Source organism: Mustela nigripes, chromosome 18 (assembly GCF_022355385.1).
Source record: "Mustela nigripes isolate SB6536 chromosome 18, MUSNIG.SB6536, whole genome shotgun sequence".
Classification (NCBI taxonomy): Eukaryota; Metazoa; Chordata; class Mammalia; order Carnivora; family Mustelidae; genus Mustela; species Mustela nigripes.
The window spans coordinates 13,732,268-13,876,446 of record NC_081574.1 but is presented as its reverse complement, the minus strand read 5'-3'; the positions used below and the strand labels follow the sequence as shown (position 1 = coordinate 13,876,446).

The window sequence follows — 144,179 nt, the reverse complement described above, 5'->3', positions numbered from 1 at the left end:
GATTTCATGGTTATTTTCCAAGGAAGGGTGTTCAACATTTATCAAATGCCTCATTCTTACAAAATTCAATGTGGAGGGGTGCCTGGGTGGCTCAGTGGGTTAAGCCGCTGCCTTCGGCTCAGGTCATGATCTCAGGGTCGTGGGATCAAGCCCCACATTGGGCTCTCTGCTCAGCGGGGAGCCTGCTTCTCCCTCTCTCTCTCTGCCTGCCTCTCTGCCTACTTGTGATCTCTGTCAAATGAATAAAATCTTTTTAAAAAAAAATTCAATGTGGAGAAACAATTATTATTTCAATTTTCCCATTGAGAAAACTGCAGTTCACAGACGTTAAATAATTTGCCTAAGGTGAAACTAATAGTTGATCAATCCAAAATTTCAACCAGACCTATGACTCCAAAATCCATGCTTGTTCAGCGTTCACTGCAGCCTCCAAGGGAACTAAGAATCCACCAGACAGACCTGATGTTACATCATTCAGAAGAAAGGCTTGCACCAATTTCCTTGAAAACACTCAGGAAAAACAGTGAAAAACTCTTTGAGTACTAATCAAATAAGAAACCCCCAAACCCAACTCCAACACTGGGGAGAACACTTGCCTCGGCTGTCTCAATCCTGAGGTTCAAGATTGAGTGGGACTTGTGCAGGAGGAGAGAGCACTGTGAATGAACTTCTCTGTCAGCATTTCTCCCCACTGCCTGCAGTCAACCGCCTGCCATTCTGGTGGGGAGAGAGGGTGTTGCTGAACTTTCTCTTGTCTGGGCTTATCAATTGCTGATTGTCCGCTGGGGTATAACAGAAGTTCAGACAATCATCACTCAGGGAGGTACATTCCAGCCTAAGGGCCTTCCCTTTGGAATTTCTGCTGGTGGCCGGCAGTGTTTTCTAAAGACGGCTGCCATGATATTGCCCAGGTACGTGCATTTCTGTAATACAACTTTGCCACTCCCTCAGCAAGAGGTAGTGTCTGTCTCTCTCTCTCTCTCTCTCTCTCTCTACCTCCTTGACTCTGGCCAGGCCCTGTGATTGCTTTGCCCAACAGAATAGAGCTGAATTGATACTGTGCCAGCTCTGGGCATGGACCTTATTGGATTCATCGTTCTCACTCCCGCTCTTGGAAGCCAGCCACCATGTAACAAGTGCAACTCTGCTGAGATCATCATGTTGTGAGGACGCCTGAGCTAGCCACATGAAGAGGGTATGGAGAGAGAAAGGACTGTGCCTGCCAACTCCCAGCCATGCTTGCCATCCCAGCCCCAGCAACCAGAAACTTTATTCGTGGGAGTAAAGGAGACATTCTAGTCCCAGCTGACACCAAGTGGAGAAGAACCGGGACCCCAGACTGAACTCCAGTCTAGACATGTCCGGGTCTTTAAGTCACTCCAGCTGAAGCTTCCAACTTAGTGTAGCACAGGTGAGCCCTACCTGAATGTCTACCCCACAGAATGGTGAGCACAATAAAGTGCAGCCGTTTTTCATCATAGTTTTGAGGTGATTGGTTATAAAGTCATAGATAAGGGGACCACTATTGGCTGTGGCAGTATTTGCATGCTTCTTATGGAACTCAAATGTGTAAAGAATCCAGGCAGGAAACCATATTTCAATAACATCCTGAGTGTGGTACCTATGGAAAGTCAACTCGTAGAAAGAAAAAGGAAGTGCTGCCATGTTATTTTTATATCACCAGGGTTGTAGTGGGATTTAGACTAATACATTGAAGGCATCAATTAATGTGTCAGGAACAATGGCGTCTGCACAAACCACTTAATAAAATCTTGCTGCAACAGGAGTCTAGAATTTCCACAAACTTCCATAAGCATGGGGTCACCACGCTATCTAATTAAAAGCCTCATAATACAAAAGTAAATAAGTAAATAAATAACTTTAAAGGCACCAGGTTGGCTCAGTTGGTAGAGCATGTGACTTGATCTTGGGGTCACAAGTCCAAGCTCCACATTGCATGTAGAGATTACTAAAAAAAAAATAAATAAATAAAATTAAAGGGAAAAAAGCTTCTTAAATAGTTATTTCAAGGGTAATTCACTTATACCCTTCACAGTGTCACACCACTCATGCAGTAGTAATGATTTTATTTGACCCTTATGAGTACATGCTTACCTACTATCTGGAATGAATTGATTATTGATGACCTGAATTATGTGTCTGTAACATCCTTTCCTAGATTAATAATAAAAATAACTAACATTTATATTGTGCTTCCTACGGAATGCATCCCACACTAAGTACGTTACATATATTATTCATTCATTTCCTCCACATGACAACCCTATGCTGTAGATACTGTTGTCATTCTATATTTACAGATGGGAAACTGATCCACAGAGATGTTAAGCATAACATGCTCAGGGACTCAGATGTTAGGTCACCAAGTAAGGATTCAAATCCACACACAGCCTGTGCTCTTGACAACTCTACTATAAGGCCTTTTCACTCTTCTTCAAAGAGTTAATGATCATCTTATTATCATAGCAGACATGTGTGAATCACTTGCTTGACGATATTGACTATATTTTGTGGTTTAGAATTAATTTGATATTGAAAAGACTGCAAAAGTATATCACATGCTTCACTTCTTCCAACAACCTACCACACATTCTTACCGCAGTCAAGACCAAATTGATCTTCCTTACATGGAAGTCGTTTTCATTGCCCGAGACACTTTTCAAAATGGCTCAAAGTGCTCCCAGCTGCTACTCTGATTCCTCACTCAGTTTTCCCCCAAATGGTTCATCTTTTCCAGGGCAAAATTCAAGACTGCCACCGTAACTGAGAGACTCACAGAGCCTAAAAACTAAGATGGTTCATCTAGATGTTTCTTGAGATGTTTTTGAATAATGCCTTCATTGACAATGACAAGGCCATGACCACCCCCCCACCCCACGTACTCTGGCTGTCATATGGCACTGGCCTTGGCATCTCATTGGCAGTGGCAGAAGCCCATCCCAGTCAAAACCAATTTTCAAAGACCAGTGTACAAAATCTATTTTTCTTCGTCTTGTGTTTCTGTTAGTGGTTCGTGTGTGCTCAGTTCCTAGAGGTATGCACAGCAGCAATTAAGGGGAGAAACCAGTCTAGAATAATACTTTATCCCCCATGAAAATATTTTACAATTTTTCTGCCTGTTATTGTAAACCCAATTCAATAACCCTAAATTTCATGCAAAAATCATTTTTATTTGAACAAAACTTCCATCAACTACAGCAAATTCATGGGTTTTTTTCATGTAATGTTTTGTAATGCTGGTTGTCCATACCATTAGCATGCATGCCTTGGGCTTCAACTCTGAGCGACTGAGAATCACTAAATCTTGTTCCCATTCATTAACAATCATATGACAGATAGTCACTGTATTCCAGGTGCTGTGCTGAGTCCGAGACACAGAAAAATATGACCTAGTCTTTATTTGGGGGGAGCTCACATTTTATAAGAGACAAAAGACTAATAATCTCCCTGAAATGAAATTTTGTCTTTTGGTGCAATGGTAGAAGCATGTACTTCTGGGTATCCCACAGGAGCAGAAAAGTGGGAGGGATAAAACGAAGCAGTAGTTCACTAAATGGGTGACATTGAGAACAAGCTAAGAGTTTATACAGTAGGATATTGAGCGAATGCTTGAAAGGTAGGTATTTATTGTATGATATTCATGAATTCCATACAGCTCTTTCCAAACTAAAGCATATGTTCCAGGAACGAGTATCTATCACTGAGAAGTGTGTCACAGAAACTGGTTATTAACAATAGAGTGTCTGTTCAGGATTGATTCCTTTCTATTTATTTTTAAATTAGGCTAGATTCAAAGTTCCTCCAATAAGTTTACTCTCATTCCTCTGCAAACTACAAGGCTTTTTAGATCAGGAAAGGAAGGGGTGGAGGGAGTCATGCATTTCACTAACATTCCCAAGGGGTTGTATCCCTCATGTAAAAGGTATTCCTCATTAAAGTTCTGGTGTTGGAGGAAAAAAAAATGGCAAAGTGCTGCTCTAATACATACTATATCATCATTAATTTTATAAGTGCATAGAAGAACATATATAACACCTCATTGCTATTCCACTGAAATAAAAATGGCTGACATTAATAACAAAGCAACAAGATAAAGCAAACACAATGTTTGTATATTTTCTCCTACTCACTGTAATGGACTCAGTTCCTTATCTGTTGGGTTTTTTAAAATATAATTGCCAAGTTCTACCCTTGATTATGTGTCCTCCAGATAGGGAAGTGAATGCTCAGTGTCAGAGATCTCCAACCGTGGAAATTACAACCTGTCAGGACCCTGCCATCTTGCCCAAAGTACACATTCTCCAGTAAACAGGCCCTCCCCCTCTGAGATCACTGCACATGGCAGATCTCCAAAGGCAAAAGAAGGGGAAGCTAAAAATAGACAGTTTTAGGAAAATGCTATGATTAATCAGATAACTGCTATCTGAAACATGCAGATATCAAAACATTTTAAAAGGCAGAAACACAGTCATTCACGAGAGGAAGCTAAATGATCTAATTCATGTTGTATTTGTCCAAAAGTGGAATTCCAAAACCATCTATCTTGGGCATTCGATTATAAGCAGAATTAGATTCTTTTGCTGTTTTACACTTAATTACATTAGAAATGTGACTAAATAAAGCATTTAGAAAAATATTAAATGTAGCTGGCTACTCTTAATGATTCAAGATAAAGTTATTAACTTCAAAACATTTATTCCACTTATTGCCGATGAAAAATATAGATAACTCCTCTCACAAAAAAAAAAATGTGGTTTTGTTGGCAGTTTGTTCACATTTCCTTTATACTCTTAATGGGGATTGTTTTGATAATTTAGAAGTACAAAATAAGTGGCACATTGACAAGAATTTTTTACCATCTGTGGCAGTTATTACAAATCCTGGTGTCTTTCCAGCTCATCACTTTCAATTTATTCTATTTATTGTACTTAAATATTTTTAAATGCCTAAATGTAATTTGGAAAACTAATTAGATAAGTGCTCCACGTCTAAATATTGTATTTCATATGAGAATTAAATATATACATACAACAAAGACAACATGTTTTCTTTGAAAACATGTTGATTATCAAGAAAAAAGTGCATGTAGGTTTCCCATTTCTGGCAACAGAGCACACTACATAGTCTAAAAATTTCTCTGTGCCAGCATTTAAAATTATGTATATCAAAAGTACCACCTCCAGCACTGACATTATGCTTCTAAGTGGGATGGAGTTGTTAATGTCAGACCAGTGATTTTGCCAGGAACCTAGAAAAGCTATATAAAATATAAACATTGTCTGCTTAAAGGCATCACATAGTTGCTGAAGGACGAAGGAAAGAAAGAAATAAAATTTCAGAGGGAAGACCCATGAAGAAGTAAGCTGACCTTCTGTAGCCACTTTCCCCAGAGGAAATGCTCTGTCCAATTCCTGGATATGAACAGAAGCTGAAAATCCAGTCTTTGCCTGATGAGGGAACTGCTCCTGGTTGATGCAGAAACCCACAGAGTTTTGGCAGTTTTATGCAGCTGAAATGACATAACTGGAAGGTCTCAAATGAGGAAAGTTTCTCTTTAAGAGAGCTGCAAAGGATGAGAGGAAGAAAAGCTGGGCTGAACCCCTCAGAAAAGGAAAGCCTTTGGCAATCTCAGTATAACAATGAGACAAAGATTGGAGTTCATGATATGTCCAGGGGGCAGAGCCCCAGCACACACATCAAGCTCTCAGCTGAAAGTTTCAGAGGACATCAGCATGTGAGGGGGGTGAACCAACTGTAAACTGAGCTTTGCCAAAACTTCAATCCAGACCATAATCTGCTTCAGCCCCTTAGCGAACTGACGTGACCTGACCCCACTCTATCTCCTTAGCAAGGAAAAGGGTAAACTCTCCCTGGGAAAAGAAAATATTTTAAACACACACACGCTTCATTCATTTAAAAATTACAATGCCAAGGAAAAGAACTCTATTGAGTCCTTAAGGAAGAAATATATGTACTAGAAACAGACCCATACGAGAAAAGAATTTTAAAATAACTATAATACGTTTGAGAAAATGGAAGACAAGATGGAGAAAAAGAAACCAATAGAGGATTTTACCACAGAACAGAAATCCTTAAACACACACACACACACATCAAATGAAACCCTAAAATGTGAAGTACAATTTCCAAAATTAAAACTCAAAATATGGGTTTATGAATAACATATACAATATATACATGTATATGTATATATACACAAAATACAATACAATACAATACAAGAAAGAATTGGTGAACTAAAAAATAGGTCAACAGGAAATATGCAGATTTGAAAGTACAAAGGAAAACAAGAATGGGGAGGGGCACAGAAATATGTATGATATATGGGAAATTTTTAATATGTGTGTAATTCAAATCCCATAAGAGGAAAGTGAGAATGGGAAGGAAGAAATATTTGAAGAGATGACAAAAGAGAATTTTCCAGAATTCATATGTACCATCATCTCACAGATTTCAGAAGCCAAAGCAGAGTAAACACAAAGAAAACCACCCACAGGCATATCAAAATAAAACTGCTGGAAACCAAAGACAAAAAGATTACTGGAAAAGAAGCCAATGGAAAAGAAAGCACATGGTCTTCAAAGGTGTAATAATGAGATTAACAGCTGACTTCTCAGTAGAAGTGATGGAAGCTAGAAGACAATGGAATGATACCTCGTTAAATACAGAACGAAAATAACTGCTAACTTAGAGTTCTACAGCCAATAACAATGCTCTTCCAAAGTGAAGGTGACCTAAAAATATTTTCAGACAATCAAAAACCACAGCACTAACTTAACTAACCCTCATGTGGTAGACTGAATAATGGCCTTCCAACAATGTCCAGGTCCTAATCACCAGAAGCTAGGAATATGTTACATTACACAGAAAAAGGGGCTTTGAGGATGTAATTAAGGTACTAGTCAGTTGACCTCAAAATAGGAGGATTATCCTAGATTATCTGGGTGAACCATGTGTGATTGCATGAACCCTTCCAAGCAGAGCTTTCTGAAGGCAAAGAGAAAGGCAGAAGGAAAATACGGCAGAAAGAAAGGTCAGAGAGATTTCAGTGCATCATGGCGAGCTCTAAGATGTGCAAGCCCACCCATGTGGGAGAACAAGAGAGAGCCTGCTAGGAGCTCAGGGTGTTTTCCCCTGCTTATAGACAGCATAGAAACTGAACCTCAGTACTACATCTGAAGTTCGGGGCATCTGAACATGTGTACGAGAGACTGAGACAGAGCTGGGAGTGAGAAGAGAAGGGGGAAGGAACAGACTGAGAGCAAGGACCTGCCTCTGAATGTCCTCAGGTAGAATGCCCTGGAATCAAGAAGTTCTAAATTAGAACCTGAATTTATAGGAGATTGTAACTGTGTAGTCATTAAAATAAAAAATATATACTATAGTCATCAAGATGGTACAGTACTAGCATATGGACAGACATGTGAATCAATGAAAAAGGATTGAGAGCCCAGAAATAAATGCTTACATTTCTGGTTTTCAATAAGTGTGCCAACCAAATGCAATAAGAAAGAAATACCCTTTCCAACCAGAAACAACTGGATACTCACAAATAAAAAATACCTCACACTATACAAAAAACGTTTACTTAAAATTATCATAGACCAATATGTAAGAGTTAACACTATAAAAATCCTAGAAGAAATGAGAATAAATCTTCCTGACCTTGTGTTAAGCAATGATTTCTTACATACGACACTAGAAGTACCTCCAATTTAAAAAACTGATAAATTGGATTTAATCAAAATTAAAACCTTTTGTACATCAAAAGATACTATTGAGAAACTGAAAAGATAACCTATATGCTGGAAGAAAATATTTGCAAATCATGTAAGGAACTTGTATCCAGAGTATATAGATAACCTTCAAAACTTAATGGCAAAAAGATAAGTAGCCCAATTAGAAAATCAGCAAAAGACATGAAGTGATATTTCACCGATGAGGATATACAGGTATCAGGAAAGCACATGAAAAGAGGTTCAACATCATTAAATATCAGGAAAATGCAAATTAAAACCACAATGCACTATCGTTATAAAACTCTCAGAATGGCTAAAATTAAAAATAGTGGCAACACCAAATGCTGGTGAAGATGCAGAGAAATCGTATCACTCATACACTGCTGGTGGAAATGTAAAATGGTACAGTCACCCTGGGAAAGGGTTTGGCAGTTTCTTATAGAAGTAAATATGTGGTTACCATATGGCCCAGCAAACTGCACTCTTTATGTCGGAGCGATGAAAACTCAAGTCACATAAAAATCTGTACATAAATGTTCATAGAGGCTTTCTTCACAATAGTCAAAGACAAAGCAGCTTACTCAGTGCCCTTCACCAGGGGAATGACTGAACAAACTGTACGACATCTGTACCATGGACTACTGCTCAGGGATTAAAAACACATGAACCACTGATCCATGCGGCAGCTTGGATGATTTTCTAGAGAATTATGCGAAGTGAAAAAAAGGCCAATCTCCAAAGGTCACATACTCTGTGATTCCATTATGTGACATTCTTGAAATAACAAAATTATGGGAATGGAGCTCAGATTAGTGGTTGGCAGAGGTTAGGAACGGTGGCGAGAGGTAGCTGGATTTGGTTATAAAGAACCACACTAGACATCCTTGCAGGAACGAAAACTGTTCAGATTTTGATTGTGGTCTTTGGTCCCCAAACCTGCACAGGTGATAAAAATGCATAGAACTAAGTACACACACACACACACATACACACACACACAAATAAAATAAGAAATCTGAGTAAGATTGATAGATTGTATCAATGTCCACAACCTGGTTGTGATATGCTAAGATAGGTTCCCATTGGGAGAAACTGGGCAAGTGTACAGGTCTTTTCTTACACAAACCTGTGAATCTACAATCATCTCAATAAAAATTTCAGCTAAAAAAAGACAAAGGCATATAGTACACCTGAAACTAATATATTGTTATACCTCAATTCTTTAAAAAGGCAAATGATTTTATTTTTTTAAATATTTTATGTATTTATTTGAGAAGGGGAGAGCAAGAGAGCATGCACAAGCTGGGGGAGGGGCAGAGGGAGAAGGTGGCTCCCCACTGTGCAGACAGCCTGATATGGGATTTGATCCCAGGACCCTGGGATCATGGCCTGAGCCAAAGGCCGATGCTTAACCAACTGAGCCACCCAGATGCCCCAAGGCAAGTGATTTTAGTAGATACTTTTGCCAAGAAGATGTACAAATGGCCAATAGGCACATGAGAAGATGTTTAACACCATTAGTCATTAGGGAAAAACACACTGTCAAAAGGACAAAACCACAGTGAGATACCATTTCTTACCTTCTCAGTGGTTCTGGTGGGAAAGGCAGATAGCAGGACGTGATGTTGTGGGTGAGGACAAATCCGAGCCATGGGGTTGCCACTTCAGGAAACAGCCTAGAGGTATTTCAAAAAATGAAATAAAGACTTACATGAGATGAGCAAGTCCACGTCTAGCTCTCTACCCCAAAGAAAGGAAAACATACACCCACACAAAGACTTGTACACAGTGGTCGTAGCAGCATGATTCTTAACAGCCAGAATGACAACAGTGCAAGTGTCCAAGAACGGAGAAATGGAGAGAAACTGTTGTGTATCCATGCAATGGAATACTACTTAACAATAAAAAGGAATGATGTATTAAGTCATGCGAAAAAGTGGGAGAACCTCAAAGCCATGGTGAAGCAAGCTAGACACAAAATACCACTAACTGCATGTTCTTATTTGCATGAAATGTCCAAAAAACAGAACATTATGGAGGCAAAAAAGTAGAAAAATAGTTCCCTAGGGCTGGAACAGATGTGGGGAATGACTGGTAATGGGCAGGAAGTTTCTTTTTGAGGGTGATGGAAATGTTCTAAAATCAGATTGTGTAGGGGCACCTGGGTGGTTCAGTGGGCTAAGCCTCTGCCTTTGGCTCAGGTCATGATCTCAGGGTCCTGGGATCAAGCCCCTCATTGAGCTCTCTGCTCAGCAGGGAGCCTGCCTCCACCTCCTCCCACCCCCACCTGCCTCTCTGCCTACTTGTGATCTCTCTCTCTGTCAAATAAATAAATAAAATCTTTTTAAAAAATAAAATAAGGGGCACCTGGGTGGCTCAGTGGGTTGAAGCCTCTGCCTTCGGCTCAGGTCATGATCCAAGGGTCCTGGGTTCAAGCCCCGAATCGGGCTCTCTGCTCAGCAGGGAGCCTGCTTCCTCCTCTCTCTCTGCCTGCCTCTCTGCCTACGTGTGATCTCCATCTGTCAAATAAATAAATAAAATCTTTAAAAAATTAAAAAATAGAAAATAAGATAAAATAAAATCAGATTGTGGTAGTAAGGGTACATCTCTTTAAATATACTGAAATTCTTTGAACTGCATACCTAACACAAGTGAATGTTATGCTATGTAAACTGTATCTTAATAAAGCAATTAAAATGAAAAAAAAAACAAACCAAAAATAATCAACTAAACAAATACAGTGAGCTCTCAGAACATATTTTAATAGTCTATAAGTTTGACTTGAAACTGTGGAATATTTAAACCTGTGGGAAGTGGGTCTCAGTTTGTGTTAGGGACAGCCTGTCATTGTCACTAGTGAGACGAGGCACTCAGTGTTGCGTTCATACTAGGAACCAAGCCCTGAGACCTGGGTGACTAGCTTGAGGAACACGCCGAAGATGGGGGGGATTTAGAAAGTTCTCGTCGTGCTGACGGAAGCTGCTTTAAGCCTTACCCCTTTCAAAGTGCTTTTGGTTCTCTTCACTCTGCGCTTCTGCTAGTCGCTGAAAACAAATTTCAGTTTATTTCCGTGTTTCCACCAGAAGGCTCCCCTCGCTGATCCTCTCCTAGCCCCGACTTCAATGCATTTTATTTAGTGAAGTTCATGGATGAAGGTTCTCTAGCCACAGCTCCTAACTCCTACAATTCAATTTATGGTCCCTTTTACTTATCCTTGTCCCCTTTAAGCCTCCCCTGATAGATTCCACGGATAAATTAAAGAACGATATACTGAAAATAAAAATAAACTTACAGAGTCATAATTTCGATATAATTCAGCATCTATGCAGAATCGCCTACCACCTAATATCACCCCAGAGTACAAGCCAGGGAACGTATTGCCGCTGAAAAAAAGCAATGATGCTGTGATCAGACCAGCCCAAGCACTGCATTCCCAGAAAGGGAAAATGCTTCTACACTTTGTCATGCATTAATTAAGAGCTCAGTGCTCTTGCGTATATCTTTGCTCTATCTTTGCTCCGTGGCCCAAGGATCTGAGTGATTACCACCTGGATTTGATGAGTCAGATTCTAAATATTAAAACATCCCCCCAGGCAATGTCTGTTGCTCAGATCTGCCCTTTTGTGGCTAGAGACGCTAACCGTTTGGGAGGCTCAGGTCCCCAGGCTCTTACCCAGCCCAGCAGCCCTCCTCTGCAGAGATCGGCCTCCACAGAGGTTGGTTCAGCTCCAAGCAGAAACCCACAGAAATCTGCAGGCACGGTGTATGGAGAGACTTTTGGGGACTGGGTTGTGGGCAAGCTACCTGCTGGATTGTCTCCATTTCCCCTTCAGACTCCGTTTCCCCTTCTCCATCTTCCTCTCTCCTGCTCTCCCCCAGGAGACGTGGGCTGGACGGACTGCACCAATGGGACTCCCTTGCCCTCTTACTTCCAGGTAGATCTGGCTGATGAGCAGAAATTGACAAGGCATGGGAGACCAGGTGGAGAGAGACAATGGGGTATTTATTTCCCAGCTGTCCCTGATCAGACACCTGGGTTGTCCACAGATGGTCCCTTACCCAAGATTAACCGTTCCTCTCCAGGGCCCTGTTCTATAATGGTGGGTCTTACTGGACTAGCAACCACTTCCTTAGCGTGTTGCTCAGGCCTAGGGGAGTGGCAGAGTCCCTGCTGCGGCTAGCCCCTGGGTGTGTCCCTACCGCTTGTTAGATTCCCATAACCCTACCCACTCCTTCGTTGACATTCCCTACGTAAAACTTTATTCAGTCACTGCTTTTGAGAGTGCTGTCTATTTCCCGCCATTATCCAAGCCGCTGATAGGAGTTACCATTGGGGAGGAGAATTAGGAGGAATTGATAAACAGTTTAACATTTTATTTTATCCTGCTCTGTAGTTTTTTAATATATTTAAAAGTGAGTAGGTGTTTCTTTGATAGTGTAAATACACACGTGTGCAGGCGTGCGCAGAAGGGTACCTCATTTTTGTAACATGCCTCCCATTCAAACATTTGCAGAGCTTTTCAGTACTTCACCAGCCGTGATGAAGGAAGCGCGAGCCCGCATCTCTGCCCGTGACATGTTAGCATCCAGCCCGCGATGTGTGCTCCCAAGGTGCTTAGAAGGCCCACGCACCTTTCCAACACCAGGCACCTTATGAATCTGAGACCTTATTTCAAGTCTGGGACGTGGGCAATTTTACACTGAATCATTTCAAAACTCCTAGCCGGAGAGAACAAAAGGTACAGGTTGGTGTGTGGTAGACAGCGAGCTCAACTGCTCACTGATCCTAAAGACATAAAACTGTTTTATTTTTGCTTTTGCTTTGTCTAACCAACTATTTGTGCTTTGATCAAAAGTGCAGGGATAAGTCAACTTCCCAGCCTCAGATTTTAGCTAACAGCTTAACCTGAAGCTATTATAACTCCAGCCCCATTTAACTGGATTTGAAGGCCCATCGATGAAATGGATTTAAATCCGAGAACCTCAGACTGCTAGCCTGTGCTTAGATGGAGGCCCCTCTGGGTTGCTATCTCATGGCCAATGAACTTGAGCTGACCCGTGGCTTCCTTCTGGTTCCCCAACAAGGGGAAATTCTTCTCACGATTTCCTTCATTCTCGTTAGGACTTTTCTACCTATACCTTCTCTGATTTCCATTTTTAATTTGCTTTTGCTTCCTAAGTTCACTTTTTTCCTCGGTGAAGAAGCGTAGTTCCCAGAGGTCATGAGAAACTTTGTAGTTCCAAAACGAGACCCAAAAAGAGGGCATCAATCAATCAAATCAAATGGTAGAAATATTGATTGAGTTGTTTGGAATCAAGATGGTTCCTTCTCACAGACCACAGTCGCCATAACCACACACACACACACACACACACACACACACACACGTTCCAGAAACACCAGTACACAAACACTAAATGTAAAGGAGATATAATCCCCATTCACAGATCGTATGTCCAATTAGATGCCCAGGAATAACATGTTCTATACATGTGTGGCTCGTCTGTCTCAGTACATTTTTTTCTTGCACCTCCAGATGTGTAAGAAATGTAGCTCTACTCTTCAACTCACACCATTCTATCTTTCAAGCCATCTCTACACCATTACCATTTCATCAGAGTCAACCCTTTACCTGAGGTTGTATCTCGGCTTTGGGTGGTGGTAGCAGGGGTCTCACGTCAGGCCAACGTGTCCAGAGGGGGAGAAGAGTCAGTCGGGCCCTCGCTGTCCTCAGTCCACACTGCATTAGACATGCATTGCCTGCCTGGTCCTTGGTATTTGGTCTACACACGTGCTCACGGAGATAGTTGCCTTCCATTCTGCTCACTCCTTCAAGTTTTAGGGTCCTCTCCCTGAATCCTGGGGTCCTTGCCGATACCGAAGAATCATCCTGCTACCATCCCATAGCTACCTCTTCTCCAGAATCCGGTGGCCTCCTGGGACCCAAGGAGGGCAGGGAACATGTACTCTCTCCACCCTCAGACACTCAAGCCTGTCTGCAGTTTTGTGGCTGCCCCAAACCATGATCAGAGAAACAGATGCTGGGCTCGTCCTCCTGGAACCCACCAATATCTTCACAGTTACTGCCTTCTATCACTTTCATTCTGCTCTTACTAAGCAAAACTTGTTCTTTTAATTTTTTTTAAGATTTTATTTATTCATTTGAGAGCACAAGCAGGGAGAGAGGCAAAGGGAGAAGCAGGATCCAGGGAGCCCAACCTGGAGCCTGATCCCAAGACCTGGAGATCATGACCTGAGCTGAAGGCAGCCACCCAAATGACTGAGCCACCCAGGTACCCCTCTTGCATTTTTTTTTCCTGGAAAAAGTAAAAAAAAGTTTGTTTGTTTGTTTTTACTAGAGGTCAAATTGAATGCTGAGAGGAGCAGGAGATTTGCACAGACAAGATGTGCCAGGACCTACTCAGCACAGCAAGACCTTCTGCAGGATATACTGTGCCACCACTGGATCCATTTAAAAGAGAAATGTATTAAAAGAGAGAGAGAGAGAAATATACTAATTGTACTTTAAATTATCACTTTTATAAGACTTTGGAAATTAAATCTCATTTAAATCTATTTCAACTTATGGTTTAAAAAATTGGGAGTATCATCAACCTGATCATTTACAAGGGTTCCCTGGTCTTCCAAAATCTCTCAGGGAGAGGGGGTGTTTGACCAAAGTTTGAAGGCCAGCTACTCCAGAAACTAAAAGAAGACTTGCATTTGAAATGGATCTTGAAAAGTGAGTTGGACATTGCAGGGGAGATGTGTTGGGGAAGGGCGGTCCGGGTAGAGAACTGCCCTCCAGAGTCAGAGAAATGAAAATCCATATTTGGGAAGCTGTGGGGAGCTGGTGGAGCTGGAGTGCACAGGGAGGGCCTGATCTCTTCCTCATTGATGAGCCTAGACTTATTTTTAGGTAAAAAGGAGAAATGAGTAAGTCTGATGAAGATCAACCCTTGGCCAATACTAAGAGGACACTGGTTGAAACTTCTGGAAACTTAACGTCCAGAATATAAAGAACTTCTACAATTAAACAATAACAACAAAACCCAACTTAAAAATGAGTAGATTTAGGGGCACCTGGGTGGCTCAGCCAGGACCTATGATCAGTGTAGGTCGTGATCCCAGGGTCCTGGGATCAAGCCCTGTGTCAGGTTCCTTGCTCATTGGGGAGTCTGCTTCCCCTTCTCCCTCTGTCCCCTGCACCCCGCTCACGTGCTCTCTCACTTTCAAATAAATAAATGAAATCATATACATGTACATATACATGCTGAATTGATCGCCTTTGCCCTTTGTTAAAACCAGCCACACTGTGGCTGCTCCTGGGGCCTGGGCTGCCCACCACACCCAGGGGCCTCTCGGTCCCTGTGTTTCCCTCCACCTGGCGTCTTACACCCTCCATCCCTCTGACTCCAGCACAGGGCTCAATATATGCTGTCTGGAAAAAATCCATATTTTCTGTCCCCAAGAATGGGTCATTGGGTCCTCAAATATCCCCTTGGCCTACGTTCCAGGCTGCTTAAGCCTCTATCCTAACTGCATTGAAGTCTGTTTCCTCTCTTCCTCTGGTGCTTGCCAAACGCTCTCACTCTTGAAAAACAAATCATAAAATGAAGTAAAAACAAACCCAACTCCGCCTTATCCCATGTGCAGTTAAACCTCACTCCACCGAGTTCAAGTTCAGATCCTTGTAAGCTGATGGCCTCTGGTCCTCTGTTCCACAAATGCTACCGTGTGTCCGCATGTCCGCTGAGGGGCAGGGATGGAGTCTGACGAAGGCAAAGAAGACCCGAGTCCAGCCATTGTGACATCTGTGGCTCAGCGCGGGGAACAAATAAATAAACAGGAAGCGACAGCCCAGACAGAGAATGCAACTGTGGGAGAAAGCAGGGCATAGGAGGGCAGCTGGGGCTGGGGGTGGGGGGCGCCCGGCCCAGTTGAAGAGATGGGAAGAAGGGCACCCCAGAAGGAGGAGCCCTCAGGGGAGAAGCTTACAGCAGAGACAGGGGCCGACCCCCCCGGGGTAAGCAGGTGTGTGTCCCCAAGATCCCATAGTCGCCCCCTCATCTGTTTCCTACAAAATGCTCTGGCTCTTTCTTACGGGTTGACAGCCCCCAGCTAGGTTTTTCAACTTTTTGTGTTCAAAACTTCAAATGAATCAATGCAAGAAGAGCAGCGCCCCATCTTTTGAGCTGTAACTCCTTGGAGAGACCTAGCTTTCAGGACCTCCCACGGCCTGTGTCACCCCCTTCCCCTGCCATTTTCCTTTCCTTAGCACTAGGCACAGCGGCCCTGAGCAGAATATGTGTTATGGGAAAGCAACTTGAAGGTTCTAAAATCCGATCCATGAATCATCATGATTCATAATCGGATGTTTGGTGCAGAGGAAAGAGCAGAGGCTGAGATCCCAGCAACTCTGGGTCTAGTTCCTTCCTCTAACTCCGTGCCCCGGAGTAAATTCTGAAGGTCTCTGCAGTGTATGTAGGCATTTTCCTGCAGCTTACATTCCATATTCTTAGACACGTGCTCACCCCCAAGCACACGAGCGTGCGCGCACGCGCGCACACACACGTATATGCGTGGACAGGTGATACAGATGTGGGAATATGTTTACATTTTTTAATCCAAATTGTAGGTTTCTGGATGACCACTATACTATTCCTTAAATTTTTCTGAAGGTTTGAAACTTTCATAACAAAAATTTAGGAAACAAAATTCCTACCCTCCAGCCATGTTCTGTGACCTGTGACTTTCCCTCAGTTCTGGGCACCCTTCCTGGTCCCAGGCAATTTCTCTGGCAATTTGCCACCCTTTCTTCCGATATCAAAATCTGCTCAAAAATGGATAGTTACCTGTTATCACCTCTTCTTCATTTCGGGCATATTTATGCTAAGATCTTACTTTTTAAAAAGAGCATTCACATGTTATCTCTAACTGTGACATAAAGGTTTTGTGTCTTCTTTAAAGGAGTTCAGGATGAGCGAGTGTGAGGAAGGGAGGGCCGGGGAGGCTGTCTTCCCCGACCCCCATAAAGCACACTGTCAGGGCTATGTCTGCCTGTCTACACCCACACCTGCACAGCACGGTATCCCCCTTGAAGCCACATGTCTCCAGTGGGCCCTGCTGTCCCCTTAGCCCTCGAGACCACCGACGGCTCATTTGGAAAATAAGATGATTACACCAGCTGGGGATGGAACTAGCTCCCTGCGCTGCTCCTTAAGCATGTGGATGCTGTGGCCCCGCTATGGGGTCAACAACATGCGAAGCACTGTTGTGTTCCCTGCACAACTCTCTTGAGCTACGGTGCACACAGGGTGGGCTGCGTCCTCACAATGGAGCGTCTCTCTCATGCCTCTTTTCCTCCCCTTCCCACACCCCCTCCTCTCCCTCCATGATTCACAACGTGAGCCGGACCTTATCAGCCCAAAGGGAATGGCTCTCCTGACTCTGGTGACCTGTGAGCCTCAGGCAAGAGAACTCAGAAGAAGGCGGAGTGGAGGCAGATATTCAAAAATCCAGAAGTATTTTCTTTTTGGTCATCCTTTAAAATGAAACAAAGCGGCTCATCTCTTTCTCATTACATTCGACTGTATTTTATAATCCACAGCGCCCTGGCTGCAGTTGAGGCATTTTGTTGTTGCTCAGAGCTCTCTTTCTTGACTTTTTGGGGGGGAAAAGCTTCGTAAAAGCATGTTTCAGGCTAAAAATATAAATACTTTCCTTTAGGAAGTCACCGCTCCCTTCCCCTCACATATTTGAGGAAATACTGCAGATATAACTGTGATGATGTTAAAAAGGAAACCGAACCACAAAGCAAATTCCCTTCCAATGTTTCCACGGGAGCCAATGAGAGCCCATGGTCCAAATGATGGGAGGTGGGTGGGCCCTCTTTCCCCTCCATGTCACGGGCGGCCTTCCGTTCTCTGTGGGCCGAATGTTAAATAAATCTAAACGAGAGTCAACAAAGGTCCTTTTCATTCTGGGACATACAAAAATGCAGGGCCTAGTCCTGAAGTTTCAAGTCTCGGAGACCTACTGTCGGCTGAGTGAGCTACAGGAATTTAATAATTCTGGGGAATGATCCTTGTGCAGAGATGATGGAAGCCCAGAGCTGCCCCTGACCAGCTTCAGCAGTGACCCCCCACTTTCTTCCCCGACTGCTGTCCTGCCCCAACTTGTCCGGATTATGGGATTATCAGAAAACGCTCGGGGTGGGGTGGGGCAGGGAGTCCTTGAAGGAGCCTCAACCGTTTTCTCTTTTCTTCCGCACCTTTCAAAGACTTGACAAAAGCCAATTGAGAAAAGCTTTCTTTCCAAATTGGTGTGGCTCAGGCCACAGGTACACAAACCTTGCTCTCACCATCAAAGGCATTACATCCACGCAACAAGAAGTTACAGGTGCCGGCTGAATGCACGCTATGGGCAGCTGAGGCAGCATGCAAAAATAAGATTCAGGCTATCTAGCAGTGTGATGTCCACATAGAAATCATCATCAATGAGTCACAGAACAGTCCAGATGCAATAAACTGCTAAAATCTGTGATATGACCCAAAAGACGTGTGCAGTCTGAGTTGAGTGTTGGGGGTAATGCTTTACACGGAACAAACAAAAGAGAGTAGCAGTTATCGCCATGGGCTTTGATGGCCAACTGTCCTGGTCCAGAACTTGGATCTGGTGCTTATTAGCTGTGGGGCCTAGGGCAAAATACCTAACCCATTTCTGCCTTAGTGTCTTCATCTGTAAAATGGACGTAATATAAGCACTGACCTCAGAAGGCTGTAATAAGGAATACACACACACCAACACACCCATGTGCGTATATGCACATATATATGTATATATATGTATATATATATATATATACACATATATATATACACACACACAGGTATTTATTTTTTAATCCATTTTCACATCAGAGTGCACTCTGCATGACAACAGGAAATACTGATTCTTTGCTGCTAGGGAGACTCTCTTGTGTCGACTTAGCTAAATTGCACCTGAGTTTCCAGCATTCTCTTCCCTGCATCTTCCTGGGTCACGGATCTGCAGCCACACCCCGCCGCATGCCTGCCGCTTCTCCACTTCCCACCAGATCTCTTCCTTTGGTTTCTCTGAGTCCTGTGCCAGGCATGTGCGCAGCTCCATGGTGCAGACCACCAGCCTCTCCCTCAGGGTCCCTGTGCCATCAGGGTTAGAGGCAGTGACAGACAGAGGCTCTGGTTTCTTCTCGTGAGTCACAGTCTGCCTTGGGGATCCCATTTCTAGTCTTCCTTCCTCACTAGTTGGTCTTAAACGATAAAGACTGGAGGATCATCAGCCGATGGGGAGGCAACAGCCTTGCACAGAGGCCCCCGGCAGCTTCTACAATAGTGCAAGGTCTAGTTCCTAAAATAAATCCATTATTCTGCATCACTGAGAGTGACTTGGCTTCTCTGGCCCCAGACTTACAGGGAAATGCTGTCAGACATGGTTCCAAAAGATGTGTTCTCTGACCCAGTTCTAGGCTCTCTGAAATTGGTTCTCTGATCTGAGTCAATGTAAAGGCATTAATAATTCAGAATCATTAATAATAACTGATAATGGGGTCTGTGAGAGGCACAGCAGAAATTACTTTAATGATTACCTGCCATCAAATGTCTATAGCAAATAAAACTTTGGGTGACAAAGTTGCTTCTTCCACAAAAAACTTCATATATAATAGAGTTGTTTGGTTGCATTCTGGAGAACTTGGGGGAGAAAATGATGCACTTAGGGTTTTAAATTCCCAACTCTGACGAAAGGATGAGAAATTTGTGCTTGCTCTAAAACTGAACATTTTCCCAGCAGCCACAGGGCCAAGATTTCTGAAAACCAGGCCCAAAGTCCAATCCAGTTGAATGGCCAACCTTACAGGATCTTTTTTTACTAAAATTAAGGAAATGATCAGAAAGGAGTGGGACCCTAAAAATTGGGAAGGGGACATATAGGCAGAGTCAACACCTGGGAACCTTGAGTCCCCAAATTCTGCCAAGTCTTCTTTGCCAGTAGAAGAAATTCTTTCTCCCATGTCTGCGGAAGTTTTTATCCTTGTGCCTGAAGATCCTGAAATGGGTCTCTTCCAAGGCTTTACACGAGAGACTGGTGACCTTCCTCGGGGTGAACCTATTGATTCTAGACCAGATTCAAATTCCAGCAGGTACAACATATGACCTATGAGGTTGCCATACATACCAGAACTACAAGATTTTACCAATTTACAGCAACAGAAACTTGGGGAGCATGCTTGGGAATCCAACAAACATGTTGGGTCATAGTGGAAGGAATATGATGCTGAATTGGGCTGGATTGCTTATATAAACATATAATAATGTGTTACACTACATGTAACATGTAATAAAAACATGTAATAAATGTAAACATGTAATAAAAACATGTAAACATGTAATCATATAATAATGTGTGTTACATCCTGATCCAATGTGTTAGTTCAATGGTGGGGCTCTAACAGTCTCCTTATTTGCTTGGCTAAAACCTAATAACTTGGTTATCTGGACCCAAAGATAGTGACACTGAAACGTTAAGGAACTAGCAAAGAGAAAGGTTCTGGTACAGAATGAATGGAAAATGGGAAATGGTAGGACCTATTTCAAATCTATTCGGTCTTTAGGAATGAAGGAAAGGAGTGGATTATCTTCTTACTCATGTCTAAGAGATCCAGCCCCTGTGAAGTTCATCTCTGCTTTTTACACTAATTCCAAATGAGAATATCATGGATCATTTTCTCCCAGCCTTGGGTACCATTACGACAGGCAAATATTGTTGCCCACAAAGTCTGGGAGGGATGGTTACTTTCAAGGAGAGATTCCAATTAAGTCATTCAGCCATGCAAGCACAGAAGCTTTCTTCTTTCTCTAATTGTTCCCTCCCCATGGTAGTAGTCCCTTTGGTTGGGTCTACTGAACCTTCTCTCCAGTTCCAAGGACTACAGATACATCAATTCTGTGACCACAGTCAGGAATCCAATGTCCTATCTTTGTGCGTGAAGGAAGTTTAAACCCTTTCATTTCTATTGTGGCTTGAATTAACACGGCCGGGGCCAGAGTCCAACAGACACCACGAGCCAACACTAAACAGGGAGGGAAAGAGGAGGTGCCAGCATTCCATGCCAGCCCTGGGGGGCTCAGCACGCACCCTGATCCTGTCCCCAGAAACCCTCCAGTGCTGGAGAATTTCGGCAGAAAGAACCCTCACGAATCTCAGCATAAAGTTAGCTGCCTGCATTTTTCTTCTTTTAAGCAGATCCAATCCCCAAATACTCTTTGTGCTCTTAAATTCTGCTTCTTATTTGGGAAAAAAAAATACACACTCATTTTCTTTTCTTTTGAAAATTCTTTCTTATATAAAGACCTTAGCCCTTAAAAGGAAATTTTTAAAAAGAAAACAATTGTGCAATGGCCTCTCAGCAATCTAGATCCCAATACGTGACCTAAATGAATGATTTCTTAAAACTCTGGGTGTAAGTAGGAAGAGGAAGTGTTCTGAAAATCATTGCCCACCGCTGAGATCACGTGTAACATCCACGGATGCTGATATCACTTATGCTTCCAGGAAATCATTCAAGGGGCAAGACTCGTCTCCTTCTCTGAACTGACGTGGAACTTGTCAATTTGATTGAATTTTAATATCTTTTAATCTATAATTTAAATTTTTGCTTAGAAAATTTTGTCCTTTATCTCACCAATACCAGCAGGAAAGTTGAGCTATCGCAGTGTAAGGGGTTAACTCAACACCAATTACTTATTTAAAACATGTAACAAAAAATCTAAGGTTTGGGGGCACCTGAGAGGCTCAGTTGTTAGGCATCTGCCTTCGGCTCAGGTCATGATCTCAGGGTCCTGGGATGAAGCCCCGTATTGGGCTCCCTGCTCAGTGGGAAGCCTGCTTCTCCTTCTCCCACTCTCCCGGCTTGTGTTCCCTCTTTCACTGTCTCTCTCTCTGTGTCAAATAAATAAATAAAATACTAAAAAAAAAAAAAAAATCGAAGGTTTGGTTAAATGCTGCACCATGTAAACCAACATATTTGAATTTTGATTTATAAAATTATTAAATTCAGAGAAACATATTGCAATTTTATGTTTTCTCAATTGTAAGATAAGAAATATAATATTGTCTGCTGTTACCACTGCCTAAGAACCTAAACAGAGTTTTGCAGGCACAATTAGCTAATAATTGCTATTTTGATTTATACCACTGTAGTAATTTTATGCTAGATTTTCCAGTATCAAAGCAGGCATAGAGACATTTTTTAAAGATGACCATTATGCAAGTGCAAACTTAAACAATTCTGCTTACGAGGATTTGCAACCTGAGACATCCCCTTAAAACAAATCCAAAACATCCAAAGAACGTATATATGTGAGCAAGGGTGAGTGTGTGTGTGTGTGTTTGATATATACACACGTATCACCTTTTCTCACAGGTACTGCCTTCATGTCCTCCATAAGCATGACAATATTTATAGCAAATCCCACTATATATAGTAAATATGGTAAAATAATTTTTCATCTAAATGAACAAGTCAAAATTTTTAGATCCACACTCCTGAAGTTCCCCTAAAGTGTGTCTAATTCAATGGTAAGATTCATGAAATGTAAATATTAGTACGTTCTTTTCTTTTTTAATGATTTTATTTATTTATTTGACAGACAGATCACAAGTAGGCAGAAAGGCAGGCAGAGAGTGAGAGGAGGAAGCAGGCTTCCGGCTAAGCAGAGAGCCTGATGCGGGACTCGATCCCAGAACCCTGGAATCATGACCTGAGCCGAAGGCAGAGGCTTTAACCCACTGAACCACCCAGGCACCCTAGTACATTCTTCTTTTTTAAGATTTTATTTATTTATTTGAGAGAGAGAGCAAACAAGACAGCTACAATTCTATTTTTTAAAAATAATTATCATTAAATTAAGAAGTTATTTGTCTTGGTTTATTGTTGAGAACTGTGGTGCCCAAAAGATGTAGGGGTCCCCATAAATCTCATTTAAATGACATCTCATGAACTATTTCTTCTTACTCTTGCTGGTAAGTGGTGCTTTCTGAGACATTTAATCGAATCCCAAGTAGGGTTGCCAAATAAGATACAGGACATCCAGTTAAATGTGAATTTCAAATAAATAATGAAAATGTTTTCAGTAGAAATATGTCCCAAATGCTGCAGAGCATATACTTACCCTAAATTTATTTTCATAGTTTATCTGCAATTCAAATTTAACTTGCTGTCCTATATTACGAAGAACTTTATTAAGCTTTATTAAGATACTTGTGTATCATAAAATTCCACCACTTTAAGTATATAAGGCAATGGGTTTTACTATATTCACAGGGTTGTGCAGCCATTATCACAATCTGATTTTAAAACATGGTATCACCCTAAAAAGAAACCCTGTAACCATTATCAGTCCCTCCCCAACCCCAGGGCCCCCTTATTCTGCAGCCCTGGGCAACCATGGATTTACTTTCTGTCTTTATAGATTTGCCCATTCTGGACATCTGACCTACATGGGCTCACCCAACATGTGGTCTTCTGTGACTAGCTTCTTTCCCTTAGCCTGATTTCAACGTCCATCCATGTTGGAGCAGATCACCAATGCACCTGTATTTTTATTGCTTAGTCTGGCAACGTTAATCATAAGGCAATATGGACTAGAACCATTTTGCCCAGGATAAGGTGAAAAGCTGTTCTTTACTACCAGACTCTGATCCACACTGATCCTGGAGCCACTCTGTCAATTCTCCCATCTCCTTTGGACTCGCGGGATTTACCATTCTGGATTTGGAGACCTGGGGTCAGAAAGAACTAGGCTCAAGGTAACAGGATTGGGGCAGTTACTGAAGAAGTTGCCAGGGATCCGGAGTACAGCAGGATGGAGAAGATTCTGGTGCTCTAGCTGGTGGTCAAAAGGGCCTGAGCTGGTCATCACACAAATACAAGGGGAGCGAGGCGGGGGGGGTGTCAGAGCTGGGTGTCTGCTTTCCACACCTCTGGGCCTTTGAAGACGTCTTCTGTCCTTTCTTTTTAGCTCTCGCCTGGAGATGCAGATTGTCCCTCTGTGAGACTTGAGAGGAAGGATAAATAACACAAGAGGGTTAACCCCCAAGTTGAAGGGCGGGCTAGCCCTGCCAAGGATAGCGAGCGGGCTTGGGACAGGCGGAGGAACAGGATTTGAAAACAGTCCTCCCGTGCAAGTCTGAAGGACCCGACTTCACAGCTGCCCACGCTGCACCCCTCGCACGTCCCAGACCCCGCTCCCAACCCGCCCCAGCCCCGATTCCTACCGCCGCCTACGATAGCCACCTGCAAGGAGGTAGTGACTGGAGACTCCCGGCCCTGCCTTTGACCCTGAGAGTCCCTTGCGTTCATGGCCTCGAGAACTCCGGGCTGTGCGTGGTAAACCACTGCTCCAAGATTTTCCTATTAGGACTGCGGAGGAGGAAGCATTAAAACTTCACCAAACAACTTAGCCAGATGATTACTTTATTCTGCTCCTTCCTTGGGCAACGTTACTCTGTCTTCCTCAGAATTAGAGAACTGTATTTGCTTCGTTTGGACAGGTGTCTGGAGAAGTGACATGACTGCTCCTGAGGGTGAGTGAGAGGACCTCGTCTCCTCAGGGATCGAGCAGCAAGCTCAATGCCCCCCTCTGCCTTGCGTGACAGGATGCTCTGTGCACGCCTGATGGAATCCAGGACACCGTCCCACGCCCTCCCCTTGTAAAATATGTATTTCCAACTTGATGTATCTTTCAGCTTAAGCCTTCATCAAAGCTGTAGCCAGCATCCAGAACTCCCCCAGAGGGCTTCACTCAAACACTTCTCTCTCCCACAGAGAAAGGAACCCGCTCTCACCCCACAGCACATGCTCAGCTGGCGGAGTGAATTTTTATCACATTAAAATTAGAAAAAAAAAAGCCACCCACTAACCCTCGTTCTCTAGAAACTCTTGCAGAAAGGTCAGCTTTAATGCAAGGCTTATCAAAAGCATATCAAGGAATCCAGGGTTTGGTTAACTTGTTCCAAAACTTTCGTTTCTTTAGATTTTTTTTTTTTTGAAGTTCCCAATCCCCTTCAAATCCCAAATATTTACAGTTCCCCCAAGAGCAGGCTGTCACCCTTTGCGGCGCAGCGGCCCTGAGGCGTCATTCTTGCCTGTCAGGATTCTAGAAGGAGATGAAAGAATGATAATAGAAGCCACGGTGGGTGAGTTCGTCTAAAGGACGGGAGGTGCCTTTGGGGCTGAGCGAGAGTGATCTGTGGACCGAGGGGCCCAAAGTCTCAAGAAAGGCAGGCTCTCCCGCTCCCGGCTCCCCGCCGCCGCCGCCGCCGCCGCCGGGCCCTCGGCCTGCACCACCCCCAATACCCCCAGACCAGCTCAGTGGAGAGAAGACTTGCATTTCCCAGTTAGACCTCATCGTGCTCGCGAATTAACAGCAGCGAAACATGACAAGACGACGTGCACACAGCATGTGTAAAAATGACATAAAACTACCCGACAAATGAGAAACGTGTGAGAAACAAAAGCCAGAGCCACCAGATGAGCCACGGGCTTCACTGGCTCGTCCCCAGGCCCAGCAACTTCTGAACAGATCTCCCTCGAGGGACCTCTCGGGGGGCGTCCGTCCGTGTCACCTCATCCAGCTGTGCATCGGGCACCGCGCACTGGACAGGCCTCCGGCGTGAGCGAGGGAGCACAGCACGATGACATCGCGCCCTCGGCTGAGAATACCCAACGCATTTCCTGCGGCGGCCCGTATGTGGGCTGTTCTCTCAAAATAAAAATTGCAATTTAAAAACAAATTACTGAACTCCAAGATTTTAAAGAGCCGTGTGTCCTCGCAAATAGAGTGAACGCTCAGAGCAGATATTCCCCAGGAAGATAAGGGCTCACCAGGGTCTCCCATCGGCCATAAGTCTTCTGGGGCTCAATGACCCAAATCAAGAAGAGCATTTTAGCTGTAGCTCCTTTACTGGGCAGGTCTTTTGATGTGGGTTAACTGGGAAGACTCCCCCTCAGCACCCCAGTACAACACTACACTTCCTCTGTATCTCTATGTGTACCCATGAACACACGTGTCCACATATACCTTACATACATACACACACACACATGTATCCTCTGTCTAGCTCTTTACTAAAGTTAATCCATCTAATTCACCCCTGGATTTCTTTTAGCTTGAAATTCCAGGATCCTGTGTTGCGTTCGTCAGTATCTGGTGAACCTGGAGGAGACAAACCCCAGGACAGGACTATACTTTTAGAAATGGAATGTTCTGGAGCATAGGGTGCTGCTAAGGGAGGGAGCTCCAGTGGGGGACCTGTAGCAGCGATGGGACTATCAGACAGGTGGAGGACTCGGACGGGAGCTGCAGAGGAAGCAAAGTCAAAGTTGGCCATGGTTTATGCAGAGCCAGCCCTATACTTGCAAAACCGGATTTAATGGCAAACCATCTAAAAATATGCTCATTGAAGAGTCCACAGACCCTCGCCTCTGAAGAAATGACTGCAGGACACCACGGGGTCAGTATTTGAGCTTTCACTGTAAAGCCTAGAAAAATCTCCATTTACACAGTTTTCTCCTACCCTGGAGTTAAGCTTTTGACTTCTTTGTTAAATCCCGGCAGAAAAGGGGCCGGAGGTTAATGGACTGGGGAATCCAGGGCTCCGTGATACAGGAACCGCACATTCCTTTATCACTTGAGCTTCTACGCAGTATCAGACTGAGTAAATACAGTCACACCCCACTCGTGGGCAATCCTAGTACATAGCAAATGCCTCAGTGGGAGCCAGGAAAGCAGAAGAGGACCTCATGATGGTGTGGAAATTACAGGCATCAGAAAACAATGTCTGGGGTTGACAGAAAGGGACAAATGGACGGACAGACAGACAGAGCACTGTGCAACCGTTTTTATTAACCTGCAAAGCAGGCAGCCCACATTTTGTACCGTATATTGGAGGGAACCAAGGTCTTCTAAAGAAATCAATTAATAAAACTTGCATGTTTCAAGACTTTGCTTTGAACAAGTACATTGAGCCATGATGAGTGATGCAAGCCTGGTTTGGGGGGAAGGTAGGAAGGAGAGACTCAACACAGAAAAGAAGAGCCAGACACAGGGACATTGCAAAGAGGAGGTGTGCCCTGGAGGGCTGGGACAGGGTCTCAGCCCTTGGCTGTGAGGCCAAAATGTTATCAGCTGACCTCTAATTACAAGGAAGAGGAAATCAATGTCAACACCCAGAACTGTTTATATTCCTGTCTGAATGAGCTATCATCTTGTCTCACTGAGGCCAAGCTTTCTCCACCATCTCTGAGTGAGGAAACCTCTAGCTTTCTGGTTTACCTCTGTGTGTGCTGTATGTGACATCTGCATGTAATACACTTTATTCAAGGGAACGTCCTTGGCCTGTTATAAAGACTATTTAAGGCTAAACTGGGCAGTTACAGCAAACTTGGAGTTGGGGCTTTCTAACTCACAGAAATTAGAAATGACAGAGAATTCATTTACCCAAACACAAATGCTAACATCGGCAAGAAGTGGCAGGTAATAACTATAGAAGGAAAGAAAAAAAGATAAACTCTCCAAGGCCAACCCAAGTGCCACAGAGCACAACAGACTTCAACCTCATCACAGAGCTGTCGCGACACACATTTGATGGCTGAAGTCAGCCCAAAGAAAGCACAGTTGGAATCTGTACATTTGATTTAAAATGTTGAAAATTAAGCAAAGGGAGTTTTAAAATATTTTGTCCAAAGGGATTATAGAAAAACAGGAATTTTATTCTCTCCAGCAAGTTGTCAAGGGATGTGGATGGTTGAGGTCTCTACTGGGTTGAATAGATAAATTCTTGTCCACCCAGAATCAGGAAATACGACCTTATTTTAATATAGTGTATTTGGTATTTGGTGAGTGGTAAATGAAATATACTTGGCTTTGAACTAGTCACTGAAGTTGGATGATGGGTACAGAGGCAGTGCCATATTATTCTGATTTTTTGGTAAAGTATTTTTAGTGTGAAAAGGGCAGCTAAACTCTTAGTGACTTCTATAAACAGTAAAATAATCACAATTAATTTCTCTTCTATTTTTGCATTTTGCTGCCTGTTTTCCCTGGGGGGAAAAGTGCCTCCTTGGAAGAAATTATTTTATTATCTTGCATTCTACTCTGCCCGGAATGAATATTCTGGGGTAACACTGGTCACAGCTCTGTAGAGTGTACTACCTAGGAGGAATTTAACCTAAGTTAGGAAATGGTCAGGATTTGACTTGCCTTTTTCTATTTGTAACACGATTTGGCAGAGGTCCTGGACCTTAACACAGTTTAATGTTTAAGGGCACTCGATTTAGCCAATGCTAAGAAAACCATTCCACCAATTAGTAGGTGAGCCTGTCTTCTGCACAACCCTGCAGTGCATTCCATTCCATCCAAGGGGCAGAGCAGAAATGAATGGGAACTGTGTGTAAGAGGGAGGGGCTCCCTTCCTGTGTAGATGCTCTGTGATTGACAGCGGTCTGGTCATTCATCTCTGGGTCAAGCACAAATCCCACGGGGACAGGGAGAAATAGGGTGGGGAGGTCCAAGAAACAGCCGCTCTTTACTTCCCTGGATAGGGCAATGGATCTACTCAGGTTTCCCATCCCTCCCCTGGGGAAGACAAGAAAGTAAGAAACCTGTTGGATGTTTCCGGCCATCTCAGCCGCGAGTCCTACCTACCTGTGAACGGAGACTGTCATGAGTTGTTCATGAGCTCATTTAACAGGTATTTATTGAACACATCTATGTGTCAGGGGCTCTTTCGGGCCAGTTCAGGTACGTGGGCGAAAAAATATACCAAGACGCCTGCCCTCATGGGTCTTACAGGAATACAGACAATGCAGATAATCAACTATAAACATAATCAAGAAGTAAATGCTCTAGAAAAAGAAATAGAGCAGGTTGTGATTGAGGGTCTGGGGACATTACAGTTTTGCTTTTTTAAATTAATTTTTTTTTCAGAGTTCCTGCCGTTTTAAATAGGAGGTCAGATGGGGACTCCCTGAGAAAGCAACATTTAAGCAGAGTTGAGGTAGAAGAGGAGGTTGGATTGAGGCTAGTTGGAGAGACAGTGTTTCAGACACAAAGAAGAGAAGGGAAGGGGAGGGGAGGGGAGGAGAGGGGAGAGGAAGGGGGGAAAGAAGAGCTAATTCCAATATTCCGCGGCAGGAGCACACTACAGTTCAAGGAATGTCAAGATAGCATGGGAGCATGGGGACAGGGGCTCGAGTAGCAGCAGAGGAGATCAACAGGAGGTGATGTCTGGCCTTGTAGAGACTTCCAGGTCACTGCATGCACTTGGCCTTTCCTCTGAATGAAAGAGGAACCACTGGGGAGATCGGGCAGAAGAGTGTCAAGGTCTGAGAGCTTTTCCGGGCTTGTTCTGGCTGCCGTGTCAATTCTAGACCATTGAGGTGCGAAGATAAGCGGCGGATATTGTGATGATCCCAGTGGCTGGAGAGACCCACAGCAGTGGGGTGTTAAGAAGGGATCATATTCGGGGCAGAACTGAAGTGACCTGTCTGAGATCACACAATGACTTGGCGGCAGAGCCAGGTGAGAACCCGTCTTTCACCCATCATGACTGAGCTCCTGCTTACTGCACGACCCCTCCCCTCGATTCTCCCCGAGTCCTACCATACTCTACAAATGCAGGTTTTTGCTCGGGGTTGTTGATTGTCTTGGAACTATCAGTGCATTTTAGCATACATCTTGCTGTCTCCTGGGAAATGGTTTGGGACAAGAAGGCAGTAGGTCAGCTCTCTGCTCTCTGCTAGCTACTCATCTGGTGATTTCTAGACGACTGTTACAAAACTTCTGGGGCATTCTCTGCTTTGCAAAGGAATGCCTAGTAGCAGGATACCAGTACACCAACTGGAAGCACCCCATGGGGATTCCGTATGGAGACATTCTGCCATGCGGAAGATAAACATCTGCTCCTGCCCCACGGCTGCCCAAGGAAGAGGCAGAGGATCCACCACTGTAATTACAACCGTGATGCTTCCCTCATACCCATAAGGTTTCCGAGGACTTGGTGACTCTGATCTACTGCTTGGCAACATCTGCACTGAGTCGGTTCTCTTCCAATTTCCAATCCTGTCTATCTGGCCAGAGAGAATTCTTAAAGCAGATACTCTGTTTCGTCTTGGGTTTTAGACTCTAAAAGACAGACCTCAATTTAGATCTCTGACCTAAGGAATGACACCAAGGGACCCAAAGAGTTACAAAGTCTGAACTAAACCAGACTTCAGTCTTGCCACAACTTCCTAAATGGGGCCTCCAGCAGGACCAGAGAATGTTAGCGCCAGAAAGGGATGTTTGATTCACTGATGTGTCTCCAGCTCCTAGGACCATCCTTGACATGCTGGGACTGGCAAATACTTATTGCATATAGATGGGTAAACGTCAGATTTACTCTTTGGAAATGTTTATCTCCCAGTCCTTCAGATTTCTTTTTCTTGTCCGTTCTTATTTCTTGTCCTTTCTCCTTCCCCACCTCCTACTCCCCCTCCGTCTCCTGTCTCATTCTTATTTGTATACTTGAGAACTCCTCCCTCACCCCACCCCTGCCCATTTCTCATTTTCCTCTACCATTCTAGTCATTCATTAAAAAATTGGCCCATCTGAAAGACAACTTAAACCACAAGCCACAATCAGGTATGACCCCTGGAAGCTTCCCAACAAAGTCTTGAAGCATTTAGGAGGAGACACCAGAACCCAAACGATTCCAAATGTGCCTTTTTCATTTCCAGCTCCATATAAATTTGAGATTGACTGGAACATATGGTCACGTGCATTTGTGATACCAGTGGTTTTTGTCAACACATGACAATGAAACGTCTTCTCAGACAGTGCAAAGGTCTTTGCCTGCGCAGCAATCCTTCTCTTCACCAAGTTGTGCTTCTAATGGCCCAAACCCCATTGAAAACTCTAGATGGTGTCTTCTCACTCAAGTCAAGTGATCTATATTGACGTGATACACATTTGCCAAGATATGCTTAAGTTGACAACCTAGTAGGTTGTCAAAGTCTAGGATAGCATGCAGATCTCCGACCTCTCAGGGATGAAGGGTCCAAATATTTGACTGAATGGCTTCACGCGTCATCCTCACACTGAAACAATGTCTCTCTCCAGCTTCTCCAGTTCTGTCAGTGGTACTGCACTCTTGTGGACACAAGCTCCAAACCAGGAAGCAGGGCGGCGGGGGTTCCTCCACATTGTAACTCAGGAATACCAGAAAGGTGTCTTCCCTTTTCCTCGACCTCTCCAAGCAGATTCCTCCTCGTTCGCTGACAACTGAAAGTTCATAATTCATTGTCTTGGCTTAAATCCAGGAGAAGGGAAAAGATGTGAATTTCTTTTCGAGCACTGTGTGTCAGGTACGATCTTACTCATTCTCTAAATCAATCTTGTGCCTCAGACCCTTTTACATATGAGGGAACTGTAGCACAGAGACGCTGAGTGATTTTTTTTCAGGGTCACAAAGCAGGTAAATGTTAGAGATTATTGCTGAACCCAAGCTGGGCTGACACCAGAATCTGATCTACCTAGTACCCTAGGCTAATATCTAAGTGAGCCTAGCACTGTATTAAATATTTGTCTTATTAGATATATATTATCAGAGTCAGTAAGATTATCAGGGTACTACCTGATGAAGGTCCCCCCCACCCCATGCCTCCGTACCAAATAAACTCCTCACCCCAGCGCCAGTGGTCCTCAATCAGTGACTGATGGAGGTGATGTACAAAGACCAAAGCTCCCTTGCCCCTAGGGTGGGATAACCCTACACTGACTCCCAGAACTCCCCACTGGCATTAAGCTCCAGGTGTCCACAAAGAGATGTGCTCTATAATACACCTTGTATTGGCTGCCATTCTGTTCTTTTCACAGTTCCCAACCTACCCATAGATGTTTCTTGGTATCCTTTCCAAAATAAACTCCTTGCACTTGAATACTTTTCTCAGGGTTCTAAGGGTCTGCATCTTTGGAACCCAAACTAAGGCAACTGGTACCTGTCCTAAATAGAGATTTTTCAGGGGAAGAATTAGCAGACTTTGAGATCATCAAACATTGTCAGGAACATAAGAACCTGTTAGCTCTCATTTGCCCCCAAATAGTCTTAATTAAATCAGCCATTTATTCCTTATCTCATGAGCTACAGCGAGAGAGATAAAGTCATGGATGTGTCCATGAACATGTATCATTCCAGTTCTAGCGAAGAGGGATCAAGCAGGGACAAAACGCCCTGTCCTTATGGAGGTTAGAGTCTAGTGGTTGCAAGGAGATTTTAAAAAAGAACCAACTAGATCCCCTGGAATTAAATAATACATATCTCAAGTATTTTTCAATGTATAGGCTCCCTCTCCTCCTAACACTTGCTTTGTTGTTTAAAATTTTTCTGCTGGAGGAGTTTTGTCCCCCCAAATTACCTATAGCCTGGATTTTGCTGCTTAGGTCCTTGTAGTGGCACTTAATACTTCACTGTATTTTTTGAAAATTGGTGGTTCCATCTAGAAGCACGATCAGAATCAGGTTCACGTTTGGGGCAACCTGATTTCATAGAATTGTTATTTCCATCAGGAGGCATACAGTATCAGCTTGAGTCTCTCTGTGTGATATCGGAAGCTATTGATAATCATTACCAACAGTCATTATTAGCTGGGATACTTCTACAAAGGAAAATTATTTCATCAGCTATGTGGTTCCTCTTAAGTAACCATGTTCATTTAAGGACAGCAAAATACACAATTTTTTTTTTCTTTGTCAGTTCTCAAAATAAGACAGTTCTTTAACATCTTCCAACATGGCTCACGAAGTTTGTTTCTTTTAAGTGTCACTGTGAATTTATGGATCCATTGGGAGCCTCTTCGGATTGGCTCCAAGGTCATTCTGGCATGATGCTAGCAGTATTTGGTTATTCCCTGGTTTCTGGTACAAAAATGTTCTGAACTCATCTTTGCATTTCTTGTCTTCAGACATGGAATCAGCAATTTCTGCCAGCATCGGCTGCCTTTTAATTCCATTCTTAGCAGGAAATATATATTTAAAAAATTCTGTCTGAAAAGTAAATAAACCCTAGTTCAATTCCAATACTAGGTGTTGACCCATCACTTCCCAGGATGTAAGTTTCTGAACGCAGCCAGGTGGACTTCCTGGGTGCTCCGGTTAGGAGAGCTTTCTCCCTCCTGACTAAATGAACAAGGCAGCTGACCTCAGTTTTGGATTCTCTCTCCCCTCTGCCCAGTTCAGTAACTGAGTAACGAACAACCGGTTTTTAATTTTGATATTCCATCCATATAACTTTTCTTAGTCATGTGCTAGGACAGCACAGGTGACATACCTCTGAGCATCTCGGTCACCTCCGGGCCATTTATGGCAGTGTCCAACTCCCTCCTAGAGCCCTGCACCAGGCACTAGAGAGCAAAGAGGTGAACAGTAAAGAGCTCCCATCTAGTCAGGGGACAGAATGCATCCTCTAAAGAGTCACAAGATGGACAGTATGTACAGGAAATGCTAAAGGATTCTGGAGGGCTATGGGAGGACCCTGATGGCTATGGAGGATGTAGAAAGGCAGCTGAAGGGTTTCTGTGGTAGAGATGATGCTGTGTCTACTGTGTGCATTTCCTGGGCACCCAGGAAGGCACCCATTTCCTTACTTCCTCTGGCCACTAGAACGTGTGTGTGCATGTTCCAGGTCTGGCTTTCGAGAGGAAAAATAATGACCCCCTCAAAAACGTATCTTTGTGTCCTTATCTTGTTGGTTTCCCTCCCTTCATGTTCTGCCGCCTCAGAGCCCCTCCAGCCAGGCCTGTGCCTCTGGGTAGTACGCATCTGAAGTGGGTGTCTGCAGTCACGGTCCACAAGCAGACAGACATACCCGTGACTTAGAGTTGAGTAGAATGTTCCTTGTCTCGGACACCTGACAATTCTTTCAGCCATAGGGAATTTCAGGGTTACACTGAGACACGTAGAACATTTTATCTTCTCCCAAATCATCTTACCAAAGATGCACCTACTAATCCTGTGAGTGTAACTTATCAGAGAGAAAGTGAGATTTCTGGGTGGGGATATAAACCGCTTAACCATATCCTCATCCTAGAACATGACGCAGCCTTCACAAACCTTACCTCTAGGGTGACTGTCATGGGTCACTAAGGAGCAAGGTCATGTCCAGGATCCATCCACTGACTGTCTTCCCACTGGTGGCTGTGATAATTTCCTTTGAAAAATAACATTTATCATTTACTCTCGTTAGGGGGAAAAATGTTACTGTTGAAAACACTTAAAATAGATGAACAAAATATAGAAAATTAAAGTCACCTATAATGCAGTAATCCGAAAATACAGTCTGGGTGTATACTTCTGTCATTGTGACACCTCAAGGGATGTGTACGTAGTGTTTGCTTTGTCCTCTCCAACGAGATCCTATCACACGTGCTGCTTCGTAACTTGCTTTCTTCCCCAACGATATCGAGTGACCATCTGCGGACGCTGTTAACTATTTCCTTAGGGCCGGACCTCTGTATCCCGGGTACAGGTGGTTTCACCAGGGAGGACGGCCGCCCCGGGGTGGGCGCCCAGGGTCACAGGGAGATCTGCAGATCTGCGAAACCCAACGCACAGGAAGGATGCAGGAGGCCTGGGGGCAGCGCTTGGCACGGGCCTCGCAGACGCTCCCCCTGCTGGGAGCGGGGACCCCAGAAGCACCACCGGGGTCGGCCAGGAGGCCCCGCAACCCGCTCGCCGTGCTCAGCCCCCGGCCTCCTCGGCAGGTACTCGTCACTGGGCTCTGGAAAGCGGAGTTTCTCCACTTTTCTTCCATGGGGCTTCTGAGGCCGGTGGGTGGGGAGGGGGTGCGTGAGGGGTGGGCGAGCCGGTGGGGGCGGGGGGAGCAGCCTAAGCCAGGGGGCTCCTTTCTCTTTGCGGACCGTGTCGCCTCCTGAAAAGAAAAGGTCGACTCAATACCGCTTCACCTCCTAGGTGGGCTTTGCACAGTCCTTCGAAGACATTTTGCGTTGTGCTCGGGAGCGCAGCGGCGCGGGGAGCTTGCTGCCGCCGGCGGCGGGTTGAGGCACCGTCTTTCGGATGAAGGCGGGCGCGGACGGCGGGAAGGCGCGCCTCGCGGCCGCGGAGGCCCCTGACGGCCACACCTGGGCCGTGGGCGCGTGCGCGTGCGCGGCGGGGGCGCGTGCGGGGGGGGGGGCGGGCGGGGGGCGGGGGGCGGCGGGGGGGGGCGACTGCACCCGCGGCCCCGGGCTGCCCCCCACCTGCAGCGCGCGGAAACCTGCCTTGGTCGCAGCTGGGTTCCGATTTTCGAGCAGAAAGGCTCATTGTCCCGAAGTCACCCAGCCTGTCTGACCACTTTGGAAGTTTCTTTCTGCTCGGCGGAACTCGGAGTCGGTCGTCCCACGGGTCACGGGATTATTCATGCATGAGCTTTACCCGGCAAAACCCCTCTGGGAAGGGGCAACCCTGGTTTAATGTTCTATGCGGCGGGGGAGGCAACGCTTGAGAAGAAGGGCTCTGCTCAGCCGGCGCGCTCCAGCTGTAACAGTCAGCACTTGACTGTTTGAGAGAGGAGGAGGGATTATTAACCTGAAATTACAATTTTGTAGTAAGAAGTTGTAAGCAAATGTGCATCGACCAAGACTGCCCTTGGACCAAACTTTCTTCTGAGCCTTCTGAGCGCTCTAGTCCGCTAGGCCTGCCCTTGGGCTTCTCAATGACCTTGGAGAATCCTGTTTAAGCAAGAACACTACTGGGGCGCCTGGGTGACTCAGTGGGTTGAAGCCTCTGCCTTCGGCTCCGGTCATGATCCCAGGGTTCTGGGATCGAGCCCCTCATCAGGCTCTCTGCTCAGCGGGGAGCCTGCTTCCTCCTCCTCTCTCTCTGCCTGCCTCTCCGCCTACTTGTGATTTCTGTCTGTCAAATAAATGAATAAAATCTTAAAAAAAAAAAAAAAAAAAGCAAGAACGCTACTAAATTAGCTTAGGGGCGCCCTCGGCCCTGGTATCTGATCCCCCAAGAATTCTGTGGAGTTGGTCTAGCTAGAATCCCCCTCACCCTTACTTCTTGGCGATTTTCCCTCTATGTCCCCGTTTGTCCTTGTTACAGCCTCCTGGGGTCCAACGGCTCTCCCCTACAAAACCCGCCGCAGGAGCCCCTCTTGAATAAGGGCTGCCTTACTGTCTTTATTTAACAAGTGTTCTCAATAACTTTTCCGCAGTTTCTGTTCGTGTGTGTGTGCGCGCGCATGTGTGGGTGTGTGTGGTGAGAGATCCCTCATGTAATGATTACCTGTTTTTAAACAATTAATATAAAATGCATTCCTTAAACAACTTCATCTTCCGCTTCAGGCTCATGTGCTAATTTCCCAAGGTGAAATCATTTAGAACATCTATAGCGCTGATTGTAGGTGCTCCCAGGAGGGTATGTCCCGTATCAGCATCAGTTTGAAGTTATCTCATTGATTTCATCCGTGCTGCTGAACATTCCTTGTAAAACTGTATTCTTCAAAGCAGAAGCTTCAAACAGGTGAACACAGGCACCAATGTCCCTCTGTTCAGAGGAAGGCAGATTGGAGGGTGCTGGGTCTCCTTTAGAGAAGATGGAATCTGCTACCAGAAAGCTGAAAAGCTGTCACAGCGACCTGACATTCCTGTCGTCCAGCGGCTCGGGGGAACGGAGAGGACAAACCACAACAAAACCAAAGCTCTTGAAAAACATTAGAGATTAGTGAAGAGATGTGATATAATGGAGGGCCTCCTTAGGATGCTGATTAAACTATTAAAAAAAACTTCTTATCAGGGGAAATTGTATACGTATTGTGTATTAGACAATCATAGGGAATTTTTGGTAATTTTTTAGCTGTCATAAGGCACTGCAGGTTTGTGTTTTTTTAAGTCCTTTTATTTCTGGGTGAAATTATCAGAGAAAATTGAATATACATAGCCAAGTACTGATAGGGACTAAAGCTCAGTACAAACATGGAAGTGTGTTATAATCTGTTTTCTGTATCTCTATTTTCATGGGTGTTTGGAAATTTTCATGATAAAAAAGATGAAATAAAGGGATGGCAATCAGGAGTGAAGAAAATATTGTAAATGTGCTCCGAGCCCCTGGGGGTCAGGATCTCCTCCCATGGACCTGAGCGGTCACAGAGCCCCTCCCACCTTGTACTTAAATAATTCCATAGTTCATCTTGAAGACAGAGCCGCTTCTTTCTTCCCGTTAAATTTGGCATTGGAGATTCAGTCCTTTGCTGAGATGGTGGTTGTTGGCGATCACCCACGATCAAACATTTTTCAAACGATACAGTTCTGCGATCTGTTGAGCATCTAAACGCTGAAAAGATGACAGGCTTCATCCCGGAAGTCCGGGAATTTCAACGGAAAAAGCCCTGCTCTCCAGGAGCGGGGGTGAGTTTCCTGCCTCTCCCCTCCAATTCTCTCATCACTGAACCTCCCAGGTAGGAAAACAAAGGCCAGCGGCCTCAACAGTTGACAGGGCTACGCTAAAAGCACTTGGCCCCGACGGTGCTGGAAGCTGGGGATGCATTTCCCTACAGGAGAAGCACAATCGTTTCATTACTGAATGAAAACAGCTGGGCGCCTGGGTGGTTCAGTGGTTAAGCCGCTGCCTTCGGCTCAGGTCATGATCTCAGGGTCCTGGAATCGAGTCCCGCATCGGGCTCTCTGCTCGGCAGGAAGCCTGCTTCCCTCTCTCTCTCTCTCTGCCTGCCTCTCCGTCTACTTGTGATTTCTCTCTGTCAAATAAATAAATAAAAAATCTTAAAAAAAAAAGAAAAAAGAAAACAGCTCTGATGTTGCTCTGAGAGGAGCCCAGGCCTCACTGCCACTTCCTCACCTCCGCCCTATGCTCACCTCCACTGTGGTTCCTTTCTCCTTTGTACTTTTAGTATTTCTTTAATCGTGGACATTTTCAGACATAGTCAAAAACAGGATGAAATGCGCCCCCCCGCCCCCCACACCGGGCACCCTTTTACCCGCCTTTAACCATTACCAACAGTTTTCAAATCTTATTTCATCCGTCTCTCTCTGACATAGTTGGGTTCCCTCCCGGCCCCAACCAGGAACATTTTAAAACAAATCCCAGACCCCATCCGCTCACCAGTCTTACACTCACTTCTGCATTTATCATCTTGTAGTGGAGTTTGTTTCCGTGGCATTTCCCCCTGTTGGTCTGCAGGGATGGGGTGTCCCTGATGGCTTTAGCAACCAGTACGGAAACTGGCCCATGGTGGGTGGTTCAGAAAACACTTGGAATTCAATGTGTGATAAGGGCAGTGGCTTTACTGGCATAGACATGAGAACATAGGGCTTAGGACGCCTGGGTGGCTCAGTTGTTAAGCGCCTGCCCTAGGCTCAGGTCATGATCCCAGGGTCCTGGAATCCAGCCCTGAGACAGAACCCTGCTCAGCGGGGGAGCCTGCTTCTCCCTCTCCTGCTCCCCCTGCTTGTGCTGTCAAATAAATAAAATCTTAAAAAAACAAAAACAAGGAAACCCCAAACCCCCAAAAACCCAACATAGGTCTGAACTCACAGAATGCACAATGCCTGTCATCAAAACCATGCTCAGCCAAAGACTCATTATTTAAGTCCAAGCGCCTTCAGTATTAGAACAGTGGCTGTGCGGAGTGCCTTGACCTGAAGCCCAGCTCTGCCCTGACTTCCAGTGTCGCTGGGTTGAGACTTTGGTTGAGACACGGTATGTTCCAGAACCCGCTGCAGTTCCTCCTGTCCCATGATATTCTTCCTATTTCCCCACCTGGAGGCAGGGTTTATGTTCCCTCCTCTTGAATCCAGGTGGGCTTGGGGACACAGTGGACGTGCTGTTAAGTAGTAGCACAGGAGAGGTCGAAAAAGGCAGTGTGTGGTTTCCGCCCTGTTGCCTGGGGCCTTCATGCTGGAGCCCCCAGGCCCCTGGGAGGGTCCTGAGACTCTAGCTAGCCCACTCCCGACTTCAGCTCCTGGTTCCCTTCCCACCTATTCTAACTGCAGTTATGGTCAGACCACAATCGCCCGAATCACCCCAGGCCAAGCCTGGGACAGGCAAGCCGCTCCCGAATCCCTCACCCACTATAACCAGGAAAAGATAATGATTGTTGTTTTAAACTGTTAACTATTGGTGTTCTGCAGTAAGAGAAAAACCAGACCACTGTGCCTCAGTTTACGTATCTTTAAAATGTTTCCTACACATTAGGCTATCGGGGGTATTGAAGAGGTAAGAACATCACTGGCACATGAGAGCATTGAATGAATGCTGGCAGTCGTCATCCGGGAAACACAGAGTTTAGAAATCTTGTCCAAGCTAATAAAGATAATATTTGCAAGATCCCATTTGCCACGCATGCGGATACCTTTCGCATATGGGTGGTTATTACATAAATGAAAAATCTACATCGAGGTTACTAGCAGTTCTTTCAATAACTGGAGAGAAAACAGAATTTTTAAAAATGCTTTGACTTTGCTTCTACTTCCCTGTCTGGTAAAATGTGCTTCAAAAAGCAAACACTGGCATGAGATTGAGTAGAAGAGAAAGTTTCTCACAAATACTATCTTTGAAGAAACCTGGAATATAACTAAACTGTGAATTTATTTTTCATGAAAACATGGGATTTTATACTCACTGTTTAACAGGGCTCCAGTGTGTCCTGAAGAATGGCACTGTTCACTAAAATCAAAGGAAGATATTTTTGGAGTTCTCTAAAGGATGGCATAAATATCCCTTGTTAAAAATGTTTCAAAACAAATCCATATGCATTTAAAAAAAAAAGGCATCTTGGGCGCCTGGGTGGCTCAGTGGGTTAAGCTGCTGCCTTCGGCTCAGGTCATGATCTCAGGGTTCTGGGATGGAGTCCCGCATCGGCCTCTCTGCTCAGCAGGGAGCCTGCTTCCCTTCCTCTCTCTCTGCCTGCCTCTCTGCCTGCTTGTGATCTCTTCTGTCAAATAAATAAATAAAATCTTTTTTTAAAAAAAAGCATCTGAAATGTCAGGATAATAAAATAAAATGAATGTTTTCTTATATATCTTAATGAACAGGATCAATGATTTTTTTTTTAAAGATTTATTTATTTATTTGACAGAGAGAGATTACAAGTAGGCAGAGAGGCAGGCAGAGAGAGAGGAGGAAGCAGGCTCCCTGCTGAGCAGAGAGCCCGATGGGGGACTCGATCCCAGGACCCTGAGATCATGACCCGAGCTGAAGGCAGCGGCTTAACCCACTGAGCCACCCAGGCGCCCAGGATCAATGATTTTTAACTTAGTATCCGTTCATAACACTTCATGAAAGGATTTATGGCGTGAGGAAAAGGGGACAGGAGATCGTGCGGATCTCGATCTGGTGTCACATACTCACTTAACAGCATCATCACTGATGCTGCACAATATTGCTTCTTGAAAATTATAGTCCTTGCTATTTACTTACTGTACCATTAAGTAATACAACTCATCTCTAAGTATTTTCTGGAACATGTTGCTGGGACATGAGCCCTCCACATTAGGAGGGGGAGCCTAACTTTTCAACTGAAAAGCAGCCCTTCACTCATTACAGTCCCAACGTGGGAATCAACTCAGAATTCTTAACAGCTATTATCAGGGACAGTATTGAATGGAAGACGTTTTATATTCTGGGTGGAGATACAATATGGACCATGAAAGAAAAGGACTGAATTAAAACCGAAGTAAAGAAGCCCTCCTTCAAGTAACACGGAAAACATTTTTTTAAAAATCCGCTCTAGGAGTCACGCTCCGTAACACTTTTTAAAAATTCAAGGATAAGGAACCTAAGACTTTAATGAAGAAAATGGAGCTGAGGGGCACCTGGGTGGCTCAGTGGGTTAAGCCGCTGCCTTCGGCTCAGGTCATGATCTCAGGGTCCTGGGATCGAGTCCCGCATCTGGCTCTCTGCTCAGCAGGGAGTCTGCTTCCCTCTCTCTCTCTCTCTCTGCCTGCCTCTCCATCTACTTGTGATCTCTCTCTGTTAAATAAATAAATAAAATCTTTAAAAAGAAAAAAAGAAAATGGAGTTGAAATTGCAGATTTAACTTTTAGGACCATAAAATACGGACTTAGACAAATTAAGAACTTTTTCTCCCCAGACATTATCACCATCTTCCTCGCACAATTTGACATTTGAAGAGCTCATCTCTGATTGTCAAGTGCTTGCCTTATGATGCAGGAGGTCAAACTTCAGTGCATCCCTCCCAAAATTTATAATTCTGTATTTAAAAATGTACCCCTCAGTGGTATATAAGACTGGTAGAGAGCCATATTGAGAACCAGACGGCACACAGTAAAAAACGGAAGGTAAGAGCCTTTCACGTGGACGATGATGGCGTCTGACGGCCCAGAGGCAGGAAGGGAAAGGCCGGGAGTTGTCCCCCCCCACGACCCCTCCCAACGGGTAACCTGAGTTCATCAACAGCTCTGACAACACATGACAGTTTTGACTTTCTGGACCCAGGGAGAAGGATGATCTCATGTATTTTCAAATTAAAATTTTCAATTAAAAATCAAAACAGAATATATTCACAAAATTCATGATATGGGAGAAGTCCTGGCTGGGGAAGGGTCACCCTCTTGCCAACTGTGAGGATGATGGAGGGAAAGCATGGAGCTGATTATCTGGTGTATTTGCAGTAGCAGAGAGCTGCACAGACCACCCGGACGCCAATGCTCGCAATTTTAAGGTGTATGCCAGTGATTCATTTGCTCTAACACCTACTCCGTGTCTGACGATGGCCCTAGGAACATGTGAGACCTTTATTACATAAGCCCCGTGTCAGACCATCTTCACATTAAAAGGAACCTGTGAAATTTTCAAGCTGCAGACTATATCCCATTAGTGGGTCATGAAGTTACACCAGGATGTTTTGTAATGAAACAGAAGAGGATATAAAATATACACAAATGCAGAATATGAGTTCCTAATATTTTTTCAGTTTCAGACATTTTCACACATAGTCCACATGTATGTGCTCATGTATGTACTCAACTACGTAAACACTGACACATTCTGATAACACAGACCCTCAAGTAGATGTAGGCACACCCTCTTCAGCCTTCCCATTTAAAAAAAATACTACTAATAATACAGATGTCACTGGTTGAGTACTCCTGTGGGTTGCCAAGCTCCTCTTCTGTACTGTTACCATCCGCCTAAGGCTAGGAGATGGGTGTTACCATCACCTACATCTTACAGGCAAGAACACAGACACACACAGGGTTCCGCACATTGCGAGCAAGTGGCAGAGCTGGGATCTGACCCTGGACAATCTGACTTTGGAGACAAGCTCCTGCAGCCTCTACCCAAAAGGCCGAGAAAGAAGGGAACTCATGTCCTCCTGAGATAGCCCATCCCACTGTCCGAGTCTCCCTGAAGGTTAGCAGAGGCAGTCCTAGAACACAGATCTCTCGATATCGAATCCCAAGCTCTCCCTAGACCTCATGCAACAGTATTCTTAGGAAAAGCTGCCTCATGAAGCTGAAATCAAACAAGCTCAAGATAAATGAAAGACACATACAAGCACCCTTGAAAGAGAACACATTTATTTACATCACTATTTCCTTTTACAACTCCTACACATTTAAATAATAAAATTTTCCAGGAAATCCGGTAACCTTTAAATAAAGATATTTTAACAGAAGAAAATTATCATAATATGATTTTTATTTACATGAATTTCCAACAGTTTTAAATAGTTCCTTTTGAAATAGCACAACATCACTGAAAGCTCTCATTTCGAACTTGCATCTTTTCCCAAAACTTTTAGTTTAAGGAATTAAGCTTACAGTCACCTCCTTGTAGCATGGATTCTTAGAGACGAAAACCTGTTAACACACTTATGAACACAAACCTGCTTCATAAATGATCCATGTTTTGGCTGCGAGCTGAACCTCTTTCACATGTTTTGACATGACGCAGAGTTTTTGTGTTTTTTTTAAGACACTTTACATTGCTTTGATTAAAATCTTTCTGGAAGTTTTCGGGATTAGTCACATAACCACTTAAGAGATGGGATGTATGGATTCTGAGAATTCAATTCCGTGTACAAGGATTGGCTGATCTTGGGTTCAGCCAACTCTGAAAGCGCCGCAGGGGGCTTCGAAACATCCCTGGGTAGGGCAGGGGGAACAGACTAGGTGTGCACTTTGCTCTCCGCGGCCAGTCCTATCTTGGGGGCTGATATTTCTCTGATAATGCACATGCCAATCACTTTCTTCAAGAACCTACTACTCATAGAACGACTTCCAGCAATAACAATGGTCTGATATCCTTCTGTGTCACACTGAGAGATTTCAAATATTTATTAGTGAAACTATAAGAGAAGATAGATTTTCCTAATATTTTAAGCATGAGTTCCTCTGAAGAGTTGGTATAACATCCATTAAAAAATAGAAAAGATTAACTTTTACCATGATCAAAGCTACAGTTCACAATGTAAAACTTCTCTAGCTCCGTCCACCTTCTCCGTAAGAACAGCCGAGGGCCAGTCTTGAACTTCACGCGGCGGCAATGGAGGTATCATCCACGAGCCGGCCCTGTGGCTTCAAGGAGGGGAAACGAGACGGGTTTACAAGGCAGTAACAACCAAGGCTCTAGTAATTGAGAAGATTTCAAAATTCTTGGAACTGTTTCACAAAAACGGAATAAATGTGCACGAGTATCAAAACCACATTTGTTTCTCTCCTTCTTTCTTCCCACCTTCTCGCTTCACTTGAACCTGGGGCGGGCCGGCTGCGGGGCCGGGGTGCTGCTCCCCTTGCCTCTGCCACCAGACACTGACACCGCCAGCCGGCCGCGTACCTCCACCGCCTTCTGCCTCGGGCACTAATCCTGTCCACCCGGTGTCCTCACAGCTACTGATCTCGCTCTGGGAACGTGGGAGCGGGAGCCCCGCTGCCTTCCTGCTTCAGGGACAGTTTCAGTTGCTCTCTTGCTTGGGGCCCTCCTGCATCCCAAGCTCGAAGAAGACCACAGACCTGGGCTGACAGACAAGTTCCTTGGGGATCCAAGGTCTCCTAACCTCCTGTTTCTAAGGAAAAGCAATTCACTATGAACTGGAGTATCTAATGATGAACACTACAAGGACAGAAGCAGCAGATAAGAACAAAAATCTAGCTTTCCCTAAGGTCAACGGAAACAAACTTAAAACATCACATCAGAAGAGTAAAGGCGAAGAATGACTAAGAGGTACTGGGACCATACGGAGGGTAAACCTTCTGACAGGTTAGCGATACCTCAGGGAGTCATCAAGGAAATGAAAAAATGACTCTCTTGCAAACACTCTTACTCAGCGGAGGTACGTGAGCAGACTTCTGTGGGAAGAGCACGAGACGGTATTCGGGACCTGAAACAGCCGTGCCACGACATCACCACGGAAAGCCACTGACAAGGCCTGATGCAGAATGGTTCAGGGCAGGGGGCTCTCTGAGGCAGGGAGGGGAGCACTTTGTTGCTGCATGTTTAATGCGTGCATGTGTGTGTGCACATATATGCGTGTGTGTGTATGCACGCGTGTGTGTGTATGCACGCGTGTGTGTGTAAGTTAGGCCTCTGATATTCAAGGCAGGAACGGAATGAATTAAAGAAGAGGTGGCTGGTCTTTTGTATTTCACATAACCTTTGGTAGAGGATGTTCAGTTTTAGAAATGGAATAATGGGGGCGCCTGGGTGGCTCAGTCGGTTAAGCAGCTGCTTTCTGCTCAGGTCATGATCTCAGGGTCCTTCGATCCAGCCCGGCATGGGCTCGCTGCTCAGTGCAGAGTCTGCTTTCCCCTCTCCCTCTGCCCCTCTCCCTGCCTGTGCTCTCTCTCAAATAAATAAAATGAAATCTTAAAAAAAAAAAAAAAAAAGGAAATGGAATAACAGCTCAATCTGGTTATATCCTTATGAAATAAAGCTTTATGAACAGGGACAGAAGATTCGATCATGAATTAGAAAACTTGGAATCTTCTTTTCAAAGGAAGAAAAATATTAATCCAGCCTTGAAGTAGGGCAGCGCAATCCAAGAGAACTTTCTGTGATGATGGGAAAGCTCTGGTCCGCGCTGTCCACCATGGGAGCCACCTGTCACATTGATTTACTGGACACTTCAAGTGCGGCTAGGACAACTAATTAATTTTTAAATTTAATTAAGTTTTAATTAATTTAATTTACATCTCAGTAGGGCCCATCATACTAGAATAGCGCAACTCTAGAGTTCAGAGAGGGTGTGAAGGGATGGACAACTTGCGTCTTTAAGACTGTTCACTAGGAGGGAAGATAGTAAGCCTCAGTCACTGTCCTTAGCATGACAGGCAGAACAACTGCCTCTCAGATTTCCCCATTGATAGAGCCGCCGGCTCTGAGGATCCCAGCCACCCTTTTTGGCAGCAGTCAAGTTACTAGAAGGTAGTACTTGTATTTAGAAAAAAAAGAGCACGGCAGTTAGAAAAAGGAGGGCCAGTTATGCTTAGACTTATAAATGTTTATTTTTCTGGAATCTTAGGATTTAAGCACTACCCTGTGCTTAAATTTATCAGGTACCCCATTCCAGATTATGTAAAGAAGGGACAGTTCCTTCACACTGGAATGAGACAGACACAAAAGAGACAAGTGTGAGCCAGGGACACGTCATTCCGAAAGCAAGTATGAAGTTAAAAGAGAAGGTGGCACACAGGTCGTCTGCACACAGAGGACGTCTCTACACCCACGAGTGACCGAGTCACTGAGGAACCCGCAGCTACCAGGAAGGGAGCCCTACTTTCCAGTGGTGAGAACGGCCTCGGCGGAAGTGAGCGCAAGCTGGGCGAGCCCCCTGCACAAGCCGGGTCACCCCCTCCCACACCGACTCCCACCATCCTACACATCCCTGTACCTCAGGAACCTGGAAATGGTCCCCGTGTGAAAGAGCAGAACATTCAAGCCACGCAGTGTCCAACATGGGATCCTTTGCAGAGAAGGCCCCAGTCGGTATCGCACAGAGGAGGAACGTTCAAGATCACATTTAGGAAGTCAATCCATTTTGATGGAAAACTAGTTCCCAACTAACTACAGGATAAAACCATCCTTTACTAAGCCAAAGGGAAAACCCGTCTCAGCATCCTGCAAGGGTAAATCGTTATCCACCCAAGGGAATAAAAAACCTCTGGAATTCGATTCTGTGAAACAGCAGCAACTGTACAGAAACGACCAGCGATACTGTCAAACTGACGTCATGGCAACCAAAGCTTTCAGTCTCCAAATGCCATCTGGGGAAGCTTACGAGAAAGAAACACCTGGTCTGCCTGCAAGTTGGGAGGCGTCAAGAGCAGACCACGCCTCGGTCTTACCTTTACAAAAATACTGGTAGGTATAAAACGCCTGAGCAGCTGATTGGTGAAGTGAGGAAACCTCAGCAGGTTGACGTGGAGACACGGCAGCTGCTGGTACCCGGCCATCAGAGGGTAGAAATTATATAACATTTCCTGTTCGGTGCCGGGGAGGATCCGTAATCGAATCTACAGCATAACAAGTTGTAGAGAAAGACAAATACACACGCTTACAGCATCTCCGCACTGTCACCTCTTCCTTGGTCACGAGTGACTGGACATGCAAATCTTGGTCACGAGTGACTGGCCATGCAAATCTTCCTGGGGAAAATATCCTCTCCTGCCTATTCCATTTTCCAGACAGATTCGGAAATACAGGGCTGAATTAGGAGGACAGGAGGACTACACAGGTAACAGATGCATTACAAAAATCGTGCATGATTTCTCGGTTTTGACACCAAGATCTAAACGGCAACTTGTACCAGCTTAAAGAGGGGATCGTGAGATGGATCCACGTTTTGTGTGTCTGAGACCAGGAAGATTTTTTACAGTCACGACATGTTATGAGACAACTGGAAGAAAAGTATCTCTGTATACATTACATCAACATAAGACAAACCAGTGGTTTCTGGTGTTTTCTTTTAGGGGAACTTTGTGGTGAGGTAAATGATGGCGGGGAGAAAGGTGGTTGGTATCATATATTTTTACAAACCAATATGTGAAGATCAGGACACTCTTGAAAAGCTTACTCATTTGCATACGAGTACACACAGTATTGTACATGTGTCAAAGATAATATATGTGTGTACAAATATATAAACGCTAGTGTGTGTTTTTGTTATCAACTTAAGTTCGCTAATGGACTTGTGACATACTTCATGTGTAATGCTATCTTACATTTAACAACAAACACAGCACTCAGAATATGCACAGCACACGGGACTAGTCAGGGTAGACCCTACTGAGTATCAGTACATGTTTGTTCCTCTAATTATGGTCTGGTTGATAAAAAGTATTTACTGACTATGGAGAGAGGTCTGTTAGCCACTTTAAGAGAAGACAGTATTCTCCCTGAAATATGGTTTTGCTTGAAAGTATATGTTCCATTAAAAAATGTGATAAAAAAAAAAAAATGTCATGAGCTTTTCCACCTCCGATTCGAATGAGTGAATCAAAATACCTGAATGATTTACTTTTGTATGTAAATATAAAATTTTGTTTAAATGTACCAAAGGTAAGTAAATTCTGTTTAAGATCAAAATCTCTAAAAAGTTTCACGAATAGTTCAGAAGAGAAACAGGCTTTTTTTTTTCCCCCTAAGTAGGCTCCATGCCCAATGTGTGGCTTGAACTCATGACCCCAAGATCTAGGGTTGCACGCTCTATCCACTGAGCCATCCAGGAACTCCCCCACCCCTGCAAGAGAATCAGGCTTTTAATCTGGGTAGTAAGGCCGCTAGGCCTCCAATTAAAAGACACAAACACACACATACACACACACAGTAGTAATAAAAGGGAAATCTAAAATTTTCAGGAATGCTGCTATTATCTAAGGACTTGTAAATTCTTGTTTTATAAAAACAACTTACATGTATGAGCTCAATGTGCAAAGGGTTACCCACTTAATCCACCTCTATACGGGTTGTACTTAATCTTTAAAAGGGAATAAAAATTTCCTATCTAAATAACAGAGACCACAATCAGCCTGATCAGTTCATTTGTAAAAGCTACATGTACAGCTGTCCATTTCCTGGCCACCCTTCCGTATCTACATAAGCAACCCAGTGAGATAGGGCTGTACCTGTTTAAGACCTGAGAACATGAAGGCATCACTGGGCTCCACAGAAATCTCCACATCTTGAACTAAGTTAGTCTTATTCTGTAGGTGATATTTGACAGGTAAGGATTCTCTGACACGCCCAAATGATGGCAGATCTGCAGAGAAAGAGGATACATTTCTTTTTGTTAAAAAAAAAAAGTTCACCGTTTAGGAGTGCTTTTTGTAAAGGAGTTTCATTCTGTAGACATGGGGTTATTTAAATTAGTGATAACACTGCACTCTTGCTAAATAAGAAAATTCTTTGATTGGATAACAGCCCATGGGACTATGATAAAACGGGCCCAAAAGAATCAAGTCTCCTTCTAAAGCTGAATGACCTAGAAAGGGTCATGGCTATCAGGAGGTGAATTATATTTTGCGAATAATTTTTCAAGTCTATAAAACAATCCCCTAAATATCCATCACGGTTCAAGAAGGAATGACAGGCATCACGTGCCTCTTGATGGGAGCAAACACCATTAGCTATGAAGTATTCTTGCTGAAAACCTGAACCCGAATCTGACTGAGACTACAGATCTCACCACCAGCTCTCAGGGACTCTTACAAATGATTCAATGCAATCAGCGAAGTCCAGACTGTGGGGAGCTCTACAGGAGACAGGCTGCACTTCTTTAACAAATGAACAGCAGGGAAGGGGGGCGGGCGGTGGTGGAGGAGGTGAGGGGGCTGGAGAGGGGGGTCTTCCCGCCCACAGATTTCAAAAGTACAAGACATCCATCAGCTGCAATGCAAGGCTTTAAGACAATCTAAAGAAGCTTCCAAGTCAACCAGGGAAATCTGTGACACTGGAATTTGGTAATATTAAGAAATTATTTTTAAAGTGATAATAACAGAATTGTGATTATGTTTAGAAAAATAGCCATTAATATTAAAGAGGCAGACAAGTATTTATAGATCAAATAATAGCTGGGATTTGCTTTAAAATGACAGGAGTCCGAGGCGTATGTAGAGGTACAGATGAAACAGGACTGAACACAATCTACTTTCATAAACGCTGGGCATTTTTCATAATAAAAAATTGTTTTTTAAACCCCAGAAGCTAAAAGAGATACTCTTCCTGGATTCTTTTTCTCAAGTACCATTTGACGCCGTTACCTGCGTTCACGTGGAGAGGAATGTTTTCTACGATCACGTGTGGCAGAGTGATGACAGTACTGATCACAGGGACATTTCCCATGGCTGACGTCCTGCGGCAGAAAGGGGCAGCTTTCAAATCCACGTCCCACGTGAAAAGTTAAATCAAATACCGGAGACATGTATATGCACCAACTTGTTTCAAAGGAAACAGAAATTATTTCTACATTTTCTAGAACTTCATTAATGGAAGTAGTTTTAAGAGAAGCTTTTAGAATCCTGCGTGGGCTCTGGATGTTTCCAACTGACAAATGCTGTAACCCATGGCTGCTGTTTGACGCCAGGGCCAGAGAGTAAAGCAAGCACACCAGGAGGAACATCATTTTAGGTGGTGTTCAGGAGCTCCCACTGTAGGTGGCAGCACGGTGACCCACACTGTGACAGACCTTCTCACCCTGCGGCTGGCTCACAGCTGAGCACAGACCACCTCAAGCCCGCTGTTACGACGACTCTAGAAGTACATAGGAGAAACCGAGAAACTAGAAATATTTTATGATCCATACACAAAATGGCATTCCAGCATTACCGAGAAAAAGTGAGTACCATCAGGAAACGGACAAGTATTTTTCCCCCTATTCCACTTAGAATGGGAACCACAGGGCTGGCTGGCCGCTAGCTGACCAAGGAGAGCCCTTAGGGAGAGACTGTGTCTAGAGGCGGAAGAACTGATGCTCTGTGCAGATACAGCAGAAGCAACAGGAAAAACCATCTAACCCCTCATCAATGAGAAATAGATCTTTATGGGACTACAGGAACATGACGGGTAACTAAGCAGTGCCTTCAAAACCCTATTTTAATTCCTAGAAACATAAACTGAACTAAACTTCAACATGGTAAATTCAGAAGTGGGGAAAAGAAAGTTGTTAGTTTTTCAAAAATAAATTGTTATTTTTACTTTCTGATTTTTAATGTATCTTATCCACTGTTTTAAAATTTATATAAGGGGTGCCTGGGTGGCTCAGTGGGTTAAAGCCTCTGCCTTCGGCTCAGGTCATGATCCCAGGGTCCTGGGATTGAGCCCTGCATCGGGCTCTCTGCTCAGCGGGGAGCCTGCTTCCTCCTCTCCCTCTGCCTGCCTCTCTGGCTAGTTGTGATCTCTCTCTGTCAAGTAAATAAATAAAATCTTTGAAATATGATGTCTCTACATCCCAGGCTAAGAAAACAGAACAATACAGCTGAATCTTCCCACCTACCCCTTCCTGCTTGCACTCCCCAGAAGTTACTACCCTGAATTTGGTGTCTATCAACTGCTATGTGTTTCTTGACACTTTTCCAAATTACGTATGTAGCCCTAAGAAGTATAGTGTTTTTACCTGTTTTCTGATATTATACACACGCAATCTGTTCATATTCTGAACATCTGCAGTTGCTCTGTTCACTTACTAAGTTACCAGGGATACCTCTGGATAATTCTCTTTCACTGATACTGTAAGACTATGCCATAATTTACCTATCTTCCTATCTAGTGTCCAGCTTTTGACTATGATAATCAGAGATGCTATGAACATTCTTACATAAATTCTTTGTGTGCAGGTTTAAGATTTTTTTCTGTGACTATAGACTGTAGATAGACAGACAGACTATATACAGACATGTTCAGTTTCTCCTGGTACTGCTGAATGGACTTCCAAAGTAATTGTTCTATTTTATACTCCCATCTCTTTTGACAAACCATGCATTGTTAAACCTTTTTATTCTTCCAAGTTAGTGAGAGCACATCTGAATCTCAGATTCCTAGTGAAGTTAAGCTTCTTCCCTTACGTTTCCTAGCCACTGGCTGCTTCTGTTTCCCTTACACCGCATACTTGAGATTTTGCTCAACTTCCTACTAGGAGACTTGTTTTTCTAGCATTTGTAGAAGTTCTTGATGTGAATTCTAATACTTTGTCAGTTTTACGTGTTGCAAACAGCTTTTCCCCATCTGTACTTTGTCTTTTCACAAATGAACTAAGAAACTTAACTGTAACAAATCAAATTCATCCGTTTTAGTGGCTTATGCTGGTATGTCTTATTTAAAGGAACTCTGCCCTATTTCAAAGTCATAAAACAATTCTCCTATTTTCTACTAAAATCAATAAAGTTTTGCTTTTCAAAATTCAAACTTTAGTATACATGGAATTGATTTTTATATACAGTGTATAGTAGAGACCAATTTTTTTCTCAAACGGACACCCAATTGTTCACCATTGTAAAAACAGTTCATCCTTTTCCCACTGATCTGGAGTGCTCCCTAAAATATAATTTCCATATGTGTGGATCTATTTCTAGACTCGCTCTTCTATTCCACTGGCTGATTTACATATCCAAGGCAATACCACAGCAATGGCTACTGTAGAGATTTACAGGAAGTCTGCAAATTGAGAAGAGCAACTACCGTTGCCTCGTTTTCCTTCTGAAGTATCTTATTTCTGAGTTTTTGCTTTTCCAGAGAAACTGTATAATCAAGAGTGTCAGGTTCTACAAAAATAAACTCAAATAAGCTATTGGGATTTTGAAGGAAACTGCACTGATTCTATAAAACAAACAATATTAGACCTATCCAAATCCTACCCAAGACCACTCTGTATATGCCATTTAAGAACTCCTTTAATGTTTTAAAGTTTTATAATTTTCCCAATAATGATAACACGTGTTTTCCACTTGATATATTCTTTCTTACCTTATAATTATTGTCATCCTCTAAATGATACCTATTTTAAAAGTATAATGCTGAAGGTTTATTACTGATATAGAAAGCCAACTGGATTTTGTATATTGAATGTTATATCTAGAAACCTTGGTGGATATATCATACATGTATGTGAGATATATATATCACATATATACGTATGATATATATGTCTTATAATCCGAATAATTTGTGGATTTGCCTGGGTTTTCTATGTAAACAATACTACTGACTGCGAATAAGAGAAGTTTCTCCTAATGTTCTTAATGGTCCTGTTATAAAAACTCATTTGTCTAAAATTTCATCAGTATGTAGATCACAAATTGTGACAAAAACAAATGGACATTTGAATCTTTCTGTTTTTGACAAATAGTGATAGCACATGACTTCTAGTCTGTGCTGACTGAAGCTTTCGAATATTAAATGACAATGGCAAATAATAAAAGTATGAGACTAGCACAGACAAGGAAAAAGACAGGGCTGATATAATTTACCTCTTCCAGGAGATAATATAATGCCCAGTTGCTACTCCACCTTCAACATTTCCAACAGATGGGCACCGAAGACAAAAGCATTCACTAGCACTCTCTCCAGTCTGTAAAACAACTACAAGAAACAGTCTTTATAATCCTTATGCAATGATCCTCTATGAAAGGCGAGTTTTACTTCTGATGACAGAACGAAAAAAGAATACTTTTATCAGCTATACATTGTTTATAGACTTAAAAACTAAGGCTCAGAGATGTTAAATGACTTTTTCAAGGTCACAAAGTCCCTGTCCAGGGTTTTTTTTCTAATATATCAATATTCCGTTACATACAAACAGGCAAAGCAGCTGCAGGTGTGTGACAAGTTCCCATGGGAACTAAGGAAAGGGAAAGTCTGGAGTCAGGATAATACCATTTGGTGATTACCTACTCTGGCTTTCTCTGACCAACGCACATTACTGACACCATCAAACGGAAACACATTACATGGTGCCTCATTATTGCCTAATTCGGTTATTTACCTCGTACGCAAGGATGCTGTCCTCTCGCCAAGTTTAGCCCAAACTCTTGATGACAAGACAAACACTCACCTGAACCAAGGCCTCCCCGCCCCTCAGCCCTTCGCAGGCTGCGTGGTGGTAGGGGTTGGGTTGGGGGGGGTGGGGTGAGGGGGGGTGGGACTCCTTGAATGCAAGCCAGCAACAGGGCCCATTGAGGGCCAAGGTTAGCATATCTGAGACTGAAAGTTTCAAACAATGAGAACAGTCTCGACTAATCGTTTCTATGGTTCTCCAACGAAGAAGGTTGTGATACGTTGTGGGTAAAAACTGGAAGTCGAAGGGAAAAAAGCTGGGCCAGTCTCTATTCTAATTAACTACTACTAATTAATATAATTTTTAAGGTCTAGGAAATGACACTATAGCCTGGTAAATAAAACACACATTAATTCAAACCTCTTAAGATACCTGCTTTTTAGAACCAGGGACATTCATTTCTCTCCCGCCTGCCCCACCTTGCCCCACCAAGTCCTCCCTAACTCTTGGAAGTTAACCAAAATGATACTATCTTTATTAACAATTAACATTAGGGTCAACTTTATGATCTAGGAAAGGCTGTTATTTTTAACGTGTCGCACACAAATTTTGCAATGCATGCGTTCTGGTGCTCCTAGAGGTGGTGGAAAGAGTAATGCCATGCCGCCCCCTTCCCCAAGCACATCCACATCCTAATTCCCCAGAATGTGACCTCACTGGCAGAAAGGACTCTATGGATGTGATTAACATCAAGATTGGAAAATACGAAGATCATACTGGATAATCCAGTTGGGCCCAATGTAATCACAAGGGTAATGAGGGAAAAAGGGAGGCAAGAGGGAGTCTGAGAAAAAGATGTGACAGTGGAAGCCGAGGCCAGAAAAAACATCTCGTAAGACGCTACGCTGCTGGTTTTGAAGGCGGAGGAGGGAGCCAGGAGCCAAGGACACCCCCTGGCCTCTAAAAGCTGAAAAGGGCAAAGGAAAGGATTTTCCTAAAGCCCAGAAGGCATGCAGCCCTACCCACACCCTGATTTTAGGACCTTTGACCTCTAGAACTTTCAGGTCATAAATCTGTGTTGTTTTAAGCCACTAACTTGGTGGTAATTTGTTACAGCAGCAATAGAAAACTAGTAATGGGAAATTCAAGGTGGACATTATTCATTAATTTAATAAACATTTATTAACCAGGGGTGCCTGGGTGGCTCAGTGGGTTAAGCCGCTGCCTTCGGCTCAGGTCATGATCTCAAGGTCCTGAAATTGTGTCCCGCATCGGGCTCTCTGCTCAACGGGAAGACTGCTTCCCTCTCTCTCTTTGCCTGCCTCTCTGTCTACTTGTGATCTCTCTCAGATAAATAAATAAAAATCTTTAAAAAAAAATTTATTAACCAACTCCTATGAGGCTGGCAATACAAAGAGGATAACATCACGTAAAGAAGGAAGGCGACCTAGTCTTGCCTGGGGAGATCTAGAGAGTCCAAGCTTACGTGAGTCCCGAAGAGCACACCAGAGTCTAACAGATTGAAAGAAAAAGGAGAGGGTTCGAGGCAAAGGTACTAACATGTGCAAAACCAGATGGAGGCGATGGCTGCTGACGGTAAGAAGTTTGGCTTGGCTGAAGTCCGGGAAAGAGGGAGGGGAAGTAGAGAGGCTGCTGCAGAAGAAGCCGGGAAGGAAGCTGCGCAGGGAAAGGTCTAGAATGTCATGAAGTTTTTTAAGTGAGAGTAACCAGTTCTGAACAGTTTCCTGAGAAATCAAATTCTGGCAACAGTATGAACGGCTGACGAGGGGAGGGAATGGCACAGAGGAAACCAGTGAAGCAGGTACTTCTGAAGGCCAGGGGAGAGATGGTGACCATCTCTGGATTCAAGACACGGGAAGAAGGCAGAACGTGGTGCCGGGCTGGACGTGCACGCACATAGGGCATCTGTCCTGTCCCCGTGGTTCTGAGCTGGAACCAAGTGCACACTGGTTCCTCTAGTGGGACTGCGGCATGCAGGCAGCCTAAGGCTGTGCGGAGGGGAAAACTTGTAGAAAAAGTAAATGGAGCCAAAGCTGGGATCCTGGAAATGACCAACATTGAAGGGGTAAGATAAGAAAAGGAGTCAGCAAAGAATGGACAGATAATGAGCTTGCGTTGAGCTGTTAGGAGACAAGCACTGGGCTGGGATTTCCATATAGATTAGCTCAGGCACACACCACGTAGAGCCATCTGCTTTAACCTGAGACGTGATCGAACACAATAGTCCAGTGTAACACAAGGGCAAGCAGTAGGACTGAACTGATCTAGTTCAGCAGGACTCTAGATCTCATCACTATTCCACGCAGGCACAGGGAACAGAAAAGGAAGAAGAGCACAGAGAAACAAGTAGAACCAGGGACAATGACTTTCAAATCCACAGGAAAAAACCAGGTTTCCAAAGACAGAAAAACAAAAATTATGAAGGCATTCTGAAAACAAAAATGGGGTTTTTATTATTATTATTTCACAGAATATAGGACCTATTTACAGGTCTTTAAACAGAGAGATTTAGGAACATGTTTGACTTTTCCTTTCTATTTTACCCACCCTCATTTATGACGACTTCCCTAAAATGCACAGGAGTGACTATGAAGACTGCTTGCTCTTGTAGTGTCTTCAGAAGCCAGCATGCTGCCATACGGTGAACTTGATATATACCCATCGATTATTTATTGAGAGATATTGAAACTTATTTTCAGGCTAGATGCAAAAAATACACGGGAATTCTAAAACTACTCATCTAGTTTTAACCTGTATTTGCAAATCAACATAGGGCTTAGTAACACTGAGGTCCAGGAGTAGACAGATAAACAAAGAGAGCAAATAAATGACTCACTTACATTTGGTTTTAAGAATATATCAAGATTTTTTGCATATAATATTTACCCTTACAATATAGCTGAGCACAATTTTGCTTGGGTTAACCTTCAAACTCGTTTTTTTCCTAACAGCTCAAGAAGCATACAAATCCAAAGTATGAGGCACCAGACAAGTGATATATTGGGTTTAAATCTCTTCTCTCTACTGTTGTGGTTGATTTAGAAAACTCACTACTTTTTCATATTCTTCCCAAGTTTCCTTCATAAATATCTTTTACCATTTCAAGTTATACATAACAGTAAACCATTATAAATAAGAAAAAACAATCTATAAAAAAATCCAAATAATGAACAGATATTTTATTTTCAAGTACATTTTTCAAATACTAACTTCCTTATCAGAGCAAAAATCTTTATCTTTCAAAAGAAGGTATACTCAAGCAAAATTGTAAATGGTACTAATTTCACCTTAATTCTAAACTTATTTGCTTTTATATCCATCTCGATTATCCTCCCTTAGCAAAAAGCTAACTCTTACACTGGTAATACACACACACACACACACACACACACACACACACCCGTCTTCTAATTAAGTGTGATGATCCACATTCTCACCTTTGTCCACTTGGGACTCTAGCTGATCCACTGCGGTCATGGAAGGAGCAAGCTGGAGCTCACTGGAGACGATGGTGAGGGCCCAAGGTGAGGCACTTAAAAGGTCGGTCATCAACAGAAAGGGGATGTCCGCATAGACCCTTTCCAGGTGCTCAAACTATCACAAATGAAGACAAAAGGTCTGTCTGGAACTACAGTAATCCATTTTACTTTTTCTGCTAATTTCTATAACTGAAATGATTTCCAAAATGCTTCACAGGGACATACCTTTGTAGAGACAAATTTAACCGCAACATCGAATGGAAAGACAGTTTCTATAGTTACGGTTTCATCCTGCAAGAAAATTTAAAGGGCACATTCAATGGCTTTTCTAAAGTTAAAAACAGTTTTAAAATTAGAAGGTGTACAAAACACAGTCTGTAACTGATCAATAAATAATCCCAATTTATATCTTAAGGAGCTAGGATCTTTCCCTCAGATGATATTTGTAAAAACCTATGTAGAGAGACCAGACCACTGGCAGTATCATAGCCAATGAGGTTTATCTGAGGCACAATTATTGCTTCTAATTATCTTACAGTTTTATACAGTTCACAGTGCAAAGTGCTTTCTAACACATTATCAGGATCTAATAAAAGTGAGCAGGACAGGCATTGTCACCATTTTATAGAAGAGGAACCAGAGGTTAAAGGAAGATTAAATGATTGGCCCCAGCCCACAAAGCTAGTGCCAAGCCTAGAATCTGAGTCTTATTTTTGTCGAAGTTCTTTACCTTGACTCAGCACAATAGGACTAATAATAATGATAGTAACAGTAACAAAATATGACAGTGTTATAATCACTATAAAGCGTCACAAAATGTTCGTAATAACTCAAGGAAGCAGATGTCTTTATACTTGCCATTTTAAAAAAGATTTAAGATCTTATTTATTTATTTGAAAGAGAGAGAGGAAAAGAGAGAGCGCACGTGCATGCAGGGCACGTCCGCGCGCGCACACACACACACACACGAGCCGTGGGGGTAACGGAAGCAGCAGAGGGAGAAGGAGAAGCAGACTCCCTGTAGAGCAGGGAGCTCTACAAAGGGCTCAATCTTAGGACCCTGAGATCATGACCTTGAGCCAAAAGTAGATGCTTAACTGACTGAGCCACCCAGATGCCCCTATACTTGTCATTTTAAGATGAAGTGGTCACACGTAACTAGTAAGTGACAAAGGTAGAACCGGACCCAGATTTGGCCTTGAAGCCTGTACTCTTAAGCAATGTGCTACATCGCCCTGAAGCTATTCACTGAACGATGGGGTTACTATGGCTTTGGAACCAAACCACCCATCCCATTGGTGAGAACCCTTTAAAAATAGTCATGTTGACTAAAAATGGAGGCTGTAAAAATGCCAGGTAGATATAGGTTTTAATCCTGGAGGACACAGATTTATTCACCGTACGGACTTTGGGTACAGTGAGGTGACCCTGGAGAGGAGACACAGTCTCTGAGTCTGTTTCACAATCCCCGAAGGGCTGCTGACAATGAAGAGAGACAGCGCATATGCAGCACTAGTGGAACGCCTAAACCACGTTTATTATTACTGCTTCAACTATTTCCTCATAATACCATCAAGCTGACTCTTTAAGAAGGTGTAGTAAGTAGGATATTAGTGGTTGAAAACGCATGAGGGGTTCCATGATCTAAAGCCCAGGGCCTCAGTGTTCCCCCACCGTGTATCTAAGCGGAAATGAAGAATCAACTCAGTGTGTAGCTTCGATGTGGACTACTTTAAATTTCCACATGGCTTACAAAGCAGATTCACGTGCAGGTAAAAATGAGATTTAAGCCAGTGAAGGGACAGGAATTTACCTCTAGATTTCCAAAAGTGTCTTACAAATAACACTAGGCCCTATGAAACAGATATTCCATGACAGAAGTGCTTCTTACTAAAATAATTCTGAAAGATAATCACCACAGCCTTTTGAGCATTCTCAAATTCAATGCTGTGCTAAGCCCTGAAGTCAAAGTATCTGTTTAACACCTTTTAACCAAACATATTTGACCAATTCACTCTTTTGTGTAACATCTATTTCTGTCCCTCAGAATTAGTGTCCCTTAGAAGCTTATCTTGGAAATACACCGGCTGATAGAAAAATAAACAGCTTCTCTAGAAAACCTAAAAGACAACCTACTGAACAGGGGAAAATGTCTTCAAATGACCTACCCAATAAAGGGTTAGTATCCAAAATACATAGAGTACTTATACAACCCAACACCAAAAAAATCAGATAATCCAATCAAACAATGGGCAGATACCTTTTTTTTGTGGAAAATAGTACAGAGGTTCCTCAAAAAATTAAAAATTGTATAACCTTTGTACCTAAAGATTACAAAAACATAAATTAAAAAGGATATACGCATCCCATGTTTACTGCAGCATTATTTACGACAGCCAAATTGGGGAAGCAAATCAAATGTCCATCAGTAGATGAATGGATAAGAAAAATGGGGGATATACACACACACCCCCTACACCCACGCGGCAGAATACTATTCAGCCATAAAAAAGAATGAAATCTTACCATTTGCAGTAACATGAATGGAACTACAAAGTGTGATGTTAAGTGAAAGTCAGTCAAAAAAAGACAAATACCATATGATTTCACTCATGTGTGGCCTTTAAGAAACAAACCAAATGAAGAAAAAAAGAGACAAACCAAAAGACTCAAAACTATAGAGAACATACTGAAGGTTACCAGAGTGGAGGACTGTGGGGGGGGGGGGGGGGGGATGAGGGAAATAGGGCAAGGGGATTAAAAACAAGCGAATGTCCATCAGTAACATCGAGTCTTGAGAAGAGAGCACTGTACACCACTACAGCTTGACTCCAGGTTACTACATGGCAGACAATTATTTTAAAAAGATATATTCCAAGTCTTCTAGAAGCTTCATTAGCCAAAGCAGAAATGACACCCAAGGCTTAGGACTCTAAAGCTGCACAAAACTTTACTGTTCTTGTTTCGGAGATGAGGGCATGGAGGCCAGAGGTGCACACGGCCAGCCTGAGGGCCAGGTCAGGAGGCCAGAGGGGCACACGGCCAGCCCGAGCGCCAGGTCAGGAGGCCCGGCGGAGACTGGCGCTCTCACCTCCTACTTTGCCATCCAGGAGTCCCTCCATGGCACCAGGCTAGGGGACACCTTTCATATATTCAGTGCCTTTGCTCCTTCCCCTTCGGAAATACTCCTAACTCTATCAGGATGGGGTTGCGTCCCCTGACTCACGAAACAGCCAACGGCCCAGACTCTGTGCTGTAACCTTCCTACAAAGGCCCAAACTGACTGGCCTTCTCGTCTGCTGGCCAAAGGCCCGGTTCCTGAGAACAGGCCAAAACAACACAGGTAAGACTAACAAGACAGTAAGTACCGTGACTTTCCATCAGTAAAAGAAAATACAAGTAATTACAGACAATACAGTTAAATCTAAATAAAAACATGGCTCCTCCAAATCGCAATAAATAGGAAAGAGACCAAGGGAAAATACACGGAGGTGACAGCAGTCGCCCCCAAGTGGCTGACTATGACTATGGCAGCTTTCTTATCTTGGCAGAAACAATTTCCACGGTCTTTTTTTTTTTTTTTTCCTTTTTTTTTTTTTCCATGGTCTTTTTAAGAGAAAAAATATTTCATGATGGGAGACCTCCCATCCTCCAAAATCTTCAGCGTATAACCAACTTACAGATGTTGTCTAATGTGTGATTCTATAGGGAAACACATAGATTTAGAGTCTCAAAACTTATTTGCAAAAGATCCCCCACTTTTTTGACTTCCGAAAAGCCATGGAAGCCAATATTCTAAAGTTTGAGCCATAGGATGTCATTTATAATAAATATAAATGACAAAGAAAAAAATCCCAAGAGACATTTAATTTAATTTGTAATTACTTTTTAAAAAATTTTGTAATAGAAAATAAGTACCTAAGCTGCTTATCCTTTTACAGGTAAACTAAAAAATACAAAATAGGGAATGCTCCACATGGGATACTTCCTGAAGTAGTTACAAGAATTTATACCTTGTGACACTTGCAGACAATTTCTTTGTCTTCAATAGTTGTATTGATCAGGTAAGAAACATACACGAGAAACATTCTTGAACCTACTGTTCCACAGCGAACGTATATCATTTTTTCCAGCTGTAACAAAATAAAAGTACTTTCATTTACTAATTCAGAGATTTCTTCCTGCCACATATTCTAGGATAATGTGCCCCCACCTTTTAAGAGTTTACTGCACCAGCTGACTAAATTCTTGAACAGTTTTTACAGGCTGTTCCTGACTCAGTGTGAGAGCGGGATCATTACTATTGTACCTTCTCTTATCCGCATTCTCAACTTCTCAACAATTGTTGTGTTTACTTTGGAAACAAAAGCCTGAGAAGTTATTTCACTAAGTTACACATTTAATGCTATTTAGTTATTTTATCAGGGCAACTAGTCCTCCATATTTTAGGGTCATTTGTTCTAAAATCACTTGTAAAAAATAAAAAATTAAAATCACTTGTATAAAAACTGCTTACAACACTTTAAACATTTAAATATGTAAAGTGTGTGTAAAATGTGCATTAGTTAAATCCCATTTTTAGTCTCGGGATACGCTGTTAAAATGTTCTAGATCTATCTAAGACTCCCTACGTATTTAAAACTACAATCTAGTTGATCTCTTCTCCCATCGTAGTTGACCAAGGCTCACCGGTTCCCCCGGATTTAAGTCTCCCACGGGAATGTCAGTGAGTAAAGCCGGGTAGGACTCATCACATAGTTCTGTTCCATGAAGAGACACGTGCGTTTTCTGAGTTAAGTTGGCATCCTGTCCTAAAAGTGTTAATATTGGTGTTTTAAAACACGGAGAATTCAAACATTATCCTACCAATTCATACTGCACAGATCATGTCATAACTACTTCATAACCACATCTGAAATAAACTTCCTGCAGTTGTCACCACGGACATTTATTTTCTGTTGAAGGAAAACTGGCCAATTTTTAAGGAGGCCCGCTTACCGGGTTTTAAACCAGCAGTGAGCTTCACGTCTCTGATCTGGGTCTTCTCGTGGGACTCAACAGTCACAACCAAACAATACATTTCATTAGTCAGGGCGGGAGGGTCATGTCGCAGACACACGGAAATGTTGGGAACTCTGGAGATGATCCTTTGTGGGGGAAAAAAAAAAAAAACACCTGAGCTGAGGAACCGATTTTTAAGAAAACAAGTTACTCAAACACAGTATTCTGAAGAAACAAGATTGTGACGTTCCACAATCTGCCTGGCGAGGTGGACGTACATTGTGCTGGCCTGAATGACGATGCTGTCCCAGTGAAGCTCATTGTCGGGGAGCTTCGGCCGTCTTCTGAAAGAACGCGAGGCCTGCAAGGCTTCTTGGGAGGAAGCGGCGTCGCCTCCTCCTCCTTGCCAACTTAAAACCACACATCTTCCCGTCTCGTGGCCCAGAACCAGATCTACCGAAGTAATCTGCAAGATGGGAGGGCTGTCAGAAATGCCACCTCGTACTTGTCACCATCCCCTCGTGACAAGGACACAGTGACTGCTTGTCCGTCCCGTTCCTCTAGAGACCACAGGGTGATGGGGTCAGAACACTGGCTGTGACAGCTGTCCTGGTCACGTAGGAGCTGGGACACTGACTACGTTCGCCTTCACACGGAGATAATCATCTGACTTCACAGATGCTCAGTTAGTGCTTGCTGAGTGAAATACATGAATGCTTTGATGGCCCTGAGCATACTCAGAACCTAATTCGTAAATCCTAATAAAACATATTTTCCCCCCAAACAGCTATACTATCCTTAACTGAATAAACGTTCCTTTCAACTAAATCCGTTAACAAAATGTACTCAAAGTAGTGTTATTAATTATGATTGCCATCTGGTAGGCTTCCTTAGGTACCTTATAAAAAATAAAATACGTAATTAGGGATTTAGTCAAAATCATAAAGAATTTTTTTTTTAAGGAAATTAGCAAAAAACCCTGGATTTTGATTAACAATAAAATCGGTTCACTGGGGCGCCTGGGTGGCTCAGTGGGTTAAAGCCTCTGCTTTCAGCTCGGGTCATGATCTCAGGGTCCTGAGATCGAGCCCCATGTCGGGCTCTCTGCACAGTGGGAAGCCTGCTTCTCCTTCTCTCTCTGCCTGCCTCTCTGCCTACTTGTGATCTCTCTCTGTCAAATAAATAAATTAAAAAAAAAAAAAATCGACAGGTTCACAGAAAGTGTTCTGGGAACACTGGTAGTATGGTCTCATGTTTCTATCTTAGAAACGGTCCTAAGTTTAGATTAGCCAACCATCACCGTGGTTTTCAAGCCACAGAAAACAAGCACTTAATGAGAGCTGACTACGTACTAGTCATTATTCCAAGCAATTTACATTAACTAACTGATTTAGTCCTCATGAAACACTAAGAGGCGGGTATCATTATTATTCCCACTCCACAGATGAGTAAACTGAGATAAAGAGACATCAAGTAGCTGCCCGGGGCCACACGCTAGTAAGAGGGGGAGGCGGAATTTAAACCCATATAGTTTGGTTCTGAAGTTTATGTTCAATAAAAATAATACTTTCATCATGTATTTCTAAAAAGCATTTTAATTATGTGCATTAAACAAATCCTTTAAAATAAAGAGAAAAATACAATCAGAAATGTTAAACATCAAAATGATATAGATCTCTAGCCTGAATTATGTCACAGAATACAAAATATAATTGCTACAGTATTTTATATATGTATTTATAAATTATATATATATATATATGTTTAAAAGTCTTTAATTGATTATGTAGCCATTAAAAATGAGGTTGGTCTTATGTACTAAGAGGAAATACCTAATAAACACAGGGTAAGTGAAAAAAGCCAACAATGGGAATAGTGTATATAGTATAGTCTCAATAAAAGAAAACCCACCAAACCATGAATGATTGCCCTTGAGAAGTCCAAGGGGAATAGGTTCATTTTTCACTTAATAAATCTGTACACTATGAAATTCTTTCTGACATACTCATACTACTTTCGTCACTTCAAGTATGTGTTAAACAAATTTCATAACTAACCTCAATTTTCTTTCCCACGTCTTCAGTTTTCGCAACAAATTTAAATAAAAATTTCCTTGTTTTACCAGGAACTAGACACATCTTTCCCTGAGTCAAATTTTCTAAAACTTCACTTGCTTTGGTTGCTTCTTCGATTACACAGAACTGGTTATATTCCTGTAAGAGAGGTTAGGAAGGGTCACAGTTTATCAACATCAAATGTCAGTATGTTTTGCTGACACTAAACACCAAATGATTTGAAGCGAGGTAAGCTGAACCACTTGAAAACTACAGCATCATGAAGGGTGATCAGTGAGAAGTAGTCTATGCCCAGTGGAAGCGCCCGTCCTCAACGTGCGGCCACAAGGTGAAGACAGTTCACAGACACAAGCTGATTTCAGCAAACATTTACGCATCCCTTTCCTGGAGAAAAACCAAGATCTATTCTTTGTTTCATTGGATGCTCCTATCAATCATCCCCTTAGACAGCTTTCTTGTTACTTGGCTTCTGTGACCCTGTAGTATCACCCTTCTTCACCACTTCCTGGTTTTCCCTCATAGGTCTTTTTGTCTTCTAGTTCCCTTAATACAGAGGCTCCACGGGCTTCATTCCTTGGCTGGCTTTCAGTTCTTTTCCCTTTCAGTTCCTTTCAATGCGAAGTTTACCCATTTCTACATACTCTGCACTTCTTTGCTAGTATTTCCCACATTAGAAACAAACTCTGTCCTATTTCCTTGGCCGTAAGTTCATATCCACAACTGCCCAGAGGAGAGAATTCTACCACTCAGATTCAACGTCTCCCAAACCAGAAGTACATCTAGTATCCCAGAAGGGCACCCTCCTTACAGACGAATAAAGGGAGACAGCCTTCCTGTGGTAGGTCTACAGAACCACCATTCCCATCCATTCAGGAAATTTTAAAAACTTTCCAAGAGCCACCTACCACCCTAGCGAATGAATTACCATCACAGAAAATTCTAAGTAGTTAAGTTTAATACTTTCCCTCTACTTTTTATTTCTATTCCATGCTTCTGAAACCCAAGTACTACTTTTTTCCTTATGATTTGGATCTTGGATTTCAAGTAACACATATTCAGAATATAACCTAACTTAAAAAACTAATTGCTTTACATTTTATATTAACATTTTAAATTAGTTTTTAATTCTAGAAGCTGTTAAGAAAAGGGGGGAAATGGGATAGTAGGATAGAACAGGAAAAGTAAAATAAGAATCTATTTATCCTATAAGTCCAGATTTAGAATAGTTCAAAAAACAATATCCTAGTCGAGCCAAAAAAAAAAAGTAAGAAAAGCTTACATTTTAATAAAGAAAACAATTTACCAAATAATCATACAGACAGAAGTGAAAGCACAGCTGTGATTAGTACTATTGGAGGGTTGTGGCTAGGAAAATCGATCAGGTTTCTCCGAGGAAGTAAGGCTTTTAAGAGCATAAAACATGAGAAAGAATTCTAAGAAGAGGGACAACCCTCCAAAAAAGAAGCAACACTACGTACAAAACCCCATCATACTACTGATCTCACTTACATGTGGAATCTGCGACTCAGAGAAGCAGTAAAATGGTGGATGCAAAGGGCTGAGGGAAATGGGAGAGGCTGAGCCAAGGGCACAAACTTCCCAGTAGGAGATGAACAGGTTCTGGGGATCTCCTGTGCAGCACAGTGACTACACTCAATCAAACCGTATTATATTCACACAAGTTGCCAAGAGAGTACAACCTACATGTTCTCCCCACACCGAAAAAGGTAACGATGTGAGGTGACTAATACTAAGGAACCTTACTGCGGTCACCATTTACAATAGATGTTTCCAATCATCATGTTGTAGGTACACTTAAAAGAAACACATAGTTCTTGGTGGGGGGAGGGAGGGCTGTCCTTTATCCACCCTATCCCCCTTCTTTATCTCTGACAACACACACTCAGCAATCGAGACTCCTCGAGCTGTACATGCCTCTCGTAGCCCTTTCTTTCCGTTGCCACCACTAACAGCCTCATGCAAGTCCTCATACCTTAGGACTTGGGTTCGTATAATGAGGCTCTGGTTGGTTTCCATAAGGTCATTTCTTTCTATTTCATCACTGAAACAAAGTTTCTTAAATTCTAAGTATCATGCTCTTGCTTTAATACTTTCATATTAGGAATGCCTGGGTGGCTTGGCTGGTTAAGACGCTGCCTTGTCTGGGTGGCTTGGTTGGTTAAGATGCTGCCTTCGGCTCAGATCATGATCCCAGAGTCCAGGGATCAAGTCCCACGTGAGGCTCCTTGTCCAGCAGGGAACCTGCTTCTCTCTCTGCCTCTGCCTGCCACTCTGCCTGCCTGTGCTCTCTCTCTCTCTGACAAATAAATAAATAAAATCTTAAAAAAAAAACCAAAAAACTCTCACACTAATCAGAAGGAATCGTTGGGCAATGGTTCAAGTTGAATAAAACACACTGATCTGCAGGGGACCCCGGTTCACTGAGCCGAACCTATTCCAGGACTAGTTCAAAGTTGCAAAGAGTCAAAAAAACACAAAACAATATATTAAGATAAGTAAAGCTCTTTCCAATAAATATAACCCTAATAAATGAATGAACAAATAAATCTTCAAATATTTCTCTTACTAGCTCCCCCCTGCTGAATTCTTCAAGCTCCTTCAAGCCACATAGCCTCACATCCCACAGGCTCAGCTCACGGCCCCTCTGCTCTTACAAGGCTGGGGTCCCTGCCACCCACAAACCCAGAACGTGCGCTCCTGCTTCCATTCAGCGTTGCCTTTTGCCAACCATGTTCCTCCTTCTCACCACTTTATAGTATCTTCATTTCATCTTTATTTTTGAAACCTCCTCCCTTTTCTCTGGCATGCCTGTTGGAACTGTATTTCTGGCCTACACCATGTAACCGAGTCCTTATTACCTACTAGGGCAATCTGTGAGTCAGTCCTGGCCTCTGCCCCCAGAATGCTTCCATTTCAAAGGGGCTGACATATACTAAATGCTTTGAGGTTCCCCACAATGCTGAGAATACTTGCTGGTTAAATGCTTGCTGGTTCACGGCTCAGTATACTTTCTGGGTGACCAGAAGATAATTACCTCTGAAGTGAGCTTGGAACTGAAATATGTGAAATGTACTCAAGTACCTGACAATACTCTAATATGCTACAGAAATGTGAAAATGTATATAATCCCAGTTCTGCAGAAAGGAAAAGCTGCTTCTGTGTGCACACCCAGAAAACGCCTCGACTATTCAGGAAGTTAACAGTGACTACTTCCGGGTAATGGGACTGGAGGGCACGCACTCACTTTTCACTTTATAGACATCCATTCCACTTCAATATCTTTAACATCAAACATTTAACAGTTTTATAATAAAAAACGAATACCAGAGTTAGAATGTAAAATAAATGATTTTGACAATTAGATTATATTTGATAGACCTCACTTGAAATTCAAGTTATGTATTAAAAAAATTAACTTCCTACATTTCGTAAGGATGGAATAAAAGCAAAACTCAGAGACGGAAAAGTGTAACACTTGAAAGGCTAATACAGAGAACTATAAATGTAGTTATTTTCAAATAGACCTTACCAAAGTTTATTTGTTACTAGGCAGCCATTAAGACCTAAAATTTCGCTAAGTTGGTTTCAACTAATTTAATGCAAGCTATAATAAGATACACAAATGGTAAAAATATAATAAGAGGTATTGTTACCTGATTATTAAAGCTGACACAGAGCTTGGAAAATCGAATGGGATGTGGACAGTCAGCCTTCAGATAGATATCAAACCGCACAGGAACATCAACATGAAAACTCGGGGCATGAAACTTGGCTTTGCATTGTACTAGAAATAAAATAAAATAGAGTTACACACCACAGGACCCTCGAGACACACACCCATGATTCTCAGAACCACAGTTACTTTTCAGGAAGGAAACATCGACCCTTGATATTCTTTCTGAATTCTGCTCTTGAGCCATTTCAACAGACATAAATGTAGTTCATTTTTTAAAAAACAGAACACATTTAAAGAAAGTATACCTTCAAAACCACCTTTAATTCTAAAAACATACCTGCTGCTGAAACATAACTAACACAGGAGTTTAAAGGGAGAAAAAAATTATTTTGTTATTTTTAACTTATTTCAAAATATCCGCTGAGGTATTATAGGATAAGCTTTTTTAAAGGACTATCTTCTCAAATGCATTTCAAATCACTCCTACACAAACAAACAAAGTCAATTTTAATATATAAGCTAAGTACTTAAAATGTTGAAAATCTTTTATGTCAATGGGGAGAAAGAAAAAAAAATCACAATTTCATCTATAGGATAACATATTTAGAACTTTCTTCCGGTTATACTTCCAGTTCCACGGCTATTCACTTTGTAGCGATAAGGAGGATTTCTCTGAAATAGCACCGCAGGTGCTGGCGACCCACCGAACGGCACGAAGTCCTGTACCCCTATTGTGAAGACATTGCTGCCGGCCAGGGAGATGCGGTCCGACCACAGCTTCTGAGCTGTTTTCACAGCTAAGACATCACAGTCGGGTTCTGGATCGGGACTCTCATTCTGCACCAACAGAGTACAATTTTTGGTCGGCTAGCGATAAAAATACACAGGTACGGATCTAGGTCTATGTATGCCCAAAGCTTATTTTATAGAAAGAATTCAGACTTACCATCAGAACATTTATGAGGTTCTTTTCGATCCGAGATTTCTGGTCATCTTTCAGAGTTGAAGCTAACGTGAAATGGAAGTAGGAAACAAACTCTAACTGTAAGACAGGCAAGTAAACGCCAACACCCCCACGGAAGGTATTAAAATACTACAGGATAAATAAGTCTTCTGACATGGCTAAGCACAATTCCAGACAATGTACAATAACACAGCTTCCTATGGGAGCCCCAACACTCTAGATACTCGCATTTGAACTCGATGGGAAAAATCATTTCATGACGTAATTTAAAAAAAAAAAAAAGGAAGAAGAATTTTGTTCTTCTCAACTATCATGAGACCTCGACTCTAGTAAGTTCCATGAAACTATGAGTCCCTTCCTTTGGCAAACTGATCTACACAGGGTGAAAGTATGGTCAAAGACTCGAGAGAGTTGTTCTTTCCATTTTAAGAAGCTTAAAGATGCTACATAACTTTAAAGATTCAGAATCTTACTGAGAGAACACCAAGTTACCTCTTCCAAGGAGTTCTAGGGAGTAAGTGATGTAATCCTTTAACTGGGCCATGAGGTAGGAGCACTTCAGCGCTGTAGTCAGTATGGACGTGAGCAAGGTCCACCACCCTTCACTCCGGTAATCACACATCACGTAATCCAGCAACCTGACAGAAGGCAAGACGTCAGACATGCTGAAACAGCTTCACAAGAAAGGCCTTGAAGACTTCTTGGAGGAAATAACATGCTTGACTCATTCTATATACATGTCAGAAACTCGTACTGAAATAGTTTAACTGGTAACTTCACGTTTAGATGAACCTGGTTTCCCAAGACATTGAGAATGATGGTACCAGCAGATAGCACTTAAAAAAATATAACAGAAATGGAGTTTCAAAGATACAGAAATAAATATGGAAACTATAAATCCTTTAAAACTCATTTCTATTCTCATTTTGCTGTAAGGTAATCAGATTACTTATAAAAATAAATGGGGACTAAGACTCACTTCAAAGCTTTGGTATAATCCTTCGCATAAAAATACTCCTCTCCCATTTGAACCACTGTAAAGGGAAAAAGATTTTATGTACATAATTCTAAATTATTCCATGTTGCATGAAACTGTGGCATCTTAGGAATACATACTTAGATGACTTTTCATTCTTGGACACTTATACTTCTTAAATTGTGCAACAGCATTGCTCAGAAGAGTTATTATTATTTCCTGCCAGAAGAGAGAAAATGTGAAACATTCCAATAAAAATAATGTCATGTATTGTTTGAATACAGCAAAAAAAAAAAAAGTTTCTATTGGGGGAGAAAACCCAACAAACTTACAGAGTGAACAACACTTCTCTCCTTCAGCTGAATGGCAAGAATGCCCACCTTCTCTTTTTCAGGATCAGAAAGATCAAAACCTGTGTAAGATACGACGCAACCCATTTTAGAGAGCTCATTTAACATAAATCCTTCACATGAACATTGGATGTGTACACTCCTTGAATCCTTTACTTATATATAATGTATTTAAGATTCTTAACCATTCTAGAATCTTCAAAGATTCCAAGAGACTGCTTTATTAGCCTGGCAACTACTCCGTGATCTCTGTTCTGAAAAGAACATTACTGAACTCAGCATTCTCTTGCCCTAGTGGAGTCAACCACCTAAAGAATAAGATCAATGTCATTCTCAATATAGAATACACTTTCTGGAGATTAAAGTAGATAATTCCTTAACAATTAAGGTTTGATTGCCATAGACAGTGCTCAAATTAATTGTGTATCAAACCCAAAAAAGATGCAGAGAAATTTCTAAGGTAATACAAGTTAATACGGTTTTAAAAGATCAAATGTAATAAATCATCAAAGTTAACCGGAATTAAAATAGATCTAAGTGGCTTATTGGGTCATTTAAGACAAGAGATGTCCAAATGTTTTAATCACACTCATGTTTGATTAGAAGTTATTCTAAGATGTAGTGATACAAACAAAACATCCTAAAAACTAAAGAACTGAAAAATCTTTAAAAAGATGTTTAAAAAACACACATTTTTACCTCTACATAATTTATTACAGCCTATGTAGCCAATGGAAAAACTGCGATAGTGATCTGTGCCTTTTGAGGCTGAGAGAAAAGGGAAGAGGGAAAAATGATTTACTTAGTATTCCTTGTCGCCATGATCTTTGTCCATAAAAGTCAAGAACACCTGTTTGTGTTTCTAACGGATCAGGATTGGGATACATTACTGAAGCCTGTAAAGTAAAACACAGCCCTAAATAAGAGTTTATGAACCTCTCACAAACCAACTCATCTTCAATCTCTGACAGAATAAAAACACTTTCATAAATAAAAATACCAAACATATGTCTCAATATCAAAGTTGTGAGTATTTTAACACACATTAAATCTTCACAAAAATGAAAATAAACATTCCATTTAATACCTAGGCAGTCTCATAAAAATTAAAATGAATAAATCGACCTGATTCTGATAAATGATTTCATAGTAACTAACTCCTTAATTTTCATCCTTGCTATGATAAACCAGTAAAAATTTTGCCAATTATGTTTGATGTTTATTCCATATGTATAAGTGTTTTTTTGTGCAAATAAAAACAATGTGGGCGCCTGGGTGGCTCAGTGGGTTAAAGCCTCTACCTTTGGCTCAGGTCATGATCCCAGGGTCCTGGGATCGAGCCCCACATCGGGCTCTCTGCTCAGCAGGGAGCCTGCTTCCCCCTCTCTCTGTCTGCCTCTCTGCCTACTTGAGATCCCTGTCAAATAAATTTTTAAAAATCTTTAAAAAAAATGTGATAAGCGGTTTTTAAAAGAAGACACTATTTTCCTTTGTTATCCCTGGTGTATGAAGTCCTGGTAGTGGTTGGGGAGGGGCTATTTTTGGTGCCTCACAAATTTACACATTAAAAATTTGTGAATTTACAAATTTACACTGCCTTATTTTTCTTTCTTGTAACTTTTTCCCTCTGAAACCAAAATATAATGCAAGTACATTGTTGAGAAATACAGAAAATATCCAAAAGGAAGAGGATAAAAACTTAAATCACCTATAAACCTATTACCACTGTTAACAGGGTTTACCTTCGTCTTCCAGATTTTGTATACAAACGTTTATTTGTTATCAACTGGAAGGATCCTTCAACCTGCTTTTCTCACTTAAATATATTCATTGTAAATTTCACATCATTAACTATTCTAAAACATTATTTGTTATGGCTGCATGCTGTTCCATATTTTAATAAATTCCCTATGTCGTTCATCTTGTTATTTATTTTTTACATTATAATTAGTAAGTCTGCCCAAAGAACTTGATAAGTAAATCTCAGTACTTCTCTCTTAGGATCTCCTATCTCCCTTACACTCCCTGAAAATAGATTTCTGGGTCAAAAGAGATGCATGATTTTGAGGCTTCTCAAATTACTATTTGACAGAAATATTACTTTACATTCCAACTAAGGATATTTGTTAATCCCATCTCCTTGTACCCTTATAAAACATAGTTTTAATCACCTTTTAAAATACTATGCTCAAATCTTAATGCCTAATTTTTAAATATAAAATATGCCATGAAGATATAAATCATATGCAAATAACAGGGTAGCAAACAGTATAGTTATATCATGACTTAAGGGGAAAAAAATCCAACAATTTAAGTATTAAGGCGCAAACTGTTTTTGTAAGTAGCACTGTTGATAATATCCACCTATCTTCGGAGAAGAAAACTGCAGATTTTCAAGGAAAATAAACTGACAGAAGCATGTGAATGTAAATATATTTATACATACAAATACCATTTTCTTATTTTAAAGGTGCTAATGGGGACGCGGGTATCTAACTATAACCACCCACAAGGCAGGCAGAATGAAATGTCAAGTTAAGAAACTGCAATCAGTTGGTTAAGCAACTGCCTTCAGCTCAGGTCATGATCCCGGAGTCCTGGAATCAAGTCCCACATGGGGCTCCCAGCCCTGAGGGGAGTCTGCTTCTCCCTCTGACCTTCTCCCCTCTCTCATTCTCTCTCAAATAAATAAGTAAATAATTTTTTTTAAAAAAAGGGGAAAAGAAACTGCAATTAATATTATGCCTCAAGGGGCGCCTGAGTGGCCCAGTTGTTAAGCGGTTGCCTTCGGCTCTGGTCATGATTCCAGGGTCCTGAGATCGAGCCCCCCCTTCAGGCTCCCTGCTTAATGCGAAGCCTGCTTCTCCCTCTCCCACTCCTCCTGCTTGTATTCCCTCTCTCCGTGTCTCTTTCTGTCAAATAAATAAATAAAATCTAAAAACAAACATTATGCCTCAGACAGATTCTTAAGAATTTTCCAGAAGAAAGCCCAAGGAAGAGAAAGAAGTCCAAAAAGATCCTCTCTGGTGGGTCAAAACAAAGCATATTCTTCCAAAGTCCTTCAAACTCCTAGAGCAGTGATCAAAGGGAGTTAGAGCATGGCTCAGGCCACACCGTGACTTTTATTTCAAAGTAATCTGCCCTTGTCTACATCACTAACTTATTACCAGTCATAAGTCAGTTCCTGACAGAAAAACTTCTGTTAATCCACAGGTGGAAATGGAGTACTCAGGCTAAAAATGAAAATAACCATAATTCCTGAAAATATAGAAGATATTTTTACCTTCTTATCAGAAGAAAACGGATTCTGTTTAAAGGCTTGGAAAAAGATTATAAACATCCATTAGTCTTATCCACTTTTGAGAGATGATTAATACATTTCCTAAGTGCCAGATGACATGGGAGTCGGTCACTTACCTCATGGTTACAGAGGGTTTTTGTGAGCTGTTTCCTCTCCTGGGCGTAGTATGCTGCCTGCTGGTAATAGAAGCCAGGATTCTGAGTTTGAATAGCTGTCAGCCCTAACTTAATAGCTTCATCAAATAAGTCTCCAAAGGCCTGGAATCTTAAAGAAAAAAAATCAAGAAATAAAAAAATGATGAAAATGATAAAGGGAAGATAAAGAAGCTTACTTCTAATAATTATTCATCCTGACTACATAACCTCAGCAGACTATGTTAAAATAATGCTTCTGATAAACTGTTGGGGGGGTTCCTTGGTAAATACTGACACACACTAATTACAGGTTACAGATAACTTCTACATTGAAGCAGACTCTTCTGTACTGACAAAGCATTACAAATACACCATCGCAGCGCACGTCAACACAGTTACCACCACTCAAACACATCCACGCTTCTGGAAACAATTTCATTTTAGAATTTTTAAACATCAGTCTCGAATAGCAAACTCCGTGCCAGCAGGGACTTTGTTTTGCTCCTTAGTATTCTCAGTACCTAAGCACATGGTGGAAACTCCCTAAATATACGCTGAATAAAAAAGATGGTACCAGGAATTAAGTGATTTTCATTAAGGAACTCCATGAATCATTATCTACCACTACTGGAAACATACCTACACTAGCTAGATCTCTAAAAGCCTACTTTCTGACAAAAAAAGCTTAGTTCAACTGACAACCAAAGTCCATGCTAATTCCATTCCTCCAAAGCCCAAGTACATAAAGAAAAAAAATTCTAAAAGTACAATTTAAAACATACTGTTTAGACATCCACGCAGCATGCTCAAAAGACAACTCTGCACTTCCGATTTTTTTCTTACACAAGTCAATGTGTTTTCGGAACTGAGCAATCGCATCCAATGGGGTGTTGTGCTGAAAACACAGCCTGCAGATCTGCAAGATGGAAAATCAACGCCCAAATAAAGAACATACAGTCAAGAGGCATATTCAATTAAAAACAGGTAAAATGTGAGACTAACTTCAAAAAGACTATGACATTTCCTCTCCTAAGTTTTTGGCAACAGAATTAATTTTCTCTATTAGAATGGCTATGCTGAAACTGGCGCTTATGTCCCCTTGATAAAAGAAAAAAATTATTCCCTATTTGTACTGAATCTACTCAACACCTTAGAAAAGCTTATTAAAGTAAGCTAGAATACAAAAAATTTTACCCAATGAAGAACATACAGGTGGTCAAAAATAAAACACTACCTACCACCCCTCGGACAGATTAACTTTCAGTTTTAGAATTGGCGGAAAGTAAAGATTTTCTGTACCACCATTAGAGCACAGTGGCCTCCGTATCAAACAAGGATTACAGAAATTCTTGAAAACTTTTTATCTGAAATGCTATCTCAAGACAGTAATGATCTATATCTACGTAAGGTAAAAAGAAAAACACAAAACAAGACGCCTAAATTATTTTCCATATGTTTATTATTAGTTTTATATTTTAGGTACAAGGAATACATGAAAAGTTAAGTCTCTCATCCCTGTTCCTCAAGGTATCCAATTTCCTGTTCCAGAGGCAACCAGCTCCCAGAATATTCCGTGATAACAGTCTACGCACGGACAAGTGTATGTGTATTTAAGTATCAACTACACTTTTTAAACAAAGAGCATCACACTAAATATGCTCTTTTGTACCTTACTTTTTTCACCTAATACTCCATATCAGTAAGTGGAGCTGTCTCATTCTTATGAGTTGCAAAATATTCCATTGTCTCAGTCATACTTTATATGAACCAGTCACTTATTGCTGCGTTGTTTCCAATCTTCTCCTATTACAAGATGCAATAAATATCCTTATGTATGTGATTTGCAAGGCTTGGCCCATGTGTCAGGTAAATTTCCTGAAATGGAATTGGTAGCTCAAAGGGAACACCCACTCAAAGTGTGTATAAGGCGTTGCAAAAATATTCTCTACAGACCTTGTACCAATTTACATTTATAAAGTCAATTCCAGCACCTAAGTCCTCTCAGGCCGCCATCTCAGGGCCAGCCATCTTTAAAAGCTGAGTGTGGAAAGATTAAAAGCAAAACGAAAAGTCCCACCTGCCTTCTGGGGGTATCTATTTCTACCACATACAATCTTCAAATGCTTACGTGACAGGTACAAAAGCTTCCTCTCAGGTGATCCACTGTACCTTTTGTATCATGTCGCCATTAAACCAAGGAAGGCCTACGTAGTTATGATTTGTTGCATCTTATAAAATGCACTAATAAAAGTAGCTTTCTTCTCACTTCCTCCTGCTCTCACTTAAAATCAGAAGACCCTCCTAAAGAATTTTACAGAAGTAAAACTGCTCTAAGAGAGAACTCTGAGCCCCACAAACTCAAAACCAAGCCTTGCAATTAGGCTGCTAATTACTAGGGAGCTATATGAAGTAAGGGACATAAAAGAGAAAAACATAATTAATCAAATACTCTTCAGAGCAATTAACTAACTCTGGTTTTCAATTTCAAAAAGACAACCTAATATTTAAAGACAAGTTTCCTTTATTTGAAGTAGAACCTTCAATTTACCTTGTAGTTTATAAATCCTGCCATAGTCTTTATTTCCAGAATGTTAGTTTCATGGGCTCGCAATTCATGTACAAGGTTATAGGCGGTCCTGTAATTCCTAATATAAACAGGTGCAACACGGTTAATTATTAATTTTAAGAAAGGATTCCCAAGAACAAATTATTAGAAATAAGAGACAATATTTACTCAACATTTCTTAGTGCTCAACAGTTCAGGAATTACTTATACATATCCATCTCTGATTTCCTGAAAAATGATCTACTGATTGATAATATGTGGGAGGAATCAATGACTTTTCACTAAGAACAGAAACATCACGTGTACATTGTTCTGTTATTAACATCTGTCAATAACGGACAGAAAATAAGTTGAAAATGAGAGTGGACAATTGTCCAGAATTATGTTAAAAAGTTAGCATTCTGTTAAAAAAATTAATAAATAAATAATCAGATTTTTTTTAAAGGCACCATTACGAGCTTCTCCAACAAAGAGAAATTTTATTAGCAAAGAAGGGACTATCAATAGCTTTTAAACACCAGAATCTCCAAAGTTCCGAGCACACTGCTGATTGCAGGCACCGGCTGGAGAAGGGGAAGTGCGGTGGGAAAGGAGAGTCGGCCAGAAGGACGCCAGCCGGAAAAGGGAAGGCAATGGGGCACCTCAGTCTCCTCCAAACATCACTCTTTGCTCCTAACTTCCTCAGGTCAAATCTTTCTTTCCAGAATTACTTCTGATCAGAACAACAAGGGAATGTTTTTAACTCACACCAACGGTAAGGAACGAACTACGTTAGCGCCGCTTCGAATCACACCAAGTGTCTGAGATTTAGAGAGAGTTTGGAGTTCTCCACCTCCACAGTAACAAGAAAGGAAGATGTTTCTGCAATATTCCTCCAGACAAAAGATTTATTTTTCTTTTTTTCTCTTACTTTTCTGCTCTGTATGCTTAGCCTCTCTTCAGGGTTAGGATAGATAGCTGTTTCTTATCTCTATGTTGCACCGCCACTGTCAATCTTCAAAAAATAGAGCAAAAGCTAGAAAAAAATGTTCAATTAAATTGTGCTCTTAAGTAAAAGCAAAGGAATTAAAACGTGTGACCACTGCCAACACATACACGACTACTCTCCAAAGCTTCGAAGGAGAGCCTTCATATTAAAAAGGAGGCTGAGCGGTGTTATAAACTTAAAAAAATATTTTAATTAAAAATAAAATCAGGGCGCCTGGGTGGCTCAGTGAGTTAAGCCTCTGCCTTCAGCTCAGGTCATGATCCCAAGGTCCTGGGATTGAGCCCCACGTCAGACTCTCTGCTCTGCAGGGAGCCTGCTTCCTCCTCTCTCTCTCTCTCTCTCCTGACTCTGCCTGCTTGTGATCTCTGTCTGTCAAATAAATAAATAAAATCTTTAAAAAATAATAAATAAATAAAATCATAGTTGAATTAAATAAATGCACCATTGGGGTGCCTGGGTGGCTCAATGGGTTAAGCCTCTGCCTTCGGCTCAGGTCATGGTCTTAGGGTCCTGGGATCGAGTCCCACATCAGACTCTCTGCTCAGTGGGGAGCCTGCTTCCTCCTCTCTCTCTGCCTGCCTCTCTGCCTACTTGTGATCTCTGTCAAATAAATAAATAAAATCTTTTAATAAATAAATAAATAAATGCACCATGCATATTAAGAAATTCACAGCATTAGATAATGTCTAAATATATATTTAATTGTGGAAATGAGTCAACACAAAAATTTTACTGAATATACAAATAAGCAGTCAATAGGATAGGAAGAATTTTAATGTTTCTTTCGATCATGAAATTAGACTAGACCAGAAAGCTTTATGATACTATGAAATTTACTTCTGATAATAAAATGAAATATTTTTTTAAATCTCAAAATATTATATTCCATTCCTCTCTGAACAAATTAAATATTACATACCTGAATCTAAACAACATAAGCATCTTAAAATGAATTAAAGTTTGGTGGAGATTCACAAGTTGCCATTAATATGTTACTGTTAACATAAAAGTAAGAAAAATTTAGTTTGACAACTGTTAAAAACTTACTTCAGAGCATTTTGTGTATCCTGTTTCAATTCACTGAAGAAAGCTATTTTAAATTGATGTCTGACAAATAAAAGCTGAAAAGAATAGAAAAAAGATATCATTATTACACACACTCTCTTAAAATGTAAAAAGTACACTAACATGAAGAGGAGACATCAAAGTAGAAAGGTAAATACTCAGATCAAGAATTATTCCAACAAGCATTGTTAAGGAAGCTATAAAAATCTCTAAGAACTTTAAGGCCAAAAAGGAGAGAAGACAAACTTGTTTTTAAAAGCTTAAAAAAAAAACTTTAAAAGCACAAAAGCCAATTAGAAACATCAAAGCATTATAGATATTTAATAATCTCTTCAAAACTAATCTATGATAATAACCTGCTCTTGGAATGCTTCTATTCTTTCCTTCTTTAGGAAAAATAATATACCTGGTGTGTTGTTTTATTCAAAAATTCCTTATGAGATTTCACTCTTCTGATCTCAGTGTAGTAATAAGTCTGTGCATGTTCATAAAAGGCATTTTCTAATCTGTTAAAAAAAAATCAACATTCAAACACTAAAGTTAGTTTAAACCAAACTGTTCTCAAGTATCATATTTATAAGACCTGAAAGTAAAATCCTAACAGAGACAATGTCTATTTTACTTCATGATAAAGACAAAACGTAAAGCAAAATACATGAAATTTCTAAATAATAAATGTAAAGATTAGACCCCCCCAAAAGCCATTTAGAATTATTTACGGTCCAAGAAACAACTGATAAAAATAACTTTTTTATAATTTGTAGAAATCACATAATCTCTAAGATGACGTCCACCCACTTTCATTTTATAAGAAGTGTGAAGGAAAGAGATTTCCAGTATTCACTTAATTTGATTATTTCTTGTGCTTTTAATATTTAAGGTTAGAGGATAAGAAAACTAATGGAAAAAGCACCAAAAATGAAAACTGGCAAATGAGGGGCATCTGGGTGGCTCAGATGCTGAAGCGTCTGCCTTCAGCTCAGGTCATGATCCCCGGGTCCTAGAATCATTTCCCGAGTGGGGCTCTGTGCTCAGCGGGAGCCTGCTTCTCCCTCTCCCACTCCCCCTGCTTGTGCTCTCTCTCTCACTCTCTTTGTGTCAAGGAAATAAATAAAATCTTAAAAAGAAAAAAATACTGGCAAGTGAGGGGGAAAGTAACATTCATAGGATTCAAATCCTGTTTCACTCCCTAGGTTTGAGATAACACAGGAACAAAGAAAATTTGACCACAGATAGACAACTCAAAGTTCCTTTTGTGAAAGTATGTATGTATTACAAGTATCTGCCCAGGATATGAAAGAAAGCTAAATTCATAGCTAGATAAAGCTGGACTTCAAGGTTTTTCCTCCTCAGAATAAAACAGAATTTTAAAGCTGTATTCAAAGAGTTTAGACACATCCTTAAGGAAAACATGCTAAGAAAAAAAATGGATAAGCCAAAACTTTCAATATTCAATATACTTCCTAAGGTAAGATTTTCTATTTCTTTTTTCTAAAGATTCCATTTATTTATTTGAGGAAGAGAGTGAGGGAGAGAGAGCATGAGCAGGGGAGAGGGAGAGGGAGAAGCAGGCTCCCCGAATCCAATGCAGGATTCGATCCCAAGACCCTGAGATCATGACCTGAGCTGAAGGCAAATGCTTAACCAACTGAGCCACCCAGGCACCCCTAGATTTTCTATTTTTAAAACTGCAGTTTTTAAAACGTTAAAACGTAGAAATAATTCATATTGGGTTCAAACTTTGAACCATACACTATTTGAAAGAACATATTAACCTCAGCTGAACTATGAAGTTTTATAAATGGGTAACCTTTGTTTTCAAAGGCGAAATAGGATACTAAAAAAAAAGTCTAAGCAACCCATTTTTTCAATGCCTCTGATAATCCAAGATCTAAAAAAGTTTAAGATCTTTATTTACCTTATAATGTAACCCACCAAGTGATCAGTGTGGGGTAGGACAAACAGAGATTTTCCCGAGAGTTCACACGCGTTACATAAAGCTGCGGCTCTTTCTGACGCAGTGACATCTTCTCCTATTGACAGATCCCATAAAGATGAAGAGAGAAAGAAAATGATTCATGTATTTTTTTCAACAAATCTAAACAAGGTAATTAGGAAGAAAAACCAAACCCCCTTTCGCCAAGCCAGAAGGCCTCCGGAGAGCTCTTAGGGGGCAGTTCTCAGAAGTCACGCCGTACATATCTGTTAGGAAAACCCTGCGGAATTTCCTACTAAGCCAAGTTAGGCCAAGTAACACCAAAAGATATGCCACATTACTGTTTCAAAACCTTTAACTAAAACTGGAAGCAATAATCCATGAAAGTGGTTTCTAAAACTCAGATGCCAGAAGTTTCAAAAGAGAAACAAAAAATATTTTGGCCTCTCAAAGTCTTAGAATATAGAAAAAACAAGCATCTGGAGCTAAGAGATTTTCTTATAAAAAAGCAGAAATCCTACACCATTTTTCTTTGTCTGATTGCACATTAAGAAAAAAAAGTCACGGTAGGAATATAATTTCAAACTGACCTCAGAGAGCTAAATAACATTCTTTTTTTAAAAAAACAAGTGAATAATATTCCTTTTAAAAAATCAGTTTTGTCGGGGTGCGTGGGTGTCTCAGCGGGTTAAGCCTCTGCCTTTGACTCAGGTCATGATCTCAGGGTCCTGGGATAGAGCCCCGCATCCGGCTCTCTGCTCAGCAGGGAGCCTGCTCCCCACCTTCTCTCTCTCTGCCTGCCTTTCTGCCTACTTGTGATCTCTCTCTCTGTCAAATAAATAAATAAAATCTTTAAAAAAAAATTTTTTTTTGTCAACTGATGTACACCTACACAGTGAGTTAAGTGGAACTGGGGGGTAGCAGAATATTTTAATATTTAATATTAAATCTTTTAATATTTTAATTTTAGCATTTTAGTTTTTACACTAGGCATTTATTTATGCATTATTAGTACTTTTTAAAGTGAACACACCATCTTTCCTATAACTGAATGCATAGATTTTAACATCAAAAACTATACCTCCTGATAATAAGAATGGGAAGTATAAAGCAATTCATTGATTATTAATTAACCTTCTGATAATAAGAATGGGAAGTATAAAGCAATTCATTGATTATTAATTAACCTTCTGATACCTGGGGGCAAAGGAGTTTTCTTCTGAATCAGAACCACTGCAACTTTTGTGTTTCTCCCTTGTAAACTCTGTCTGAAATGGAAAAATAATAAAATTAAGTAAACATATGCATCTACCTTCAGCTCAGGTCATGATATCGGGATCCCGTGATCGAGCCCCACATCAGGCTCCCTGCTCAGTAGGGAGTCCGCTTCTCCTTCTCCCTCTACCCCTCCGCTCATGCTAACAGATGAATAAAATCTTTAAAAGAAAAAAAAGACTTCCAAAAAGTACAAGTTTGATGATTCAATTTTAAAAAGATGAATTTCAACTAAAACCCTCCAAGATTAGAGGAAATCTTTCCCCATATACAAAGAAACTTCTATGCTACAGTGATTTCATTTTAAAAGTCTACACTTGGGGTGCCTGGGTGGCTCAGTGGGTTAAAGCCTCTGCCTTTGGCTCAGGTCATGATCCCAGGGTCCTGGGATCGAGCCCCGCATCGGGCTCTCTGCTCAGCGGGGCGCCTGATTCTCCCTCTCTGCCTGCCTCTGCCTACTTGTGATCTCTGTCAAATAAATAAAATTTAAAAAAAAAAAAAAGTCTACTCTCATACCAAGCTTCTAATCCTGACAAAAATCTGCTTTCAAAGCCAAGTTTACTATATACTTTCATGTAAAAGTTATAACGTAACTTATTTCTTGATGCTGACACGTTACAGACTGGTCACCCAAAAGAATTATTTTGAAACCGGAATGGGGACAGAACAAATGTCTTGTGAGACTAAAAAGCAAATTACTACACTTCCCCCCCAGATAGTAAAATGCAAGAAAAAAGCAGTTGGAAATTCAGACTAACGTGTCATCTACATTTCTTCACACACCTTTGCATTGCAGAAGTTAAGCATTCACATTAAGCTGTCAGGGACCGACCAAGTGTCCCTGGAGGTTGGCAAGTGAGTGCTGGGTCTCAGCTGCCTTGAGTAAATGCTGGGAAATGATACAACCTCCCTCGCCCCATCAGATCCGCAGGGAAGACGCACCTGACGATCTCCACTCTGGTGGCGCACTCGGACTGCTTTTCTTTCCACTGGGGCTCATCCCAGTCCAGCTCGTAGAACACAACCACCAGGGCCGGCACCAGGTTCAGGTGTTTGTTCATCCAGCCGGTCTTTAGGATCCCCTTAGGAATGTACCATTCGTAGGAAGTTCTCTGTGGACATTGGCAAAAGCTGAAGACACTTACTGGATAACAATGGCAGAAGCCACCCGTCCCGGAGCGGCACACACTTCCTGTGTGTTCCCCTCATTCCACAAACACATGACACATTGTTAACATTTTTATTGAGGTCTACAGAGAGATCACATGGGCACTAACAAGTACTGGAGGTCGAATCCCAACCGTGGGTCTGTTACAGTTTCTGCTGAAAGAATGACCGGGGCGCCTGGGTGGCTCAGTGGGTTAAGCATCTGCCTTCGGCTCAGGTCATAGTTCCAGGGTCCTGGGATAGAGTCCCACATCAGGCTCTCTGCTCAGCGGGGAGTCTGCTTCTCCCTCTCCCTCTGCCTGTCTCCCTGCTTGTGCTCTGTCTCTCTCTCAAATGAATAAATAAAATCTTTAAAAAAAAAAAAAAAGAAAAGAAAGAAAGAATAACCAAAATCAGGGCACTTCTAGTAACGTCAAGGCTCTCAAATACCTTGGAAGTCAGGTAAATCCTATTCCTCATTCCAGTCTCCATTCTTGCCAAAGCAGCTCAAATAAAATACAATCTAAAACCTAACATGCGTTCATTTGTTTCAAAGACACGTTGCATTTTACTTTACTTGTGGATGGAGGGAAAAATGAAAGACAACTCTTAAATACGGAAGCGTGATAGCAGTCACTCGGGGGTCACACTAAGTGCCACATCAGCAGAGACAGAGGTGTTGGTGTGAACGTTAACCCTGAAGAAACTCACTGAAACCTCAAATTGCTTCCAGAGTGCTGGCCCCGACTCAGACTACCCCAACAGCCTCTTCAAGGGAGGAAAGACAATAAAGGGTCATTATTATCCAGTGGAGGAATCGGAAACAAAAAACTTATGGACTCAGGGAAGAACAAGGAAGGGCACATGAAAAGCTCCCACGAGGGAGAATGGATCCAGGACAAAAGGAGGAGAGCTGTGCTGGGCCGGCCCACCCGGGAACAAGCTCCACACTAAGGACAAACACCAAGGAGCTGGGGTGCTGTCCCCTGCACAATGCCAGAAAAACCACGCAGCTTTGACAGCCGGGGATAGGAAACCGCATGTGGTCTGCGAAAGATCGGCTGGCCACCAAATTCACAGGCCCTACCCTTCCAGAGTTTCACGAAGGGCGCCTCGCACTTACATTTTTCATAAACATCACCAGTGATGATGATATCCTTGGTCCAAAGACCAGTCTGTAAGGAACATTGCTCCAGAGCAATGTTTATTAAAAATAAAAATAAAAAAGAGCAGGTGGTTTATTTTGATCAATGTGTCTTGTCAACTGACTTTCAAACCAGCTCTTAAGATTATGATAAACAGGGCACCTGGGTGGCTCAGTGGGTTAAGCCTCTGCCTTTGACTCAGGTCATGATCTCAGGGTCCTGGGATCGAGCCCCGCATCGGGCTCTCTGCTCAGCGGGGAGCCTGCTTCCTCCTCTCTGCTTGCCTCTCGGCCTACTTGTGATCTCTCTCTCTCTGTCAAATGAATAAATAAAATCTTAAAAAAAAAAAGACTATGATAAACAGCAAATCAATTATACATGATTTTCTTGAAAAAGTAAACTGGCCTTGTAAGCACTTTCCATGTATTAGCTGCTATTCTTAACATCATTCTCGGACTTTCTAGGTAAATTAGAGTCTCTAGTATGATGTTCAACCTAAAATTCGGTTTTGAATGTAATACCTTTCCATACTCCTCACTAAATAACCTGTTTTACTTCATGTAGAACTCTCCAGAGACAGAGCTGGTCTTATTTAAATTTTTATCACCAGCCTATTGCATAGTTCCTAGAACCCAACACAAAGTAAGTGCTCAAAAGTGTGTGAAACTGAAACAAACTGCAAAGACTGCAAATTCTACCAACGATACTGGTAATGATAAATGGGGAATGTGAGACCTTCATTTTGGAGAAGGCTTTACAAAGACTGGGAGGGGTTTTAAGCAAATACAAAAAAAAAAAAAGAAAGAAAGAAAGAAAGAAAACCCAGGATAGAAAACTTAGTAATTATAGAGTAATTATTCCTCTGGGGTTAAAAAAATAGCTATCATTAAACGTAACTATAGTGCATTACATACATGAAAAAGCCCTGGGTTTTCCTAATGCATCACTACAACCATGGCTTTGATAAACTCAGGGATTTTCAACAAAGACGTTAGGAACAAAAAAGGCATATACCTCACACACAGAGGAAGAGAGGGAGAGAAGGAAAGGCCCCCCTGCAAACATGCCATTACCTTAGGTCTACATTTGGGATACTCATGGTCACCTGGGAGCACCTTGAAAGATATCGGTACCCGATCAGCCCTCCGATTGGCACAGAAAGCATCCCAGACAGCTCGATGGATGGCATTATAAACTACATCCAGGCCCGTAAGGGTAACAAAAGCCATTGGCCGGCAACATAATTCCACAGGGAAGTCCCACTGTGTGGGGCTCATGTTCAAGGTGTCAGGAAAAAATCTGAAATAGAAATGTAAATACATTCAAAATGTTTTAAAAGCCCATATCCATATCTAATCTACCTGCCTCCACCATTTATAAAACATTACAAAAAGGCAACGGACGGAGTCTTCTCAAGTGTCCGCAGAGAGGTGATAAAATTAAAATAGGTCTCATGACCCATTTTTGATATAAAGAAAAATAACCGTTGACTTACACATAATAAATGCAACATCTAATTTCTCTATAATGGCTAACTTATCATCTCTGAATTCCCAGAAAATTATTTTTTAAATGTGCTAGTTATCTAAATAGCTATGTTTTCTCATTTCTCCATAATTAATGTGAAATGTATTATCTAAATGAAAATCTAGAAGAGAAAAACTAACATGGAATGAAAATGTCTAGGAGGGACATGTTTCCACTGTGTTCTTCAGCTGAGAATCAGTCCATAATAAATCCTACCACACACTAACTATACAAAAGCAATTATATAAAAATGTGTTTATTCCAAAGAAAATTGCTATTATATTTTAAAGACCATTTCTCATTCCTAAAATCATGTATCAAGAGTCCCTTTTCGGGGCACCTGGGTGGCTCAGACGTTAAGCATCTGCCTTCAGCTCAGGCCATGATCCTGGGGTCTTGGGATCTAGTCCTGTGTCCAGGTCCCTGGTCAGGGGAAAGCCTGCTTCTCCCTCTCCCACTCCCGCTGCTTGTGTTCCCTCTCTTGCTGTCTCTCTCTCTGTGTCAAACAAATAAATAAAATCTTTAAAAAAAAAAAAAGAGTTCCTTTTCTTTTTTTTTTTTTAAAGCTTTTTTATTTATTAATTTGACAGAGAGAAATCACAAGTAGACGGAGAGGCAGCCAGAGAGAGAGAGAGAGATAGGGAAGCAGGCTCCCTGCTGAGCAGAGAGCCAGATGCGGGACTCGATCCCAGGACCCTGAGATCATGACCTGAGCCGAAGGCAGCGGCTTAACCCACTGAGCCACCCAGGCGCCCCAAGAGTTCCTTTTCAAAGGTGATCTTCACCAGTATAACATACAGAACTCAAATGCAATTTTTGCGAAAAGTAAAAAGCACTGTGCCACCACTTGATAACCAAATATTTTTAACTGAAAAGTTAATTTTCAAAAGATCATTAGGCTTCTTACATTTAAGTACTGAAGGAATAATGGGTATTGAATAAATGATTTGGAAAGTTCATCACAGATGATACATTTCTACAAGACACAGAATGTTTAAAATTAATTAAGCAGATATTTTCTGGACAGGATTAAGCTAGGAGGGCAAAGGCTCACAAGTTCAGAGAAAGAAAAACTCTAGTTCTAGGGAATTTGGGGGTGAAAATTAAGAAGAGATGGTCAAAACACATGAGACAGGGGCCTTTGCTTTATACCAGGGAATCTAGATTAGAGCCCGAAAGTCCATTTCTTCATTTAAAACCACCAGAGGCTCAAGAGAATTAGCTGTGGTCTTTGAAAATGGGAGTGGAAATAAGGGGACCTAGAAACGACTTACAAAGCTCTAAATCAGTGCTATCCAAAAGAAGTATTACTGCGAGCCACATAAATAATTTTAAATTTTCTAGTCATATTAAAATATTTTTAAAAGGTGGCGTTAATTTTAATAATATTCTATTTAACCAATATGCCTAACATATTAACACTTCCACATTAATGTAAGTTATTCATGAGATACTTCACTTTTCTGTACCAGGTCTTCATTATCTGATGTGAACTGTACCCTCCCAGCACATGTGAATTCAGGCTAGCCAATCTCACATGCTCAATAGCCACACAGGGCTACTGGCTATCATAATGGACAGTAAGCCCATCTCAAATTACGGTCATTCTGACCCCAAAAATCACTGTACGGGGAAACCGTTATCAGAAATTCTTGCCACATACTATTTAAGAACTTTTGGCGCGTGAGACGGTACTGCTTCTTGCACAGCAAAGGGATGGGAATGGGAAAAAAACACTGGCAAAGGACAGGTGCTGAGGTTGTGTGGCTCTTAAGGACAGTCTGTGGACGTTCCCAGCTCTCCTGGAAGAAGCCGATGCGGCAACTAACAAAGTCTGACACGGAAGGAGGGGCGAAAGTCGTGAATGAGCCCACTGGATGGGAGACCGTGCCACGCCGGAGCCAGGAATCTGGAAGCTGGCGTGGAAAACAGGAAGGAAGGTTCTTGAAAAGGATGACATACAGCAAAGACGGGCGACCTAATCCAGGGGCAGGTAAGGAAAAATAAATAAATAAATAAATAAAGCAATGTGGTCACTATGTTTTTTAATTAACGGAGGTTCACGGTGTAGTACACAAGGACAGCAAGGACTACAAGACGACTCGGAGAGGAATGACCATTTGGGGCCGGGCTGGAGCGGGGGTGGGGGTGGGGGGCAGGGAGATGCTGACACCGTGAAGCCACCACCTTAGAAAGACACCGTCCCCGGGGTCTCAGCATTCCGCCCTGGGAATCCAATGAGGGAAGGGAGAAATAACGCCGCAGCCCTCCAGGCAGACGCTCTCGCCCCCGTCTCCTCCCCTTTAAACCCGAAGGGCCTAGATACGGGCGCGTCTTTTCGTTAGGGGCTGGAAGAGAAACGCCAGGACTGCCCCCGCAGACGCCAAAGGAAAACGCCGGGCCGCCCCCAACCGGCTTTGTCTCGGCGGTCTCGCCTGCCCTCGCGGGTCTCCGGGGCCGGACTCACCCAGGCCGCACGGCCCCCCCGGGCCCGCTGCAGCTGTGGCCGGTCGCCGCAAGCCGGGGGAAGACGAAGGGAAGCAGGCAGGGTGGCCTGCAGAACGCCAGGGCCCGTCCCCACCGCCACCGCCCCGGAGCCGGCGCCCGCCAGCGAGACTTCCCGGTACCCGCCCGCGCCGGCACAGGAAGCACTTTCTGCACCTGAGTGACAGCGCTCTGCACCAACCGCCGTCCCGAAACTTAACGCCGCTCCACAAAACGTAGGAAGACGCCCGTCTCCTACGGGGGTAGGAAATAGGGGTGGGGAGAGAAGGAGCCAATAGGAGGAGCAGGAAGGAGGAGGAGGCGGAGCCTCGGCGGCACCGCCCCGCAGCGTCTCCCCGGCGGCCCCGGCGCCCCACCCTCCGCGGCCTCGGGGTCCCCGCCCACACACCCCCAGCGGGCGGCTTCGCGCTGCCCGAAGGCCGGGGGCGCGCGTGACTCTCGTCTGCGGCGCCAGGGGTGTGCCTCCCGCAGACCAGGCTCGGAAGGGGGACGCCCCGGGCGCGGGGCCACTGCTCTCGCTTTCTCGTGGTCGCAGACGCCCTCCCGGGGGGCGTCCCGCGGCCGGCGCGATGAGTGCCAACGAGGACCAGGAGGTGAGTCCCGCTGGCCGAATGCCCCTTTCCCCGTGCGGGCGCGGCGCCTCGGCTCCGAGGGAGGCGGCTGAGCCCCCGAGGCCGGGCTGGGACCGGGCGCCGGCACGAGCGGCCCCGCACGTGCCTTCGCCCCTCGAGCGGACAGAGCCTTGGCTGGGGTGCCCCAAGTTTCCGGGTGTCCTGCGAGGAGAGGCCAGGCACGCGGCAACGGGAAGCCTCCGCCTCTGCCTCCGCTCCTCCCGGGAGTTTTCAGTTTTGCAAGCCCGGGGGTGGCCCCACGCCACCTTAATAACAAGGATGAGTGTCCTTGGAAGGCGACCCAGTGCTCTTGCCTCGCCTTCAGTCCCCAGGGTTCCTGTTCAGCCTCTTGCAATCTGATCACCTTAAAATGTTTAAAATCTCCTGGCTGGTAGGGACAGACTGAGCTGAGTTAGTTAAATTTCCAGTGGAGGAAAATCATGACACAAAGTGTCACCGATTTCTGGCCTTTTTGTTTGGTGGAATCAGTTATCCATCTGGTCGTTGTCCGGTGGAAATGAAGGCTGTTTTGAGCGAACACGTACCGTCCGACTCGTATAGTTTATGCTCCGCGATTTTCTCATGAAATGCCACTTTGACACTGAATCATGTGATCGGGGAATGATACAGGTCATCTCTAGGGGAGCCACCTAATGGTGTAATGCGTCCAGAGTTTTGCAAAGGTAAAGTGGATGCCCTGGGGCTGCCCGGTGAGCGTGGGGTAGAATCCGAACTAGAATGCGAGCCTCCTACCCAAGTAATTCACTCTTCATTTAGAATATGTTTGTTCAAAGTTAGCACTTCTACAAGATAGATGTGATAGAATCCCTGGAATGGAAGTTACCTTGAAAGGACCCAAAGGGCAACAAGCTGGTTGATACCTGAAATCGCTTCTAAACTGTTGTTGCCAAGTGAGTTTCTAAGTCGAGGCGCCTGGAGTGTATCATGTCATGTTTCTCAAAGTTTGGCCCATGGAACACTGCCTTAGACTCATCCGGGTGGTGGTTAGAAAAACAAGTGCCTGTACTGTACCTCAGATTTACTGGATTAAAGTTCCGGGGGGGGGGGGCAGGGATGTCCATTTTAACAACAGAATTCCATTCTTCCGCACGATTGATTTTCAGAGCTTTGAAATGTTTCCTGCCCCGTTTTTTCCGATGCCCTCTGCTCTTACTAAATGATTCCTTTTCGCTTTTTCTCCATATGTCCGTTCTTTTTGTTCCTTGTCTTGGAATTGTGTATCTGTGGACAGATTATAAATTTATTTATGTCCCTTTTTAAAATTGTGGCATCACCGTTTTCTAGTTTCTGTCAATTACAGCCCATTAAGTGCTCTGTGCAAAACAATTTCTTTCTTCCTCTACTGTGTTTAGGTATCTAAAGACATGTTCTTCCACTTACCCTATAAAATTTCCTCTTGTTAGATGGTTTTTCTAGGACACTTTGAATTTTTATTCAGCCACCAGCATGATTCACTATTCCATCAAATTGTCATTCATCAGTTTCATAAGCCTGCCTTCAGTTTTTGTTCCTGTCCTACTCACTAGTTAAAATGCAAGAAAGGATTAAGGGTAGGAGGAGTAGCCCAATATTTTGAGTAAGTTGACTCTTTCTAATCTCATCTTGGTTCTTGAATCCAGTTGAAATCCGGTATTTTTTTCACGTGAAGGTAGCAAGAGAAACCCAAGTAGACCTGGGCTCTGTGCCTTTCCTCAATGTACCAATCAAGTTATCCTCTCTAACATTTTTGTTTACATTTATCTTGCTTTTCACATGCTTGCCAAGGCTTAGGGACTGCTACTCTTTATTCTCCTCAGCCCCCACGAATTATTTCTTTAATAATCTATTCTAAAATTTTGTCTCCCTTTAATTTGTAGCATTCACGATGTGCATCTTTTTGAAAACTAAAGGATATATCAAAGTACTGTCTTTCTTTGCTTCTCTTCTTCAGGGGCTCCTCGGTAATTCCAACAGTCTTTGAGTCTTCCCATTTGTCAGTCCACAGTGTTCTAAGAAATATTTCCAGGCAAGGATTATTAGTTACATTTTCTCTTGAAGTCCTTTTTATCCCATCTTGGGTAGGTTCTTGTCAAACCTCTTTCTAACCATCATTTTAAGTTCTTTTTGTGATCTGCAGGTGTTTTTTTCAAATTTCATATCATTCTGTGGGAAGGATTTCAAACATAAATAATACATGTAAATAGTGGGGTAATACTGTGTTTTGTATTTCCCATTTCCAAGTGTAACGCTCTTTCTATCCTAGCCTAGGACACATGATCTAAAGTTACTTTAAACTGACTTATTTTTCTCCCGGGTAGAAAGGAGAAGATAAGATATTCTTTACAGGATTGAAGGAAGAACGAGTGAGACAGTGCACTGTAAAATGCTCAGGAGTTCCTGGCACATAACTTTGAAGGAAGTATTAGTATTCACATTGTGTTACTATTTGCACATATATTATATACCTTTATTATAAACATCAAAGGCCATAAAAGTAACTAAACTTTACATAGTTGAGTGGGCTTGAATCAGAAACTAAACACCCTCTATGTTTAATCCATTTATACCACTAAACAAAACTCATTTGATACATTTATTTTTTTCCAGATGGAACTGGAAGCTCTGCGTTCCATTTACGAAGGAGACGAAAGTTTCCGGGAGTTAAGTCCAGTTTCCTTTCAATATAGGGTAAGACATGACATGACTAGGAGCCCTTGCTACTTTGCTAGAAAAGATTGAGGGTTGCTGAAAGTGCTTTTATTTTTTTAATGATTTTGGTTTTTTAAATTCAACTGTTTAAACCAATTACCTCTTTGGATTTTCCGAAGCATTTGAATGAAAGCTCATCACCGTGACATCAATTATTTTTAACTTTGGGGAACCATTCAGAAACTTTTTTAAAAACTAAGAGAAACTTGTTTTTATTGTGAGAGAATGATCAAAGGTTAGAAATGGAAGAAACCTTAGAAGTTACATGGTCTTGCCTTCTAACCTTAAAGATCGTGTCTCTAAGTCATAACTTCCCAAGCTTTCCCAGCTGATGCTGATAAATACTAGAATTAAAATCCTGGTTTCTATTCCAAGTCTAGTATTATTTTCCCCACCCTATGATATAGTCAAGAAAAGTTGATACTTTCCTAATTCTGTATTAACAATATGTGTGAATATTTTTTTTACATATTCTTTAAAAGGGAGTTTGTCCATAACTGTTCTCAACATGAAACATTACCAGTATCTTGTTTTGTAAGTAAATAACAGAAACCAGCTCTCCAGATGATTATAAACAGTAGTGGTGTGAGAAAGCTTTTCGGTCCAAGACTTACAGTTATTCACATCATCAATTCAAATAAATTATGTGATAAGGGATTCTTATATGTCATTATTACAGACTGTTAGAGAAGATAAATTCTTTATCATTACTTTCTTTAGAGACTCTCCCGTCTCCTTGGCTCCTTCAAGCTCAACAGCCCTTACACCACTCCATAGATAAAACAACAAAAAAACTTAATGGCCAAGGTTAACACTGGGGTCAAGTGCTAGGCCCTTCCATATGAATCCAGCTGCCTCCCCAGAGGTCCCCAAGCACTGCCACTTTCCCCTTAGCAAATGGGAGGTTGAGAACTGCCCCATACTTCCCTAAACATCTGTATTAACAAGTGTGGTCCCTTGTTGACACAGTATATGGAACGTAGTAGGACGTGTGTGTGTCCTACAGGATGGATTCTCCGCTGTGACCACAGGATGGATCTCAAGGGAATAAAACATGAAATTTGGAAACCTTGTATGTGTTGAGAGCCAGAGGACAAGGATACAGGTCTGACTGGGTCCTGGTCAAGCCCCCTCAGTTCCTGTTTAGCAGACTGGTTCAGTAACCTCCTAGACCATTCTCCCCTTTCAGTTTGGTCTGAAGCTTGCCTCCACACCCCACCAGTAGTCCTGCAGATGACTAGGTGACTCTCTGAAACACAATAGTTACCCCATTCCTTCGTTGAGAAGCGTTTCTGCATGGGTTTCTCCTACCTAAAAAATGGGATTAAATTCCTCAGCTTGACACTCAGGGCCCTTCTGTTTGGTTCACACTGCCTCTCCAGACTTTCCCTGCCACTACCGTCCGTTAGACCCAGTAGCCTGTGGACCATTTCCCTGCATTTTTTAATATTGTGCCCGTGGGCACATCTTTTGCTCCCCGCTCACCTCACGCCCCTCATCCAACCTACTTCTTCTTTAATGCCTACCTCAGGCTCCTCTGTGACATATTTGGGCCTCCTCTTCTATCTCTCTCTTGACTTCAGAGCAGAATTGGCCATTCCCCATTTCTTACTACTTTGTTCTGTGTCTTTTTTAAACTTTTAATCATGCAGCAGTTTCATGAGTTACTTAAATCTCTGCTCCCCTTAAAGACAGGAATGGTCTTATCTCTGTTTTTGTATTTTCTGTACCTTGCACTATAGGGGGCACAGGGCCCCCCCGCTTCTACACACACCTTGCGTAAGGACTTAGTAGACTGCATACAGCAAGTAACTTTTATCACTTTTTCATTATCTCTGTATTTGAAACACAAGCATAAACCGATGATGTCATCAACTTATGTAAATATATATCAATAGGTCCCTAAGATTATTTGACATAATTTCTAAGCCTCACCTTATTTTGGTGTGTCTTGTGGTTGATGCTGAGGGGAAGGGAATAAAAATTAGTGGTCAGAGAATAAAGGGCAAGTGACAGTTTGGGGTGAAAAATTTTTTAATCTCTTATTGTTGTCTAAAAATAAATAGAAAAAGCAGCACATATACTAAAAATATTACAGAGGAGATTGGCATAGCCCTTTGCAAGGATGAAATGCTGACTCATGAATCATTCCATAATTTTATTAGAAAAATCACCATTTTGCAACCACCAATATGATGATCATTTCAGGCAAGGCTCATTAATGGATGTTAAAAACTTCGAAAAGTTGTGGGGAAAGCAAAAGAAATAGGAAAGACATTTTTAAGTTATTCAGGTGAAGAGGGTCAAAAGTTACAAACTTCTAGCTATAAAAAAATGAGGGATTTAATGCACAGCATGGTGACCGTAGTTAGTAACATAGTATTGCATATTTGAAGGTTGCACAGAGAGTAGATCTTGAAAGTTCTCACCTAGCCCAAGGCTCTCCTGAACCTTATCTCTTTACCTTTCCCTTTTTTTTCCTCTAAATTTTACATTTCCTTTTCTGGTCTTGGAATTGTGCTAAAGTGTATCAATCCCTCCTTCTTAAGGCTTCGTCTGATTTGGCAATTGGAAAACGTAGGGCGAAGATTGGGCCTTTCAAGTTCGTGGATTGTTATTTTTGTCCATTCTCTTCCTTTCCCCCACAATTGATATGTATTCTTTGTCCTCAGAAAGCTTTGATGGAAACAAAAATTTATATTAGACATTCTTGATACTGGAAAAAGCCAGAGGGCTGGTTGGAGAGAAAGATTGTGGACACCAAGTCAGATTATGACTATGGCTCTCAACCCCTGGCAGGCCTCAGCCTGTACCCTGAACTTTCCAGAATACAATGTTTCTGATCTGATTATGAGCATTGGCAGTGATTCATCATTTTCAAAGTCATAATTAAATAAATATTCTGTCTTTGTGTCACTTTCTACAAGCCTAAGATTTCCCTTTTCTTCAGATAGGTGAAAATGGTGATCCCAAAGCCTTCTTAATAGAGATTTCCTGGACAGAAACATATCCCCAAACACCTCCAATTATATCTATGAACGCTTTTTTTAACAACACCATGTGAGTAGTGTTCCGTTTTCATTGTTTTTTGTAACACTGTCGCTTACTTTTCTCTCAGCCATGTATTTCTTGTGCATTATAGATCGTCAGCTGTAAAGCAGAGCATATTAGCCAAGTTACAGGAAGCCGTGGAGGTCAATCTTGGGACTGCCATGACCTACACGTTGTTTGAATATGCCAAGGACAATAAAGACCAGTTCATGGAGAATCATCAGCCTGTGAATTCTACGGTGAGCTTGTGCTTCGTTTTGGCTTCACTCTCCTACTAATTCGTCCTTACTAGGTAGTATTTTTTTTTTTTTTTGTAATTGAAAGATTTCTTGTTAGACTGAAAATGAGTTAGGGGCACCTGGGTGGCTCAGTCGGGGTTAAGTGTCTACTTTCGGTTTAGGTCATGATCCTAGAGTCCTGGGGTCGAGCCCTGCATCGGGCTCTCTGCTCCGCTCATGCTCTCTCTCACTCTCTCACATAAATAAATAAAATCTTTAAAAATAAAGAAATAAAAAAAACAAGTTACATCTGAGTTAAGTAATCGTGAATTCAAGGTTTCTCAGTGCCTATTTAACTTTAAAAATGAAATCATATCCTATAGATCTTACCCTTCCTGTGAGATTAGAATACTTCCCATGCCCACCACAACTGAGGTGCTGTTGAACCAAATATTTGTTTAAATGTATTAACCATATTTGACGTCTCCATAAAGCTCAGATGGAGGATTTCGTACGCGGCGCCCAAATATGTTGGAAATTGCTTTCTTCAGGAGCCTTCTTTAGCTGGGAATAATCTTGTCCCAGTTCGCTCTGAACGTGGTGCAAGCTTTAAGAGACTTCATGAATAGGAAAACAGTTCTTTTATTTCTAGAAGGATTTTAGGAAATCATCACCTTTTATGCCGCAGGCATCTCTTTTTCGAACCCTTTGCACCCAGTCCTGTGCCGAGAGACTTTCCAAGGCCAGAGTCCATTGAGTTCTGTAAAGCAGGCCGGCAGCTTCCTGACAGCGAAGGCTCTGGGTCTTCTACCTGAGCAGCTCTGGCTGCCGCAACCCTGATGCCACAGAAGAGCCCTGTGGGCAGCTCTCGAGCGGGAGAAAGTGGTAGCAGAGCCGGGGGACGGGGGGCCTCACCAGGCAGCCCTGAAAACCCTCACGGCTCCTCGCTGCATCACTGACCCTGAGACTTTGTTTTGGTCAGGGTAGGGGCCGCTGTCTTACCCTCACTGTGCTCAGTTTCTTCTTCTGTCCAGCGGGGATTATGGTAGCTTCTGCCTCTTAAGAGTTGAGTAAGGGTCAGACCAGGGTGTACAACATTTACAGCAATGCTTGGCACCTAGTAAGAATTTCAAATTTTGCCTATCACACTCTGATTACGTGAATCCAAATTAAAATATTTTTCTTTTTCTTTTTTTTAAAGATTTTATTTATTTATTGGGTGGGGGGGAGCAGAGGGAAGGGGAGAGATAATCTCAAGCAGACTCTGCTGTAAGCACGGAGCCCGACACAGGGCATGATCTCACAACCCTGAGATCGTGACCTGAGCCAAAATCAGCGGTCACACACTGAACCAACTGAGCCACACAGGCGCCCCCAAAATATTTTTCTTCATTCATGAAGATTTTCTTCATTTCTTCAGGGAATCCGGGTTTTCTAGGTAGGCCCGTGTGATTTTTCTAAAGACATACTTAAAATTCCAAATAAAGCAAATTAACTGAATTACAAAATTACCTTAGAACTTCAGAGCTTCAACATAATGCTGGTATCGGGTCTTATTTCTCAGAGGCTTGGTTATAACAATGGAACTAACATCATGTAAGTCTCTCTATGGGAACGTTTAGAAGAATGAAAGCAATGTACGAATGGCACCTGATCTAATAAATGGATATTATAATGCAGCATTATTTTACTTTACAGATCTAATTCAGTAAGTTTTAAGGCATTAGTACAGGAATTATTTGTTTTTTTCTAGATACCCATAAGCAGTATCATCTCCGTTGAAACTCCTAATACAGCCCCATCAAGTAAGAAAAAAGAGAAAAAAGAACAGCTTTCGAAAGCCCAGAAACGTAAGCTGGCAGATAAAACAGGTTTGTGTTTATTTTATTTTATTTTTTTAATAACACACAGAAATGGGTTGCTTTTTAGTGTGATGTGAGTGCTTAATAAGTATATTTCGAGTTCGAGGAGTAGTTCTCTGTTCTTCATTCTTGGAACACTGGGATCAGACACTGTCTTAGGTCACAGATGTATATGGAAGATATTTACCACTACTTCACCGCAAGAGCTCACCATTTGAGGAGAAGGTAAGTGAGTGGCAGAATAACTATAAATGGGTCTTGAGGGTGAGAAACAGAATAGCATACAGAAGTGTGTCCTACCTTGTATCGAAAGTCCCATGTCTGGGACTTTCCTGTTTGTTTACCTCTCTGGCAGGTACGTGCATTACTAAAAATTCTTTGAACTGTAGCTTTCATTTGAAATGAAGTTTGCTGTACCATTAGGTCTTAGCACAATAAATAATATACTGTTTTTGTCTGTTGATTTATTTAAATAATTTGCATAAGATTTAAGAATAGAATTTCTGGGGGCGCCTGGGTGGCTCAGTGGGTTAAGCCGCTGCCTTCGGCTCAGGTCATGATCTCAGGGTCCTGGGATCGAGTCCCGCATCGGGCTCTCTGCTCAGCAGGGAGCCTGCTTCCCTCTCTCTCTCTCTCTCTCTCTCTCTCTGCCTGCCTCTCCGACTACTTGTGATTTCTCTCTGTCAAATAAATAAATAAAATCTTTAAAAAAAAAAAAAAAAAGAATAGAATTTCTGTGTTCTAAACCAGAGTCATTTTGTGGACCTTTAGAAGAGAATTATAAATTCCACCTCATATCACCAATAATATTTGATCTCTTTGTTTTTGCAAATTGGTATCGATCTGTCAACTTTTTTTTCCAATTGAGGAAATATATATATTTATATACTTATACATAAGTGTGTCCATGTATACTGTTGTCTGTATCTGTGTATGTGTGTGTGTGTGTGTGTGTATTCTTGGTATAAGGTTACAAGTTGCCCTTGATTGAAAAGAACTGACTCTTTGGTGAGGAAGTTTAAAATAATGCCCTTTTATAAAATGATGGCAGGTATTTTGTTTTTGTTTTGTTTAACGTCCTATGTGGCAGAACAAAAAGATAGCAACCTTTGTTGGCCCTCAGAACACATTTTTGAAGTCATAATGGTTTGTGAAATAACAAATCTGGGGCTCCATTATACCTAACATTAAAGCATGAACAACCAAAGCACTGAATTGTTAGTCATTGCAATCTCTTTTCTAGGATGTTGGTTAATTTCTTTGTTAATGCTGTAGCATTTCTGCCCATTAGTTCATTACCTGTCGCTTTCATACACAATGACCTATGATTATTCCTTTCATTACTGTTTCCCCAACTCCATCTCTTTTGATGATGCCCACCTGAAAGGCATTATCTTTCTATAGTTGTGGTGCAGGAGTTAGTGACTTGGAACTTGCATTTTAAATAAAACTTACCGTGGGTAAGTTTTCATTAATAAAACTGGTGATCTGCCCCACACCCCTTACAACCAATAAACAGTTGGATAAGATTCTTACTGGCATAAAGGACAAGAGAGCCATTAGCATCTAAGATTGAGGTCCAGTAATACTTCTTCTGTCCTGTAAGAAATTAGGAGGTTAGTTTCTGTTTCCCTTATGTAAAATTAATCTATTTGTTTTGAATGCAAATTTTGATGATTTCATAAAATGAGATGTATATAGCAATATCAAGCATAAAGGAAATCACGTCTTTTTAAACTAAAACACTTAATATCTATTAAAGTATTCTTTAAGTTTGAATATTCTATTAAAAGAACAAAATCACTTTGTAAACTGTGAATTTTTTATGTCAAGTTTCAGCTTGTTTTCAGGCACTCCCAGCAGATTAAACACCTGTCAGATTAAACAATGTTAAGTTAAATAATTAATTTTTTATCAGACTACAAAAGTTAATAAATAAGTTGACTAGGCCTCCTCTTCATCTGGAAGCCAGACATTGGTTTATAAGGACTCTTGTCTTGAGCCTAGCTTCGGAGTTTAAAAACCCTCACAAAGCAGTAAAGTAACACAACTCACTTAAATCAGCCATGACCTTATTAAAAGGGTAGCATTGTACAAGTGCATGAAACTAGTAAGTTGATTAGCTCCTCTTCCTGGCATTTCCAACTCACCTCCGTGTTTTTATCTTAATATCACAGTTTTGTCTTGAGCGGAAATGGAATAAATGTGAGAAGGGCGTACGTCTAAATCACTTTGCAGATATTCTGGAAATGGTGCTTTCAGTTCACAATGATGATAAACTAGTTTTCCAGCTTAATAATACATGATTTAAAATTTTAGTCTATTTGTTGTGTAGAGTGATATATAAAAGCTTATCTGTTAGAGCATTCATTGCTTTAAAAATTACTGTCTGGTCTTAGAAATAAAGTTACTCTTTTTGTCCTGTAGATCACAAAGGAGAACTTCCTCGAGGATGGAACTGGGTTGATGTGGTGAAGGTATATAATACTTACATTCTGGGCTTTGAAACATTGTTATCGGTCTATCATCAAATAATGAAATTTATATCTTCCATTTTTTTTCTCCCCCCTCAACCTTTGAATTTTACTGGGATGGCTGTTTCCTTTTTTGCTTCAGCATGTAAGTATTTTTGAAGTATCTTTCCCATTCTTTTCTTTCCTACACCTTCAGTTTTAGATTTTCTTTTCTTTTTATTTATTTTTTAGAAGATTTTATTTATTTATTTGACAGACAGAGATCATAAGTAGGCAGAGAAGCAGGCAGAGAGAGAGGGGGAAGCAGGCTCCCTGCCGAGCAGAGAGCCCAATGTGGGGCTTGATCCCAGGACCCTGGGATCATGACCTGAGCCGAAGGCAGAGGCTTTAACCCATTGAGCCACCCAGGCGCCCCCGTTTTTTTTTTTTTGTTTTTTTTTTTAAGGGCAAACTCTAGATGGAGCTCCCATTATCGTCAAGAAGGATTTTCTCTTTTTCCTATTTAGAATTGTTTCTGTTTCACATTGAAGGTTTTTTTTGCCGACTTCTCTTGGTATTTTTCTTATTTGTAAGTTCCAGTATATTAAAGTGATGTTCAGTTAATCTTCTTTGTAGGACTTCATGAGTTTTGCATGCCAACTAGTGCCACTACTGCTGTGAGAAGATGTGATCCAAGGGTAGTTAAAGATTAGGATTTTAGTGGGGACCTAGAAATATGGGTAATTATAAGCAGTATATTCTCAGAGTTTATTTGAAAGTTTATTTGAAAGTTCATAGGGTACCTTTGCTGTAGAAACTGCTTAAAATAATCTTTGTGTCTAGTACAAGAATATTACCTGGGAATAGGGTGGGGTAAGCTAAGGTCGGAATAAAGAAGCAGTATTTCTGGTCTGCCTCCTGGGCAAGGGGCTGAGCGCACAGGAGATGTCTGTGTGGGCGTGGCTTCTCCCGCTGGCTCCTTTACCCAGGTCCCACCTCCATGGATGCCTGATGGATACTTCATGTCCCAGGTGTGCTTGTATTTACCTCACCAACCAAGTTGTTTCACTCCTTTAAAATGCTTCAGGCTTCAGGGGCGCCTGCATGGCTTAGCCCTTAAGCATCTGCCTTCTGCTCAGGCCGTGATCCCATAGTCCTGGGATCGAGCCCCGCATCAGGCTCCCTGATCTGCGGGGGGTCTGCTTCTCCCTTTCCCACTCACTCTGCTTCTGTTCCCTCTCTTGACGTGTCTTTCTCTGTCAAATAAATAAATAAAATCTTAAAAAAAAGAAAGCTTCAAACTTCAGAATGGGAGTGCATCCTTTCCATGAAGTCGCCTGCAGCAGAAATTGGGCTCAAAAATATTCTGATTAATCCACAGGTGTTAGCGCTCCTCCTTCTCTAGCTCCAGAAATTTAGTTTCTCATATAAACTGATATATAATTTGTTAATATAAATTAGAATTTAATTGTTAATATAAATTAGAATTTCAAGAAATTTAAATGAAATAAAGATTTAAATAATCCAGTAATCTCGAGAAATAGACGAAGATATTTTGTAAGAGGGAAGTTATCACGTAGATGTGGTCTGGACTCAGAGTCTGTTACCCTAAACCAGTAGTTTCCAAGTGTGATCTTGGGATCCCTCGGAGGTCCTGGGGCCCTCTGGGTGTCAACAAGGTCAAAACTATTTACATCACAATGTTAAGATATTGTTGGCCTTTTTTTCCTCATTCTCACAGGTGAATTGTGGTGTTTACCAGAGGCCCCATGAAAAGTGATGACGCCATCACTAATACTCTTCTTTTAGAGCATTAATAGAATGTGTGCTTTTATATTGTGTTTTTCAGAATTTTCTAAGATAATGAGTAGGTTTAGAATCTAAGTATGTGCATTTTTATATTAACTCAGTTTGTTCTTAATACTGGTACTGTGTTTTTGTTTGTTGTTTCCTATTATACCTGCCTTACTATAGAAGCAGATTTGTGAAAAACCAGCGGTCTCCTGTTGAGCTCAGTAATAAAGAAGTTTGCAAAAATGTAAAAGAATACTATTCTTCGCATTAAGTCCTATTAATTTGTTTTAGAAAACACAGCTTTTCGTTTAAGAAATGTTGTTTGGTGATTACAGAATGGGTTTACTGTTATTTTTATTTTTACATGAATTAAAATTCTTCAGTTTTAATTTCAAGCACTGCAGGTATAACATATACTTAAAAGAAAGCTCTTTAAGATCCTTGAAGTGGGAAGAGGAGCTGAGGCCAGAATGTTAGAACTTCTAGAAACTTAGCAGTTTCTACTTTTCACAGCTTCCCACATTCTCTGGGGTTCTCAGGGCTTGGGTTCAGTGGGGATTTCTTGGTGGCTCGGTCTTTATTCTGGTCAGAATTGTCTGTGTATTCTTTGGGAGCTCTCCTCGCCCCATTTGCTAAATTCTGTAGATTTTTATCAGAAAAGACTTGCAATTTAAGATTTTGATCGCATTTTTTAAACTGTATTTAATTTATGTGGGTTTTTTTAACCACAATTTTTAAAATTTTGAAGACTTTATTTGTGAAAATAATAGAAGAATGTCATTCATTTTGTAAATGGCACCTTTTGTGTATTCTTGGTTCCAATTTATTTCTTGGAAAGCTTTGAGGGATTTTTTTCTCCTCCTTGTTCTATTGAGGTTGTGGGGTTTTTCTGTTTTGGTTTTTTTGTTGTTGTTGTTAAGATTTTATTTATTTATTTGACAGAGAGAGATCACAAGTAGGCAGAGAGGCAGACAGAGAGAGAGGAAGGGAAGCAGGTCCCCCGTTGAGCAGAGAGCCCGATGCAGGACTCGATCTCAGGACCCTGAGATCATGACCTGAGCCGAAGGCAGTGGCTTAACCCACTGAGCCACCCAGGCACCCAGGTTGTGTTTTTAAAGAATCCTTTTTAAAGTAGCTGAGCCTAAAGTTGACAAGTAGTTAAATATACTGAATGCAGTGAATGGTGTTAAGTTACACGAAACTTGTTGCCTGTTGCTCTATCAACTGTAAATATTTGTCATAGTAAGTGAAAACAGTGAATTCAAATAACATGATAGCTTAATCTTGTTGATGATGTCTTTTTTCTCTTTTTTATAGTTAAGCAAAACTGGCTCTAAAGAAGACGAATAGTTCTTGGAATTGAAGACAAGGGAAAAACATCCTTTAAGAAGGAAACTGGGTTCAAAATCCTTCATTATTACTCTTTTCTGGTATTGAGGTGGCTTTTTATAAAACAATTTTTTTGTATGTTTCTTATGTAAAAAAAAAATGTTTTAAGCTGAAAGTTCATGAAAAGATCTGGTTGTATTAAATTATTTTCACAAACTTGCCTTAATAAAAGGTGAAATGTTACCGTTTAGTATACTTTATGAAGATGGTTGATCTTTGTAAATGGACAAAATGGGAAAAAATAAATAATCAATGTGAATTTATATGATCTTATTCCAGTGGATTGGCTGTTTTTTAAAGGAGTAGGAAGCCCTTTTGAAACTCTTATCCCAGTGGATCAGAATACTGAGTAAACAGTTGCTCTGTGGTGTGATCCATTTTAATAGACTTCTCATCTTAATAAAGTCTTCATCTCTCCTTTCTCTTAATTACTGAAGCGTAAATTGCTCCAGAGAAATTTAAATACTAATATTTGAACTTACTACATAATATTCTTTGTAGTTCCTTTTTATTTTTCAAGGGTGAACCACTTCTTTCTTATTTTTAGTAAATGAGTATCTGTTCATACTCTTCTCTTCTTTTGGGTCATGATGTTTGACCATGAGAGTTTTCGGCTGTATGCGGAATAGGGGAATATAAAATAAATCTGCCAAATACATTCAGAAGCGTTTGAGTAGAAGTGCTGGTTCCCACTGAAAACATTTCTCTTTGCTGCATATACCAAGATGGGAGTAAAAGATGCCTTAATATTTAATTTTTGTATTTTTGGGAGACAGTGGTTTTAATAAATTCCTGTTTCTCTGCCACTGTGTGTTTTTGGTTCTCTCGCAACAGGTCTTCTAAATGGTTTAACATAAAACCACCTTTCAGGTCTTGTTTCTTTTCAAGTAGCCATGTGGATTTCTCAGGCTGAACATCTGTTTTCATAGTAATAAACGTAGAAGTGTTTCAAATGCTGAATCATAGTACAAGCTTGATTATTTTTTTTTTAATCACGAGTAGGGTAACTGTTAGTGACATGTAACCAGGAAGTCACTGATGTGTTGTGTGACTTATGGTGACTACATTTACTCCCTGGCTGGAGAACCCTGAGAACTGCTGCTGGTTCTAGAAGGGTAAACTGTTGGTTCCTCCAGTTACACCTGTGCAGCTCGGGTCTGACTTTTCAAAGAATAATGAACTTCTAAAGACATGTCCTTAGCATCAGAGCAGTTTAAATTGTATGCGTGGCTTTTACTGGGCTAATATTAGGCTCAGTTAAATGGTTGGAATTACACAGTAAATACAATTATGGTAAAGAAGTGTAATCTGGTTTTCAAAAGCTAAATCACACTTTATATCTTGAACTAATAGAAGCATTACAATTCAAGACCACCGGAATACACCAGTTCGTTTTTGGGGGTGTGTACATGGTTTTTGTTGTGTTATTTGTTTGCTTGTTTTTAAAGAAACTGAAACTACAGATCTGCTCGTGGAACAAATTGTGTTTTGCTCTGAAGATTCTGAAGTTGTTCAGGCTTACTGTGGTTCAAAGATGACAAAGAATAATGCTAGTTAAATGCCAATGAACTATTTTTACTCTTTTTTATACGAAATGTACAAATTTGGGGGGTGATGGTAGCAGCGGGGCCTCTGACCACCTTCTCTAAAGCACTGGAACATTCTCATCTGTTTTACCACTGTCTATTCAACACTCCCAGTATATTTTCTCCAAGTCTGTCTACCTAAAACTGTATGGAATGACATAAATAATGAGCAATAAAACCAGAATTATACACAGTGGCTTCTCTGTGTTTATTTCAAGTTGATAGAGAATTGTTGATTTTACAAATTTGCACAGACTTACGGTGTAAGGTGCACCCTCCTTCAAAATGTTGGATTGAGAAAGAATTGTTTCATGAGTTGACAAGAAGCTAAGGGATACCCAGTCTTTTTTTTTTTTTTTTTTTTTTTTTTTTTTGACAGAGATCACAAGTAGGCAGAGAGGCAGACAGAGAGGGGGAAGCAGGCTCCCTGCTGAGCAGAGAGCCCGATGCAGGACTTGATCCCAGGACCTTGAGATCATGACCTGAGCCAAAGGCAGCAGCTTAACCCACTGAGCCACCCAGGTGCCCTTAAAAAAATTTTTTTTTGAATATGTTTTTGGATTGATTTATTTGAGAGAGACCATGAGCACAAGCTTGGGGAAGCAGAGGGAGAAGCAGACTCCCCACTGAGCAGGGAGCCCCACGTGGGACTCCATCCTAAGACCCTGGGATCATGCCCTGAGCCAAAGGCAGGCGCTCAACCGACCGAGCCACCCAGGCGTCCCAACCTTGGAATCTTTATGCATTATTTCTTCACAGGCCCCCCATTTTAGGTCGGCTGGGTGATTTGAGCTTTCCAGAAGTTCTGCTTGATAACTGCTCGTGTGCCTTCCCAGACCTTGTTTCAGAAGAGACCAGTTAGGACAGAGATGTGGCCGGTGTTCCAGAGGGTAATCTGAGATCGCTTTAAAAAGAATGAATTTAGGGGCGCCTGGGTGGCTCAGTGGATTAAAGCCGCTGCCTTCAGCTCAGGTCATGATCTCAGTGTCCTGGGATCGAGCCCCGCATCGGGCCCTCTGCTCAGCAGGGAGCCTGCTTCCCCCTCTGTCTCTGCCTGCCTCTCTGCCTACTTGTGATCTCTCTCTCTGTCAAATAAAATAAATAAAATCTTTAAAAAAAAAAAAAAAAAGAATGAATTTAGAAATCATGCTACGTCATAACAGATTTGTTTTGTCATTGGTTAGTCCGCAGAATAAAAATATAACAAGAGGCATTATCTGGTAGGGATTATCTGGTAATCTGGGATTCTAAATTCAGTGTTTCCAATTATGTGACAAAATAATAAGGAATTAGTCAATGATCTGAAGATTTTGTGTGTGTGGGATCCATTAGTGAAGAAACTCACTGAGGGTCTTTTTTTTTTTTTCCTAAGATTTTATTTATTAGAGAGAGAGAGGGAACACAAGCTAGAGGGAGTGGGAGAGGGAGAAGCAGGCTTGGCGCTGAGCAGGGAGCCTGATGTGGGGCTCGTTCCCAGGACCCTGCAATCATGACCTGAGCTGAAGCCAGATGCTTCACGACTGAGCCACCCAGGCACCCCTCACTGAGGGTCTTTAACAGAAATTTTCCTGATGGAATGGAAGAGAACAAAATTCAACAGAAAATACCAGTGCATATCACATGTCTTAAGGGTCTTTGCGTGCATGTGACCTATTGTTTTGGTTTGGGGTATGTATGTGCAGTACTGTATAAAATTTATTTCTTAAAGATACTCATGGCAAAAAAAAAAGTATGAAAAGCACTGATTAAAAAAAAAAAAGAAAAGTACTGATCAGAGCATATGCCTTCGGCTCAGGTCATGATCCCAGGGTCCTGGGATCAAGCCCCACATGGGGCTCCCTGCTCAGCGGGGAGTCCACTGTCTCCCTCTCACTCTCCCTCTGTGTTCTCCCACTCCCACTCTCTCTCAAATAAATAAAATCTTTTAAAAAATTTTTAGGAAATTTTTAATAATTTTTTAAAACTTTGCATCCAGTGACACACAATGTGACATTCTTTTCAGGCGTACAGGGTGGCGATCATCGTGTGCGCTGTGCGGGCTTTACCGTCCACATGACAGCCTTAGAACAAGGAACTGCGAGGGCTAAAGCCTCAATCAGTAACAACTACAACAGCTTTAACTTCTGACCGATAGAACCAAACATAAGAAAAATACATCCTATTCTCCTATTCCTCGAGAAAGAACCATTTTCTTCCTGGGCTTCCCGTATAAATCTAGTTTCTAGAATAAATTGTTGTCAGCAGCTGATGGGGGTAAGAAAACAGACAGGAAATGCCCCCCCCCCCGACTGTTCCTCCCCATTCGTGGCTGCGGGCACCTGGGAAGTTGGACGTCCTCTCATGGGTCTCCCTGCGGCCTTCTGGAGCATTCCTCTTCCGTGGCCCCCACAAAGCTTTGGCCTGTTGGGACGCTATTTTTGGTATTTCAGGCAACAAGCCATCTCCATGTCCCATTTTGCCCTTTCCTTAACAAAGGAGATTATAATTTAGAAAAGGAAACTTCACACAGGGGGAAAAACGCACATGAAAATGTTTCTTGCTTCACCGTTGAGGGGCTGGAAATGAACCTTGAACATTGTCCTGTGATGACAGTTTCTCAAGCACAGAATGGTGAGGAGAAAGGTTTGCATTTAATGCCTGAAATTGCAGGAAGACCGGTCTGACCATGCAGATTTCCATCCTGGGGGCTCCCATACTGTGTTTCTCCTGCTTCCGTGCAAGGGGAGACTCTGTCCTTCTCCCAAGGGCAGTGCTCTTCTGAGTCACCTGACGACCCACCTTCTTTGTAAAGGCCCATCTTCAGACTTGGACTCGGGGTCCTGCAGCGTGTGAATCTCACTGAGGTTTCAGTGGAAGCGAACACTTCATCAATTCCTACATTCGTTTCACGATATGTCTTCTGTTCTTAAAAATCACACTTGGGGCGCCCGGGTGGCTCAGTGGTTATTAAGCATCTACCTTCTGCTCAGGTCATGATCTGAGGGTCCTGGGATCAAGTCCTGCATCGGGCTGTCTGCTGGGCGGGGAGCCTGCTTCTCCCTCTCCCTCTGCTGTTCCTTCTGCTTCTGCTCTCTTGCTCACAATCGCTCTCTCTCAAAAAAAATAAATAAAATCTTAAAAAAAAATCACACTTGTTTCCAATTCTACCTAATAATGATTTTTTTTAATAATGATTTTTTTAAACATGAAAGTGCAAGAAACGAAATGCTGTAGAAACCTTCCTCTCCTTTCTCATCTCTGTGTCTCTGAAGATCACAAAATCTAGATTTCATCAGTTTGCTGTTTCACTGGCTGAATGCTGAATACACAGAACTAAATATTCCTTACCTTCCAGGCGCTGCTCAAAGATAGAAATTTAAATCGATGGGTGTTATTTAGAATCACGATAACTGAGAAATCATGGAGTTTGGTTATAAGAATGTCCATCCATCTGCTAAAAGAAAAGCATAACTCCCACTGCATGCTAACAAAAGCCATCTGTTAAGATTTTCCCTTATTTTCTATATTTTTCCTTTGGATGTCAGTGGTTTAAAATTCTTGATTAATTTTTCATTTTTATCAAAGTCGTACATATACTTTGAAAAGTCAGATAGTTCCACAAGGCTTTCAATGTAAAAGGTAATCTTCCCTTACCACACCCCTGCTATCCCTATTCCCACTCCGTGTAAGTAACTGCTTTCAACAATTTTTAGCTCACACTGGCCCACGGGACCCGGATCTGTGGTCTCCTGCTGTCTGTAACTGCAGCTCCAAGACTGGCCGCCATGTTCCTTGCCTTCGAGGCTCTCCTCTGGCTCTTGCCTCTGCCTGGGACTCTCTCCCTCAAATGTCACATGGTCAACTCATTCACCTTCAGATCTGTGATCCCAGTCTGTTTTTCGGCTTTGAGCAAAGTAGGAAGCCTCTAGAAGTCCCTGTCTCCCCACCTGCCCCAGCTTTATTGAGATATAATTGGCCTACAACATGGTGGAAGTTTTAAGGCACAACACGATGATCTGAGACACTTATCTATTGCAAAATGATTACCTCATATGGTCACCTAACACCTCCACCAACACACATCATTACGTGTGTGTGTGTTTGGTGAGAACATTTAGGATCTACTCACTCAGCAACTTTCAAGTACGACATGTGGTATTGTTAACCATAGTTAGCCAGGCTGTACCTCAGATCCTCAGAACCTGCTCATCTTATAGCCGGAAGTTTGTACCTTTTGGCCAACGCCCCTGCGTCCCCTCAAACCCCACTTTTAGGCCCCAGCAACCACCAATCTACTTCCTGTTTCTGTGAGGTCAGCTTTCTCAGATTCTGCGTACAAGTGAGATCATACACTACTTGCTTTTCTTTTTCCAACTTCCCTCACTTAGCATAATGCCCTCTGGGTCAATCCATGTTGTCCCAAATGGCAGGATCTCCTTTTTTTGTGGCTGAATAGTATTCCATTGTGCAGAGGGTTTGGAACAGAGGAGTGGGGTGATCTGACTTAGGTTTGAATGGTTTGTTCTAGCTTCTGGGTTGAGAATAGACTGAAGCAAGAGGAAAGGCGGGGGAGTCCAGTTTGGAAACTATCACAGAAATGTGGGTGGAAAACAGTGGTGCCATGAATGGGGGACAGGTGAGAAGTGGTCAGTTTCTGGATAGATATTGAAGGAACTGCTGCTAGGGTTTGCTGATAGATCGATGAAGGATGTAGGAGACACAGTTGTGCATCATACACAAGTCTCTAAGTTTCTGGCCTAAGTAACTGCAAAACAATCCATTGGTACAGATATTAATTCTCCTTATATTATCCTGTAAATTTAAGATGATCTCAGCGATATCACAACTGATTTTTAAAAGAAAGAAACACGTTTATTTGGAAGTCCTTATGGAAAACTAACATTCTAGAATAACCAGAAGAAATACTGAAAAAGAAGGGTAATAAGGTGAGATTAGTTCTATCAGTTTGCAAAACATCTTTCAAGCAACAAGAATTAAAGTGGTAAGGAGTTGGTATCTGCTCCTCTCAGTGACATAAAACAGATTCCAGAAACAGACCTACATGTGTAGAAGAATTGAATATATGAGAGGTCTGTAGAAAATGTAATTTCTTCAGTAGATGGCATGAGGACAACTAGACAACCAACAAACAGGGAAGAAAAGGAAAAGCATTCCTATCTCACATTTCACATCTTAATAACTTCCAGATACACCAAGAGGAAAGAAAATGTTGCAGATTCTTGAATGTATCATTTCAGGATGAGATGACCTTCCTTAATTAAGTAGGACACAAAACTCCAAAGTCATAAGGAAACGCTAAGTGTGATAACATAAAAGTTAAAATATTCTGCATGGAAAAGTTCCCATAAATAGATAACTAACTTTGGGGCACCTGGGTGGCTCAGTCGGTTAAGTGTCTGCTTTTGGCTCAGGTCATGATCCCAGGGTCCTGTGATCAAGCCTCACATTGGGTTCCCTGCTCATTGAGGAGTCTGCTTCTCCCTCTCCCTCTGCCCACAGTCCCTCTGCTTGTGCTCTCTCTGTCAAATAAATAAATAAAACTTTTTTTTTTACAAAAAGAAGATAACCTTTCTTTTGAAAGAAAGTTTAATTTTCGAAAGAGATCTTACTTTCAATACACATACATATGTACCAAAAGCTATTAGAAGTTATCAAGAAGGGGCGTCTGGGTGGCTCAGTGGGTTAAAGCCTCTGCCTTCAACTCAGGTCATGATCTCAGGGTCTTGGGATCGAGCCCCGCATCGGGCTCTCTGCTTAGCGGGGAGCCTGCTTCCCTCTCTCTCTCTCTACCTGCTTCTCTGCTTGCTTGTGATCTCTGTCAAATAAATAAATAAAATCTTTAAAAAAAAAAGAAGTTATCAAGAAGAAAAATAATAGAAAAACGAGCAAAGAATGTGGCAGTTTGAGAAACGGAAATATCAGTGACTGTGAAAAAGATGTGAACTCTAGAATAAGAGACATGAAAACTACAGTGAGAGTCGATTCTGTGAAGTTGTCAGAGAGGAAAAAGTTCAGTAACACTGTTTCTGAAGGTGTGAGGAAACAGTTTCTCTTTTCCAATGCTTTTTGAGTAAACTGATACAATCTTTACGAAGACAACTAGCAGTATCTATCAAAATCACAAAAGCCTTTGGTCCAGAAATTCTACTTCTACAAGTTGTTCCCACTTCTAGACTTCTCTGTGTGCAAAAGGCCCTGTGTGCAGGGATAATGTCCTGTATTATCACTGGCCCCCAGTCAGGATCAGTAGCTTTAGAGGTACCTGGAGAGTGAGGCAGCGGGTCTGGGTTCAGGTAGAGGCTGTGTGGGAGAGGGAAAACAGCATCTGCATCAGAACAGGGCAAGTGTGTTAGAATGTACACCCTTCTGCATTTGCGTGAATTTAAGAAAAGTCAAAACTTAAACCCTGTTGTGCACCCAGAGGAGGACTCCTGCAGTGAAAGGTGCCGAGGCCGTGGCCTGGGTTCATCAGCGACTACCCAACCCAGCATGTGCTCAGCGGCTGTCCAGCCCATGCCATGAGACGGGGGCTCTGGCCCATTTCCTTCCGCTTTCCTTACTTCCTGCAACATTAGAGGCCGGCAGGTTGAGTAGCCCTCTAGTGCGGTCACCTCTTACAGGGCGTTGTTACTTCCCGCCATCCTATGGGAGCTTGGGGCTCTTCTCTTGACAAGGACAACAATACCTCGAGGGGCTCCTGGGTGGCTCAGTCAGTGAAGCGTCTGACTTGATTTCTGCTCAGGTCATGATCTCAGGGTCGTGAGATCGACCCCGTGTTGAGGTTCAACACTCAGTGCAGAGTTGGCTTGCGATTCTCTCCCTCTGCTTCTGTCCCTCCCCGCACTGCACTCGCTCTTTCTCTTAAAAAAAAAAAAAAAAAATATATATATATATATATACATATATATATATATATATATATATTTAAAGACTAATGGTACCTCAAATCACCAGGTTGTTAGGTAAATGGATGTGTTTGTGAAGAGCCTGATGCGATAATGGTTACAGAGCAGGAAGTAAGTGATAGTGGCTATTTTTTTTAAAATAAATATCTTTGTCACCTTTGTTCCTCAAATCAGATATCCCTGAATATGAAAGAGCAAATGGTTTTTGGTTTATAATCCTGGCTATCTATCATTCCACTATAAATCACTAAAGTCAACAAAAATACATTTTCCAAACCTGTGTTTTTCAAACTGGTTCATAACCTATTAATGGATATCGATTCAATTCAGTGGGCTTTTAGCAGCATTTAAAAAAAAAAAAAAACTGAACAGAGTAGAATAAAAGAGATCAGAATACAATATAAGTTCCAGAGTAGATATCATCCTGTGAAAAGGCTCGAGCTTGTTTGTTAGAACCACTGTGTTTACATATGCAGGTGAGGTATCAAACAGACTATGTGCTCTACTTGTTAGAAAATTGAAAACTCCTTTTCTCAATTCTAAATTGCTGCTTGGGTAAGAACATTTGCGAGGGTTTCCGTGGAATCAGAACAAATGATCTTGTATTTAACCAGAACAAGCCCTTCGAAGGGATGAGAAATGGCAGAAAGTCAGTAGGCGTGAATTCTAAAACCCCACCCACTGGTGAGAGCCCAGACTCGGTTCTTCGGTTCTTCCAGAAACCAAGCGATCTAACAGAGCCCTCCGGAGTTCACTTGGCGGGATTGCAAGAAACAAAAGCTACACATTTTATTGTCAGCCAACGGATCCTTGCTTTAAAATTTTAGCTTATTCGAATTTAGAGTAAAATCATGCATTTTCCTTAAACCTCCCATTTTTTTTATAAGCCACAGAACTAATTTATTTCCCACCTGAGCTGTACCTGTGAGTCATGCTAACATATCACGCTTTATGCCAGGACTTCTGCTTTACTACTGTGCTGAGTCAGTGATTTAAATCGGGGAAATACTCCAGGTTTGACACCCACGTTGTGATTCTTCTGGCACAAGGAGAATATTCTTCTGGACTGAATGACCATCAGCTTAAAAGTTCTTTCTCTACGTTTCTCCATTTCATCCTTACGTAAGTTCCCTGTTCCATATTCAGTGATTTTATTTATTATTGGAAGAAATGCCGAGTGACAGTGTCTGAGGAGGAAGGACCTGTCAGGCATCTCCACGCAGATGGTGGGCCCAGGTCTGGCCGGAGAGTAAGCACTTGAACCTGCGTCAGCACCGGCCCCACAGACTTCTGTGCTCCAACTCCCCCCCGCCAAGGCCATTGGGCCAAGGCACCTTCCCTAGCAATTTCTTTACTACTCTCCTTGGTGAGTCCTCTACCTTTTTTTTTTCTTTCTTTCTTAAAAAATTATTCGAGCTTTAAAAAATGTTTATTGAGATGTAATTGACATAGAACACGGAGCAGGTTTGGAAGTATTGATTTGACAAATTTATAAATGGGAATGATTACCACCATGGTGTCAGCTAATCTTTCCATCATGCCGTGCAATGATCATTTCTCTTTCTCTTTTTAAGATTTTATTTACTTGAGAGAGAGAACCAGAGAGCACAAACAGGGGGAGCAGCAGAGGGAGAAGCAGGCTCCCCGCTCGGAACCTGATCCCAGGATCCCAGGATCATGACCTGAGCCGAAGGCAGATGCTTAACCGACGGAGCCACTTGTTTTTGTGGTAAGAACAATTAGGTCTAGTCTCTTAGCAGTTTTGAAGTATGGGAGGCAGTATTGTTGACTATAATCACTGTGCCGTTTGTTAGATTTCCAAGACGCATTTATTTTATAGTTGCAAGTTTACAACTTTAATAGCATCTCCCCATTTGCCCAGCCCCTGGTAACCACGTTCTACACTGTTTCTACCAGTTTGGCTTTTTTAGACTCCGCATGTAAGGAATACCATACGCTATTTGTTTTTCTCTGTCTGGCTTATCTCACTAAGCCTGATGTCCTTAATATCCATCCATGTTGTCACAATGGCAGGATCGATACCCCCTTTCTCATGACTAATACTCATCTTCATATATATATAAACACACGCACACATACACACACACACACCCCTACACACACACCCCTACGCACACCTTCTTCTTCATCCACTCACCCACTGACCAACTGTTACAATGTTTCCATGTCCTGGCTATTGTGAAAAATGCTATAATAGACATGGGAGCACAGGTGTTCTACTTTTGATATCCTATTTTAATTTCCTTTGGATATATATACCCAGAAGCGGGATTGCTGGATCTTATGGTAGTGTAATTTTTTAATTTCTTAGGAGCCTTTGTACGGTTTCCCACGGTAGCACCATTAATTGACATTCTCGCCCATAGTTGCACAGGCTTCCCTTTCCCACACGTTCCATGACTCTTACCTCTTGTCGTCTTGATGAACAGCCACACTCCTGGAGTGAGGGGACAGGCAGCTCCTTGTGGTTTTAACTTGCATTTCCCTGATAAGGAGCGATCTTCAGCACCTTCATGGACCTGTTGGCCATCTGGGTGTCTTCTTGGGAGCACTACACTTTTGGGATTTTCATCAATTGACTTGAGAGAATTGGGTAGCTGCAAGGATTCCTAATTTCTCTCTGGAAGAGGCAATCTGCTGGCATTTAGGCAAAAGATTCTGGTGAACCTTCATCAGCTGAAAACGTAGAGCACTGCCGTGGGCAGCCCAAGTGAGGCCACCAAAGTGAGAGCTGCATTCCCCCCTCTCTGCTGGAGGTCGCCTCTCCTTATCCCCTCTCTTCCGTTCCACAGCCACGGAGTCCATATGCTGTTGTGAGGGGCGCCTGGGTGGCTCAGTGGTTTGGGCCGCTGCCTTCGGCTCGGGTCATGATCTCAGGGTCCTGGGATCGAGCCCCGCATCGGGCTCCCTGCTCCGCAGGAAGCCTGCTTCCCTCTCTCTCTCTCTCTCTCTCTGCCTGCCTCTCTGCCTACTTGTGATCTCCGTCTGTCAAATAAATAAATAAAATCTTAAAAAAAAAAAAAAAGATTCATATGCTGTCGTGAAATCCCAAAGTGGCCATTTCCTGGCCACCTTCCTCTTCCCCAGGGGCCCACTCGGTCACATCCAAGTTTCACGTCCCCAGTCCCCGTGAAAATTCATTCTCATGCCGCTGATTAAATGCCTCTCTTCAGGGGCGCCTGGGGGGCTCAGTCGGTTCAGTATCTGCCTTCGGCTCAGGTCACGATCTCAGGGTCCTGGGATGGAGCCCTGTGTCGGGCTCCCTGCCCAGTGGGAAGCCAGAGAGACGCCAGAGGCACTGAGAAAATCCTCGTCTGCCTTCAGGCCCACCTCTCCCCTGGGGTTCTAAGTCCCATTGCTTCCAAGGGTCTCAAGGACTCTGCCGTGACCCCTCCCTGTCGTGCCTTCAGTGACTGTCTCCTACAGCCTCCCCTTCAGCCACCCAATAGGCTCTCGTATCTCCTGTCAAACGAGAGGAACATAAACGTCTCCTTGACCTCCCCGCCACGGCGATGATCTCCCCCATCCTCTCCATACATGCCCGTCGCCGCTTCTCCCCAGTAACCGAGCTTCGCTGAGTGCTCCGTGAGCGCCGGCTCCGTCCTCCTCTGCCCGGGATAGGAACCTTCATCCTTCCCACGTCGCAGTGGCTCCGTCTGTTCCAGGTTTCCTCTCACTGGGCCCGGCCAGCGTGTCTTCCAGCATTGCACATGAGTGCCATTGTGGTACCCCTGAACGTCTACCCTCGAACTTCCCTGGTGCTCGGTGCACAGTGCTCCCAAGCAGAGGGCTTCTTCCACTCACAAGAGACCCATGCGCAGACACGGTAGGGCCAGTGTGCCCCTGACTGGACAGCTGGGCTCCACTGGGATGGTCGGAATAGCGTGGAGGAGCCCTGCCCTCTCTGGCTTCTGCGCACTCACCGAAGCCCAAGGGGCGCCATCGCCCCAGCAGGGTCAAAGTCAGATCTTCCTTCTCTGCAAGAAGTTCATTTTTTGTTTTCTATTCCTCAAGAGATCCCCACAACTTGGTATTCAGCCTCTAGGACAGATGGCCTTTCTTCCAGCAAGTGTTTCTGGCTGATGGCTTAGAAAAGAGGCACATCACAAATAGCTCGGGCTCTATAGAAAGGGGGAGAAAGACAAAGCCGTGGGGTGCCCGGGTGGCTCAGTGGGTTAAACCTCTGTCTTCGGCTCGGGTCATGATCTCGGGGTCCTGGGATTGAGTCCCGCATCGGGCTCTCTGCTCAGCAGGGAGCCTGCTTCCCCCCCACTCCCGCCTGTCTCTCTGCCTACTTGTGATCTCTCTCTTTGTCAAATAAATATATAAAATATTTTTAAAAAAGAGAAGTCAAGGCATGTTTCGGCAGGTCCTTCTCCCCCTCCGCATGGTTCATTCTCCCTCGTCTCATCCCCCACATCTGCGGTTTCCATCCAGCTCCCCCACATGTGTGCTCACCGTCCCCCAAAATACAACACGAGAACAATGCCCCCCAGAAGCCTCCCCCTCCTGCTCCCCCAAATCTAACTCCAGCATAAATCTGTTATCTTTCCTTCAAACCACCGTAACCCTGAAGACACGAACAATGGGAGATGGCAGATAATCGGTGGCCCAAATAGGTGGCATTCACATGGGCCTCCGAGGACACAACAGGCGGCAGTGAGATCCGGTCAGGCTCCGAAAGCTGCTCTCCCTTTTCTGCTTCAAGCCAAGAGGCTGCTAGGGGTGAGCTTTCCCGTTCCGTGTGCCCTTGTCATCAAAGTACGGACAAACTGTGGGAGGAACTGGGTGCTTACAAGCCTACAGGCTTAGGAAATCCCCAAAGCGAGTCAAGCAGGTAGGGTTTAGGGAAAACCACAGAGAGCGTGAAGGAAGGACAAGTTCTGCCGCAGCCTCAGAGTCCAGGATTATTGGGGTGATGGGGAGCACAGAGGTCCGCGGAGAGCCAAGCCAGCCGCACCACGGGACTCCAGCCCATTGCCATGGAAGGAGGAAGGTAGGACAGAAGCTACAAAGAAAAGCCAAAGCTTTTTTTTAAAAATAAAATCTTTAAAATATATTTTTTAGGGTTCGGGATATTTATTAGAGAGAGCGAGCAGGGAGTAAGGGCCGAGACCTTGACCTGAGCTGCAAGCAGACGCTTAACCAACTGAGCCACCCAGGCACCCCAAGAAAACATTTTAAAAACAGGCCAAATCTGGGACACCAGCTCAGGTCATGATCCCAGGGTCCTGGGATCGAGTCCCACATCAGGCTCTCTGCTCAGCAGGAAGCCTGCTTTTCCCTCTGCCTGCCTTTCCCCCTGCTTGAGCTCACTCTCTCTTTCTCTTTCTCAATCTAATAGATAAATAAAATCTTTTTTTTAAATAAATAAAATCTTAAAAAACAAAAAAACAATAAATAAGGCCAAATAACCCTAGCCATGGACTAGGCCCCTGGGTCATGAGTTTGTGATCTCAGCAAAGTAGGGCCATCATGTGTGTTTGCGCCTTGCATAGGGTCCTCTAGTGTAGACTAAAAATCCGCATCATGCACAAATCCCCAAGCTGCACACCCAGCCTGGAGACCGCCTTAGTGGAAAGAAGGCAAACCCTTTCTTACTTAGTCTGCCTAAAGGAAGGGCGCCCCTTTCCTAATTTGCATGAACGGTCGGTATGTACCAGAAGGGGACAAGCGGCAGAGATGACCAGTGTCTTGGTAAAGCTGCCGCAGGGCCTCCCGGCGCCTGCCCTTCAGTGACAAAACCAGAACATTCACACATTCATGGCCTTCTAAGTGACAGTGCCCAGGCTCTGCTCATAGTGTTATTTCCTGGGATTCTGAGCATAACTTCATTTACATCTGTGCAACTTTTACATTGAAAGGTACATAGATGTACTTTTACAGTAAACCTTATGAAGGGGGAAAAAAAAAACAGGGTTTTATGAGATAGGTTGACCGTGGAGGACCCACTCGTCTTTGGTCACAGGGGTGGGGAAACTGTATCCCAGGAAGAGAGAACCAGGTGCCTTAGGCAGCCCTTGGCTCACCCACCCATCCATGCTCTGAGAAGCCAGCTTCTTCCCTAGGCTAGCCTGGGGCTAGTAAATACATCTGCTTTTTCAATTATCATTGGTAGATACAAATGGTTGGCCCAAAGACCACACTTCTCTCCTTAGCCTCTTACCTTACAGATCGATCGGTTTAAGTCATTGGGCTTCTCTGCCCCCACCCCAAACAACAGTAAGGGCTAAAAATTTCAGACTACATTCTCCCATGGTGACGTGTGTTGACATATTTGTGACTCTCTAGCAACTTTTTCTAGCCTATAGGTCTTCTCTAACATCCTAAAGGAAAGTATTATCAATGAATGTAATTGGTATAAACTATTTATATAAACATTTCAGGGGAGGGCCATCTGGATGGCTCATTCGGTCAAGAGTCTGCCTTTGGCTCAGGTGATGATCTCAGGGTGCTGGGATCCAGCCCCATATGGACCTCCTTGCTCAGTGGGGAGCCCGCTTCTCCCTCTCCCTCAGCGCCACCCCCCCCATTCGCTTGTGTTTTCTCTCTCTCCCTCTGTCAAATAAATAAATAAAATCTTAAAACATTTTTTAAGGGAAATACCCTTTATTTTGCTGAATTAAAATTCTCCCTTTCTTATTATATATTTCTACATGTGAATTAATCCCCTTTCAGATTTTAGCATTTTTCTCAAACGTCCTTTAAAGCAAAAACAAAACAAAACAAAACAAAAAACAAAAACCCTTTTTCTCTTCCAGGATCCAGTCTAGAATTATGATTGCATTTTTTTTTTTTAATCATGTCTCTTTGCTCTTTAACCTGGAAGGCTTCTGTAGCCTTTTTTTTTTTTTTTTTTTTGACTTTCAAGACATTGACAGATATTTGTATACAGTGTCCCCCAATTTGGGGTTGTCTGGTGTTTCCTCATGATTAGCCCCAGGTCATGTATTTTTAGCAAGAATGTCTCAGAAGTTCTATTGCGTCCTCAGTGTGTCCCGTCAGGAGGCACATGATAGTGGCTCTTCCCATGCCTGGTGATGTCAACTTTGAACACTAGGCAAAGGTAGTATCTGCCAGGTTTCTCCACTGTGAGGTTATGACTTTTTACCTTTATAATTCACAAATATTTTGTAAGAGATACTTTGATATTATGCAAGTGTTTTGTTCCATATCCAGCTTTTACCCATAGATCCCACTGCTGATCCTTGCTTGGCCTGGCTGCCAGGAGGGAGGGCGCAGCGGCCATGGTCTAGTTCTATCACACCTTCTGCATTTCTGTGTTGGCATTCTAACAGCCCAGTGCTCTCCCCCACACATTAACTCACATCAGCACGGACACATTTCCATGCTGGATTTATTCTGTAATCCATTTTATCATTATTTATGGTGTCACTCAATTACTCTCAGATTTAGTCAGGGAACAGCCCACCAAACTTGCACCAGTATCCTTTTGATGGGTCCCCATTATTATCCAGTAATTTCTCATTTTCTGGCACAGCGATATGCACGAGGTTATTTCTTAATGAATTCTTGGACAAAATCCTGAGATGTGGTTCAATAAAAGCAGTTCTATAGAGAGCCACGCTACTGGGATCCAAAAACACTCTTAATGGTCTTGTTTGATTCAAGGCTAAAACTCAAAGAAACCACAGGAAAGGGCACTCCTTCACTGATGTCCTCAAAATACTGCTTCTTTTTTTTTTTTTTTAAGATTTTATTCATTTATTTGACAGACAGAGATCACAAGTAGGCAGAGAGGTAGGCAGAGAGAGAGGGAGAGGGAAGCAGGCTCCCTGCTGAGCTGAGAGCCCGATGCGGGACTTGATCCCAGGACCCTGAGATCATGACCTGAGCGACTTAACCCACTGAGCCACCCAGGCGCCCCGAAATACTGCTTCTAAATGGACTTTTGATAGGACTCGGACATCAGATAATCCAAGATTTTGGTTCCTGGCAAAGGTCAGCAGCCCTGTCCAGTATAACTTTCTGCAATGATGGAAATGTTCCAAACCTGCATTATCCAAGAAGGTAACCACTAGCCATGTGTGGCTATTGAGCACTAGAAATGTGGCTAGTGGTATCGAGAAGCTAAATTCTCCATTTAAATCTGTTCATTGTATGTCCATAATAGCCAAACTATGGGAAGAGCCTGGATGTCCATCTACAGATGAATGGATAAAGAAGATGTGGTATCTATATACAATGGAATACTACGCAGCCATCAAAAATGACATCTTACCATTTGCAATGATGGATGGAACTAGAGAGTATTATGCTAGCAAAGTAAGTCAATCAGAGAAAGACAATTATCATAGGAGCTCACCCATATGTGGAATTTAAGAAACAAAACAGAGGATTATAGGGGAAGAGAGGAAAAAAAAAAGATGAAATCAGAGAGAGAGAGAGAGAGACATAAGAGACTCTTAATCATAGGAAACAAACTGAGGGTTGCTGGAGAGGAGTAGGAGGTTGGGGTAACTGGGTGATGGACTTTAAGGAGGGCACGTGATGGAATGAGTACTGACTGGGTATTATATAAGACTGATGAATCAATGATCTCTACCTCTGAAACCAATAACACATTATATGTTAATTGAGTTTAAAGAAAAAAAAATTAAAAAAATAAAGTACACGTAACATACAAAATAAATTTAAAAAGTAAAATAAATGAATCTTTTAAAATAAAAAAAAATCAGTTCATAGTATTTTTATTTAACCACAAGTGGCTAGTGGCTGCCATACTGGACACAAGTCTAGAGGGAAGGTTTCCTACGGCATTGATAGAGGATGGATTTAAATATACTAGAGGGGAGGGGCGCCCGGGGGGCTCAGTCAGTTAAGTGTCTGTCTGCCTTCGGCTCAGGTCAGGATCCTGGAGTCCTGGGATCTAGCCCTACATGGGGGGGGGGGGGTCCCTGCTCAGTGGGGAGTCTGCTTCTGCCTCTGCCCCGTTCCTCTCCCCACTTCTCCCCCATTCCCGCTCATGCTTGCTCTCTCTGTCTTGGCCTCAAATAAATAAATAAAATCTTTAAACTACACACACACACACACACACACACACACACACACCAGAGGAGAATGATAAAAACACAGCCTTACATGATTAAACAATTAAAGAATTTTCTGGCGATGTTGAACTCAGACCTTGAGAACTGTTGTACTTATGCCGTATTTAAATTGTAGATTGTAAAATCACTGCCCTCCACTGAGGCAACTCCTAATTTGTGACAAATCATCAAAACATCAGCCTATGGGACATTTGTCCCTGTGTTTTTTCATATAGGGAGCATGTATACACATCATCAAACAGTTATTTCAAATCAGCAATATCTGGGGGGTAGGGATGGAAGCAGGAGGCAAAAAAAAAAAAATCTTATGTTTCCTCCATGATCTAAATTTCCCTGATGTATGCTTTGTTAAAGAATTGCTTATATACTTTGTGGAAAGACAAACAGAGTTGTCTGACCCTGAAGACTTCAGTTGCCTGGCAACAATCTGATGAGCCCAGAGCCTCCCCTCTCCCAGCAGGAGGGGCTGTGCCCAAATGCAACTTCCTGCAAGGCCAACAGGTGCTAGCAACAGGCGCTCCGGGCAAGTGACGCCCCGGCACAGCTGCCGCCCAACCTCAGACTGCCCGCTACCCAAGCAGACATCATGTCCCAGTTGGCAAGGCCACTGTCATGCTTACTCTTTAAAAAGAGAAAGCAACTGAGTGGGGGGTGGGGGACTTGAGTCCTTTTGGAGTCCAGATCCGCATGAGCCCCGGCTGCCTCCCCCAGAGCGTCCATCCACCGGGTGCTGAGATCAGACACCGTATGTCTTTTCAGCCTCTGCTCTTCGTTACTGGCCTGCCCTGGCTCTCAGCGTTGTTTGCTCAAGCTCTTCAAATGACACAGTTTTCATAAAAACAATCTATATGTTTTCCCAAATAGCTGACATCAAGGAAAATCATCCATGAGAACTCAATAAATTATCATAAAAAAAGAATGCACTTTTGAGCTCTGTGGATTACATGGTAAGATTTCATTGTTAATTTCCCGATTTTGATGATGCTCATTTGGCTTAGGCAGGAGAACGTCCTCGTGTGTAGGAATTACAAACTAAAGAATTCAGGGATGATGGAGCCTTATGTCAGCAACTTACTCTCAAATGGTTCAGGACAGTTTCTTCTACTCATCTTGAAATGCTTTCGTATGTTTGAAATTATTTCAAAATCAACCACAAAATAAGTATGTCAAATAAGAGGGCAATGGACCCCCTTCCCTGGAGATAACACTTTGGCTGGTTACACACCTCCAGGAGCCATGTTTCTGCCAGGTTTGTTTCCCTCCCTTCTTCCCAACAGGACCCAGGCTGTGTGTAGCCCAGGCTCCTTCGCAGCTGGGGGACTTGGTTATGGGCAACGAGATGGAAGCTGAGGGTTTGGGGAAAGTTTCTGTTTTCTTTCCTCCAACTGTTACCCTTACCTTTCTTCCGGCCTGAGAGGTGGAAACGAGGTTGGTACAGTAGCCTTCATCTTGTGATGTTAAGGCAACACGAATAAGGATGGAAGCCAACACTCCAAGAGCCACAGGGGAGAGAGCTATGGGTTCCTCCGCGTTGGCCCCACTGGACTACCCCACCAGCTCTGGGCCACCTGCCTCTGTGCACTTGCTGCGTGAGCACTGAAAGCCCCTTTCTGCTTCAGCCTTGGTCGCCACGTTTCTAGTTATCTGCAAGCAAAGCATTCCTATGCATTTATATATGTTTTGTATACACACGTGGGTTTTAAAAATATAAATGGATCAGAGTATGCATATTGGTCTGCATATTGCTTTTTTAAAGTTTTATTTAATAATCTATCTTAAGGATCTTTCCATGTCGGTTCTGGTAAACAACACAGATCTCAGATTATGAATAACCACGACTGATCCGCTCCCCTATTGATCGTTTCTCATTATTAGCCCTGGCCAGCGATACTGTCTGGTATAATCTCATAGTATGTCTTCCTGTGTGTGCCAGTATTTCCAGAAGAGAGCCCTAGAAGAGGAGTTGCTGTGCTCTGTGTGTGTGTGGGGGGGGGGGGGCCTTTTGTTAAATGCTGACAAATTGCTATCCCAAGACGGTACCTTCCAAGTCCTTCCAACAGAGTTCAGAGCCCGTTCATCCACACACTTACATAAGCAGAATAGGGTCAGCTTTTAAATGAGTAATTTTACATGAGTCTGCATTTTCCAGATTTCTGGTGAACTTAGCACCTCTCGTGTACATCAAAGCCATTTGTATTTCTTTTGACTACTAGTATCCTTTGCACATATTTTTTACTTGATTTGTATCCTCTTCCTGTTGATATGCAAGAGGTGGGTTTTTTTTTCAAGATTTTATTTACTTATGTATTTGAGAGAGACCATGAGCAGGGGGGAGGGGCAAAGGGAGAGAGAGAATCAGGCTCCCCGATGAGCAGGGAGCCTGGCGCGGGCCTCGATCGCAGGACCCGGGATCCTGACCTGAGCAGAAGGCAGACGCTTAAGTGACTGAGCCACCCAGGTGCCCCTGTGTAGGAGGTTTTATGTGTTAAGCGGCAGAGAGACAGTCTTTCTATCCTGCAGACAGTCTTTAAGCTAAGGTCTGCATTTGCTACCGTGGATCCAAGTCTTGGAGTTTTTCTGGGGCTCCCTTTCAAGAATGGCTTCCTTGCCAACAGTCCTCTCATTCTCCTGCGTTGAGTGTTGTATCTCTACCTTCTTCCTAAATCTGACGTCCTTTGCTTTCAACATTCCAGAATCTGCCACCCTCAACTAAAAACTCTGATTCATGGATAACACCTTTCTTCTTTTCCAGCTCGGTTATAGATGTATTCTTTTAAGAAATACATTGTGTATCATTTCAGTTGGATTTTAGGACATAGGGAGGGGAGATAAAGACAAGTAGTAACTGTGTCCTCTGCAGAGGAAGCTCATGCTGCATTTCCCACCAGTCTCTGGGGTCATTGTCAAGGGTAAGCTTTCAAGTCGAGGAGTAAAAGAATAGAACGTCCTCTACCCTCTACCCCCACCCCCCACCAAAGGAAAGTAGTTCAAATACCAAGAGCTAATGAAAATTTGTGGATTTTTCAGAAAAGAGGAAGATAAAAGTCATTTATTCCTGAAGGCTAGAGCTCCTCTATGTTTCAGTGGCTAATAATAGACTAATAAGTTATTAAAGAAATGTCTTCCCCAGTCGGTTTTAATTAAATGCGAACATCCCTGGGCTGCTGATAGAGGATTCACTGCTTAAATATACAAATGATGTTGAATTTGACATCAGGATTAAAATATCAAAAATTAAAACGAAGGCACATGCCTGAAAGTCTGTGCAGGTGTTCAGGAGATGACTTGAGAAGAATTTATACAATGGAGTCTTCATTTCTGCATCTTAGGGAATTTATTTGAATATATAAATGCACTATTTTTTTTCCAAAAAGATCTTTCTGATACCTCTGAAAGCAGTTAGAAACAACAGCTTCCCCTAGAAATGTTTCCAAAGCCCTGGAAGAGGAGATGTGAGCCCTGCTGGGGCTATGGTGCCAAAGTCCTTAGAAGATTAGGGTAAATCAGCACTGCTGGGTGGTGTTCAGGACAAGGGACACGGGTCCAGGGACAGAGCATGTCAGAGCAGAGGACAGAGAGACATGGGGATGGAGAAGCGTTGTGGGCTCCGTGCATCTGTGGGGATAGTGCGGGGAAGGGAGAAACCAAAGCAGAAGCGGCCATGAATGACAGGGTTGGGGAGGGGCCAGGAGAATGTGTGCAAGTGCCCGCAGTAGGAAACCGAGGCCTCCCAACCCTCACTGCATTAGTCAGGCTTCCCATGGAAACAGAACCAAGGGCATGAGCATAGAGATACATACAAAGAGATTTACTTCAAGGACTTGATTCACCCTACCGCGGAGGCCGGCAGGTCCAAGCCTGCAGAGTAGTCTGGAGACCCAGAGTAGAGCTGATGTCACAGCTCCAGTCCAGAGGTAGGTGGACTGCTGGCAGAATTCTTTCTTCTTCAAGGGATCTCATTCTGTTTACACTTAAAGCCTTCGACTGATTGGATGTGGCCCACCACCTCATGTGCTTTACTCAAAATCTACGGAGTTAAATGTTTTTTCGTTTTGTTTGCTTTTAAATAGGAGTCACCCCCAGTGTGGAGCTCAGTGTATGTTCTCGAGACCCTGGGATCAAGAGCCAAACTGAGATCAAGAGTTGGGCACTTAAACAACTGAACCACTCAGGAGCCCCTACTGAGTTAAATGTTAATGTCATCTAAATGTCTCACCTGTACAATAACATCTAGACTACTGTTTGACCGAAAATCTGGATACTGTGGCCTACCAAAGTTGGCACATAGAGCCAACCATCACATCCAGCTTTCTTCTGAGTTCTTCAACTGGTCAGGAGGTCTGGGATGATGGGGAGGGCTGGATATCTTTTGGTTCCAAAGGCATTGAAGAAATGCCATTTGGTTTCAGTCATTACTGCTTGTGTCTGAGAAAAACTTCCATTAGAATAAGCACTGGGAACCCAGCAGATTGTGAAAAAATTAGAGTTAATACCTCATGCCATATACCATGAATATGCCCGGTAGGGCAGTCTACACTCAGACGCTGTTTAGATTCCTGACAAATCCCTCTGTCGCCCTCAAACCTCAGTTCTCACACTTTCAAAGGAAAAAGGGGCCGTTCTTTATTTTGTTGTTGTTGTTCTTATTATAAGAAGAAAAGAGGGGAACCTGGGTGGCTCAGTCAGTTAAGCATCTGACTTTTGATTTCAGTTCAGGTCATGGTCTCAGGGTCGTGAGTTCGAGCCCAGCATTAGGTTTCGTGCTAAGCAGGGAGTCTGCTTGAGATTCTCTCTCTCCCTCTGCCCCTCCCCCTGCTCTCTCTCTCTCAAATAAATAAATCTTTTTCAAAAAAGAAGAACATCAAAACTTTCTGTTTTTCCTTTTTCCTAGGAGAGAGCAAAGATTGATCTCTCCAACAACTTCTGAGCTTTACGTTTCTTCTGAATGAAAATACGTACCCATGGGGAAGAAAAAAAATGCATTTGTAAGCTTCAAAGTGTGCGATAGAGAGCATCCCAGCAGAAAAGAAATTTTATATCATGGAAAGGCTGGTTGAAAGGAAGGTGTATTGTTTGCCAGAGCACTATCCTAACTTTCAAGAGAACACCAGAACCGGGCCCTTATAATAAGTAAAGAAACCACTGGATCTGGATTCTAATTCTGATTCTCCCACTAACTGATCATGTGACCTCAGGAAAATTACTTCAACATTCTGCCCCTTAGTTTCCCAAATCCTTGAGAAAGAGTTAATAATACTTGCCTACCTCCCACAGTGACTATGCTTATTGATTTTGATAATATATATAAATGTGCAAAGCACCATGTAAATGTGAATAATTATCATTTCTTTGCATAGAGACAGTTTCTTATGAATAAAATAATATTGCACTTGGGAAACTAAGGTTTACAACTCCTACCTGATAATCTTTATCTCAAATTAATAGGTAGTGGAAACTCTCAGTAAAACTTGCTAAGCCTCTTGAAAGAGATAGCCCTTGGAGTCACTTGGCTATAAATTTTATGAACCATGGAAATGTTGATTTTAATATGTTTTTTTCAAATTTGGAACCAGAAAAAACAGTAGTGATGTTGAGAGGTTGGAGTTACATGACAGATATGTGATCTATCCAGCATTTCTCCCCGTCGGGACCTTTCCTTCCGTTGCAAGTGTGTGGACTCCACCCGAGTGTGAGGCTGTCAGTCACGTGGACCCTCTTTCTCCAGTACAGGCAGGTGTGTGGCCCAGGAGGGCCAATCAGAATGCCCGCTTTCCTTGACCCAGTGGCTTGCCCAGGAGAGGTCACGTGACCTGAGCTGAATCCTGAGCATTTCTGTGGTGCTGACATAAATGCTAAGAAAGAGAGGTCCTCTCTCTTCTTTGGGACTGTGAGTATATTGTCGTTTGCTTCTTAGCAAATGAGTGTGTCGTGAGTTGAATGGTGTCCCCTCTACCCACAAATTCATGTCCCCCAGAACCTCAGAATGCAACCTTGAATGGAAATAGGGTCTTTGAAGGTATAGCTGGTTAAAAATCTTGAAATGGAATCCCCTTGGATTTAAGACTCTCCCTAAATCCAAGGGGCCCCAAATCCAGTGGCCAGTGTCCTAATAGGAAGAGAAGACAGAGAGGCATGGAGAAGAAGGTAGGGTCAAGATGGAGGCAGACATAGGAGCAACACACCTATGTGCCAGGGAGCACCAGGGATAGCTGGCAGCCACCAGAAGTGAAGAGACGTGGGGATGGTTTCTCTCTCAGAGCCTCCAGAAGACACCAACCCTGCTGGCACCTGATTTCCGACTTCTGGATTTCAGAACTCAGAGAATAGATTTCTTTTGTTCAAAGCCTCCCAGTTGGTGGTGGTTAATGGTGGCAGTCCCAGGAAACTAACACAGAGGGTTCTGCAGAATTCAAGAAGTTGAATGAACACTGGAGGCCTCAGGAAAGGTGGGAACAAGTGACGCCTCAGATACCCGGCTGCAAGGTTGTAGACCTTTGGTGTCCTGCTCCTCTGTGTCCTGTAGCCTCATCTCTGGCAGTCGCAGTGTCTCTCAGTTGAAATACAGTGAGAGAAAAACTATCGGGCCAGTTGATGCCAGATGCCTTCCCTTTTTCAAATCACGATGGTCTAGGAGAAAGTCCGGCACTGTCCAGACCCACCCCTTGTGGGGAGAGGGTATGTTCTCAGAAAAGGGCAGTCTCAGGGAGCCTGGATATTCCAAACCTCATCTACTTCACTTCAGTCAAGTACAGATCATTGAGATAGACCCATGGCTTCTAATTCTGTCTGATCACCATAATCCCCTAGGAAACGTATAAAATTGCAGATTGCTGGGTCCCACCCCAAATTTACCTGATTGGAATCTCAACAATTATGGCCTGGGGATTTTTTTTTTCCCCAAAAAGAGTCATTAGGTGATTATGGTGATGAGCTAGTAGGAATAGTGAGACCATGCTAAATAAAGTTGTTGGAGAAGATTTGTCATAGGTGTGATTGGAACTGGGTCTTGGAGCAAACAGGATTATGTTGGCTCAAAAGAGTGAATTCCAAGCTGATTTTTAAAGATTCTGTGAGTCCTCATAGATTAAACTGCAGTGTGTACCCAGAAATAGCTGCAAAGGAAAGGTAAATAGTGAGAAAGTTGTCTTTGCAACCTGACTTTGCCTTATGGGTTTGTCATTGAATTTATTGTATGCTGTCATTTCATGATCAGTTTAGTGAATCAACCCGTTTCATTTATGTTTCAATGAAAATTGTTTTAATATCCCTGGGACAAATCGGGACATTGTGCACCCTTGAGTTCAAAGGTTTTAATGAAGCACGGTGAATGCCACCCTGTAGTTTATAATGGAAATAACTGACATTCTGTCATATTTTTAAAAAATATCTTATCCAAAAATCACTCCTCACTTTCTGCTTTGGAAAGACATTTTGGCTTCATTCTTATCAAGAGCAACGGTTTGAAACTTAGCTGATATGTGTAAATATTTTTCTAAATATTTGCATTCCAGGGGGTGGAGTTCTCTAAATGTCACTCACGTACTTGCACAACACACACGCACACACACACACACACAGCCAACACTTCCCCAATGTCCCCATTTAGAATAAAGGACACTGCTAACCAAACTCACTGCTGTCTAACACTTAACTAAATTATGTGCTGTGAATAATACGGCATTGATGGTTTTATAGAAGAGGTTGCCTTGAATGTCCTTTGGAATCTAATCTGCAGGTAACAGAGGACTTAGAATTTGATCTTACCATAGGGTGAACCTGGGAATGAATAGTGGTTGAACACTTTCCGATTGCTTCCTGGACATCAGCTACTGTTCTAAGTGCTTTTGCTAATTCATTTAAACCTCACAACGAATCCACGAGCAAGGTCCCATTATGAATATTTTCATAGAACAGATGAACAAAGTGGAGTATGTTGAGATTACTTAATGTCTCCAAGTCAAAAAGCTCACAAATCATGGTGCCTGGTTTCAACCCAGGCAGTCTGGCTCTGAAGATGTGGTGTCATAAGAAATATATTTGGCTTTTGTCCCTAGTTCCTGGCACAGAGCTCCTAAAACCCTTGGAACTTCCTGACTGATTGAGATGCCTTTTGTTACTTATCATGATCCCCTTTTGACCACATGAGTTTATGTTAATGAGGCAACTTTGGGTAGAGCCCCTACAGAGCCTTAGGTGGGCTGATCACCAGTGTTCTGGTGATCTAAGAGAAAGTTGGTACTTCGGGTCCCCTCCACCACCTCTCCAGGAAGGGAAGAGTGGCTAGAGATTAAGCTCTATAAAAACTCATAAATAACAAGGTTTGCTACACTTCCTGGTTGGTGCTGGAAAGTGCCTAGAAGATGGTGGCCCAGAGGCCCCCACCCCCAAACCTGTCTTCTGCATGTCTTTCATCTGCTGTTCTCAGTTGTATCCCTTATAATAAAGCAGTAGACCTAAGTAAAGTGTTTTTCTGAGTTCTGTGGACTGTTGTAACAAATTGTTGATCCCAAAAAGGCAGTCATAGGAATCCCTGGTTTATAGTGGTTGGTCAGAAGTATGGGTAGCCAGGAGCTATGCCTGGCAACTGAGATAAGAGTGGTCTTGTGGGACGGAATCCTTAAATCTATGGAATCTGATGCTAACTCCAGGTAGTTAGTGTCCAGCTTGAATTGAATTGTTGGACCCCAGGTTGGTGTCTAGAGGATGGGTTGTTGGTGCTCTCAGCTTCTGTTACCTGTCTTCCGGTGGCCATGGCTGATCCTGGGAAAATGGCTGACATCTCCCAAGGAAGTGATAGAGGAAGAAGAAGAGAAGTTAGTTGAGTACAGAACTTTGAAGAATCTCCATACTTGGGACCAAAGAGTGAAGGAGACAGAGAAAAGGTCAGAAAGATTGGAGAAATCAATGCCACAGGGTCAGAAAAATCATGGGAACAACACACAGCAGGGGCCAGATGCCTCCAAGACTTCAAGAAAGAGAAGCTCCATGGAGCTTTTTACTGGACTCCGGTGGTATTAGCGACTTTCAGAAGTACAAACTCCTGAGGAGAACCAGAGTCAGTCAAGATCCACAAAGCAGAGGATTCGGGTGTGACCAGCAGTGACGGAACAGAGACAGCGATGAGGTAGTGATGGGAAGACTTGTCTTTCGGACGTTTGTTGTTGAAAAGAATGAGAAAGGAATATAGTGTTAAAAGGTAGAAGAGGGACAGCAAAAAAGTATCCTTCAAATTGAGAAGGTATTTTGAGACCAAAAAACAAAGCCGGATCTTAGTCCACAGATTTTTTTTGGAGTGAGGGGATGAGCAGAGGTCACTGTGGTGAGGACAAAGGGTCTAATATTTAACAGACCTCCTGGCGCCATGGGTACCCCGGGGGGGGGGGGGAGAGGGGGGAGGAATTGGTGTTATCTCTATTCGTTATCTAAACAACTTTAGGAAAGATCAGAACAGGCCTTCCTGCAGTCGGGGCACGCATTAACTCCCAAGGGACATGCAGCATACAGCAACCTTGAGGGGCATCATCTTGTAGACAAGAACACGATGGCCAGCCAAAGATGGAATCAGTATTGCCAGCACTCCTACAGGATGGAAACAATAAGTTATTAGCAAAGCATAAAACATTTGTGTGTATGTTTGCTCATAGGGAAAGCAAAGACACGGTTGGTGCCCAGGAAATTCGCACACAAATGAAAACAATAGCTCACATTTATTTTGTGTTTTCTATACACCAGGCACAATGCTAAGCACTTTATGTGTATGGAATCATTTATTATTTCCAATAATCCTATTTGAAGTGGTGTTCTTCTTATCATCATCTCAATTATACTGGGGGGAAACTGAGGCACAGAAAGTTTAAGTCCCTTGCCCGAAACTGGGCTCTTAAGCTGCTCACTACTGCCCATAATGATGGGTTTGAAGATCAAATGGTGACAAGACTTTTTTTATTTTTATTTTTTTTTAAGATTTTATTTATTTATTTGACAGAGAGAGAGATCACAAGTAGGCAGAGAGGCCAAGAAGGCAGAGAGGCAGGCAGAGAGAGAGGAGGAAGCAGGCTCCCCGCTGAGCAGAGAGCCCGATGTGGGGCTCAATCCCAGGACACTGAGATCATCCCAGGACACTAAGGCAGTGAGCCACCCAAGTGCCCTAGTGACAAGACTTTTAAACAAGAGTTTTAATTTTAAAACTAAATCTGTGGTAAATGACATTAATATTCATTAATGAATCCCTGTATTATCTAGGGAATAGGTATGAAAATGAGAGGCATTAGGAACAAAGCCTTGAAGATTTAGAAGATAAAAGAGCATGATACAAACAACTCTCTTCCTCACCAGTATATCCTCAGCAGCCAGCACCCCATGGCTAAAGGGAATTCCAGTGTTATTTGTCGAAGAATAAATTATTCCAAGCCACAGATTATGATGATCAAATTGGCAATATTGATTGCTAACACAATTTTTAGTCCTGATGAAAAGGAAGAAGTAGTGAGAGAAAAAAGTAGCTATTTTTAAAAAGTACATTCTGTAACTTCTTGTTTACTTTTTCATATGAAGATTGCTTCTTTATAAAAAATCTAAATATGGTTGCCCAGATGGTTCAGTTGGTTAAGCGTCTGTCTTCAGCTCAGGTCATGATCCTGGAGTCCCAGGATAGAGTCCCACATCGGGCTCCCTGCTCAGCAGGGAGTCTGCTTCTCCCTCTGACCCTCTCCCCTCTCATGCTCTCTTTCTCTCTGTCTCTCAAGTAAATAAATAAAATCTTTTTAAAAATTAAAAAAAAAAATCTAAATATAGGGGAGTTCCTGACCATCCCTGTCTTCATCTGTCTGGATGGCTATTAAAAAAAAAATCCAGTAGGGTGAGGGGCTTATAGACAATGGAAATTCACTTTCTCATAGTTCTGGGGGCTAGAAGTCCAAGATCATGGTTCTGGCCATTCTGGGCATCTGGTGAGTTCTTAGGTTTTTGTGTATGCATGTGTGTGTGTGTGTGTGTGTGTGTGTGTGTGTATTTGTTTTTCTTTTCTTTTTTTTTTTTTTTTAAATGATCTGTGTTGCTGAAACAGCAGAGGGAGCTAAAATGAACAAACTGAGATTGATGCTACAGTCCGATGCTTTCAAGGCACAAAATACGTGAAAACCAATAATGTCAATTTTCCATTCCACCAGAAACAGGGAGCAGGAGAGCCACAGTAGTTAAAACAAGGTGCTGGAACTGAAGCTTTGCTTTTGTGTGTTGAGAGAGCCTAACGCATACAACAGCACATTCTGGAAAGGACCTGCAGGAGCAGCACTCTGACCCTTCCTACTGCATCTCCTCCTGGGGGAGACGACTGGGCTGGAGAGCTCTGTGCATGCCTCCAACATTTGCAGGTCTCCTTGGAAGTGGTCAGGTGAGGAAGGGAGTTCCAGGCCACCTGGATTTCCTTTCACTACAATATAGAGTCCATTTAAGGGCAATGTAATTCCTGACACACGGGGGGTTAAATCTACCTTTCTATTTGTCCCATCTGTTTCACATATTTTTGTGATGGTTAATTTTATGTGTCAATTGACTTGGTCATGGGGTACCCATTGGGTCAAAAATTATTCTGGGTGTTTCTGCAAGGGTGTTTCCAGATGAGAGTAACATTTGAATTAGTAGAATAAAGCAGATTGCCCTCTGCAATGTAGGTGGGCCTCATCTAATCACTTGAAGACCTGAATAGAACAAAAAGATCAACTCTCTCCTGAGTAAAAGAGAATTATTCAGCAAACTGCTTTCAGATTTCACCTGAACCATAAGCCTTCCTAGGATTTCCTTAAAAATTGATATAATAAACATTTCATAACTTAAAGAAATAAATATTAGTTATTTGGAAAAGTACGTGTACTATCTCATTCCCTGATTATACTGCTGAATGTAACAACAAGTCATTACTGTCTCCTTATTATTAGTCTTACTGGTCCCCTTATTAATTCAAAACCTCTCTCATTTCAAAAGAAACATAGTCAGTCAAACAGAAATCTTTGGGGAGTAGAGGTCATTGCCTCAATTTTTTGATTGTCCATTTCCTGATCCAGACACTGAGTTAATTAAAGATGGCACATGAGCCTTTTTTCCCTGTTGTATCTGAGAGTTCTCCACAGTCTTTTTCTTTCTTTTTTTCTTTCTTTCTTTCTTTCTTTCTTTCTTTCTTTCTTTCTTTCTTTCTTTCTTTCTTTCTTTCTTTCTTTCTTTATCTCTCTTTTCCTTCCTTCCTTCCTTCCTTTCTTTTTTTAGTAGGTTTCATGCCCAGCATGAAGCCCAGTGCAGGCCCTGAACTCATGACGTTGAGATCAAGACCTGAGTTGAGACTGAGTCAGATGCTTAACCAACGGAGCCAGCCAGGTCCCCTTCTGCGTTCCTCATCAATGCCGTACCCGCGAATACAGAAGGAGGATAGTGCATTGCACTTATTAATATGCTGAAAATATTTGCTCCTGACATCTGCCATTTTGCATAACTATGAATACAAACCGCAGACACCATCTGGGATGTCGGAGCAAAGGGGAACGTGCCTGTTTCAAATTCTCATCCAATTTAATGTCACGGTTTTCAGAAGTCTTGTTTTTCTTCCATGATAATCACAGGGAAAATAATTAACAATTATCCTCAGAGTGATAAAATTACTACAAATTAAGAAGCAGTTATGACTATAATTTACAAATAATTACGTGACAGGAAGGAGCATGAACAGTGCAGAACTAATGAGACAAAATTAATTAAAGCTGCTGAGAGATCATTTTGCTTTTTTATTGATTTGTTTTGGTCCCTTTAAGACAGACTGCTGTCCCCAAGATGCTTTTACGGCCCTTAGAACTCTGATTCTGAAAGAAACCCGAAGAGCTTGCTCACAGATCCGTGTGGCAAGTGTGGCAAGTGTGCTGAGCTGCTTGCCAGAGGCACAGGGCTCAAGGTCTCATTGGAAACTTCTGGAAAGCAGAACGGTCTTCATGCAAAATGTTAAAAACCATTGACATGAACATCATATTCGTCAACATCATCAACATCTAAACCATAAATATGATTTAGACATAGAATATGATGATGTCTAAAGCAGTGCTTCTTTATTGGAGGTCAACCTCAGAAGAACAACAAAGTGAGCCCTCTGAAAATGATTTCTTTTATAAAAGCAATGAGACAACTAGTGGAAATTGTCAGAATATCTTTCAACAAACAGTGAGGGAACAAGGAGACATCCACACGCCAAAAAGCAATTTCAGACACAGACCTTCCTCCTGCAACAAAAATGAATTCAATATGGAGCACAGAGCTCCATGTGAACCTTACAACTATAAAACTTCTAGAAGATACTATGAGAGAAAACCTAGAGGACCACAGGTGACTCTGAATGATTAGGAATAAAGCTGCAAAGACATCCGAGGGCAGATCTGTGGGTGAACGGACGTGTTCAGGTCTTTGGAGTATATCCCAAGGAAACTGACCACTGGATCCTGGGGTAAGAGAGTGCTGGGTCTATGAGAAACTGCCAGACTGCCTCCGGAATGGCTACATCATTCGGCACCCGAACCAGCATCCTGGTGCCCCATGTCCCTGCTGGCCTCCGGTTTTGCCAGCGTTCTGGGCTGTCACTGTTCTGAAGGACGTGCACTGGCTTCTCACCACCGTTTTATTTTGCATCTCCCTGATGAGGCAGGTTCCCTGATGAGGAATATCTTTTCATAGGCTTATTTGCCATCTGTAGGTCTTCTGTGCAGCATTCAGATCACTTGCCCATTTTTCCCTCTTCTATTTTTTTTAAAGATTATTTTATTTATTTATTACAGAGGGAGAATGAGCCGGGGGCAGAGACAGAGGGAGAGGGAGAAGCAGACCCCCCGCAGATCAGGGAGTCCGATGTGGGGCTCGATCCCAGGACCCTGAGATCATGACCTGAGCCGAAGGCAGAGGCTTTAACACACTGAGCCACCCAGGTGCCCCTTCCCCTTTCCCCCTCTTTATTTTTTAGACAGTTTCAGGTTCACAGGATTTATGCAGTCTTTCAGATCGGCCTCTTTCACTTAGTAAATACGCATTTAAGTTTCCTCCACGTCATTTCATGGCTTAATGGCTCATTTATTTTCGGTGCTAAATAACATCGCATTATCTGATGTAATTTTATGTAACACGCCAAACCTTGACTTAACGTAAGATTTTTCTCACTTGCTGTTCTGTGCATCCTCTGATTGAATCATTAGAAATGATACTTCTAGCAATTTTATTTCCAATCAATATAATCAAAAAGCAGCATCAGGCGCTCTTGGCAAACGCAAGATCAGAAATAATTTTTGGTAATTTCTAATTTTAAGAACTCTTTTTTTCCTTCAAAGATTTTCATTTATTTATTTATTTATTTATTTGTCAGAGAGAGAGAGAGAGACAGAGAGAGAGAGAACAAGCAGGCAGAGAGGCAGACAGAGGCAGAGAGAGAAGCAGGCTCCCTGCTGAGCAAGGAGCCCAATGTGGGACACGATCCCAGGACCCTGGAACCATGATCTGAGCCGAAGGCAGCCGCTTAACAGACTGAGCCACCCAGGCACCCCTTGAGAAGTCTCTCATGGAACATTTTCTTCTAAAAAGACTTAACTCTTCACACAAATCAATTTTGTATAAATCTTCATTCTGTTTTAAATATTAAATTTACACACTGGCATTTAAAGGTTTTCTTTGACATTTCCTCTAACTTGTGGAGGTGTCTGAAATTGGCTTCCTGATTTTTTTTTATACAACTTAAAACGCTTGTTTATGCATTCTTTAATTGTATCTTCAATTACAAGGAAAATTTAATTTAAAAATTTTCTTCCTCATTAATAACTGGTTCATCTGAAGCCTCTTAGGAAAGTAGTGTTCTTTTTGGTTGAAAGCAGTGACCTTTAAATTTAATTTCCAAGCCTGTGGATATTTGCTCTGCTTTGCGGTGTTCTAGTAGTTTTTTAAAATGGGAGATTCGAAACTCTCTGAGAATTCTAATAGCTTCCTGATAGGCTTTATTGCAACTCCCATGTTTACGCTTTTCTTTGGTAGTAATTTACCGACATGCTTTACAGCCCGAGCGCCCGCAGTTCCTGTCCTGGTCTCAGGCTGCAGAGTTAACATTTGTGCACACATCGCAGGGATGGGCTCTGGGGACGGTGGGCGGCCTCCCACCCCAAGTCCTGGTGCCATCCCCCCACGGAGCCTCTCTTCTCCCCTAACTTCAGCTGCTACCACAGCCTGCACCATGGGGGGGTGCGTATTATCACCACCAATCAAGACCCAGGACCTGGCCCCCTCACGAGCCCCCATGGCACCCTGACTGTCCCCAAGGCATACGCATGTGTGCACCTGGCCATCCTGTCAAAACTCAGCACCTGGACCCTGGCGTGTCGATGCTGCTCACAGACATACTCCAGTGTCCCATGGGGCTTCACTGACAAGACACAAATTCACAAAATTATGAAGACTTTCAAGATGGAGACAAGCAGAGCGTGAAACCACCCGTGCTACATGAAAGAAACCGGTCATGGAAGACCACTTGTCATGTGATTTCACTTCTATGAAACCAAGTCACATGCTTGGGGAGCCAGCCCTAGCCTTCACTTGTCCTTGCCCATGTCCCAGTGGGGCGCCACATCCCATCAACAGCAGCCAAGGGCCACTGGGGGTGGCGCAGTCATCCTCGGCCTGGTGTACCTCCCCTCCGCCCCTCACCCCGGTTGTCGCTTGGGGCAGTCACCCCTCCTTCTCCATAGGCTCCTGCCTGACACATGTCAGACGGACCTCCCTCTAGAAATGGCAGTGCCTCTCTCCTCCACAGGCTTTCAGAACTATGACTCTGCAATGCCCAAGGGAGCCTTCCAATCCCATAGAACTTTCTGATCAAAGTCCTCTCATGCTTCCCATCAACAGGCACCCTGTTTCACCAGATAAAGGAGTGGCATTCCGTGTATGAATTGGACCGCTCTCCTCTTCCTACACATACCCCTCTATCCTCCCTGCTGGGGGCAGCTTCTGGAAGGTAAGGGTACAGACAACGTTCAAAGAGATCACATTCTAATGGTGCAGAAATTGCAGTCTAAAGAATGAAAAGAAGACCTATTTGAATGATGTGTTATTGGGTGTTTAAGTCACAACATTCCAAATAGAAAAGCTGACCCCACCAGAAAAGAAATTATTGTTCTCGTTTTTCTGCATAGTCTATCTACATCACACTCACATTTGCGGTCATCATCAAGGAAGCATGGTACCAACTTTTGAGTCCCTGGAAGCCAGGGTTGGTGGGCAGCTTGGAGAATGATCCAGCATCCTGAATAAGGAAGCAGCCAGGATTGTATAAAGGATGTAGGGAGCTTCAGAGAAAAGAGCTACGTTGTTTCAATACATACAAGTTCTGACCAGCCCTGGCACTACACCTGTTACCATCACTGTTGCCTTTTCTCATGATGCCAGACGTCAGTGTAGTCAGGAACCTGTAGTCAGGAACAGGGCGTTGACAATAAAGAACACGAAGAGACGATCCCTGAGCAAGAACGAGAAGAGATGGTGCTTGAACACCGACGAATCTTCATACGCATTGACTGGACAGCGAACACGTGCCTCAACGTCTCCTCTCTAGCCAGTATTCTAATTTTCTATTAACAGATTGTTGGACCTCAGGTGGGTCCCTAAATTTTGTAAGACATTCTTTCCATCAAATTGTTTATGTAGGCAAGGCACTTGCAAAAAAAACATTTGCCCACACCTCATACTTGGTAGGGGTAATGCTGAACTCCCATGAGACTAGAAGTTTCTAGAGAAAAGGAATCGTGTCTGCATTGTTTTCTCTGTATCCCTAGTACCCCACAGATTTGAATGGACCATCCTATACGTACCAACATCTAGTGATGTTCATGGGTCTCTCTACAGGATATGTTGTGCAGAAATTGTTCTGTCGAAAACTTGAGCCATCAGCAAGCCTTAGACATTATTTTGTAAAATAGAGAATGCTCTATGGGTGTTCGGTGTGAGCCAGATTGGACTCAGGGAGCTCTTTTCCGATCCTGTTAATGGTTTGTGGAATGCCTGCCAGATTTCAGGCGCTCTTACACACATTACTTTGGTCCGCCATGCTGACGATGCTCACTCCATCTGCATTTGCAGGGGAGTCAACAGACATGACAGCTTGCTGTCACCATGTCATTAACAGAGCGAGCAACACAGAACACTTGAGTTTCCAGGGCACGCGCTGCCCCCTCCCTTGCCTCTGTCTCCTAGGCTATTATATTTTATTCATAAGTCCCTCAAATTAGTCCAGGCAGCCTCTCCCTGCTTGGAGGGTGCTGTTCCTTTCATGCAACAGCCAATGCCATTCACCTGGGGATTAGAATAGTGGCTATTTCCTTGCTCCCGTTGCCACGACAGCCAGTAGCCTAAGTACTCATCTTCGGGCGATGAAATAGCATCATTTGTGAAAATGATTATTGGCAGGGAAGCTACGCAGCCCTGCAAAAATTGGTTGAGGTTATGTTTGCAAATGAGCCCCACAGTGTCCTTTATAGACCGTGAGTCATTGCTTCTGGAAGGGCCCAAGTCAGACCCCATGTCTCTCTGCAGCCTGAGACTCCTGCAAATCTCCCCTCATCGGTCTCAGAGCTGCGCAGCCGTCCAAATGACCTGAGTCTAGAGAAGGGATTTTGTTGGGCATACTCTCGAAGTTTCTGGCAACTTAGAACACTGAGGCCCCGCCAGGTTAAAAATTGCTCAGACTTCGCTGAAGAATCACCAACACGCTTGTCAACACCATGGCGGTGCTCTGTAGGACAAGTTTACCCAGTGTAGAAAGTCAGACCGGAGACTGTCAGAAATGTGGTGTGCAAACGTCAGACAGAAGGCTCTACTAATCCAGAAAGGTCTGAATAAAACACTGCCCATTCTATAATTCATCCTCTGAGTCATAATTCATAGCCAGGCTTCCAGGTAAATTGCGCTGCCACTAGAATTTAGAAATTCTTGCAGAACACGTGGAGCAGACAACCAGGATACATTCCCACCGATATGTAGGAGCCGTGACCTTTATCTTCTAGAAATGACCTGTATTGTGGGTCCGCCAGCTGGAGAATGCATAAACAAAATGTGTCTATTCACACAAGGAAATGGTATCTATTTGGCCATAAAGATGAATGAAATACTGATTCGTGCTACAAGGTGGGTGAACCTTGAAAACATCACGTTCAGGGTAAGAAGTCAGTCACAAGGGATCACAGATTGTGTGATTCCATTTCTATGAAATGTCCAGAATGGGCAAATCTGTATAGACAGAAAATAGATTTATGGTCGCTGGGGCCTTGAGTCTGGGAGTGGGGGTGGGTTGGGGGAGAAAACAGGGAGCAACATCAAACGAGTACAAGCTTCCCTTTAAAAAGGACAGAAACCGGGGTGCCTGGGTGGCTCAGTGGGTTAAAGCCTCTGCCTTCGGCACAGGTCATGATCCCAAACGAGCCCCACATCGGGGTCTCTGCTCAGCGGGAAACCTGCTTCCCCATCTCACTCTGCCTGCCTCTCTGCCTACTTGTGATGTCTGTCAAATAAATAAATAAAATCTTTAAAAAAGAAAAAATAAAAAGGACGGAAACATTCCAAAGTCAGATTATGGTGATGGTCGTACAACCTGGTGAACTTGTGACGTTCACGTTGAATCATAGATTTTAAATGGATGGATTGTACGATATGAGAGTCATATCAGGAGAGACAGAGAAGTTTTTAGTATTTGGGGTTTAAAGCATTCATGGCTTCTTACAGATTATAATGCATTAGAATGCATAAAGCATTATAATGTATTATAGGCATATATTTATGCATATAATGCATAAAGATTATAATGCATAAAGCATTATAGGCTTCTTATAGATTATAATGTCACCCTAAAAAGTAGAAGACTCTCACTTCAGAACTGGGTCATTTAGATCAATAACTTGGGGTTAGGACCAGGCTCGCAGTACGGAACGGGACAATTAAGAAGGGCAAGGTTATAAATAGCTAGCTTCTCGGCTCTCCTCCTGCTCTGTAACTTTAACTGCTGTGGCCCGACAAGTTGTCCAATTCTGAAGCGGGGTACCGAGGAAAGCTGTTAGAGCACCAGGGAAAGGCGAAGCTTGGGTGGTGGGCCGGGGGCCTGGAAACAAGCTTAGAAATCCAGCTGAAAGCTGGCGGTCCACGAGATTTATGGCTCCTGAGAAAATAACGCTAACTCAACTGTAAATTGATACAACACCAAACTGAGCGCCACCTTCTTGCATAACACCGTCTAAACTGCCAGGCTCAATCTTTTGGGAGAATTCGTTGCAGCGTGTTAAGTTTAAATGGCGTCTCCCGTGACTTGAGAGAGGCCTTTCAGAGGCTGTCCAAGATGGTCTCCCGCCAGCTTGCAGGAGAGTCGAGAAAGAGGTTCCCCAGCACGTGCCTTCAGCCAAAACAAAGGAAGAGATCTGAACAAATGAGCTCACGGAGTCCATAAGGAAGGGGTGGGAATTTGGGGCCTGCAATTTAACTTCATTGAAGCCTCTAGGACATGGACAAAGCATCATAAGCCTTTAATTATGAAATCCTGATGGGGCTTTTACACTTTTTCAGCATAATCTTAAAAGGTAACAAATTAAGAATATTGCTCGTGAGGTGTGTGGGTCGGTTGAGTTTCCGACCCTTGATTTTGGCTCAGGCCGTCATCTCAGGGTCATGAGATCGAGCCCTGTGTCGGGCTCCACACTAAGTGGGGAGTCTGCCTCAGATTATTTCTCTCTGCCTCTCCTTCTGCCCCGCCCCTCTCCCGCTTGCTCTCTCTCTCTCTCTCTCTCTGAAATAAATTAAAAAAAAAATTTTTTTTTAAAGAATATTGCTAGCGGGACGCCTGGGTGGCTCAGTTGGTTAAGCAGCTGCCTTCGGCTCAGGTCATGATCCCAGCGTCCTGGGATCGAGTCCCACATCGGGCTCCTTGCTCAGCAGCGAGCCTGCTTCTCCCGCTGACTCTGCCTTCCACTCTGTCTGCCTGTGCTCGCTCTCTCTCCCTCTCTCTCTGAAGAATAAATTAAAAAATAAATACATAAATAAATAAAAAAGTTACTTTGTCTTAAAAAAATAGAATATTGCTAGTGAGTGAAGGGGAGTGGGAGATACAGGCTTCCAGTTATGGAATGAATAAGTTATGGGAATAAAAGTAACAGCATAGGAAATATAGTCAATGGTATGGTAACAGCACTGTACAAAAAAAAAAAAAAAAAAAGAGTATTTCCAGTGAATGTCTTTCTCAGTAGTTCTAGTTTTTTTTCTTGTGTTTCTCTAATGGAAATTTCAGCATTTGAAGCAGCTGGAGCTCCAAACGTCCTTCAGGAATCTCCATTTTCCCAGAACTGTTTGACTCCTGATCGGAGGTCAGTAAGGTGAGAGTCCTCTATGTGATGAACCTCTCAAGATTAGGGAAGGTATGGGGCGCCTGAGTGGCTCAGAGGGTTAAGACTTTGCCTTCAGCTGAGGTCATGATCTCAGGGTCCCTGCATCGGGCTCTCTGCTCAGCAGGGAGTCTGCTTCCCCCCCCCCCCGCCTGCCTCTCTGCCTACTTATGATCTCTCTGTCAAATAAATAAAATATTTAAGAAAAAAATAAAGATTAGGGAAGAGCCAACATCTTCCCCTCTTTTTCGTTTGTTTGTTTTTGGTTCACTTTGGGACGACTTCTGTTCTCTCTTTAGAATGACTCTGTGCCTCATCCTCCTACTTCCCCTCAGGACGCTCAAGCGTCACAGGAACACCAGCACTGCCTAAATCAGGAAGGGCCTTCATGGAACCTTCTGCCTGCTTCTTTTCCCCTCTGGATCAGCAGGTATTTTGAATAATGACCTAAGGTCTATTTTTATCCATGCAATCCCTCTGCATTTTGAATTCATGACGTAGGTCTTGAATTCTGTATTTCAAATTCTCACCTTCTGTAGTTTAAAATGCTCATGGTCCCCAGTGATCAATCACTAGATGGAGTCATTTGGTGAGACAGTCTCCCATCTTTACATACTACCCCCAACTAGAAATCCCAGAGAGCTGTTCCTCACAAATTTGTGTTCCTTCTACCCTGACTTGGGCATATTTTAAGGAATGTTTTCAGCCCAAGGAACACTGGATCTCCAAGATTCAAAGGACCCCAGACTTCTCTGGGTCTCTCTGGTTCCTCTTGTCCACGGCCTCTCCTTCTCATCCTCTGACTCTTTTTTTCTTTTTAACTGGTCATAAAATTAAAAATATAACTTCATTGTTCTATGCCCTAGGAGATTTTATGTTCTCTATTCTTAATTCAGGAAATGAGTTGATCTAACACCATTTATTCTAAACCTTGACTCATTAAACAACGTTCTAATCTAATTTTTTAATCTTTTTTGGTGGATCTATTCATACCAGGTACATTTGTAGATTTATTTTTCCTTGTTAGTTAATAAATGGGCTGTCTTGTTAGTTTTAATTAAAATTTGGTAAATGGATAAAGAAGATGAGAAGGACAATAATGAGATAAAAAGACCAGATGACTAAAATAAAAAAAAAAAAAATCAATTCTGACTTGGACATTCTCTAGTTCCCTAAAATTCTATAGAGGAGGTGAGTAGAATGTTTTATGTTCTTAAAGCAACCCTTATTCGAAAGGCTGGTTTTTGTTTTTTATAATAATTAAAATATATTTCATAATCCTTGTAATTCACCCATTTAAAGTATATGACTTAGTGGTTTTTCAAATATGCACAGAGTTGTACAACCATCACTAAATAATTTTTGAACATTTCATCACCCCAAAAGAAACCCCACATACATTAGCCATCATTCTCCATTCCCTATCCCCTAGGACTCCCCCACCCCCAGCTCCAGACACGAATCTACTTGGTGTGTCAATAGATTTGACTATTCTGAACATTTCACTTAAATGGAATAATTTAATATGTGATCTTTTGTGACGGACTTCTTTCACTGAGCCTAATGTTTTCAAGGTTCATTCATGTCATAGCACGTGTCAGTACTTTATTTCTTTTTGTTCCTGAATAAGGTTCTACTATATGGACATACCGTATTTTATTAATCCCATCACCAGACATCGGGTTGTTCAAACTTTTGGGCTATTATTGTAATGCTGCTACAAACATTTGTACGAGTCTCTTGGGTATACACAATAGTCCCCCCTTTCCCACCCAAGATCCATTCCGAGACCCCAGTGGAGGCCTGAAACCATGGGTAGCACCAAACCCTATATATGCTCTTTCTTCCTGCACATACATACCTATGATAACATTTACTCTATAAATTTGGCACAGTAAGAGATTCACCACAACTAATAATAAAATAGAACAATTACAGCGATATACTGTAATAAAAGTTATGTGAAGGTAGTCTCTCCTGCATGCCTTCAAAATATCTTATCCTGAACTCACCCTTCTTTTTCTCCTGATGACCTGAGATGACAAAATGGGTGCGTGATAAGATGAAGAGAGGTGAATGACGTCAACGTTGTGACCTAGTGCTGGGGTCATAGTCACATACTGACGCTTGGTCAGAAGGTGGATCCTGTCCTTCTAGACCACTATGGACTTCGGGTAACCGAAACTGTGGAAAAGAAGGCACTACCGTACCTTACAGGGGAATTGCTGGGTCATAAGGTAACTTTCTGTTTATCCTTTGAGAACTTGCCAGACTGCGTCCAGGTGGCTGCGCCATTTTCCAATCCCTCCAGTAGTTGTAGGAGGGCTCTAGTTTCTCCATCTTTTCCAGCACTTGTTACTACTTCTTTTTTATGATAGCCATCGCAGTAAGTATGAGGCGGTGTCTGATTGCATCTGTTTCTAATGGATTGGTGAAAGTAAGTGGACCGTTAGTAAAAAGGAGGACTTTGTCTATTATGGTTACCTTTGCCATCTGATAGACTTGATGTTTTCTGTGCTGATTCTACCGTCTTTTAAGATGAACATTTCTCAATCTTTTTTTACCCCTAACCTATGTTTCACTTGGAGAAATATTGAAAGCTCATGATATCCTGAAGTTCTCATATACCTCCTGGGATGAGAATCGTCTTAACCAATTATCTGAAGGTTTCTGATTTTAAAGAGCATGAAGTTGCTAAGTTTGTATTGGCCAGTTATCAACTGCAATAAATATCACTTCATCAAATAAAGAATATTTAACCCTCAAAACAGTAGAAGACCTGTTCCAGGCTAAAAGATAGTCTTTTCCCATTTTACCTGCACACCCAACAACACACACATGTACTACGATAGTTGTCCTTATTGAAAGTCCTGTGAGACCGCTGGAGAGGACTTACACGGGAATAACGCTGATACTCTCACAGGCAAGTGGCCTTCTCTGCCAAGAATACTCTCCTGGAGGTGGATGAATGAACAGCGCGATGGAGAAAGGGATGTTGTCTGAGTTTGAGTGAAGAATGTTCCGGTAACCACCTTTATACTTCTTCAAGTAGCTTTGCGCCGCAACTCGAGGCCCTGTTTGTCCTCATAGCCTGAGTATGACATAATCTTTCTCTGATGAAGACCAAAACCAATAGATGAAATGTTGGCAGGAAACTTGTTAATGGAGGCATCGGCCCATCAGTGTGACACATACTGATCAATCTGGACTTTGTAAAAGCAGGACAATGAGCCATTAGGTATCACGTGATGTGATAGTACACAGCCCCGCATGGGACAGATTCCTGACCTTAAAAGTGAACCTGAGCTTGTCATTTAGATCTCTAGGTCTATCAAATTACAAGAAAGACAGATAGGCAGTTAGAAAGAAAGGAAGAAAGAAAGAAAGAATACCACAAGAACACAATCAGCAATACAGATGTTGGAAAGTCTACAGACAATGGACTCATTTTCTTGACATACGGTCACATGTAGAAAAGGGATTGTTTGAGAATAAAGAATATTTAAGAGTCATGGCAACCCAAGGTGATTTGTGATACTTGTTTGGATCCTGATTCAAACAAATAACCTGCAAGAAAGACATTTTTAAGATAAAGTGGGATATTTCAAAGATGCTCTGGATATTAGATTACGTTAAGGAATAGGTTTTTTAATGGAGGTATAATCAGCATACAACCTTATGTAGTTTCAGGTAGGCAACACATTAACTCAATACTCGTACATATTGCGAAGTGATCGGCGCATTAAGTCTATTAACATCTGTTACCACACTTAGTCATGGAATTTTTTCCCTCTAAGAAGGGGTTATTAATCTTTTCAAGTGGATAAAGGTCAGAGTGGTTATGTTTTTAAAAAGCCCTTAATAATTATCACTCAAACATGCACACTGAAGTGTTTAGGAGACATGTTATCTGAGATCTGCTTCAAAATGCTCAAGAAAAGGTAAGGAAAGAAATATTTTGGGGAGATAAGTGACATAAGATCGGGATTATTTTGACAATTGTTGAAACTGCATGACGGATAGATGTGGACTCATTATACTATTCTCCTTTCTGTTGCATATGTTTGAAAATTTCCATAATAAATAAGTTAAATTTAAAAAAAAAGCTTTCTTCCTTGGAACTAGAGATAGATAAGAATTTGAAAGTACGTGGCTTGTTAAGGGAAAAAAGTGAATGCGGAGGGAATAGCATAAATTTCCTTATACATTCTTTTGCATTGCTTTGGGAGAGAGTCTGAGGCTAACAGACAGATTCAAAGAGGATAGGAACTCATGACTCTACAAGTCACCAAAAGAAGGAAGTAAAATAAAATTCCCTCTGATTAAATGGAAGGGCACATATAGGGAAACTCCCAGGTATCTAGTCAGGAAAAAGAAGTCATAACTGAGATCCCAGTCAACACCAACTGCATAGCCAAATGGGGACAAGGGAAATATAATTTAACCCTGGAATCAGAAAATTAAATGTTTTTAGGGGATTTATTTTTTCCTGCTACTTCAGACAAGGACAATTTCTGCTCAAGACAGGAGTTATAATTTCAATTGAGTAGAGTCTATGGTCTTGACTGCTGACATGCTTAGGCCCTGGAATTTAATTCCATTCCCCTTGTAGGGAGCAAATAACTTGCAGTAAGTCCAATAACCTCCTTGGAGCTGACTTCCCAAGCCAGGGTAGGCTGTAATCAGAAGCCAGCCCTACTAATCCCTACTAACACCCTATTGCTTGCTTGGACACTGCTTAAGGGAGCTGGTGACGCCACGTGGAAGAATTCACACAAGTGCGGATGAGACCAAGTGTGCTAATTGAAGCAACTGGGCGCAGAATTAGTGCTAAGTGACTCTAAGCCAGCCTTCTAGATCAGTGCAGTCTCATAAATATATGGGAGCCACAAATGTCACTTAAAATTTTCTAGGAGCCACATTTGAAAAAATTAAAAGAAATAAGTAAATTTATAATATTTTTTATTTAATCCAATATATCCAAAATATTATCACTGCTTCATGGAATCAATATAAAAAAACGAATACTGGGATATTTAACTTTTTTTTTTTTTTTTTAATACTAGGGATCTTCAAAATCTGACGTGTGTTTATACTTTTCGGCACATCTCCCA

General features: G+C 42.4%; 2 protein-coding genes and 1 long non-coding RNA gene across 4 annotated transcripts; 1 reads left to right on the top strand and 2 right to left on the bottom strand.

Moving 5' to 3' along the window:
- Positions 1-22,973: 22,973 nt before the first annotated feature.
- Positions 22,974-35,003, bottom strand: LOC132006406 (uncharacterized). The gene is made up of 3 exons (XR_009401088.1): positions 34,170-35,003; positions 33,977-34,068; positions 22,974-23,879 (listed from the first exon to the last, which is right to left on the bottom strand). It is a non-coding gene; the product is annotated as an uncharacterized LOC132006406 (long non-coding RNA).
- A 7,398-nt stretch (positions 35,004-42,401) lies between these two features.
- TRAPPC11 (trafficking protein particle complex subunit 11) lies at positions 42,402-87,121 on the bottom strand. Of its 2 annotated transcripts, XM_059384023.1 has the most exons (30): positions 86,938-87,121; positions 84,017-84,242; positions 81,595-81,764; positions 80,575-80,645; positions 79,360-79,474; positions 77,848-77,947; positions 77,424-77,497; positions 75,371-75,467; positions 73,605-73,738; positions 72,805-72,952; positions 70,190-70,283; positions 69,370-69,449; positions 69,178-69,256; positions 69,041-69,095; positions 68,554-68,699; positions 68,044-68,105; positions 67,802-67,934; positions 67,075-67,205; positions 63,383-63,538; positions 61,604-61,791; positions 61,323-61,471; positions 61,014-61,135; positions 60,338-60,457; positions 56,550-56,615; positions 56,283-56,439; positions 52,298-52,409; positions 49,097-49,188; positions 47,963-48,096; positions 46,184-46,351; positions 42,402-43,417 (listed from the first exon to the last, which is right to left on the bottom strand). In XM_059384023.1, the coding sequence occupies exons 2-30, from the start codon at positions 84,218-84,220 to the stop codon at positions 43,373-43,375; spliced, it is 3,402 nt and encodes a 1,133-aa protein (XP_059240006.1). In that variant the 5' UTR covers positions 84,221-84,242; positions 86,938-87,121; the 3' UTR covers positions 42,402-43,372. The 2 variants fall into 2 exon arrangements, with proteins under 2 accessions (XP_059240006.1, XP_059240007.1); XM_059384024.1 differs by lacking the exon at positions 84,017-84,242.
- A 197-nt stretch (positions 87,122-87,318) lies between these two features.
- Positions 87,319-102,844, top strand: RWDD4 (RWD domain containing 4). The gene is made up of 7 exons (XM_059384187.1): positions 87,319-87,568; positions 90,194-90,274; positions 93,246-93,355; positions 93,438-93,585; positions 95,318-95,435; positions 97,854-98,045; positions 100,991-102,844. The coding sequence occupies exons 1-7, from the start codon at positions 87,545-87,547 to the stop codon at positions 101,008-101,010; spliced, it is 693 nt and encodes a 230-aa protein (XP_059240170.1). The 5' UTR covers positions 87,319-87,544; the 3' UTR covers positions 101,011-102,844.
- The last annotated feature ends 41,335 nt before the right edge of the window (positions 102,845-144,179 follow it).

Coding starts and splice junctions, on each gene's coding strand:
- RWDD4 (XM_059384187.1), top strand. CDS start 87,545: ATGAGTGCCAACGAGGACCAGGAG. Junction 93,586..95,317: donor ATCAGCCTGTGAATTCTACG/GTGAGCTTGTGC, acceptor GTTTTTTTCTAG/ATACCCATAAGCAGTATCAT. Junction 95,436..97,853: donor TAAGCTGGCAGATAAAACAG/GTTTGTGTTTAT, acceptor TTTGTCCTGTAG/ATCACAAAGGAGAACTTCCT.
- TRAPPC11 (XM_059384023.1), bottom strand. CDS start 84,220: ATGAGCCCCACACAGTGGGACTTCCCTGTGGAATTATGTTGCCGGCCA. Junction 68,106..68,553: donor CCTAGAACTCCTTGGAAGAG/GTAACTTGGTGT, acceptor ATTTCACGTTAG/CTTCAACTCTGAAAGATGAC. Junction 46,352..47,962: donor TGTTCTCAGGTCTTAAACAG/GTACAGCCCTAT, acceptor GTTATGCTGTAG/ATTCGATTACGGATCCTCCC.